Source organism: Mus musculus, chromosome 14, assembly GCF_000001635.26.
Source record: "Mus musculus strain C57BL/6J chromosome 14, GRCm38.p6 C57BL/6J".
Taxonomy (NCBI): domain Eukaryota; kingdom Metazoa; phylum Chordata; class Mammalia; order Rodentia; family Muridae; genus Mus; species Mus musculus.
In genome coordinates this window covers 50,458,440-50,602,618 of record NC_000080.6, presented here as the reverse complement: position 1 = coordinate 50,602,618, position 144,179 = coordinate 50,458,440, and the positions used below count along the sequence as shown (strand labels likewise).

General features: G+C 39.7%; 3 protein-coding genes, 1 long non-coding RNA gene and 1 pseudogene across 4 annotated transcripts; all 5 read right to left on the bottom strand.

The window, feature by feature from the left end:
• On the bottom strand, window positions 48,791–49,751 carry Gm19109 (predicted gene, 19109; annotated as a pseudogene).
• Window positions 68,270–69,205, bottom strand: Olfr743 (olfactory receptor 743). Its single transcript, NM_001177508.1, has one exon. It carries the CDS (start codon window positions 69,203–69,205, stop codon window positions 68,270–68,272), a length of 936 nt encoding a protein of 311 aa, NP_001170979.1.
• A 12,470-nt stretch (window positions 69,206–81,675) lies between these two features.
• Window positions 81,676–98,850, bottom strand: 4930413M19Rik (RIKEN cDNA 4930413M19 gene). The gene is made up of 3 exons (NR_045759.1): window positions 98,828–98,850; window positions 83,375–83,555; window positions 81,676–82,071 (listed from the first exon to the last, which is right to left on the bottom strand). It is a non-coding gene; the product is annotated as an RIKEN cDNA 4930413M19 gene (long non-coding RNA).
• On the bottom strand, window positions 86,379–87,498 carry Olfr742 (olfactory receptor 742). Its single transcript, NM_146430.2, has one exon. It carries the CDS (start codon window positions 87,411–87,413, stop codon window positions 86,478–86,480), a length of 936 nt encoding a protein of 311 aa, NP_666641.2. The 5' UTR covers window positions 87,414–87,498; the 3' UTR covers window positions 86,379–86,477.
• Window positions 98,851–116,223: 17,373 nt separating the features above from the next.
• Olfr741 (olfactory receptor 741) lies at window positions 116,224–129,562 on the bottom strand. The gene is made up of 3 exons (NM_207133.2): window positions 129,467–129,562; window positions 117,567–117,667; window positions 116,224–117,170 (listed from the first exon to the last, which is right to left on the bottom strand). The coding sequence occupies exon 3, from the start codon at window positions 117,157–117,159 to the stop codon at window positions 116,224–116,226; it is 936 nt and encodes a 311-aa protein (NP_997016.2). The 5' UTR covers window positions 117,160–117,170; window positions 117,567–117,667; window positions 129,467–129,562.
• Window positions 129,563–144,179: the final 14,617 nt, after the last annotated feature.

Here is a 144,179-nt window from a genome sequence, read left to right as displayed (position 1 = left end):
TGCAAATTTGTCTGGAATAACAAAAAACCTAGGATAGCAAAAAGTCTTCTAAAGGATAAAAGAACTTCTGGCGGAATCATCATGCCAGACCTAAAGCTTTACTACAGAGCAATTGTGATAAAAACTGCATGGTACTGGTATAGAGACAGACAAGTAGACCAATGGAATAGAATTGAAGACCCAGAAATGAACCCACACACCTATGGTCACTTGATCTTCGACAAGGGAGCTAAAACCATCCAGTGTAAGAAAGAGCATTTTCAACAATTGGTGCTGGCACAACTGGTTGTTATCGTGTCGAAGAATTGGAATCGATCCATACTTATCTCCTTGTACTAAGGTCAAATCTAAGTGGATCAAGGAACTTCACATAAAATCAAAGACACTGAAACTTATAGAGGAGAAAGTGGGGAAAAGCCTTGAAGATATGGGCACAGGGGAAAAATTCCTGAATAGAACAGCAATGGCTTGTACTGTAAGATCGAGAATTGACAAATGGGACCTAATGAAACTCCAAAGTTTCTGCAAGGCAAAAGACACCATCAATAAGACAAAAAGACCACCAACAGATTGGGAAAGGATCTTTACCTATCCTAAATCAGATAGGGGACTAATATCCAACATATATAAAGAACTCAAGAAGGTGGACTCCAGAAAATCAAATAACCCCATTAAAAAATGGGGTTCAGAACTGAACAAAGATTTCTCACCTGAGGAATACCGAATGGCAGAGAAGCACCTGAAAAAATGTTCAACATCCTTAATCATCAGGGAAATGCAAATCAAAACAACCCTGAGATTCCACCTCACACCAGTCAGAATGGCTAAGATAAAAAATTCAGGTGACAGCAGATGCTGGCATGGATGTGGAGAAAGAGGAACACTCCTCCATTGTTGGTGGGAGTGCAGGCTTGTACAACCACTCTGGAAATCAGTCTGGCGGTTCCTCAGAAAATTGGACATAGTACTACCGGAGGATCCAGCAATACCTCTCCTGGGCATATATCCAGAAGATGCCCCAACTCGTAAGAAGGACACATAGCAGCTTTATTTATAATAGCCAGAAGCTGGAAAGAACCCAGATGCCCCTCAACAGAGGAATGGATACAGAAAATGTGGTACATCTACACAATGGAGTACTACTCAGCTATTAAAAAGAATGAATTTATGAAATTCCTATCCAAATGGATGGACCTGGAGGGCATCATCCTGAGTGAGGTAACACATTCACAAAGAAACTCACACAATATGTACTCACTGATAAGTGGATATTAGCCCCAAACCTAGGATACCCAAGATATAAGATCTAATTTGCTAAACACATTAAACTCAAGAAGAATACAGACTGAAGTGTGGACACTATGCCTCTCCTTAGATTTGGGAACAAAACACCCTTGGAAGGAGTTACAGAGACAAAGTTTGGAGCTGAGATGAAAGGATGGACCGTGTAGAGACTGCCATATCCAGGGATCCACCCCATAATCATCATCCAAACGCTGACACCATTGCATACACTAGCAAGATTTTATCGAAAGGACCCAGATGTAGCTGTCTCTTGTGAGACTATGCCGGGGCCTAACAAACACAGAAGTGGATGCTCACAGTCAGCTAATGGATGGATCACAGGGCTCCCAATGGAGGAGCTAAAGAAAGTACCCAAGGAGCTCAAGGGATCTGCAACCCTATAGGTGGAACAACATTATGAACTAACCAGTACCCCGGAGCTCTTGACTCTAGCTGCATATGTATCAAAAGATGGCCTAGTCGGCCATCACTGGAAAGAGAGGCCCATTGGACTCGCAAACTTTATATGCCCCAGTACAGGGGAACACCAGGGCCAAAAATGGGGCGTGGGTGGGCAGGGGAGTGGGGGTGGGCGGATATGGGGGACTTTTGGTATAGCATTGGAAATGTAAATGAGCTAAATACCTAGTAAAAAATGAAAAATAAAGAACAGAATGCCAACTCTAACAACAAAAATAAAAGGAAGAAACAATTACTTTTCCTTAATATCTCTTAATATCAATGGACTCAATTCCCCAATAAAAAGACATAGACTAACAGACTGGCTACACAAACAGGACCCAACATTCTGCTGCTTACAGGAAACCCATCTCAGGGAAAAAGACAGACACTATCTCAGAGTGAAAGGCTGGAAAACAATTTTCCAAGCAAATGGTCTGAAGAAACAAGCTGGAGTAGCCATCCTAATATCGGATAAAATCGACTTCCAACCCAAAGTTATCAAAAAAGACAAGGAGAGACATTTCATACTCATCAAAGGTAAAATCCTCCAAGAGGAACTCTCAATTCTGAATATCTATGCTCCAAATGCAAGGGCAGCCACATTCATTAAAGAAACTTTAGTAAAGCTCAAAGCACACATTGCACCTCACACAATAATAGTGGGAGACTTCAACACACCACTTTCATCAATGGACAGATCGTGGAAACAGAAACTAAACAGGGACACAGTGAAACTAACAGATATTATGAAACAAATGGACCTGTCAGACATCTACAGAACATTTTATCCTAAAACAAAAGGATATACCTTTTTCTCAGTACCTCATGGAACCTTCTCCAAAATTGACCATATAATTGGTCACAAAACAGGCCTCAACAGATAAAAATATTGAAATTGTCCCATGTATCCTGTCAGACCACCCTGGCCTAAGACTGATCTTCAATAACAACATAAATAATGAAAAGCCAACATTCACGTGGAAACTGAACAACACTCTTCTCAATGATACCTTGGTCAAGGAAGGAATAAAGAAAGAAATTAAAGACTTTTTAGAGTTTAATGAAAATGAAGCCACAACGTACCCAAACCTATAGGACACAATGAAAGCATTTCTAAGAGGGAAACTCATAGCTCTGAGTGCCTCCAAGAAGAAACGGGAGACAGCACATACTAGCAGCTTGACAACACATCTAAAAGCCCTAGAAAAAAAGGAAGCAAATTCACCCAAGAGGAATAGACGGCAGGAAATAATCAAACTCAGGGGTGAAATCAACCAAGTGGAAACAAGGAGAACTATTCAAAGAATTAACCAAACAAGAAGTTGGTTCTTTGAGAAAATATACAAGATAGATAAACCCTTAGCTAGACTCACTAGAGGGCACAGGGACAAAATCCTAATTAACAAAATCAGAACTGAAAAGGGAGACATAACAACAGATCCTGAAGAAATCCAAAACACCATCAGATCCTTCTACAAAAGGCTATACTCAACAAAACTGGAAAACCTGGACGAAATGGACAAATTTCTGGACAGATACCAGGTACCAAAGTTGAATCAGGATCAAGTTGTCCATCTAAACAGTCCCATATCCCCTAAAGAAACAGAAGCATTCATTAATAGTCTCCCAGCCAGAAAAAGCCCAGGACCAGATGGGTTTAGTGCAGAGTTCTATCAGACCTTCAAAGAAGATCTAATTCCAGTTCTGCACAAACTATTTCACAAAATAGAAGTAGAAGGTACTCTACCCAACTCATTTTATGAAGCCACTATTACTCTGATACCTAAACCACAGAAAGATCCAACAAAGAGAGAGTACTTCAGTCCAATTTCTCTTATGAATATCGATGTAAAAATCCTCAATAAAATTCTCACTCACCGAATCCAATAACACATTAAAGCAATCCTCCATCCTGACCTAGTAGGTTTTATTCCAGGGATGCAGGGATGGTTTAATATACGAAAATCCATCAATGTAATCCATTATATAAACAAACTCAAAGACAAAAACCACATGATCATCTCGTTAGATGCAGAAAAAGTATTTGACAAGATCCAACACCCATTCATGATAAAAGTTTGGGAAAGATTAGGAATTCAAGGCCCATACCTAAACATGATAAAAGCAATCTACAGCAAACAAGTGGCCAACATCAAAGTAAATGGAGAGAAGCTTGAAGCAATCCCACTAAAATCAGGGACTAGACAAGGCTGCCCACTTTCTCCCTACCTTTTCAACATAGTTCTTGAAGTATTAGCCAGAGCAATTCGACAACAAAAGGAGATCAAGGGAATACAAATTGGAAAGGAAGAAGTCAAAATATCACTTTTTGCAGATGATATGATAGTATATATAAGTGACCCTAAAAATTCTACCAGAGAACTCCTAAACCTGATAAACAGCTTCGGTGAAGTAGCTGGATATAAAATTAATTCAAACAAGTCAATGGCTTTTCTCTACACAAAGAATAAACAGGCTGAGAAAGAAATTAGGGAAACAACACCCTTCCCAATAGTCACAAATAATATAAAATATCTTGGCGTGACTCTAACTAAGGAAGTGAAAGATCTGTATGATAAAAACGTCAAGTCTCTGAAGAAAGAAATTAAAAAGATCTCAGAAGATGGAAAGATCTCCCATGCTCATGGATTGGCAGGATCAACATTGTAAATATGGCTATCTTGCCAAAAGCAATCTACAGATTCAATGCAATTCCCATCCAAATTTCAACTCAATTCTTCAACGAACTAGAAGGAGCAGTTTGCAAATTCATCTGGAATAACAAAAAACCTAGGATAGCAAAAAGTCTTCTCAAGGATAAAAGAACCTCTGGTGGAATCACCATGCCTGACCTAAAGCTTTACTACAGAGCAATTGTGATAAAAAAAATGCATGGTACTGGTTTAGAGACAGAGAAGTAGACCAATGGAATAGAATTGAAGACCCAGAAATGAACCCACACACCTATGGTCACTTGATCTTCGACAAGGGAGCTAAAACCATCCAGTGGAAGAAATACAGCATTTTCAACAAATGGTGCTGGCACAACTGGTTGTTATCATGTAGAAGAATGCGAATCGATCCATACTTATTTCCTCGTACTAAGGTACAATCTAAGTGGATCAAGGAACTTCACATAAAACCAGAGACACTGAAACTTATAGAGGAGAAAGTGGGGAAAAGCCTTGAAGATATGGGCACAGAGGAAAAATTCCTGAACAGAACAGCAATGGCCTGTGCTGTAAGATCGAGAATTGACAAATGGGACCTAATGAAACTCCAAAGTTTCTGCAAGGCAAAAGACACCATCAATAAGACAAAAAGACCACCAACAGATTGGGAAAGGATCTTTACCTATCCTAAATCAGAGAGGGGACTAATATCCAACATATATAAAGAATTCAAGAAGGTGAACTTCAGAAAATCGAATAACCCCATTAAAAAATGGGGCTCAGAACTGAACAAAGAATTCTCACCCAAGGAATACCGAATGGCAGAGAAGCACCTGAAAAAATGTTCAATATCCTTAATCATCAGGGAAATGCAAATCAAAACAACCCTGAGATTCCACCTCACACCAGTCAGAATGGCTAAGATAAAAAATTCAGGTGACAGCAGATGCTGGCGTGGATGTGGAGAAAGAGGAACACTCCTCCATTGTTGGTGGGAGTGCAGGCTTGTACAACCACTCTGGAAATCAGTCTGGCGGTTCCTCAGAAAATTGGACATAGTACTACCGGAGGATCCAGCAATACCTCTCCTGGGCATATATCCAGAAGATGCCCCAACTCGTCAGAAGGACACATGCTCCACTATGTTCATAGCAGCCTTATTTATAATAGCCAGAAGATGGAAAGAACCCAGATGCCCCTCAACAGAGGAATGGATACAGAAAATGTGGTACATCTACACAATGGAGTACTACTCAGCTATTAAAAAGAATGAATTTATGAAATTCCTATCCAAATGGATGGATCTGGAGGGCATCATCCTGAGTGAGGTAACACATTCACAAAGGAACTCACACAATATGTACTCACTGATAAGTGGATATTAGCCCCAAACCTAGGATACCCAATATATAAGATACAATTTCCTAAACACATGTAACTCAAGAAAAATGAAGACTGAAGTGTGAACACTATGCCCCTCCTTAGAAGTGGGAACAAAACACCCATGGAAGGAGTTACAGAGACAAAGTTTGGAGCTGAGATGAAAGGATGGGCCATGTAGAGACTGCCATATCCAGGGATCCACCCCATAATCAGCATCCAAACGCTGACACCATTGCATACACTAGCAAGATTTTATCGAAAGGACCCAGATGTAGCTGTCTCTTGTGAGACTTGTCGGGGTCTAGCAAACACAGAAGTGGATGATCACAGTCAGCTAATGGATGGATCACAGGGCTCCCAATGGAGGAGCTAAAGAAAGTACCCAAGGAGCTCAAGGGATCTGCAACCCTATAGGTGGAACAACTTTATGAACTAACCAGTACACCGGAGCTCTTGACTCTAGCTGCATATGTATCAAAAGATGGCCTAGTTGGCCATCACTGGAAAGAGAGGCCCATTGGATTTGCAAACTTTATATGCCCCAGTACAGGGGAACGCCAGGGCCAAAAAGGGGGTTTTGGTGGGTAGGGGAGTCTGGGTGGGTGGGTATGGGGGACTTTTGGTATAGCATTGGAAATGTAAATGAGCTAAATACCTAATAAAAATGGAAAAAAATAAATCCAGGTCTACCTTTTTCATGTGTGTTAGGGTGCCCTGGACTGGGTGAAGTGGGCGTTCTGGGTTCTGATGATGGTGAGTGGTCCTGGTTTCTGTTAGTAGGATTCTTACATTTACCTTTTGCCATCTGGCAATCTCTGGAGTTAGTTGTTTTAGTTGTCTTTGTTTAGAGATTGTTCCTCTGGTGATTTTGTTACCCTCTATCATCAGATGTGGGAGACTAGCTCTCTCCTCTGAGTTTCAGTGGTTAGAGCAGTCTCTGCAGGCAAGCTCTCCTCTTTCAGGGAAGGTGCACAGTTATCTGGTGTTTGGACCTCCTCCTGGCTGAAGATGAAGGTCCAGAACAGGATCTTTCCCAGAAGCTGTGTTGCTTTGGCCAGGAAGGTGGCCGGTTGTCTGGAGCCAAAAAATGGCGCCGCCTCAGAAGCTCTGTGGCTCTCGCCTGTCCCAGAAACGGCTGGCCTCTGTATTCCACACCCTCACCCGTGCAGCCTGCCCTCCGCAGAGTCCCGGAGCCAAGGTGACTCCCGCCGGAGCCTGAGGCAGAAACCTCTTGGGCTGGGCGGACCCCTGTGCTCTCACCAGGAAGGTGGCCAGTTGTCTGGAGCCAAAAAATGGCGCCGCCTCAGAAGCTCTCTGGGTCTTGCCTGCCCCAGAAACTGCTGGCCTCTGTATTCCACACCCTCACCCGTGCAGCCTGCCCTCCACGGAGTCCCGGAACCAAGGTGGCTCCCGCCAGAGCCTGAGGCAGAAACCTCTCGGGCCGGGCTGACTGCTGTGCTCTCACCAGGAAGGTGGCCAGTTGTCTGGAGCCGAAGATGGTGCCACCTCCTAGTAAGATTCTTATGTTTGCCTTTCGCCATCTGGTAATCTCTGGAGTTAGTTGTTATAGTTGACTCTGGTTAGAGATTGTTCCTCTCGTGATTCTATTAGCTTCTATTAGCAGACCTGGGAGACTAGCTTTTTCCTGAGTTCAAGTGGTCAGAACACTGTCTGCAGGCAAGCTCTCTTCTTGCAGGGAAGGTGCACAGATATCTGGCGTTTGGACCTGCCTCCCGGGAGAAGATGAAGGCCTGAAACAGGGTCTGTCTTAGAAGCTGTGTTGCTTCGGCCTATCCCAGAAGCTGTTAGCTTCTGTAGTCCACACTCTCAACTGTGCAGACTAGTCTTAGAGCGATCCGGGAACCAAGATGGCTCCCCCAGGTGCTCTGGCAAAGCCCTCCCGGGCAGGGCGAACACCTCTCCTCTGGCAGGGAAGGTGCCCGGATGTCTGGAGCCCAAAATGGGGTCTGCCTCAGAAGCTGTCCTCTAGGGACCGTGGAGGTGTCCACTGACTCTGCGCCCAAGGTGATCCGGTGTTGGCATCTACTGGAAGGGACTTGTGACCCTGGTTATGCCAGGTTTTCTGGTTCCTTAATGCTGTCTCAGTTCCCGCACAATTGGAGTGGAACAGAAGTTGTGTTCCACTCACTGGTGGTCCTAAGATTGCGTGGAGGGTACTCTAGGGGCCTTGGGTATGTCTGCCGACTCCATGCCAGGTGACCTGGTGCTCGTGTTCTGTATTTCTTTAAGGGAGTTATTTATGTCCTTCTTAAAGTCCTCTGTCATCATCATGAGATGTGATTTTAGATTCAAATCTTGCTTTTCTGGTGTGTTGTGTTATCCAGGGCTCACTGTGGTGGGAGAACTGGATTCTGATGATGCCAAGTAGCCTCAGTTTCTGTTGCTTGTGTTTTTGTCCTTGCCTCTTGCCATCTCGTTATCTCTGGTGTTATCTGGTATTGCTGCCTCTGACTGTGCTTTGTCCCTCCTGCAAGCCTGAATGTCAGTACTCCTGAGAGATCAGTTCTCTCCTGGAGGATTTGGGCATGAAGAGCTGTGGCACAGGGTCAGCTTTAGGGTGCAGAGTGAAACTGAATGGATCCTGTCCCCAGCTGTACCTTGCTTCCTGTGTCTTGATGGCTCTGGGTGTGTCCCTCTTGGGCCAGGAATTTGAACAGAAGTCACCACTTACCTGGTTTTACCTGTCCTCACTGGCGTGTCAGCACTCCTGGAAGACCAGCTCTCTCCCTGCGGTATTTGTGTACAGAGCGCTGTGGGACATGATCAGCTCTGGGTGCAGACTTGTTGGGAGGTTTTAAAAAATGACTGCTTCTATTTCTTTAGCGGTTATGGGGTTATGTGACTGTTTAGATAGCTTACCTGATCTTGATTTAAGTTTGGTATATGGTATCTGCCTAGAAAATCATCCATGACATCTAGATTTTCCAGTTTTGCCAAGTATAAGCTTTTGTAATAAGAGCTAATAATTTTTTAAATTATTCCCCCAGTTTCTGTTATCTCTTCATTTTCATTTTTGATTTTGTTAATTTAGATTCTGTCTCTGTGCCCTTTAGTTTGTCTAAGGGTTCATCTATCTTGTTGATTTTCTCAAAGAACAAGCTCTTGGTTTTGTTGGTTCTTGTTTTTTCCTAATTGGCTGTCTCAGCCCTGATTTTGGCTATTTCCTGCTATCTACTCATCTCAGGACCATTTACTCCTTTTCGGTATGTTTACTTTTTTTTTGTTCTAGAGCTTTCAGGTGTGCTGTTAAGTTACTAGTATAGGATATCTACAATTTATTTATAAAGGCACTTAGTGGTATAAATTTTCCTCTTAACATGTTTTCATCGTGTCCCATAAGTTTGTGTATGCTATGCCTTCATTTTCATTGAATTCTAGAAAGGCTTTTTTTTTTTTTCCTCTCCAACATGTCATCAATGAGTAGAGAGTTGTTCAGTTTCTGTGAGTATGTGGGATTTTCATTGCTTTTGTTGTCATTGAAGTCCAGCCTTCATCTGTGGCGATCTGATAGAATTCATGGGATAATTTCAATGTTCTTGTATTTTTTGACACTTCTCTTTTTGTTTGATATTTTGGTCAATTTTGAAGAAGGTTCCATGTGGTGTTGAGAAGGTATATTCTTTTGTTTTGGGGTAAAATATCTTGTAGATGTATTTTAAATCCATTTGGTTCACAACTTGATTTAGTTTCTGTTTTAATGACATGTCCATTGGTGAGAGTGGACTGTTGAAGCCTCTAACTATTATTGTGTGAAGTTCAGTGTGTATTTTGTGCTTTAGTAAAGTTCCTTTTAGGAATGTGGGTGCCCTTGAATTTGGGGCATATATGTTCAGAATTGAGATTTCATCATTGTGGATTTTTCTTTTCATGAATATGAACTGTCCTTCCCCATTCTTTTGATTACTATTGATTTAAAGTTCATTTTATTGGATGTTAGAATGGCAACTCCAGGTTGTTCTTGAGACAATTTTTTTAGAAAACTTTTTCTGCTCTTTACTCTGAGGTAGTTTTTGTCTTTGTTGCTGAGGTATGTTTCTTGTATGCAGCAGAATTATAGATCCTGTTTGTGTACCCGGTCTGTTAGCCCATGTCTTTTTATTGAGGAATTGAGTCCATTGAAGATCTATTATTTTGTTGTTGGAGTTGTGTGTGTGTGTGTGTGTGTGTGTGTGTGTGTGTATGTGTGTGTGTGTGTGTGTGTGTGTGTGTGTGTGTGTGTGTGTGAGAGAGAGAGAGAGAGAGAGAGAGAGAGAGAGAGAGAGAGAGAGAGAGAGAGAGAGAGAGAGAGACTTTCCTTTTGGGTTTATTATGAGATGAGTAAAAGATATCTTTGCACTAATCAAGTTCTACAGAGGATACTAAAATACTAAAAGGAAAGCTCCAACACAAGGAGGGTATCTATACCAAAGAAAACAAAAATTTATTCATCTCACAACAGTCTTTGTTACCTGCCATTGGGTCTACTCACTACCTGGACTGCCTGGTCAGGCTTCAGTGAGAGAGGATGTGCCTAGTCAAGCTGAGTGACCCAGGGTGGGAGTGATACCTGAGGGCTCCCCTTTTCTGAGGAGAAGAGGGGATGGTGTAAGGATTTGTAAGGGTGGGGTTGGGAGAAGTGGGAGGGGGACTGTGATCAGGATGTAAAGTGAATAACAAAATTAACAAAAAAGAAAAAAATGGAATCAATAGAACTTTGAGGTTTAATTTACCCCAATCAAAATGGCAAAAATGTAGAGAAGAAATGATAACAAATTTTGAAGGAGAGTTCACTGTTGATGAATTGCAAACTGTTGCAGCCATTATGGAAATAAATGCAGAGAATTCCAAATAAAGTAAAAAGAAATCTATCATAGGACCAAGTTATACCACTCCTTGGCATAGGTCCAAGGAACTTACTATCTTACTCTACTGATACTTGCTCGGTCATATTTATTGCTGCTTTCCCCACAATACTTAGGAAATGGACACAACCTAAATACACTACAACAAATGAATAATGAAAATATGGTACATATAACACTGTAGAATTGTATTCTTTCAGCAATAAAGGAGAACACAGTCATGAGTTTTGTAGGCAAATGGATTGAACTAGAAATGATCATATTTAGTGAGAAAACCCAAACTGAGAAAGACAAACATCACATATCCTCTCTTATTTGAGGCTTCTAGATCCAAATATTCAGAAGCAAGTATATAACCTGTAATAAGTACAGAAATCAGGAAAGTAAAGTGGGACCCTTGGCAAGATTGTAGTATTATGGAACAACAGAAAAAAGAGTATCCTAATACAAGCGAAGGAGATTTTTTAGGATCAGTGAAGTGGGAGAAGGAAGATTCCTTAGACAGAGAGTGAGAGGTAAATACAGAAGAGGTGGAAGGAGTTTAAAATAACAATATGAATGTCTGGAAAGCTTAAAGGAATTATACAATTACTCTTTGCCTAAAGATAACCTATTATGTACATAATTCATACATAGTTTTAATAAACTTTTTGCTTATAATTTGATGGTTTCCCCTTGTCTTAGTCAGGGTTTCTATTCCTGCACAAACATCATGACCAAGAAGCAAGTTGGGGAGGAAAGGGTTTATTTGGCTTATACTTCCATGTTGCTGTTCATCATCAAAGGAAGTCAGGACTAGAACTCAAGCAGGTCCGAAAGCAGGAGCTGATGCAGAAGCCATGGAGGGATGTTTCTTACTGGCTTGCTCAGCCTGCTCTCTTATAGAACCCGAGACTACCAGCCCAGAGATGGCACCACCCACAAGGGGCCTTTCCCCCTTGATCACTAATTGAAAAAATGCCTTACAGTTGGATCTCATGGAGGCATTTCCTCAACTGAAGCTCCTTTCTCTGTGATAACTCCAGCTATGTCAAGTTGACACAAAACTAGCCAGTACACCCTTCTAAGAGCCAAAGACAACCCAACAAATCCCCCAATAACAGATATGAGAGGGTCTATTCTAAATGTTGGGTAGCAATTTCTATGAGACTTCTAAAACATACAGCTTATTGCTGCTGTCTTTATTAACTTCTAGACGTTCAAGGCAAGTCCCTATTGTTGAAGACACTACACATTTCAGAAATAGGGCATGGAGACCCCTGATCTAGAATGGACCAGAATGTTTGTTTTCTGATGAGTAACTTTCACAGTACCAGAGGTTGACATACAAACTTCCATGGGAGACCATGCCTAATACTAGAAACCTAGCTAACTACTCAGTGTTAGTGAAATCATGATTATTGGAGGAGAGTCTACAACCACTAATGTACTAAACCTGTGGAATCTCTAATGACAATTTATAAACATCTTTCATATACCCACACATAACAGTAGTCTTTACTCATCATCAAGGAAACTTCTCTTGCAGCGGATGGAGACTACTAGAGGAAACTATAATTATTCTGAGTTGTGGAGTCAAGTCCCAGTAGATAATTCCTTGAAAGACTCCTGTACCTGTAGCAGGAACAGCAGGGCAGCCTCTATGTAAACACTGGGGATCATGCAGTCACAAAACATCTCCTGCAGGAGGACCTAAATGAGGACTGCCTGAGAAACCAAGGATTGCTGGTGCAGACAATGCCAGCCAATTGGGAACTGCTGTTTAGCAGAGATGCTTTCTTGGGACAAATGGGGGTGTGAGTGTAGGTTATTAAAGGAGCCTACAACAGTGTTCAAATGAACTTGCTGGGGTGTTTCTCATCTGCTCCTGGAGAAGTCTGTGCCACTTCACCTCCAACCCCCAAGGAAAGGTAGGGTCAGGTGGCCAGTAGTCCAAGGCACAGGCAGCATCTGTTGCCCAGCATGGCCAATGGGCTACTTCATCATCATCATTTTGTGGATGCTAGCAGACTTCCTTTTCTGGGGCAGTGGTGGTTTTTGCCTGTTGCTGCAAGGACTGTGGTCACTGTTTTATGTGCTCTGCTCTTCCTGTGCTTCTGCTGCTGTACCCCCTTTGGTTTCTTTGGTGAGTTGGCCCCTTAGTGTTTTTTGTTGTGGGTTCCTCAAGGGTAAGTGCATTTCTGTCTTTTTTGTCTGTTTGTCCCAGTGACCTACCTTTTGGTTTTGGTTCTGTTCAAGGGTAAGCTTGCGGAGGCCATTTTTTAGTTTTTGTTTGTCTTTGGGTGAGCATGCAGTGGTGAGTGTGCCACACCCATCTTTTCTGTCTTCTTTGTCTGCTCATTTCTACTTTTGGTCTGGGTTCATTCTGTCACCTGACATAGGGGCTGGTGGTACACCATCCAGGCATAAGGCCTTTGAGAGAAACCTAAGGGAGTCCTCTGCTAAGTACACTGTGACTTTCGATGCCTCTTCTGTCATATTTGTCATATCTGTTCATCATTTGTTTTCTTTGTGCTTATTGTCATGGATTCCCTCCCTGTACCATCAAGGAACCCCAGATTAGGGCTCTGAAAACATTTCTGGTTACTCAAGGTCTCAAGGTTAAAACTCACGACCTGGAGAGAGCTTCTGAGGCGGCGCCATCTTCGGCTCCAGACAACCGGCCACCTTCCTGGTGAGTGCACAGGGATCCGCCAGCCCGAGAGGTTTGTGCCTCAGGCCCTGGCAGCGGGAGTCTCCTTGGCTCCAGGAATCCACAGAGGGCAGGCTGCACGGGTGACGGTGTGGAATACAGAGGCCAGCCCTTTCTGGGAAAGGCAAGAGCCAGAGAGCTTCTGAGGCGGCGCCATCTTAGGCTCCAGACAAACGGCCACCTTCCTGGCGAGAGCCACAGAGCTTCTGAGGCGGCGCCACCTTCGGCTACAGACAACCAGCCACCTTCCTGGCCAAAGCAACACAGCTTCTGGGAAAGATCCTGTTTTGGGCCTTCATCTTCAGCCAGGAGGAGGTCCAAACACCAGATAACTGTGCACCTTCCCTGAAAGAGGAGAGCTTGCCTGCATAGACTGCTCTGACCACTGAAACTCAGAGGAGAGAGCTAGTCTCCCACGTCTGCTGATAGAGGGTAACAAAATCAACAGAGGAACAATCTCTAAACAAAGACAACTATAACAACTAACTCCAGAGATTGCCAGATGGCGAAAGGTAAACGTAAGAATCCTACTAACAGGAACCAAGACCACTCACCATCATCAATCATCAGAACCCAGCACTCCCACTTCGCCCAGTCCAGGACATCCTAACACACCTGAAAAGGTAGACCTGGATTTAAAAGCATTTCTCATGATGATGGTAGAGGACATAAAGAAGGAATTTAATAACTCACTTAAGGAAATACAGGAGAACACTGCAAAAGAGTTACAAGTCCTTAAAGAAAAACAGGAAAACACAACCAAACAGGTAGAAGTCCTTATAGAAAAACAGGAAAACACATCAAAACAGGTGATAGAAATGAACAAAACCATACTAGACCTAAAAAGGGAAGTAGACACAATAAAGAAAACCCAAAGTGAGGCAACGCTGGAGATAGAAACTCTAGGAAAGAGATCTGGAACCATAGATGCCAGCATCAGCAACAGAATACAAGAGATGGAAGAGAGAATCTCAGGTGCAGAAGATTCCATAGAGAACATCGGCACAACAATCAAAGAAAATGGAAAATGCAAAAAGATCCTAACTCAAAACATCCAGGAAATCCAGGACACAATGAGAAGACCAAACCTACGCATAATAGGAGTGGATGAGAATGAAGATTTTCAACTCAAAGGACCAGCAAACATCTTCAACAAAATTATTGAAGAAAACTTCCCAAATCTAAAGAAAGAGATGTCCATGAACATACAAGAAGCCTACAGAACTCCAAATAGACTGGACCGGAAAAGAAATTCCTCCCGACACATAATAATCAGAACATCAAATGCACTAAATAAAGATAGAATACTAAAAGCAGTAAGGGAAAAGGGTCAAGTAACATATAAAGGCAAGCCTATCAGAATTACACCAGATTTTTCACCAGAGACTATGAAAGCCAGAAGAGCCTGGACAGATGTTATACAGATACTAAGAGAACACAAATTCCAGCCCAGGCTACTATACCCAGCTAAACTCTCAATTACCATAGATGGAGAAACCAAAGTATTCCACGACAAAACTAAATTTACCCATTATCTCTCCACGAATCCAGCCCTTCAAAGGATAATAACAGAAAAAAAGCAAAACAAGGACAGAAATTACGCCCTAGAAAAAGCAAGAAAGTAATCCCTCAACAAAACTAAAAGAAGACAGCCACAAGAAGAGAATGCCAACTTTAACAACAAAAATAACAGGAAGCAACAATTACTTTTCCTTAAAATCTCTTAATATCAATGGTCTCAACTCCCCAATAAAAAGACATAGACTAACCGACTGGCTACACAAACAGGACCCAACATTCTGCTGCTTACAGGAAACCCATCTCAGGGAAAAAGACAGACACTACCTCAGAGTGAAAGGCTGGAAAACAATTTTCCAAGCAAATGGTCTGAAGAAACAAGCTGGAGTAGCCATTTTAATATCGGATAAAATCGACTTCCAACCCAAAGTTATCAAAAAAGACAAGGAGGGACACTTCATACTCATCAAAGGTAAAATCCTCCAAGAGGAACTCACAATTCAGAATATCTACGCTCCAAATGCAAGGGCAGCCACATTCATTAAAGACACCTTAGTAAAGCTCAAAGCACACATTGCACCTCACACAAAATAGTGGGAGACTTCAACACACCACCTTCATCAATGGACAGATCGTGGAAACAGAAACTAAACAGGGACATGGTGAAACTAACAGAAGTTATGAAACAAATGGACCTGACAGATATCTACAGAACATTTTATCCTAAAACAAAAGGATATACCTTCTTCTCAGCACCTCACGGGACCTTCTCCAAAATTGACCATATGATTGGTCATGAAACAGGCCTCAAAAGATACAAAAATATTGAAATTGTCCCATGTATCCTATCAGACAACCATGGCCTAAGACTGATCTTCAATAACAACATAAATAACGGAAAGCCAACATTCATGTGGAAACTGAACAACACTCTTCTCAATGATACCTTGGTCAAGGAAGGAATAAAGAAAGAAATTAAAGACTTTTTAGAGTTTAATGGAAATGAAGCCACAACGTACCCAAACCTATGGGACACAATGAAAGCATTTCTAAGAGGGAAACTCATAGCTCTGAGTGCCTCCAAGAAGAAACGGGAGAGAGCACATACTAGCAGCCTGACAACACATCTAAAAGCTCTAGAAAAAAAGGAAGCAAATTCACCCAAGAGGAGTACACGGCAGGAAATAATCAAACTCAGGGGTGAAATCAACCAAGTGGAAACAAGAAGAACTATTCAAAGAATTAACCAAACGAGGAGTTGGTTCTTTGAGAAAATCAACAACATAGATAAACCCTTAGCTAGACTCACTAAAGGGCACAGGGACAAAATCCTAATTAACAAAATCAGAAATGAAAAGGGAGACATAACAACAGATCCTGAAGAAATCCAAAACACCATCAGATCTTTCTATAAAAGGCTATACTCAACAAAACTGGAAAACTTGGACGAAATGGACAAATTTCTGGACAGATACCAGGTACCAAAGTTGAATCAGGATCAAGTTGACCATCTCAACAGTCCCATATCACCTAAAGATATAGAAGTAGTTATTAATAGTCTCCCAGCCAAAAAAAGCCCAGGACCAGACAGGTTTAGTGCAGAGTTTTATCAGACCTTCATAGAAGATCTAATTCCAGTTCTGCACAAACTATTTCACAAAATAGAAGTAGAAGGTACTCTACCCAACTCATTTTATGAAGCCACTATTACTCTGATACCTAAACCACAGAAAGACCCAACAAAGATAGAGAACTTCAGACCAATTTCTCTTATGAATATCGATGCAAAAATCCTCAAAAAAATTCTCGCTAACCGAATCCAAGAACATATTAAAGCAATCATCCATCCTGACCAAGTAGGTTTTATTCCAGGGATGCAGGGATGGTTTAATATACGAAAATCCATCAATGTAATCCATTATATAAACAAACTAAAAGACAAAAACCACATGATCATCTCGTTAGATGCAGAAAAAGCATTTGACAAGATCCAACACCCATTCATGATAAAAGTTTTGGAAAGATCAGGAATTCAAGGCCCATACCTAAACATGATAAAAGCAATCTACAGCAAACCAGTAGCCAACATCAAAGTAAATGGAGAGAAGCTGGAAGCAATCCCACTAAAATCAGGGACTAGACAAGGCTGCCCACTTTCTCCCTACCTTTTCAACATAGTACTTGAAGTATTAGCCAGAGCAATTCGACAACAAAAGGAGATCAAGGGGATACAAATTGGAAAAGAGGAAGTCAAAATATCACTTTTTGCAGATGATATGATAGTATATATAAGTGACCCTAAAAATTCCACCAGAGAACTCTTAAACCTCATAAACAGCTTCGGTGAAGTAGCTGGATATAAAATTAACTCAAATAAGTCAATGGCCTTTCTCTACACAAAGAATAAACAGGCTGAGAAAGAAATTAGGGAAACAACACCCTTCTCAGTAGTCACAAATAATATAAAATATCTTGGCGTGACTCTACCTAAGGAAGTGAAAGATCTGTATGATAAAAACTTCAAATCTCTGAAGAAAGAAATTAAAGAAGATCTCAGAAGATGGAAAGATCTCCCATGCTCATGGATTGGCAGGATCAACATTGTAAAAATGTCTATCTTGCCAAAAGCAATCTACAGATTCAATGCAATCCCCATCAAAATTCCAACTCAATTCTTCAACGAATGAGAAGGAGCAATTTGCAAATTCATCTGGAATAACAAAAAACCTAGGATAGCAAAAACTCTTCTCAAGGATAAAAGAACCTCTGGTGGAATCACCATGCCTGACCTAAAGCTTTACTACAGAGCAATGTGGTAAAAACTGCATGGTACTGGTATAGAGACAGACAAGTAGACCAATGGAATAGAATTGAAGACCCAGAAATGAACCCACACACCTATGGTCACTTGATCTTCAACAAGGGAGGTAAAACCATCCAGTGGAAGAAAGACAGCATTTTCAACAATTGGTGCTGGCACAACTGGTTGTTATCGTGTAGAAGATTGCGAATCTATCCATACTTATCTCCTTGTACTAAGGTCAAATCTAAGTGGATCAAGGAACTTCACATAAAACCAGAGACACTGAAACTTATAGAGGAGAAAGTGGGGAAAAGCCTTGAAGATATGGGCACAGGGGAAAAATTCCTGAACAGAACAGCAATGGCTTGTACTGTAAGATCGAGAATTGACAAATGGGACCTAATGAAACTCCAAAGTTTCTGCAAGGCAAAAGACACCATCAGTAAGACAAAAAGACCACCAACAGATTGGGAAAGGATCTTTACCTATCCTAAATCAGATAGGGGACTAATATCCAACATGTATAAAGAACTCAAGAAGGTGGACTCCAGAAAATCGAATAACCCCATTAAAAAATGGGGCTCAGAACAAAGAATTCTCACCTGAGGAATACCGAATGGCAGAAAAGCACCTGAAGAAATGTTCAACATCCTTAATCATCAGGGAAATGCAAATCAAAACAACCCTGAGATTCCACCTCACACCAGTCAGAATAGCTAAGATCAAAAATTCAGGTGACAGCAGATGCTGGCGTGGATGTGGAGAAAGAGGAACACTCCTCCATTGTTGGTGGGATTGCAGGATTGTACAACCACTCTGGAAATCAGTCTGGCGGTTCCTCAGAAAATTGCACATAGTACTACCGGAAGATCCAGCAATACCTCTCCTGGGCATATATCCAAAAGATGCCCCAACTGGTAAAAAGGACACATGCTCCACTATGTTCATAGCAGCCTTATTTATAATAGCCAGAAGATGGAAAGAACCCAGATGCCCCTCAACAGAGGAATGGATACAGAAAATGTGGTACATCTACACAATGGAGTACTACTCAGCTATTAAAAAGAATGAATTTATGAAATTCCTAGGCAAATGGATCGACCAGGAGGGCATCATCCTGAGTGAGGTAACATTTTCACAGAGGAACTCACACAATATGTACTCACTGATAAGTGGATATTAGCCCCAAACCTAGGATACCCAAGATATAAGATACAATTTGCTAAACACATGAAACTCAAGAAGAATGAAGACTGAAGTGTGGACACTATGCCCCTCCTTATAATTGGGAACAAAACACCCATGGAAGGAGTTACAGAGACAAAGTTTGGAGCTGAGATGAACGGATGGACCATGTAGAGACTGCCATACCCAGGGATCCACCCCATAATCAGCATCCAAACGCTGACACCATTGCATACACTAGCAAGATTTTATTGAAAGGACCTATATGTAGCTGTCTCTTGTGAGACTATGCCGGGGCCTAGCAAACACACAAGTGGATGCTCACAGTCAGCAAATGGATGGATCACAGGGCTCCCAATGGAGGAGCTAGAGAAAGTACCCAAGGAGCTAAAGGGATCTGCAACCCTATAGGTGGAACAACATTATGAACTAACCAGTACCCCCGAGCTCTTGACTCTAGCTGCATATGTATCAAAAGATGGCCTAGTCGGCCATCACTGGAAAGAGAGGCCCATTGGACTTGCAATCTTTATATGCCCCAGTACAGGGGAACGCCAGGGCCAAAAAGGGGGAGTGGGTGGGTAGGGGAGTGGGGGTGGGTGGGTATGGGGGCTTTTGGTATAGCATTGGAAATGTAAATGAGCTAAATACCTAATAAAAAATGGAAAAAAAACTCACGACCTGGACCAATTTTGGGAGGAGGCTGCTATATTGGCCCCTTGGTAATGCCAGAGAACATGTGGGACACTGACCTGTGTATGTGTGTTTTCTTCCTTGCTCACAAGTGTTAGGTACCATCTGGGATCATCCCTCCCTTGTTTTTTTGTCCTTATTCTCATCATCAGTCTTAAGAATTCTTCCCCAGAGAAAGTGGTGGCTACCTACAACAAACACTGCCAGGATCAGGCTAATATTCACCTTTCTATTAATGACCCTGTCCCACTTTCTCTGGGAGAACAGGTTGATTTTAGTGATGAGGATGAGGGCATCTCTGCTCCAGCCCTAAAGCTGTCAGGTTTCAAGATGTCCCCTAGTCTGCTGTCCCAGGTCCCTCACTCACTAGCCCTTCTGTTCCTGCCCCATTAGAGGTACCACCAGCTTACCCCTGGTATGATTTAGGGGGACTTTGCCTTCCAGCAGTCACTCCTGCAGTGGTTACTCCTGTGATGCCAGTCCCTTGTGATGGACTGCCTTTCCCCTGGGGCCTCATTTTCCTCAGGTATACTGTAGAGCTTTCCCTGTCAATCTTGGCCCTGATGTGGTGATCTTGGCCATGATGTGGTGACTTGGTCCTGGATTCCCACTACTCTGGCAGACTTGACACTAATCAGAAAAGCTGCCAATGATACTGGCCCAGATACCCCTTATTTTGAATAAGTACTGGAGCAATAGGCCATGTACCTCCAGACCTATCACAATTGGTATAATCTCCTTAAGGTGGCTCGACACCGTTGTGTTTCTTAATTGGAGTTCTACATATCATGACTCGGTTCAGCATTAGGCTAGGATTAATTTAAAATATAAGCTTAATGTTATTTTTGATAAGCTTACTGGTCATGGACGAGGGGGCAATGAAGGAGCCAGAAGACCAGGATATGGGGATGTAATGTACATACTGTGTTTATTAGTTTTTCTTCAGCCTGGGAAGATCAATAGGCTCTGGGCTTTGATGCTCCTGCTTCCATTCTTTTGCCTATGGCAGTTAACTCCCACCCACGCTCTTCTTTTCTCTTCCAATGTCAGTTTGGGTTTGCCCTTCATGAATGTAGTCACTAGTACATGACAATTAGAAGGCACCTGGCTATTTTGTTATTTATATGGTATAAGATAAAACTGACACCCAGTCCAACATTTTTTGCCAATAAAGCTGAACACTGTCCTCTATCCTAACTTAAAAGACTATAGTTCTGCACCTGGATATGTCTTGGCTTCAGATTGAATGCCATGTGAAAACCATCTTTTCAAATCTGTTCCTCTCAAAGTAAAAAGCCTGAGTTGGCTAGGATACTATGTAGTTTTCCAACCCCATTAGAAATACAAGAATGACTCTGGAAATCAGTCTTGTGGTTCCTCAGAAAATTGGACATAGTACTACCGGAGGATCCCGCAATACCTCTCCTGGGCATATATCCAGAAGATGTCCCAACCGGTAAGAAGGACACATGCTCCACTATGTTCATAGCAGCCTTATTTATAATATCCAGAAGCTGGAAAGAACCCTAATGCCCCTCAACAGAGGAATGGATACAAAAAATGTGGTACATTTACACAATGGAGTACTACTCAGCTATTAAAAAGAATGAGTTTATGAAATTCCTAGGCAAATGGTTGGACCTGGAGGGCATCATCCTGAGTGAGGTAACACAATCACAAAAGAACTCAAATGATATGTACTCACTGATAAGTGGATATTAGCCCAGAAACTTAGTATACCCAAGATATAAGATACAATTTACAAAACAGATGAAACTGAAGAAGAATGAAGACCAAAGTGTGGACACTTTGCCCCTTCTTAGAATTAGAAACAATCACCCATGAAAGGAGTTACAGAGACAAAGTTTGGAGCTGAGACAAAAGGATGGACCATCTAGAGACTGCCGTATCTAGAGATCCATCCCATAATTAGCCCCCAAATGATGACACCATTGCATACACTAGCAAGATTTTGCTGAAAGGAGCCTGATATAGCTGTCTCTTGTGAGACTAGGCCGGGGCCTAGCAAATACATAAGTAGATGCTCACAGTCAGCTATTGGATGGAGCACAGCGCCCCCAATGGAGGAGCTAGAGAAAGTATCCAAGGAGCTAAAGAGATCTGCAACCCTGTAGGTGCAACAACATTATGAACTAACCAGTACCCCGGAGCTCTTGACTCTAGCTGCATATGTATCAATAGATGGCCTAGTAGGCCATCACTGGAAAGAGAGGCCCATTGGACACGCAAACTTTATATGCCCCAGTACAGGGGAATGCCAGGGCCAAACAATGGGAATGGTTGGGTAGGGAAGTGTGTGTGTGTGGGGGAAGGTTATGGGGGACTTTTGGGATAGCATTCTAATTGTAATTGAGGAAAATACATTATAATAAAAAATATTAAAAAAAAAAGAAATACAAGAATGACTGATATTATCTGACAGCTTTCCCTGTCTTGGATTCAAAGAAGAAATTTAGCATCTATGAGTTGCTTTTGTTGTGGTGAGACAGCCGCTAGGCAAGAATTGCCTCATTTTTATCTACAGACATATTACTGGCCAAAGAAAGGACACAATTACAGGTTAGAACAGCTTGATTCTGCCAAGACAGAGTAGGCTAGTCCTTAATATCCTGTTTATCTAATGTCTGTCAGATGTTCATGGGCCAGAAGGCTGAAGACTGATGCGTCAATGTGTTCAAGTAAGGGACTGTCCAGGTGATCAGTGGTCTCTATAATCTTACACGCGTTCGCGACCGGCCAGGAAGAACACAACAAACCGGAATCTTCTGCGGCAAAAGCTTTATTGCTTACATCTTCAGGAGCAAGAGAGCAAGAGCAAGAGAGAGAATGGCAAAACCCCATCCCTTTTAAGGAGAATTATCCTCCGCCTAGGACGTGTCACTCCCTGATTGGCTGCAGCCCATCGGCCTAGTTGTCGTCACGGGGAAGGCAGAGCACATGGAGTGGAGAACTACCCTTGGCACATGCGCAGATTATTTGTTTACCACTTAGAACACAGGATGTCAGCGCCATCTTGTAACGGTGAATGTGAGGGTGGCTCCCCACACTATAAATTGGCTAAGTTTTGGAAGCTGTGTTAGGCTTCCTATATATTTTCAGTTCAGAATTTTCCCTGTCCAATTACATTAGTGCAGAGGAGGTCTGTGATTGTACAGGGAAAAGGGGGACAAAGCTAAGAGTTGCAGAGAGAGGAAGTATCCCAGAGGGTAGGGAGTAGAACCAAGATGACTTCAGATGTCTACCCGCATGGCACTTACCAGCCACAAGTAGCTGTGATTTCACAAGGTTAGAAATATTGGGATAAATCTTTTATCATTATCAAATGGCTCTAAAATTATTGTATTGACATCTTGTAAATTGTGTTATTATTGATACATAAATCTGATTGGTTAACTATAAAAAAAGAAAACAAATAAGAGTTGTTTTGCTAAGAGCATCTAATATTTAAAAAGAGATATTAAAATATGGAGATTTTTATGAACCTTCATGTGTGTAAAACAAAGTTTACTGACATCACCTTTAAATTTCTATTCATTTTCTAACTCTAGGTCAATAGTTCAGCATCAACTCTTAAAAAGCAGATCTCAATGGGCAAGAGTAAAATTCAGCGTAATACTATCAAACACATTTTTCAGTTTTACATTGATTGATAATACCACTTCCACTTGTCATATTAATGTAATGGTTTTCAAAATGTGGCCTAGGGCCTGTGAGAGTCCTGGAAGACATTCAGTGAGTCTGTAAGGATGCTTTCATAACAATCCATTGATAATGCCTTCCTTTGGATATTCATTTTCTCATGTATGGGCAATAAAAAGTTCCAGAGGCTGCATGAGAGAGAGAGAGAGAGAGAGAGAGAGAGAGAGAGAGAGAGAGAGAGAGAGAGAGAGAGAGAGCAAGCACCTGGCACACAGAGGAAATTCTCTGCTTTACACCATTGTCTCTTCCATTGGCCCTTGTATCCAGCTACACAATATGGCCATGAGGAACTTTCATGGTAATCTAACTATGGCTCAATGTTAGACATGGAACTTCACATTCCCCTTATTGACTACAAATCCTCAAAGGATCCTCCAAACATATCACACCCACCCATGCCTCACTGTTCAAGGGTCCCTCAAATGCCCACTTTCATGGGACTTTCTGTCCCTTGGGAACCCTGCCAGCCTTCACTAGGTGTAAAATTCATTGGGGAATACCTGATATTGTCATCTAACCTCACACTTGGTATGTAGAGGTTTACCTCACATGATGCTTCCAATATTACTCCTCATGCTAACAGGCATCCCATCAGATTCCACATAATTGCTCATAATTCCTGTTATGAGCAATTGGGATTCATGTGGCCCCTCTAATTGTCTTGGTTTATACTCCCTTACTCTCCTAAGGTGGCTGTTTCTTTAATGGGACATTTCCACAAAAAACAGTTAGCAAAAGTGTGGACTGGGGCAACCCTTGTGAATGTTACCATTGGCAGCCAGATAGGCTGTGTCTGACCTCCCTTTTTCTTTCTGGTCACTAATACCTCCATTGTAGGAGACAGCCTTAACTGCTTTAATGAAAAATGTCTCCCTTCTGCCTGCTGGATGGGGTATTCAGCAATGGCTATCCTGATGAGGGAACCAGCTGCTATTTGGATGCCTGTGGTAAATACTACCCACCTTTATGCTGTCACTCTGATAGCCCAGACTTGATTACAACTCCTACATCAAAGAAAGATCCCTCTTTATATTTAATATTACAGCTTTAATATTACAGCTGCCATCATTGTGGCCATGATTGCAGGCATTTCTGGGGTGACAACAGCTGCTGCTGCCACCCAGACAGCTACTATGACAGAGACTATCAATGCTGTAGTCTCTAAGTCAACTGAGGCACTGCAGGCACAGGAGGTACTAAATCAACATCTTTATCAAGCCATCCACATTTTATAACACCCAATTGACTTACTGGAAAAAGAGTAGGCCTTTGTTAGGTACATGTCTCTATTGGCATGTGACCCCAAGTTTCATTCAATTTGCCTAACCCATTACCAGGTAAATAGCACTACTGAAGCTGATAAAAGTTGGCTCAATATCTTGAAGGTACCTGGTCAGACAAATTCCTTAACTATTTTGTGCTGCTAAGAGAGAACATAGTCAACCTCAATGCCACCTGTGTGCTCCCTAGATGTCGGATTCTTGGGAAAAGTGTGGGACAATATTAAGAGGCTGTTTGACCCCTCATGGATATCCATTTATGCTATGATTGGAGGAGTGTCATACTAATAATTACTTTAAGTGTCTTGAACAGCATATCTACAGGCACCTTTCCATAAATAAGGTGACCCTCCAGGTGCCGATGACTCTTGAAAATCCCAATTGTGACCCCCTAAGGAAGTGATCAAAGTAAGAATGACAGAGATCCATGACATCACTGTGTAGGCTGTTCCTCATCTCCCCCTTGTGTGACATACTTCTGAAGTGATAACTCTTTGAGTACCTGTAGTAAATGACAGGTAAGATCCCAGAAAACAGGACAACATAAGACAGGACCAGTTGCCAGGCTCGGTGGTGTATGCCTTTAATCCCAGCACTCGGGAGGCAGAGGCAGGTGGACTTCTGAGTTCGAGGCCAGCCTGGTCTACAAAGTGAGTTACAGGACAGCCAGGGCTATACAGAGAAACCCTGTCTCAAAAAGCCAAAAAACAAACAAACAAACAAACAAACAAAAAAGACAGGAACAGTCCAGTATACTGGGAATCCTCTGAGATGGGGTTAACAGTGTTGAGGTAATGGCACTCAGTTCCTGCTAGGCTATCAAAATCTAAAAACAAAAGGGTGGATATGTAGCAGGAATGAAGTGGCCACCTCTATGTAAATGCTGGGGGGCCCACACAGCCTAAAAAGCAGCTCCTGCAGAAGGACCTAACTGAGGACTGCCTGAGAAACCAAGGATTGCTGGTGCAGACAATGACAGCCAGTTGGGAACCACTGTTTAGAAGAGATGCTTTCTTGAGACCAATGGAGCACAGGTGGAGGGTATTAAAGGAGCTTGTAGCAGTGTTCAGATGAGTTTTTGCTGCAGTGTTTTTCAACTTCTCCTGGAGTCTGTGTCATTGATTCTGTGATACCTCACCTCTAATCCCTAAGGGCGGGTAGGTGAGTAGTCCAAGGCACAGGCAGCATGCACCTAAAACTCAGGGAGCATTGCTTAAGAGGGGGTTGAAATTTTGTAAGAGAAGATTAGAGAGTTTTCCATGAGATTGTTTTCCTAGTAACAGTAGAAGCTATATTCATAAACTCATCCATATGACTGCCTAAATGTGAGGTGAAGAAGGATGATATCAATGAACATCCCAAACTGGATAGATAAAGTTCATGAGACTTCAACCCCACACAAAAACTGATTAAGGCTTGGAGGGGGAAGGTGGTGCTTTCCAGTAAAAGCACAGTAATTGGTTGTCCATTGCCTTTGTCAGGTCTGAAATCTACATACAAGAAGCATTATATGTATTTAACAGGTTATATTTAGGAACATATATGCATACAATAACAATTTATGAAAAAGGAGGTCAAAGATTTAAAAGAGAATACATAGGATGGTCTAGAGGAATGAAAAGTGCCACAGACTGGATTCTGGATTCAGTTGGTGCTTCAACCCTTGGGAGAAGTCAGGGTCCCAGTACTCAGGTGGGCAAGGAGTCGGCAAAATGACAGACATGGACACACAAGGGAGTGTTGTATCTGAATGTAATTTCTCAAAGTGAGCATCAAACTTATATTACAGAAGAAAATAAGGAAGTTAGGTGACACATCAGCCAAGGTACATTGAGGTTACCCGATGCTAAATGACACTTTACACAAAACAGAAGAATGCATACATAAAGACTGGCAGGACCCAGGCAATATAACAACTGAGACTGAGTCAGCCCTATCTAAGGTCAGCTCATTCTTAGAAGCCAGGTGTGAGGTCTTTACACTCCAGGGGCAAGGGCTTTCATGCTCAGGCCATAGTTCTAATTCTAATTTATTGTGTAACTCACTACCAGCCAGCTTTTAGTAAATACGTAACTATGCTATTCTTCTGGGCTAGTGAAAGTATGTACTAGGGAGTTCCACTCTTGCTAACCTTTTCATGAATAATACAATACTCTAGTTCCTCCTTAAACCACAGCCCAATCTTCTTCCTAAACCATTGTAAATTCCTGTATATGGGAGTGACTCAGCTATTATTCTAAGTGATTTTCCAGAGGAGCCCACCAAATTTTCTTCTATTAAGCAATTTAGTCTGCCATACATAACTATAATAAGAATTTTAAACTTACTTTGTTAAGCTTGCCCTGAAAATTCTAACTCTATTTAGTAGATTGTAATGCCTGATTTCTTTCACTATCTCTCTTTCAATACTGGAGGCAATTTGTCTGAGTAAGTAATATTCTTACTAAATTTCAAGCCCACTGTCAGTTCAAGGACTGCCTAGGACTTTGGGACATTGGTGAAGGCCAGGAAGCAAAGTTCAATCTAACTGGCTATTTGTCAAATCATTCCTTGGGGGCACCTATAGTAAAACAATACTGAAGGAAAGCACAGAACCTTTACATCTGTAAACCAAAAGCTTTGTTACAAAGATACTCTCTTCACTTGTGAACCACTGTTCCTGGCCATTTGGGAGTTATATCTTCCTGGTCCACTCAAACAGCTCATCCATCAGCTTTATCAATCCCATCACAAGTCAATATCTGCCATGGAAAAAATTCTAAGGAAAGTCAGATCATCACATTGTACACACAACAAAAGGAAGAAGTCCCCATGCCCAGGTGAAATCACAAAATCAAAACAACATGATTGTTAGTTTAGGTTTAGGGTTGTCAAAACATGATTGTCAAAACAGCATGCTTCCCATCAGATACATTAGCTGATATATATGCCCTGTCAATGAGTACTACCTAGATGAATTCTATGACACAGAATTTAAAAGAATATTCATAAACTTTATGAAGGAATTCAGGGAATTAAAGAATGAACAAATACTTTCTTTTTTTTCAATTTTTATTAGATATTTTCTTCATTTACAATTCAAATGCTATCCTAAAAATCCCTTATACCCTCCCCCCACCCTGCTCTCCATCCCACCCAATCCCTATTCCTGACCCTGGTATTTCCCTGTATTGGGGCATATAATCTTTGCAAGACTAAGGGCCTCTTCTCCCAATGATGACCGATTAGGCCATCTTCTGTTACATATGTAGCTAGAGACATGAGCTCAGGGGGTACTGATTAGTTCATATTGCTGTTCCTCCTATAGGGTTACAGACACCTTCAGCTCCTTGGGTACTTTCTCTAGCTCCTCCGTTGGGGGCCATGTGTTCCATCCAATAGCTGACTGTGAGCATCCACTTCTGTATTTGCCAGGCACTGGCATAGCCTCACAAGAGTCAGCTATATCAGGGTCCTGTCAGCAAAATCTTGCTGGCATATGCAATAGTGTCTGCTTTTGGTGGTTGATTATGGTATGGATCCCCGGATGGGGCAGTCTCTGCTTGGTTGTTCCTTCAATCTCATCTCCAAACTTTGTCTCTGTTACTCCTTACATAACTATTTTGTTCCCCATTCTAAGGAGAGATGAAGTATCCACACTTTGGTATTCCTCGTTCTTGAGTTTCCTGTGCTTTGCAAAGTGTATCTTGGGTATTTTAAGTTTCTGGGCTAATATCCACTTAACAGTGAGGGCATATCATGTGAGTTCTTTTGTGATTGTGTTACCTCACTCAGGATGATGCCCTCCAGGTCCATCCATTTGGCTAGGAATTTCATAAATTCATTGTTTTTAATAGCTGAGAAGTACTCCATTGTGTAAATGTTCCACATTTTCTGTATCTATTCCTCTGTTGAGGTGCATCTGGGTTCTTTCCAGCTTCTGGCTATTATAAATAATACTGCTATGAACATAGTGGAGCATGTGTTCTTATTACCAGTTGGAACATCATCTGGGTATATATGCCCAGGAGAGGTTGCAGGATCCTCCAGTAGTACAATCTCCAGTTTTCTGAGAACCACCAGACTGATTTCCAGAATGGTTGTGAAAGTTTGCAATCTCACCAAAAATGGAGGCATGTCCCTCTTTCTCCACATCCTCACCAGCATCTGCTGTTACATGAATTTTTGATCTTTGCCATTCTGACTGGTGTGAGGTGGAACCTTAGGGATGCTTTGATTTGCATTTCCATGATGATTAAGGATGTTGAACATTTTTCCAGGTGCTTCTCAGCCATTCAGTATTCCTCAGTTGAGAATTCTTTGTTTAGCTCTGTGCCATGCACTCCATTCAAGTCTGCCTGACAGGCTGAAAAGCCTGGAAGCACTCATGAGGAAAAGAGTTTCACGGAAACTCATCTTCTGGAGCTTTGGCGTTCTCATTAACCCATATACTCATACCCTATTCCTGTGTTAGTCTGGTGTATGGATCTAAGTGCTCTCGTTTAGTATTATATTATTATAAGTGCCTTTTAAGATTAAATTCTGATATAGTTAAGTCTCCCCAGTGTTCCAAGGTCCCAGAAGCTGAAGAGCTTGGAATCTGGCAGGAATGCAGTAAGGAAGTTACCTATTCAGTAACTAATTAAGCATTACAAAAAGACGGAGCCAGTAGCTCAGAGCTGGTCTGCAAAGTATTTACTAAGGACAGTAGCAAATCCCACCCAAACAAGGGAATACTATAATAGAGCTAGGGAATCCCACTGAGATAGAGATCTTCTCTACAGCTAGTTATAGCAAGCTTCATATTAGAAACAAGTTGGTAAATTCTTCTGTAGACCCAAGAAATAGGGGCTTGGGGTATTTAAGTATTCATGAAAAGGTCTGCTATTGCAGAACCCCTGGTGGTGGGTTTAACAATAGACTACTTTACACCTGGATCCCTTCTTTGTGGCATCAGCCTGGTCCTCACCTTCTTTTGATGTATACATTCCTTTTGTATTGCATCACTGTAACTTGGTAGATTGTATTTTGCCTGGTTTCTTGTTATTTCTTTGGTATAAAAAGTTTGATTCTCGACCTGACAAAATACATTCAGATTTTACACAATCTCATGTGTTGGTCTGTCTGTCACTTGCCGACGCCTTGCCCACCTGCGACCAGAGACCCTGTCCACACAGGCAAAGGGACCCAGAGGGTCTGCGGCAGCTCTGTACCCATTTTTTAATAGGGCAATTTGATTTTCTGGAGTCCATCTTCTTGAGTTCTTTATATATTTTGGATATTAGTCTCTTATCTGATGTAAGATTGGTAAAGATCCTATCCCAATCTGTTGGTGGCCTTTTTGTCTTATTGATGGTGTCTTTTGCCTTACAGAAGCTTTGAAATTTTATGAGGTCCCATTTGTTGATTCTTGATCTTACAGCACAAGCCATTGTTGTTCTGTTCAGAAATTATTCCCCTGTGCCCATATATTCGAGGCTTTTTCCCACTTTCTTCTCTATAAGCTTTAGTGTCTCTTGCTTTATGTGGAGTTCCTTGATCCACTTAGACTTGACATCAGTACAAGGAGATAAAAATGTATCAATTCATATTCTTCTGCATGATAACAACCAGTTAAGCCAGCACCATTTGTTGAAAAGGCTTTTTTCTACTGGATGGTTTTAGCTCCCTTGTCAGAGATCAAGTGACCATTAGGTGTGTGGGTTCATTTCTGGTTCTTCGGTTCTATTCCATTGATCTACCTGTCTGTCCCTGTACCAATACCATGCAGTTTTTAATCACAATTTCTGTGTAGTAAAGCTTTAGGTCAGGCATGGTGATTCCCCCAGAGGTTCTTTTATTGTTGAGAATAGTTTTTGCTATCATAGGTTTTTTTATTATTCCAGATGAATTTGCAAATTACTCTTTCTAACTCTGTAAAGAATTGAGTTGGAATTTTGATGGGGATTGCATTGAATCTGTAGATTGCTTTTGGCAAGATAGCCATTTTTACTATATTGATCCTGCCAATCCATGAGCATGGGAGATCTTTCCATCTTCTGAGATCTTCTTTAATTTCTTTCTTCAGAGACTTGAAGTTCTTGTCATACAGATCTTTCACTTCCTTAGTTAGAGTCACTCCTAGGTATTTTATGTTATTAGTGACTATTGAGAAGGGTGTTGTTTCCCTAATTTGTTTCTCAGCCTGTTTATTCTTTGTGTAGAGAAAGGCCATTGACTTGTTTGAGTTAATTTTATATCCAGCTACTTCACCGAAGCTGTTTATCAAGTTTAGGAGTTCTCTGGTGGATATTTTAGGGTCACGTATATATACTATCATATCATCTGCAAAAAGTGATATTTTGACTTCATCTTTTCCAATTTGTATCCCCTTGATCTCCTTTTGTTGTCGAATTGCTCTGGCTAGGACTTCAAGTACTATGTTGAAAAGATAGGGAGAAAGTGGGCAGCCTTGTCTAGTCCCTGATTTTAGTGGGATTGCTTCAAGCTTCTCACCATTTACTTTGATGTTGGCTACTAATTTGCTGTAGATTGCTTTTATCATGTTTAGGTATGGGACTTGAATTCCTGATCTTTCCAAGACTTTTATTATGAATGGGTGTTGGACGATCATGTCGTTTTGTCTCTGAGTTTGTTTATATAATGGATTACATTGATGGATTTTTGTATATTAAACCATTCCTGCATCCCTGGAATAAAACCTACTTCATCAGGATGGATGATTGCTTTAATGTGTTCTTGGATTCAGTTAGCGAAAATTTTATTGAGTATTTTTGCATCGATATTCATAAGAGAAATTGGTCTGAAGTTCTCTATCTTTTTTGGATCTTTCTGTGGTTTAGGTATCAGAGTAATTGTGGCTTTATAGAATGAGTCGGCTAGAGTTCCCTCTACTTTTATTTTGTGGAATAGTTTGTGCAGAACTGGAATTAGATCTTTGAAGGTCTGGTAGAACTCTGCACTAAACCCGTCTGGTCCTGGGCTTTTTTTGGCTGGGAGACTATTAATGACTGCTTCTATTTCCTTAGGGGATATGGGACTGTTTAGATCGTTAACTTGATCCTGATTTAACTTTGGTACCTGGTATCTGTCTAGAAATTTGTCCATATCTTCCAGGTTTTCCAGTTTTGTTGAGTATAGCCTTTTGTAGAAGGATCTGATGGTGTTTTGGATTTCTTCAGGATCTGTTGTTATGTCTCCCAATTCATTTCTGATTTTGTTAATTAGGATGTTGTCCCTGTGCCCTCTAGTGAGTCTAGCTAAGGTTTTATCTATCTTGTTGATTTCTCAAAGAACCAACTCCTCGTTTGGTTAATTCTTTGAATAGTTCTTCTTGTTTCCACTTGGTTGATTTCACCCCTGAGTTTGATTATTTCCTGCCGTCTACTCCTCTTGGGTGAATTTTCTTCCTTTTTTTCTAGAGCTTTTAGATGTGTTGTCAAGCTGCTAGTGTTTGCTCACTTCAGTTTTTTCTTGGAGGCACTCAGAGTTATGAGTTTCCCTCTTAGAAATGCTTTCATTGTGTCCCATAGGTTTGGGTACGTTGTGGCTTCATTTTCATTAAACTCTAAAAAGTCTTTAATTTCTTTCTTTATTCCTTCCTTGACCAAGGTATCATTGAGGAGAGTGTTGTTCATTTTCCACGTGAATGTTGGCTTTCCCTTATTTATGTTGTTATTGAAGATCAGCCTTAGGCCATGGTGGTCTGATAGGATGCATGGGACAATTTCAATATTTTTGTATCTGTTGAGGCCTGTTTTGTGACCAATTATATGGTCAGTTTTGGAGAAGGTCCCGTGAGGTGCTGAGAAGAAGGTATATCCTTTTGTTTTAGGATAAAATGTTCTGTAGATATCTGTCAGGTCCATTTGTTTCATAACTTTTGTTAGTTTCACTGTGTCCCTGTTTAGTTTCTGTTTCCATGATCTGTCCATTGATGAAAGTGGTGTGTTGAAGTCTCCCACTATTATTGTGTGAGGTGCAATGTGTGCTTTGAGATTTACTAAAGTGTCTTTAATAATGTGACTGCCCTTGCATTTGGAGCATAGATATTCAGAATTGAGAGTTCCTCTTGGAGGATTTTACCTTTGGTGAGTATGAAGTGTCTCTCTTTGTCTTTTTTGATAAGTTTGGGTTGGAAGTCGATTTTATCCGATATTAGAATGGCTACTTCAGCTTGTTTCTTCAGACCATTTGCTTGGAAAATTGTTTTCCAGCCTTTCACTCTGAGGTAGTGTCTGTCTTTTTCCCTGAGATGGGTTTCCTGTAAGCAGCAGAATGTTGGATCCTGTTTGTGTAGCCAGTTTGTTAGTCTATGTCTTTTTATTGGGGAATTGAGTCCATTGATATTAAGAAATATTAAGGAAAAGTAATTGTTGCTTCCTTTTATTTTTGTTGTTAGAGTTGGCATTCTGTTCTTGTGGCTGTCTTCTTTTTGGTTTGTTGAGGGATTACTTTCTTGCTTTTTCTAGGGCCTAATTTCTGTCCTTGTATTGGCTTTTTTCTGTTATTATCCTTTGAAGGGTTGGATTCGTGGAAAGATAATGTATGGATTTGGTTTTGTCGTGGAATACTTTGGTTTCTCCATCTATGGTAATTGAGAGTTTGGCTGGGTATAGTAGCCTGGGCTGGAACTTGTGTTCTCCTAGTGTCTGTATAACATCTGTCCAGGCTCTTCTGGCTTTCATAGTCTCAGGTGAAAAATCTGGTGTAATTCTGATAGGCTTGCTTTTATATGTTTCTTGACCTTTTTTCCCTTACTGCTTTTAGTATTCTATCTTTATTTAGTGCATTTTTTATTCTGATTATTATGTGTCGGGAGGAATTTCTTTTCTGGTCTAGTCTATTTTGAGTTCTGTAGGCTTCTTGTATGTTCATGGGCATCTCTTTCTTTAGATTTGGGAAGTTTCTTCTATAATTTTTTTGAAGATATTTGGTGGTCCTTTGAGTTCAAAATCTTCATTCTCATCCACTCCTATTATCCGTAGGTTTGGTCTTCTCATTGTGACCTGGATTTCCTGGATGTTTTGAGTTAGGATCTTTTTTCATTTTTCATTTTCTTTTGATTGTTGTGCCAATGTTCTCTATGGAATCTTCTGCACCTGAAATTCTCTCTTCCATCTCTTGTATTCTGTTGCTGATGCTCACATTTATGGTTCCAGATCTCTTTCCTAGGGTTTCTATCTCCAGCGTTGCCTCACTTTGTGTTTTCTTTATTGTGTCTACTTCACTTTTTAGGTCTAGTATGGTTTTGTTCATTTCCATCACCTGTTTGGATTTGTTTTCCTGTTTTTCTATAAGGACTTCTACCTGTTTGGTTGTGTTGTCCTGTTTTTTTTTTTTAAAGGACTTGTAACTCTTTAGCAGTGTTCTCCTGTATTTCTTTAAATGAGTTATTAAAGTCCTTCTTGATGTCCTCTACCATCATCATGAGATATGCTTTTAAATTCAGGTCTAGCTTTTCGGTTGTGTTGGGGTGCCCAGGACTAGGTGGGGTGGGAGTGCTGCATTCTGATGATGGTGAGTAGTCTTGATTTCTGTTAGTAGGATTCTTATGTTTGCCTTTTGCCATCTGGTATTCTCTGGAGCTAGTTGTTATAGTTGTCTCTGGTTAGAGCTTGTTCCTCAGGTGATTATGTTAGCCTCTATCAGCAGACCTGGGAGACTAGCTTTATCCTTAGTTTCAGTGGTCAGAATACTCTCTGCAGGCAAGCTCTCTCCTTGCAGGGAAGGTGCCCAGATATCTGGTGTTTGAACCTGCTTCCTGGCAGAAGTTGTGTTCCACTCACCAGGTCTTAGGATCCCATGGTGGATCCTGTGTGGGTCCTTGCAGGTGTCTGGAGACTCCCTGGGCCAGGGACCCTGGTGCTGCAGTGGGCCGGAAGGGAGTTGAGCCCCGATCAGGCCGGGTTATCTGCTTCCTTAATTAATGCAGTCTCAGGTCCTGTGTGATTAGATTGGAGCAGGTGCTGTGTTCCACTCACCAGAGGTCTTAGGATCCTGTGGCGGATCCTGTGTGGGTCCTTGCGGGTGTCTGGAGACTCCCTGGGCCAGGGACCCCGGTGCTGCAGTGGGCTGGAATGGACTTGAGCCCTGGATATGTGACTATTGTGAAGGGTGTTGTTTCCCTAATTTCTTTCTCAGTCCGTTTATCCTTTGTGTAGAGAAAGGCCATTGATTTGTTTAAGTTAATTTTATACCCAGCTGCCGCACTGAAGCTGTTTATCAGGTTTAGGAGTTCTCTGGTAGAATTTTTAGGGTCACTTATATATACTATCATATCATCTGCAAAAAGTGATATTTTGACTTCCTCTTTTCCAATTTGTATCCTCTTGATCTCCTTTTGTTGTCGAATTGCTCTGGCTAATAATTCAAGTACTATGTTGAAAATATAGGGAGAAAGTGGGCAGCCTTGTCTAGTCCCTGATTTTAGTGGGATTGCTTCCAGCTTCTCTCCATTTACTTTGATGTCGGCTACTGGTTTGCTGTAGATTGCTTTTATTATGTTTAGGTATGGGCCTTGAATTCCTGGTCTTTCCAAGACTTTTATCATGACTGGATGTTAGATTTTGTCCCATGCTCTCTCAGCATCTAACGAAATGATCATCTGGTTTTTGTCTTTGAGTTTGTTCATATAGTGGATTATATTGATGGATTTTTGTATATTAAACCATCCCTGCATCCCTGGAATGAAACCTACTTGGTCAGGATGGATGATTGTTTTGATATTTTCTTGGATTCGGTTTGTGAGGATTTTACTGAGTATTTTTGCATCGATGTTCATAAGGGAAATTGGTCTGAAGTTCTCTATCTTTGTTGGGTCTTTATGTGCTTTAGATATCAAAGTAATTGTGGTTTTGTCGAATGCATTGGGTAGAGTACTTTCTGTTTGTATTTTGTGGAATAGTTTGAGGAGAATTGGAATTATGTCATCTTTATTTAGTACATTTTGGAGTTCTGATTATTATGTGTCTGGAGGAATTATTTTTCTGTTCCAGTATAATTTGATTCCTGTAGGCTTCTTGTATGTTCATGGGCATCTCTTTGTTTAGGTTAGGAAATTTTATTCTATAATTTTGTTGAAGAAGTTTACTGACCCTTTAAATTGAAAGTCTTCATTCTCATCTATACCTATTATCAGTAGGTTTGGTCTCCTCTTTGTGTCCTGGATTTACTGAATGTTTTGAGTTAGGATCTTTTTGCATTTTCCATTTTGTTTGATTGTTGTGTCCATGTTGTTTATGGAATCTTCTGCACCTGAGATTCTCTCTTCCATCTCTTTTATTCTATTGCTGATGGTCCTTGTATCTATGGTTCCTGATTACTTTCCTAGGGTTTACATCTTCAGAGTTGTCTCCCTTTGGGTTTTCTTTATTGTTTCTACTTCCATTTTTAGTTCTTGGATGGTTTTGTTCGATTTCATTACCTGTTTGGTTGTGTTTTACTGTACTTCTTTAAGGGATTTTTGTGTTTCCTCTTTAAGGACTTCTACCTGCTTAGCAGTTTTTTCCTGTTTTTCTTTAAGTGACTTGTTAATGCCCTTCTTAAAATCTTCTACCACCATTATGAGATATGAGTTTAAATCTGAGTCTTGCTTTTCGGGTGTGTTGGGGTATCCAGGACTTGCTGTGGTGGGCATACTGCCTTCTGATGATGCCCAGTGGTCTTGGTTTCTGTTAGTATGATTCTTATGTTTGCCTTTCACTATCTAGTAATCTCTGGTGGTAGATGTTCTAGCTGTCTCTGGCTGGAACTTGTTCCTCCTGTGATTCTGTTAGCCTCTGTCAGCACTCCTGGGAGTCCAACTCTCACCTGAGTCCCAGTGGTCAGAGTACTCTCTTCAGGCAAGCTCTCCTCTTGCAGGGCAGGTGTCCAGAAGTCTGGAGTTCTGATTCACCTCCTGAGTCCTGGGGTCTGAGCCCTCCCTGTAGGCCAACTCTCATCTGGCAAGGAAGGTGCCCAGGATTCTGGGTCTAAGCTCTGCCTCTTGGCTGAAGATGAAAGCCTGAAGGGACCCTGTCCAAGAAGCTCTGTTGCTTCTCCCACCCATGTGCTCTCCAGTGATCCTGAGTTGCTGGTTGTATTAGGGGTCCTGCAGAGTGGAGAGTCCTCTGGGAACCTTGACGCACTCCGCTGGGTTCAGGAGGAAGATGGTGGGGCTGGCCTAGACAGGAACAAATCTCAGCCATTGGTTGGGTGGGGTTCCTTTGTCCCTGTTCCTGCTGGCACAAGACCCTCTGGGATTCTTTGGAGCTGATGTTGTGTTCCCCTCACCTGTGATCCTGAGGTCCTGGATGTGCTTGGGGTCCTGTGGTGTGGAGAGTCCTCTGGGGACCTTGGTGCCCACCGCTGGGTTCACCTGGAAGATGAACAAACACTTTCTTAAATTCCAAGAATACAACAATAAATCCTTGAGTGATATCCAAGAAAAATAAATACACACCTGATTGAAATAATGAAGGTAATTCAGGGTACGAAAACAGAATTTGGTAAGGAGATAGAAACATTGAAGAGAACTAACACAAGCTATATGATCCAGCTGTGCTATGCCTTCGCAGTTTTCCAAAGGGCTCAACCCACTACTGCACAGAAACTTGTTAAGCTACATTTACTGCTAGTCTTTTCACAATAATAAAAAATGTAGAAACAGATTATATGTCCTTCAATTGATGAATGAATAATGAAAGCATGATATATATTCACAATGGGATAATATTAATCTGAAAAGAACAAGAAAATCATGAAATTTGCAGGTAACATGGTATTGAATGAGATGACCTAGGAAGACAATATAGATTATAGATGCAATCTTTGGATGCCTCTTAGGGCTTGATGGTGGGCCATATTGTTGAAGAAACTGTATACTTAGGATACAGGACTTGGATGATTTAATCTGGATTTGGCCTGAGAGCCTCTTTCATGGGGTTTAATAGTTCCAGGAACTACTATGCAAGGTGGCAAGGGAGTGAAACAATTAAATAGCTCCACTCAGCTGGAAGCCCATGAATAAAGGTAATCACCATCATGGATATATATATATATATATATATACACACACACATACATATACATACATACACATATACATATATATATATCACATGTCATTGGCAATCAATAGTTGTCTTATTGTACTTAAATCTCATTCAACAGTTGCTTGGTGTTCTTTTGGGAATATTAACAGTGGGAGTGTGGGTAAGTCCCTGACTCTTTTGCATATTTGTGGGACTCTTTTCCTCCCATTGGGTTGCCCTGATGTGATGGTATGTGCCTGGTCATATTGTAGTTTGTAATGCAGTATTTGGTTGATGTCCTTCAGATGCCAGCTCTTTTTTTTTTTTTTTTTTTTTGAGAGGAGGCAGGGGTATGGATGGGAGGATAGGTGGCAGGGGCAGGGGGGGGATTGAGGTATGGGAAGAGAGAGGGAACTATGGTTGGGATCTAATGTATGAGAGAAAACTATAAAAGTATTTTTAAAAATCCCACTTAACAAGAAGGAAATCATGCCTGGTATTGGAGATATAGCCAACTTCTAGGGGCTAATGGGCTTCAGAAAAAAATCTATCACTGATACTTTGCTGGACCAGCATAATTATTTACTTCATTCTTAATTTTATTCTTTTTTTCCCATTTTTTATTAGGTATTTAGCTCATTTACATTTCCAATGCTATACCAAAAGTCCCCCATAGCCACCCACCCCCACTCCCCTACCCACCCACTCCCTTTTTTTGGCCCTGGCGTTCCCCTGTACTGGGGCATATAAAGTTTGCGTGTCCAATGGGCCTCTCTTTCCAGTGATGGCCGCGTAGGCCATCTTTTGATACATATGCAGCTAGAGTCAAGAGCTCCGGGGTACTGGTTAGTTCATAATGTTGTTCCACCTATAGGGTTGCAGATCCCTTTAGCTTCTTGGGTACTTTCTCTAGCTCCTTCATTGGGAGCCATGTGATCCATCCAATAGCCGACTATGAGCATCCACTTCTATGTTTGCTAGGCCCAGGCATACTCTGACAAGAGACAGCTATATCAGGGTTATTTCAGCAGAATCTTGCTAGTGTATGCAATGGTGTCAGCATTTGGAAGCTGATTATGGGATGGATCCCCGGATATGGCAGTATCTACATGGTCCATCTTTTTATCTCAGCTCCAAACTTTGTCTCTGTACCTCCTTCCAAGGGTGTTTTGTTCCCACTTCTAAGGAGGGGCATAGTGTCCACAATTCAGTCTTCATTTTTCTTGAGTTTCAAGTGTTTAGGAAATTGTATCTTATATCTTGGATATCCTAGGTTTTGGGCTAATATCCACTTATCAGTGAGTACATATTGTGTGAGTTCCTTTGTGAATGTGTTACCTCACTCAGGATGATGCCCTCCAGGTCCATCCATTTGGCTAGGAATTTCATAAATTCATTCTTTTTAATAGCTGAGTAGTACTCCATTGTGTAGATGTACCACAATTTCTGTATCCATTCCTCTGTTGAGGGGCATCTGGGTTCCTTCCAGATTCTGGCTATTATAAATAAGGCTGCTATGAACATAGTGGAGCATGTGTCCTTCTTACCAGTTGGGGCATCTTCTGGATATATGCCCAGGAGAGGTATTGCTGGATCCTCCGGTAGTACTATATCCAGTTTTCTGAGGAACCGCCAGACTGATTTCCAGAGTGGTTGTACAAGCCTGCAATCCCACCAACAATGGAGGAGTTTTCCTCTTTCTCCACATCCTCGCCAGCATCTGCTGTCACCTGAGTTTTTGATCTTAGCCATTCTGACTGGAGTGAAGTGGAATCTCAGTGTTGTTTTGATTTGCATTTCCCTGATGATTAACGATGTTGAACATTTTTTCAGGTGCTTCTCTGCCATTCGGTATTCCTCAGGTGAGAATACTTTGTTCAGTTCTGAGCCCCATTTTTTAATGGGGTTATTTGATTTTCTGAAGTCCACCTTCTTGAGTTCTTTATATATGTTGGATATTAGTCCCCTATCTGATTTAGGATAGGTAAAGATCCTTTCCCAATCTGTTGGTGGTCCTTTTGTCTTATTGACGGTGTCTTTTGCCTTGCAGAAACTTTGGAGTTTCATTAGGTCCCATTTGTCAATTCTCGATCTTACAGCACAAGCCATTGCTGTTCTGTTCAGGAATTTTTCCCCTGTGCCCATATCTTCAAGGCTTTTCCCCACTTTCTCCTCTATAAGTTTCAGTGTCTCTGGTTTTATGTGAAGTTCCTTGATCCACTTAGATTGACCTTAGTACAAGGAGATAAGTATGGATCAATTCGCATTCTTCTACACGATAACAACCAGTTGTGCCAGCACCAATTGTTGAAAATGCTGTCTTTCTTCCACTGGATGGTTTTAGCTCCCTTGTCGAAGATCAAGTGACCATAGGTGTGTGGATTCATCTCTGGGTCTTCAATTCTGTTCCATTGGTCTACTTGTCTGTCTCTATACCAGTACCATGCAGTTTTTATCACAATTGCTCTGTAGTAAAGCCTTAGGTCAGGCATGGTGATTCCACCAGAGGTTCTTTTATCCTTGAGAAGAGTTTTTTCTATCCTAGGTTTTTTGTTATTCCAGATGAATTTGCAAATTGCTCCTTCTAATTCGTTGAAGAATTGTGTTGGAATTTTGATGGGGATTGCATTGAATCTGTAGATTGCTTTTGGCAAGATAGCCATTTTTACAATGTTGATCCTGCCAATCCATGAGCATGGGAGATCTTTCCATCTTCTGAGATCTTCTTTAATTTCTTTCTTCAGAGACTTGAAGTTTTTATCATACAGATCTTTCACTTCCTTAGTTAGAGTCACGCCGAGATATTTTATATTATTTGTGACTATTGAAAAGGGTGTTGTTTCCCTAATGTCTTTCTCAGCCTGTTTATTCTTTGTGTAGAGAAAGGCCATTGACTTGTTTGAGTTAATTTTATATCCAGCTACTTCACCGAAGCTGTTTATCAGGTTTAGGAGTTCTCTGGTGGAATTTTTAGGGTCACTTATATATACTATCATATGATCTGCAAAAAGTGATATTTTGACTTCCTCTTTTCCAATTTGTATCCCCTTGATCTCCTTTTGTTGTCGAATTGCTCTGGCTAATAATTCAAGTACTATGTTGAAAATATAGGGAGAAAGTGGGCAGCCTTGTCTAGTCCCTGATTTTAGTGGGATTGCTTCCAGCTTCTCTCCATTTACTTTGATGTTGGCTACTGGTTTGCTGTAGATTGCTTTTATCATGTTTAGGTATGGGCCTTAAATTCCTGATCTTTCCAAAACTTTTATCATGAATGGGTGTTGGATCTTGTCAAATGCTTTTTCTGCATCTAACGAGATGATCATGTGGTTTTTGTCTTTGAGTTTGTTTATATAATGGATTACATTGATGGATTTTCGTATATTAAACCATCCCTGCATTCCAAAATAAAACCTGCTTGGTCAGGATGGATGATTGCTTTAATGTGTTCTTGGATTCGGTTAGGAAGAATTTTATTGAGGATTTTTGCATCGATATTCATAAGAGAAATAAGTCTGAAGTTCTCTATCTTTGTTGGATCTTTCTGTGGTTTAGGTATCAGAGTAATAGTGGCTTCATAAAATGAGTTGGGTAGAGTACCTTCTACTTCTATCTTGTGAAAAATTTGTGCAGAACTGGAATTAGATCTTCTTTGAAGGTCTGATAGAACTCTGCACTAAACCCGTCTGGTCCTGGGCTTTTATTGACTGGGAGACTATTAATAACTGCTTCTATTTCTTTAGGGGATATGGGACTGTTTAGAATGTCAACTTGATCCTGATTCAACTTTGATACCTGGTATCTTTCAAGAAATTTGTCCATTTCATCCAGGTTTTCCAGTTTTGTTGAGTATAGCCTTTTGTAGAAGGATCTGATGGTGTTTTGGATTTCTTCAGGATCTGTTGTTATGTCTCCATTTTCATTTCTGATTTTGTTGATTAGGATTTTGTCCCTTTGCCCTTTAGTGAGTCTAGCTAAGGGTTTATCTATCTTGTTGATTTTCTCAAAGAACCAACTCCTCGTTTGGTTAATTCTTTGAATAGTTCTTGTTTCCACTTGGTTAATTTCACCCCTGAGTTTGATTATTTCCTGGCGTCTACTCCTCTTGGGTGAATTTGCTTCCTTTTTTTCTAGAGCTTTTAGATGTGTTGTCAAGCTGCTAGTATGTGCTCTCTCCCGTTTCTTTTTGGAGGTACTCAGAGCCATGAGTTTCCCTCTTAGAAATGTTTTCATTGTGTCCCAAAGGTTTGGGTACGTTGTGGCTTCATTTTCATTAAACTCTAAAAAGTCTTTAATTTCTTTCTTTATTCCTTCCTTGACCAAGGTATCATTGAGAATAGTGTTGTTCAGCTTCCACGTGAATGTTGGCTTTCCATTATTTATGTTGTTATTGAAGATCAGTCTTAGGCCATGGTGGTCTGATAGGATACATGGGACAATTTCAATATTTTTGTATCTGTTGAGGCCTGTTTTGTGACCAATTATATGGTCAATTTTGGAGAAGGTCCAGTGAGGTGCTGAGAAGAAGGTATATCCTTTTGTTTTAGGATAAAATATTCTGTAGATATCTGTCAGGTCCATTTCTTTCATAACTTCTGTTAGTTTCACTGTGTCCCTGTTTAGTTTTTGTTTCCACGATCTGTCCATTGATGAAAGTGGTGTGTTGAAGTCTCCCACTATTATTGTGTGAGGTGCAATGTGTGCTTTGAGCTTTACTAAAGTGTCTTTAATGAATGTGGCTGCCCTTGCATTTGGAGCGTAGATATTCAGAAATGAGAGTTCCTCTTGGAGGATTTTACCTTTGATGAGTATGAAGTGTCCCTCCTTGTCTTTTTTGATAGCTTTGGGTTGGAAGTCGATTTTATCCGATATTAGAATGGCTACTCCAGCCTGTTTCTTCAGACCATTTGCTTGGAAAATTGTTTTCCAGCCTTTCACTCTGAGGTAGTGTCTGTCTTTTTCCCTGAGATGGGTTTCCTGTAAGCAGCAGAATGTTGGGTCCTGTTTGTGTAGCCAGTCTGTTAGTCTATGTCTTTTTATTGGGGAATTGAGTCCATTGATATTAAGAGATATTAAGGAAAGGTAATTGTTGCTTCCTGTTATTTTTGTTTTTAAAGTTGGCATTCTGTTCTTGTGGCTGTCTTCTTTTAGGTTTGTTGAGGGATTATCTTCTTGTTTTATCTAGGGCGTGGTTCCTGTCCTTGTATTGTTTTTTTTCTGTTATTATTCTTTGAAGGGCTGGATTCGTGGAGAGATAATGGGTAAATTTAGTTTTGTCGTGGAATACTTTGGTTTCTCCATCTATGGTAATTGAGAGTTTGGATGGGTATAGTAGCCTGGGCTGGAATTTGTGTTCTCTTAGTGTCTGTATAACATCTGTCCAGGCTCTTCTGGCTTTCATAGTCTCTGGTGAAAAATCTGGTGTAATTCTGATAGGCTTGCCTTTATATGTTACTTGACCTTTTTCCCTTACTGCTTTTAGTATTCTATCTTTATTTAGTGCATTTTTTATTCTGATTATTATGTGTCGGGAGAAATTTCTTTTCTGGTCCAGTCTATTTGGAGTTCTGTAGGCTTCTTGTATGTTCATGGGCATCTCTTTCTTTAGATTTGGGAAGTTTTCTTCAATAATTTTGTTGAAGATGTTTGCTGGTCCTTTGAGTTGAAAATCTTCATTCTCATCCACTCTTATTATCCGTAGGTTTGGTCTTCTCATTGTGTCCTGGATTTCATGGATGTTTTGAGTTAGGATCTTTTTGCATTTTCCATTTTCTTTGATTGTTGTGCCGATGTTCTCTATGGAGTCTTCTGCATCTGAGATTCTCTCTTCCATCTCTTGTATTCTGTTGCTGATGCTAACATCTATGGTTCCAGATTTCTTTCCTAAGGTTTCTATCTCCAGCGTTGCCTCACTTTGGGTTTTCTTTATTGTGTCTACTTCCCTTTTTAGGTCTAGTATGGTTTTGTTCATTTCCATCACCTGTTTGGATTTGTTTTCTTGTTTTTCTATAAGGACTTCTACCTGTTTGGTTGTGTTTTCCTGTTTTTCTTTAAGGACTTATAACTCTTTAGCAGTGTTTTCCTGTTTTTCTTTAAGGACTTGTAACTCTTTAGCAGTGTTCTCCTGTATCTCTTTAAGTGAGTTATTGAATTCCTTCTTTATGTCCTCTACCATCATCATGAGATATGCTTTTAAATCCAGGTCTACCTTTTCAGGTGTGTTAGGGTGTCCTGGACTGGGTGAAGTGGGCGTTCTGGGTTCTGATGATGGTGAGTGGTCCTGGTTTCTGTTGGTAGGATTCTTACGTTTACCTTTCACCATCTGGCAATCTCTGGAGTTAGTTGTTATAGTTGTCTTTGTTAAGAGACTGTTCCTCTGTTGATTTTGTTACCCTCAATCAGCAGGCATGGGAGACAAGCTCTCTCCTCTGAGTTTCAGTGGTCAGAGCAGTCTCTGCAGGCAAGCTCTCCTCTTTCGGGGAAGGTGTACAGTTATCTGGTGATTGGACCTCCTCCTGGCTGAAGGTGAAGGCCCAAAACAGGATCTTTCCCAGAAGCTGTGTTGCTTTGGCCAGGAAGGTGGCCAGTTGTCTGGAGTCGAAGATGTCGCCACCTCAGAAGCTCTGTGGCTCTCGCCAGGAAGGTGGCCGGCCGTCTGGAGCCAAAGATGGCGCCGCCTCAGAAGCTCTGCGACTCTCGCCCGTACCAGATACAGCTGGCCTCTGTATTCCACATGGTCACCCGTGCAGCCTGCCCTCCGCGGAGTCCCGGAGCCAAGAAGGCTTCCGCCGGCGCCTTTGACACAAACCTCTCAGGCCGGGCAGACCCCCGTGCTCTCACCAGGAAGGTGGCCGGCTGTCTGGAGCTGAAGATGGTGCCGCCTCAGAAGCTCTGTGGCTCTCGCCTTGAAGGTGGCCGGTTGTCTGGAGACGAAGATGGTGCAGCCCCAGAAGCTCTGCGACTCTCGCCTGTCCCAGAAACGGCTGGCCTCTATATTCCACATGGTCACCCGTGCAGCCTGCCCTCCGCGGAGTCCCGGAGCCAAGAAGGCTCCCGCCGGCGCCTGTGACACAAACCTCTCAGGCTGGGCAGACCCCCGTGCTCTCACCAGGAAGGTGGCCGGCTGTCTGGAGCTGAAGATGGTGCCGTCCCAGAGGCTCTGCGACTCTCGCCCGTCCCAGAAACGGCTGGCCTCTGTATTCCACACGGTCTCCCGTGCAGCCTGCCCTCCGCGGAGTCCCGGAGCCAAGAAGGCTCCCGCCGGCGCCTGTGACACAAACCTCTCAGGCCGGCTTAATTTTATTCTTATACTCACAGGTAAGTATAACACCAATCCTTCATAAATAAGCCACTCTTTACATCAACTTGTGATCATTATTGAAAATCACAACCAGACACAATGTGAAGATAAACAACAGCTCATGAGGAGTCCAGTCCAAATGGATTCATCTGCATCACTGAACTTCATATATGGCTCAATAACATGGAAGAAGGAGTAGATCAATTGTAAGAGACAAAATACCAGGAAGTCTGTTGTGATCCAGCATCTTGAAATAGCTAAATAAATGAGAGCAGAAGAGTAGCAATATTGATGAATATTTTAGCGTGGAAAGAAGAAAATTTTGTGGAGCTCTACCACTAGACAAAAAACTATAGGCAAATAATGCCTGCTGAGAGAAGCCAGCCTTTCTCCATGGGTAAACTACCTTATTGTTTGTCCAATGCAGAATGGTCAGCTTTGAAAGAACACATAAGAAAACAACAAAATGGACCCAGCAGATTGTATACAAACATCTCTATATGACAAGAATAAAGAAACAGAGGTTTTTCACATTGTAGATATAGGGAACATGAGAGGGGTTTAAAAGAGGGTGACTAGGAGTGGATAGAAGAAGAAAAGGGAGGGTGGAAAGTAATATAATCCTAATTTAATAAAATACAATTAAAATATTAAAAAACTCCCCATGGCATATTATTTTTTAAACACCAAATATATAGAACAAGAGCAGTTACTGAAAGCAGCAAGAGAAAAGCCACAGCCACATATAGAGGAAAACCAACGAGAATAACAGTTAATTTGTTAATAGAAGAAACATTAAAAGTCAAGAAAGTCTGGATGAAGGCACTTCAAACTTAGATCAACATAGACTACTGTATCAAGCAAAGCTATCTCCAATAGTTAAAAAAAAAAAACCCAAAAGCTTTCCATTATACAAACAGGCTATAAACTCTCTTGTCTACCAAAGCCATATCAATGAAGAATACTGGAAACAATAATTCCAAGTGAAGAGAGAAAGGAACATAAGAGATAATGTAGAAAGAAAACAAATGAGGCTATAAGTACTGAAACATAAAACAGAATTTAGAGCACAAACAGCAAACAACAACAAAATAAGTATAATCAATACACACATTTCAGTAACAACTTCAAATACCAATGGCCTGAATTCCCTAATCAAAAGATACAGGTTAGTTGAATGGATTAAGATACAAAATCCATCTTTTTGCTATCAACAAGAAATTCAATTTATCCTTAAAGGCAGACATACCACAGAAAATGAAGGGCTGGCAGAAATATATTCCAAGCAAATGGAACCAGGAAGCAAGTATGTATTTCATTAATATTTCTGAGAAAATATTATTATTCTAAAAATACACTCACTAAACTCGCTCACATTCAGCTTCATAAGAAGTGTACTATTGACTTATTTGACTTAAGATACAGATCGACTTTAAGTCAGTATTTATAGAAAGATATCAAATTTGTTTCAATATATGGGTCATCTGGATGAAAAAAAATAAGGAGGAAGCCAGAATTAAATAACATAGATCGAATGAACATAACAGATAGTATTTCACCTAAATACTAAAGAATTCTTTTCAGGAGACCCTGGAAAATTCTCTAAAGTAGACCCCATACTGGGACACAAACAAATCTTTACAAGTTCAGAGGAATTGAAACAACTTTATGTACCCTATCTGAGAACAATATAGTAAAGCTTAAAATAAACACAAAACAAATCTATAAAAATGACATTACAGAGCCATAGTAACAAAGAACAATATGGTATAGGTGCAACCATCCATCCCCCATGAAGATCAGTGGAACAAGTTTGAAGACCCAAAGAACAGTACACAAAACTTGAGATTAAACAATAGATTATGGAATGGCAAGTTGGATCAAAGAAGAAATCAATAAGAAAATTAAAAATTTCCTAGAATACAATGAATATGCAGACAATATAACAAAGTTTCTTGGATATATTAAAAGCCAACTTAAGGCAAAATGTATAGATCCTGGATAGGAGAGGTGCAGGGGTAAAGATGGAACAGAAATTGAGGGAGTGACCACCAATGCCTGGCCCAGGTGGTCATGAGAGAGAGCCCATGTCTGACAGTATTGATATTCTGCTATATTGGCAGACAGGAGCCTACCATAACTGTCATCTAAGAGGCAACACCCACAACTGATGGAAAAGATGCAGAGGCCTACATTAGGTGGAGCTTGGGGAATCTAGTGGAAGATGGGGAAGAAGGATTCAAAGAGCCAGAGGGGTCAAGGGCACCAAAAATTATACAGAATCTATTAACCTGGGCTCATAGGGGCCCACAGAGACTGAACTACTAAATAGTTAGCATGAATGGTATGGGCCTAGGTCCTTTGCACACATATAACAATTGCACACCTCAGTCTTCATCTGGTATTCCTAACAGCAGGAGGAGAGGCTGTTTCTGGCTCTGATGTCTGCCTTTGGAGCTCTTTTCTCTCACTGGGTTGCTTTGTCTCACGATAATAGGAAAAGATGCACCTAGTCCTACTGCAAGTTGATATGCTAAGGCAGATAGATATCCATAGGAGGCCTCCCATTTTCTGAGGAGAAAGGGAGGAAGATGGAGGAGAGTGAAGGTAACAGGGAGGTACTAGGAGGAAAGAAGGGAAGAGAAGTTGTGATCAGGATGTAAAATAAATAAGTAAATAAATAAGTAAGTTAATAAAAAAAGTCTTCAATATTTGACTAATTGATGCAACTCAGTAGTTTGGAAAACAAAATCAATTTGAAAATGGGACAAGAAATAAAAAAAGAGCAGAAATTAATGAAACATTAGCAAAGAAAGAATACATGGAATCAACAAACTCAAGAGTGGCTTTTTTTTGAGAAGTTAAACAAGACTGACTAGCCCTTGGTACACCTAAGCAAAAGAAAACAAACAAAAAAATGACCCAATTTAGTATCATCAGAGAAACATAGAAACATTAAAACAGCAACCAAAGAAATTAAGCATACTATAAATGCTATAAAAACCTGCATTTCATTATGTTAGAAAATCTAAAGGAAATGAGTTAATATCTTGAATCACCTAAACCAACAAAGTTAAACCAAGAGAAGATCAATAACTTTTCAGACCTGTAACAAATGAAGAATTCAAAACATTAATTTAAAAGTCACCTGACTAAGAAAAGCCAAGGCTCAAGTGTATTCATAGTAAAATTTAAGATCTACAAAACAAAATTAACATAGAGGAACTAGAACACTTTCTTTTTATTCATTTTAAAAATTAAATTAAATTATTAATTCACTTTACATCTTAGTATTAGTCCCTGTCTGCTTTCAGTACTCCCTCACTCTCTCATGCAAATCCTCTGCCCGTTCCACCTTTTCCTTCCCTCCTTTGAGATGGGGGAACATGCTCTGGGTTTTAACACATTACATCAAGTTGCTGCAGGACTAGGAACATCCCCTCCCACTATTCCAGTTGTTGATGGACTCACATGAAGACCAAGCTGCTCATATGCTACACATGTGCAGGGGACCTAGGTCCAGCCTAAATATACTCTTTGGTTGGTGATTCGGTTTCTGGGAACCATTAAGGTTCAGGGTAGTTTACTCTGTTGGTCTTCTTATGAAGTCCCTCAAACACCTTTTATAAAGCTGTTATTTTTCTAATGTCAAGTTCAGGTAAAGACACAACAAAACCTCCAAACCATGGGGTAATAATCATAAATGCCAAAAATTTAAAAATAAAATACTTACAAACAGAATTCAGGTATATATAATAAAGATCAACCAATAATCAAGCTGGATTTATCCTAGAAATGAAAGGATAATTCAACATATGTTCGTCAATAAATGGGCTTAAAAACAAACAAACAAACAAAACCTCCAAACAACAATAACAAATGATCACCTCAACAAATGCACAAAAGGTCTTGGACAACATCCAACATGCCTTCTTCCTAAAGTTCCTCAGACTGCTAACATAATCAAAGTGGAAAGAATAGATCCTAGGTCCTGTGACTTGGGAACATTGAAGTGAGCAACAGAGCCATTGCTATGGATTCCAAGTCATTCCATGGTAAACCAATACTGGCCAGATACTGGGTAGAAGCGACTAGCCAGAATGAACTGGAATGCCACTGTTGTGCCAAAGAGTGGCTCATAGGTCAGTGAAAGCATGGTAAAGGAGTCATTCCAGATGGAGCTGGTCATGTTAAGATTTTCAACACCAAAGGCGAGGGAGGTCAAGACTTTCCACTCTTTGTATGCCATAGAGAAGTTTTGTGCCCAAATAAGGATCCTTGGGGCAATGTCATTGTAACTCACAGGAGAATGGATCACAAGTGATGCCACCTGAGTCTGAAGCAGCTGGTAACCTAGACTCCCAGCCACCATGGCTATACCATGGGCCACTCTAGAAGGGCAGACTGAAGTAAGAACTATGGTTTAAGGGACATCTTCAGACTTGAGTATGCTCAACACACGTCTGATGGACTCATCTTTACCTGTGATAACCTCTATGGGCACCCTCAAACTGGAGCTGGCTGTTAGGGCAGACAGATGGGCAGCAAGTAGGAAGGCTGATATTGAACTTCAGCTCCTTTAGGGTAGCTATATCCACATTCAGGGGACTAGTCCCAAGCTTCCCTGTAGGTAGGTGGTCAGAGTGCTGATTGCACAGTAGTCCACAGCAGGAAGTACCAGTGAAGAGGGGACCAAGTCCAGGGCACTCTCCAGGTTAGAAAAGGCACTCTCCTGCTTATTTCAAACATACCACCATATGCTCTGAAATCCTCAATGCTTATCTTGTCCTGCAGGAGCAGCAGTACATTGCAGGGGCCCAGTTCCAGGGCAGGGTCTAAGTAGGCAGAAAGATGCATATTGCTGGTGATATGACCCTCATGGGTGTTGGCCACAGGAGCCTACAGGTCCCACTGTTGCCGCCGTCATAGCCTCAGCTTTCAGTGTCTAGGCCTCTGAGGCCACTGCAGATTAGATGACCCTACACTCCATTTCAATACAGTGCTCTAAGCACTAGCTAGGACATGAAGACAAGAGAGGAATTAAGTGAATACAAGCAGGACAGGAAGGCAAACTCTCCTTATTTAGAGACAAGGTGATACTGCATGTGAAAAATCCAAAAATTTTACCAGAAAAATGTCTAAAAAGAATATTATCAGAATCATAGTAGTTTATAAAATCAGTGTACAAAATCAGTATCTTTTCTATATAAATAATAAACATACTAAAAATGAGATTATAGAATCCCATTCACATGATCTTCAAGAAATAATCTAGGACTAAACTTAACAATAAAGGTAGAAAACCATTGTAATGAAAAGTTTAAATCTCTGATGTAAAAGGTCAAGACACTAGAAGAGTGAAAAGTCTCTCACACTCATGGATTGTTAGAATAAGTATTGTGACAATGGACATCCTATTAAAAACAATTTTTTAGGTTTATAAAAAAATTTAGTTAGGTATTTTCTCAATTTACATTTCCAATGCTACCCCAAAAGTCCCCCATACACTACCCTCCCACTTCACTACCCCCGACTCCCACTTCTGGGCCCTGATTTTGGCTGTACTGAAGCATATAAAGTTTGCAAGACCAATGGGCCTCTCTTTCCACTGATGGCTGACTAGGCCATCTATTGATACATATGCAGCTAGAGTCAAGAGCTCCAGGGTACTGGTTAGTTCATAATGTTGTTCTACCTATAGGGTTGCAGATCCTTATAACTCCTTGGGTACTTTCTCTAGCTCCTCCATTGGGGCCCTGTGATCCATCCAATAGCTGACTGTGAGCATCCACTTCTGTGTTTGCTAGGCCCTGGCATAGTCTCAGAAGAGACAGACAGCTATATCTGGGTCCTTTCAGCAAAATCTTTTTTTTCCATTTTTAATAGGTATTTAGCTCATTTACATTTCCAATGCTATACCAAAAGTCCCCCATACCCAGCCTCCCCCACCCCCCTACCCACCCACTCCCCCTTTTTGGCTCTGGCGTTCCCCTGTACTGGGGCATATAAAGTTTGCAAGTCCAATGGGCCTCTCTTTGCAGTGATGGCCGACTAGGCCATCTTTTAATACATATGCAGCTAGAGACAAGAGCTCCAGGGTACTGCTTAGTTCATATTGTTGTTCCACCTATACGGTTGCAGTTCCATCTAGTTCCTTGGGTGATTTCTCTAAATCCTCCATTGGGGGCCCTGTGGTCCATTCAATAGCTGACTGTGAGCATCAACTTCTGTGTTTGCTAGGCCCTGGCATAGTCTCACAAGAGATAGCTATATCTGGGCCCTTTCAGCAAAATCATGCTAGTGTATGCAATGGTGTCAGCATTTGGAAGCTGATTATGGGATGGATCCCTGCATATGGCAATCACTAGATGGTCCATCCTTTCATCACACTTCCAAATTTTGTCTCTGTAACTCCTTCCATGGGTGTTATGTTTCCTATTCTAAGAAGGGGCAAAGTGTTCACACTTTGGTCTTTGTTCTCTTGAGTTTCATGTGTTTTGCAAATTGTATCTTATATCTTGGATATACTAAGTTTCTGGGCTAATATCCACTTATCAGTGAGTACATATTGTGAGAGTTCCTTTGTGATTGGGTTACCTCACTCAGGAGGATGCCCTCCAGGTCCATCCATTTGGCTAGGAATTTCATAAATTCATTCTTTTTAATAGCTGAGTAGTACTCCATTGTGTAAATGTACCACATTTTCTGTATCCATTCCTCTGTTGAGGGGCATCTGGGTTCTTTCCAGCTTCTGGCTATTATAAATAAGGCTGCTATGAACATAGTGGAGCATGTGTCCTTCTTACCGGTTGGGGCATCTTCTGGATATATGCCCAGAGGTGGTATTGCTGGATCTTCCGGTAGTACTATGTCCAATTTTCTGAGGAACCGCCAGACTGATTTCCAGAGTGGTTGTACAAGCCTGCAATCCCACCTACAATGGAGGAGTGTTCCTCTTTCTCCACATCCACGCCAGCATCTGCTGTCACCTGAATTTTTGATCTTAGCCATTCTGACTGGTGTGAGGTGGAATCTCAGGGTTGTTTTGATTTGCATTTCCCTGATGATTAAGGATGTTGAACATTTTTTCAGGTGCTTCTCTGCCATTCGGTATTCCTTGGGTGAGAAATCTTTGTTCAGTTCTGAGCCCCTTTTTTTAATGGGGTTATTTGATTTTATGGAGTCCACCTTCTTGTGTTCTTTATATATATTGGATATTAGTCCCCTGTCCGATTTGGGATAGGTAAAGATCCTTTCCCAATCTGTTGGTGGCCTTTTTGTCTTATTGACGGCATCTTTTGCCTTGCAGAAGCTTTGCAATTTTATGAGGTCCCATTTATTGATTCTCAATCTTACAGCACAAGCCATTGCTGTTCTATTCAGGAATTTTTCCCCTGTACCCATATCTTCAAGGCTTTCCCTACTTTCTCTTCTATAAGTTTCAGTGTCTCTGGTTTTATGTGGAGTTCCTTAATCCACTTAGATTTGACCTTAGTACAAGGAGATAGTAATGGATCAATTCGCAATCTGCTACATGATAACAGCCAGTTGTGCCAGCACCATTTGTTGAAAATGCTGTCTTTTTTCCACTGGATGGTTTTAGCTCCCTTGTCAAAGATCAAGTGACCATAGGTGGGTGGGTTCATCTCTGGGTCTTCAATTCTGTTCCATTGGTCTACTTGTCTGTCGCTATACCAGTACCATGCTGTTTTTTTCACAATTGCTCTGTAGTACAGCTTTAGGTCGGGCATGGTGATCCCACCAGAGGTTCTTTTATCCTTGAGAAGAGTTTTTGCTATCCTAGGTTTTTTGTTATTCCAGATGAATCTGCCGATTGCCCTTTCTAATTCGTTGAAGAATTGAGTTGGAATTTTGATGGGGATTGCATTGAATCTGTAGATTGCTTTTGGCAAGATAGCCATTTTTACTATATTGATCCTGCCGATCTGTGAGCATGGGAGATCTTTCCATCTTCTGAGATCTTCTTTAATTTCTTTCTTCAGAGACATGAAGTTCTTGTTATACAGATCTTTCACTTCCTTAGTTAGAGTCACGCCTAGGTATTTTATATTATTTGTGGCTATTGAGAAGGGTGTTGTTTCCCTTATTTCTTTCTCAGCCTGTTTGTCCTTCATGTAGAGAAAGGCCATTGACTTGTTTGAGTTAATTTTATATCCAGCTACTTCACTGAAGCTGTTTATCAGGCTTAGGAGTTCTCTGGTGGAATTTTTAGGGTCACGTATATATACTATCATATCATCTGCAAAAAGTGATATTTTGACTTCTTCCTTTCCAATTTGTATCCCCTTGATCTCCTTTTGTTGTCTAATTGCTCTGGCTAGGACTTCAAGTACAATGTTGAATACGTAGGGAGAGAGTGGACAGCCTTGTCTAGTCCCTGATTTTAGTGGGATTGCTTCCAGCTTCTCACCATTTACTTTGATGCTGACTACTGGTTTGCTGTAGATTGCTTTTATCATGTTTAGGTATGGGCCTTGAATTCCTGATCTTTCCAAGACTTTTATCATGAATGGTTGTTGGATTTTGTCAAATGCTTTCTCAGCATCTAACGAGATGATCATGTGGTTTTTGTCTTTGAGTTTGTTTATATACTGGATTACGTTAATGGATTTCCATATATTGAACCATCCCTGCATCTCTGGGATGAAACCTACTTGGTCAGGATGGATGATTGTTTTATGTGTTCCTGGATTCGGTTAGCAAGAACTTTATTGAGGATTTTTGCATCAATATTCATAAGGGATATTGGTCTGAAGTTCTCTATCTTTGTGGGGTCTTTCTGTGGTTTAAGTATCAGAATAATTGTGGCTTCATAGAATGAGTTGGGTAGAGTACCTTCTGTTTCTATTTTCTGGAATAGTTTGTGAAGATCTGGGATTAGATCTTCTTTGAAGGTCTGATAGAACTCTGCACTAAACCCATCTGGTCCTGGGCTTTTTTTTGGTTGGGAGACTATTAATGACTGCTTCTATTTCTTTGGGGGATATAGGGCAGTTTAGATCATTAACCTGATCTTGATTCAACTTTGGTACCTGGTATCTGTCTAGAAACTTCTCCATTTCATCCAGGTTCTCCAGTTTTGTTGAGTATAGCCTTTTGTAGAAGGATCTGATGGTGTTTTGGATTTCTTCAGGATCTGTTGTTATGTCTCCCTTTTCATTTCTGATTTTGTTAATTAGAATGCTTTCCCTGTGCCCTCTAGTGAGTCTGGCTAAGGGTTTGTCTATCTTGTTGATTTTCTCAAAGAACGAGCTCCTCGATTGGTTGATTCTCTGAATAGTTCTTCTTGTTTCCACTTGGTTGATTTCGCCCCTGAGTTTTATTATTTCCTGTTGTCTACTCCTCTTGGGTAAATTTGCCTCCTTTTGTTCTAGACCTTTTAGGTGTGTTGTCAAGCTGCTAATGTATGCTCTCTCTAGTTTCTTTTTGGAGGCACTTAGACCTATGAGTTTTCCTCTTAGAAATGCTTTCATTGTGTCCCATAAGTTTGGGTATGAAGTGGCTTCATTTTCATTGAACTCTAAGAAGTCCTTAATTTCTTTCTTTATTCCTTCCTTGACCAAGGTATCATTGAGAAGAATGTTGTTCAGTTTCCACGTGAATGTTGGCTTTCCATTATTTATGTTGTTATTGAAGATCAGCCTTAGGCCATGATGGTCTGATAGGATACATGGGAAATTTTCAATATTTTTGTATCTGTTGAGGCCTGTTTTGTGACCTATTATGTGGTCAATTTTGGAGAAGGTACCATGAGGTGCTGAGAAGAAGGTATATCCTTTTGTTTTAGGATAAATTGTTCTGTAGATATCTGTCAGATCCATTTGTTTCATAACTTCTGTTAGTTTCACTGTGTCCCTGTTTAGTTTCTGTTTCCATGATCTGTCCATTGGTGAAAGTGGTGTGTTGAAGTCTCCCACTATTGTTGTATGAGGTGCAATGTGTGCTTTGAGATTTACTAAAGTTTCTTTAATGAATGTGGCTGCCCTTGTATTTGGAGCATAGATATTCAGAATTGAGAGTTCCTCTTGGAGGATTTTACCTTTGATGAGTATGAAGTGTCCCTCCTTGTCTTTTTTGATAACTTTGGGTTGGAAGTTGATTTTATTTGATATTAGAATGACTACTCCAGCTTGTTTCTTCAAACCATTTGCTTGGAATATTGTTTTCCAGCCTTTCACTCTGAGGTAGTGTCTCTTTTTCCTGAAGTGGGTAAGGAGGAAAATGTTGGGTCCTTTTTGTGTATCCAGTCTGTTAGTCTATGTCTTTTTATTGGGGATTTGGATCTATTGATATTCAGAGGTGTTAAGGAAATGTGATTATTGCTTCCTGTTATTTTTGCTTTAGAGTTGAGTTTTTGTTCTTGTGGCTGTCTTCTTTTATGTTTGTTGAAGGATTAATTTCTTGCTTTTTCTAGGGAATATTTTCAATTTTTGTATTGTTGTTTTTCCGAAAGGCTTGATTCGTGGAAAGATATTGTGTGAATTTGGTTTTGTCATGGAATACTTTGGTTTCTCCATCTATGGAAATTGAGAGTTTTGCTGGGTATGGTAGCCTGAGCTGGTATTTGTATTCTCTTCCTGTCTGTATAACATCTGTCTAGGATCTTCTGGCTTTCATAGTCTCTGGTGAAAAGTCTGGAGTAATTCTAATAGGCCTGTCTTTATATGTTTCTTGAGCTTTTCCCTTACTTCTTTTTGATATTCTGTCTTTATTTAGTGCACTTGTTCTGATTATCATGTGTTGGGAGGAATTTCTTTTCTGGTCCAGTCTATTTGGAGTTCTGTAGGCTTCTTGTATGTTCATGGGCATCTCTTTCTTTAGTTTTGTGAAGTTTTCTTCTATAATTTTGTTGAAGATATTTGGTGGCCCTTTAAGTTGAAAATCTTCATTCTCATCTACTCTTATTATCTGTAGATTTGGTCTTTTCATTGTGTCCTGGATTTCCTGGATGTTTTGAGTTAGAATCTTTTTGCATTTTACATTTTCTTTGATTTTTGTGTCCATGTTCCCTATGGAATCTTCTGCACCTGAGATTCTCTCATCCATCTCTTGTATTCCGTTGTTGATGATCGCATCTATGGTTCCTGATTTCTTTCTCGGGTTTCTATATCCAGAGTTTTCTCCCATTGTTTTTTTTTTATTGTTTCTACTTCCAGTTTTAGGTCCTGCATGGTCTTGTTCAATTTCATCACCCGATTGGTAGTGTTTTCTTGTAACTCTCTAAGGGATTTTTGAGTTTCCTCTTTAAAGGCTCCTAGCCCTCTACCTGTGTTTTCCTGTATTTCCCTCTTAAAGTCCTCCATCATCATCATGAGGAGTGACTTTAGATCCATGTCTTGCTTTTCTGGTGTGATGGTGTATCCAGGACTTGCTATGGTGGGAGAGTTTGGTTCTGATGATGCCAAGTAAAGTTGGTTTCTGTTGCTTCTCTTCTTATGCTTGCCTCTTGCCATCTGATTATCTCAAGTGCTTGTTACCCTCAATATATCTGATTGGAGCCTGTCCTTCCTATATTCCCAGTTTATTTAGGACTCCTCAGAGTCTAGCTTTCTCTGTGATCCTTTGATTGTGGGCTCCTCTGAACTTGAGATTATGTGTGTGTCAGAGTTTTTGGCAGTCAGTGTGACTCAGCCTCTGTTTTCCTGGGATCCTGTTGTCTTAAGATCCTGGGGGTGTTAAAGAGCCTGGAAGTGGTGTCTCCTTTGAAGACCGTCGAGCTGTCTGGTCTGTTCAAAACCAAGGTAAACCAGAACTGATCAGAAGGAACCCAAGCCTCTGGTTAGTAAGGGCTCTGGTGTCCTTGTTTCTGCTGAAATAGGCCCATCAGAATTGGATTGTAACAGATGTTGTGTTCCACTCACCAGTGATCCTAAGACTGTGTGGAGAGTCCTCTGGGGACTGTGGGGGTATTTGCCTATTCCGTGCCCAAGGTGACCTGGTGCTGGCGCCAACCAGAAGGGACTTATGCCCCTGGTCAAGCTGTTCTTCCTCTTCTCTACTGCTGTCTTAGGTCCCGCGTGATTGGATTTGAACAGATGTTGTGTTTCACTCACCAATGATCCTAAGATCGAGGGGAAAGTCCTCTAGGAACCATGTGGGTGTTCACTGACTCTGAGCCCTAGGTGACCTGGTGCTGGCGCTGGCCAGAAGGGCGTGACTAATTCTTGAGAGACTTGAGGTCCCAGGGGAGGGTTAGTCCTGGGTGTGTGTCTCAGAGGCAAGGGGGAGGAGGAATAGGATAATAAATTGTGGGAAGGAGGACCTAAAGAGGGACAATGAATGGAATGTAATCAAATAAAATAATAATAAATTGAAACAAAATAAACAAAGGAAATGTTATTTAATGGCAATGTGATTGTGTGTCAAGTTGGGAAGTGGTCATTTTTTTTGTCTACTTGACATAAATTATGGTCACCTAGAATGAGCTTCGGTTGGATTGGCCTATGGGCACATCGATGTAGTATTTTCTTTTTTTTCCCATTTTTATTAGGTATTTAGCTCATTTACATTTCCAATGCTATACCAAAAGCCCCCATACCCACCCACCCCCACTCCCCTACCCACCCACTCCCCCTTTTTGGCCCTGGTGTTCCCCTGTACTGGGGCATATAAAGTTTGCGTGTCCAATGGGCCTCTCTTTCCAATGATGGCCGATTAGGTCATCTTTTGATACATATGCAGCTAGAGTCAAGAGCTCCGGGGTACTGATTAGTTCATAATGTTGTTCCACCTATAGGGTTGCAGATCCCTTTAGCTCCTTGGGTTCTTTCTCTAGCTCCTCCATTGGGAGCCCTGTGATCCATCCATTAGCTGACTATGAGCATCCACTTCTGTGTTTGCTAGGCCCCGGCATAGTCTCACAAGAGACAGCTACATCTGGGTCCTTTCGATAAAATCTTGCTAGTGTATGCAATGGTGTCAGCGTTTGGATGCTGATTATGGGGTGGATCCCTGGATATGGCAGTCTCTACATGGTCCATCCTTTCATCTCAGCGCCAAACTTTGTCTCTGTAACTCCTTCCATGGGTGTTTTGTTCCCAATTCTAATGAGGGGCATCGTGTCCACACTTCAGTCTTCATTCTTCTTGAGTTTCATGTGTTTAGCAAATTGTATTTTATATCTTGGGAATCCTAGGTTTGGGGCTAATATCCACTTATCAGTGAGTACATATTGTGTGAGTTCCTTTGTGAATGTGTTACCTCACTCAGGATGATGCCCTCCAGGTCCATCCATTTGGCTAGGAATTTCATAAATTCATTTTTTTAATAGCTGAGTAGTACTCCATTGTGTAGATGTACCACATTTTCTGTATCCATTCCTCTGTTGAGGGGCATCTGGGTTCTTTCCAGCTTCTGGCTATTATAAATAAGGCTGCTATGAACATAGTGGAGCATGTGTCCTTCTTACCGTTTGGGGCATCTTCTGGATATATGCCCAGGAGAGGTATTGCTGGATCCTCCAGTAGTACTATGTCCAATTTTCTGAGGAACCGCCAGACTGATTTCCAGAGTGGTTGTACAAGCCTGCAATCCCACCTACAATGGAGGAGTGTTCCTCTTTCTCCACATCCTCGCCAGCATCTGCTGTCACCTGAATTTTTGATCTTAGCCATTCTGACTGGTGTGAGGTGGAATCTCAGGGTTGTTTTGATTTGCATTTCCCTGATGATTAAGGATGTTGAACATTTTTTCAGGTGCTTCTCTGCCATTCAGTATTCCTCATGTGAGAATTCTTTGTTCAGTTTTGAGCCCCATTTTTTAATGGGGTTATTTCATTTTCTGAAATCCACCTTCTTGAGTTCTTTATATATGTTGAATATTAGTCCCCTATCTGATTTAGGATAGGTAAAGATCCTTTCCCAATCTGTTGGTGGTCTTTTTGTCTTATTGACGGTGTCTTTTGCCTTGCAGAAACTTTGGAGTTTCATTTGGTCCCATTTGTCAATTCTCGATCTTACAGCAGAAGCCATTGCTGTTCTGTTCAGGAATTTTTCCCCTGTGCCCATATCTTCAAGGCTTTTCCCCACTTTCTCCTCTATAAGTTTCAGTGTCTCTGGTTTTATGTGAAGTTCCTTGATCCACTTAGATTTGACCTTAGTACAAGGAGATAAGTATGGATCAATTCACATTCTTCTACATGATAACAACCAGTTGTGCCAGCACCAATTGTTGAAAATGCTGTCTTTCTTCCACTGGATGGTTTTAGCTCCCTTGTCGAAGATCAAGTGACCATAGTTGTGTGGGTTCATTTCTGGGTCTTCAGTTCTATTCCATTGGTCTACTTGTCTGTCTCTATACCAGTACCATGCAGTTTTTTTCACAATTGCTCTGTAGTAAAGCTTTAGGTCAGGCATGGTGATTCCACCAGAGGTTCTTTTATCCTTGAAAAGAGTTTTTGCTATCCTAGGTTTTTTGTTATTCCAGATGAATTTGCAAATTGCTCCTTCTAATTCGTTGAAGAATTGAGTTGGAATTTTGATGGGGATTGCATTGAATCTGTAGATTGCTTTTGGCAAGATAGCCATTTTACAATGTTGATCCTGCCAATCCATGAGCATGGGAGATCTTTCCATCTTCTGAGATCTTCTTTAATTTCTTTCTTCAGAGATTTGAAGTTTTTATCATACAGGTCTCTCACCTCCTTAGTTAGAGTCACGCCAAGATATTTTATATTATTTGTGACTATTGAGAAGGGTGTTGTTTCCCTAATTTCTTTCTCAGCCAGTTTATTCTTTGTATAGAGAAAGGCCATTGACTTGTTTGAGTTTATTTTATATCCAGCTACTTCACCGAAGCTGTTTATCAGGTTTGGGAGTTCTCTGGTAGAATTTTTAGGGTCACTTATATATACTATCATATCATCTGCAAAAAGTGATATTTTGACTTCCTCTTTTCCAATTTGTATCCCCTTGAACTCCTTTTGTTGTCGAATTGCTCTGGCTAATACTTCAAGTACTATGTTGAAAAGGTAGGGAGAAAGTGGGCAGCCTTGTGTAGTCCCTGATTTTAGTGGGATTGCTTCCAGCTTCTCTCCATTTACTTTGATGTTGGCTACTGGTTTGCTGTAGATTGCTTTTATCATGTTTAGGTATGGGCCTTGAATTCCTGATCTTTCCAAAACTTTTATCATGAATGGGTGTTGAATCTTGTCAAATGCTTTTTCTGCATCTAACAAGATGATCATGTGGTTTTTGTCTTTGAGTTTGTTTATATAATGGATTACATTGATGGATTTTTGTATATTAAACCATCCCTGCATTCCAAAATAAAACCTGCTTGGTCAGGATGGATGATTGCTTTAATGTGTTCTTGGATTCGGTTAGCAAGAATTTTATTGAGGATTTTTGCATCGATATTCATAAGAGAAATAGGTCTGAAGTTCTCTATCTTTGTTGGGTCTTTCTGTGGTTTAGGTATCAGAGTAATAGTGGCTTCATAAAATGAGTTGGGTAGAGTACCTTCTACTTCTATTTTGTGAAATAGTTTGTGCAGAACTGGAATTAGATCTTCTTTGAAGGTCTGATAGAACTCTGCACTAAACCCATCTGGTCCTGGGCTTTTTTTGGCTGGGAGACTATTAATAACTGCTTCTATTTCTATAGGTGATATGGGACTGTTTAGATGGTCAACTTGATCCTGACTCAACTTTGGTACCTGGTATCTGTTCAGAAATTTGTCCATTTCGTCCAGGTTTTCCAGTTTTGTTGAGTATAACCTTTTGTAGAAGGATCTGATGGTGTTTTGGATTTCTTTAGGATCTGTTGTTATGTCTCCCTTTTCATTTCTGATTTTGTTAATTAGGATTTTGTCCCTTTGCCCTTTAGTGAGTTTAGCTAAGGGTTTATCTATCTTGTTGATTTTCTCAAAAAACCAACTCCTCGTTTGGTTAATTCTTTGAATAGTTCTTCTTGTTTCCACTTAGTTGATTTCACCCCTGAGTTTGATTATTTCCTGGCGTCTACTCCTCTTGGGTGAATTTGCTTCCTTTTTTTCTAGAGCTTTTAGATGTGTTGTCAAGCTGCTAGTATGTGCTCTCTCCCGTTTCTTCTTGGAGGCACTCAGAGCTATGAGTTTCCATCTTAGAAATGCTTTCATTGTGTCCCAAAGGTTTGGGTACGTTGTGGCTTCATTTTCTTTCTTTTTTTTTTCTTTCCATTTTTTATTAGGTATTTAGCTCATTTACATTTCCAATGCTATATCAAAAGTCCCCCATACCCACCCACCCCCACTCCCCTACCCGCCCACTCCCCCTTTTTGGCCCTGGCGTTCCCCTGTTCTGAGGCATATAAAGTTTGTGTGTCCAATGGGCCTCACTTTCCAGTGATGGCCGACTAGGCCATCCTTTGATACATATGCAGCTAGAGTCAAGAGCTCCGGGGTACTGGTTAGTTCATAATGTTGATCCACCTATAGGGTTGCAGATCCCTTTAGCTCCTTGGGTACTTTCTCTAGCTCCTCCATTGGGAGCCCTGTGATCCATCCATTAGCTGACTATGAGCATCCACTTCTGTGTTTGTTAGGCCCCGGCATAGTCTCACAAGAGACAGCTACATCTGGGTCCTTTCGATAAAATCTTGCTAGTGTATGCAATGGTGTCAGCGTTTGGATGCTGATTATGGGGTGGATCCCTGGATATGGAAGTCTCTACATGGTCCATCCTTTCATCTCAGCTCCAAACTTTGTTTCTGTAACTCCTTCCAAGGGTGTTTTGTTCCCAAATCTAAGGAGGGGCATAGTGTCCACACTTCAGTCTTCATTTTTCTTGAGTTTCATGTGTTTAGGAAATTGTATCTTATATCTTGGGTATCCTAGGTTTTGGGTTAATATCCACTTATCAGTGAGTACATATTGTGTGAGTTCCTTTGTGAATGTGTTACCTCACTCAGGATGATGCCCTCCAGGTCCATCCATTTGCCTAGGAATTTCATAAATTCATTCTTTTTAATAGCCGAGTAGTACTCCATTGTGTAGATGTACCACATTTTCTGTATCCATTCCTCTGTTGAGGGGCATCTGGGTTCTTTCCAGCTTCTGGCTATTATAAATAAGGCTGCTATGAACATAGTGGAGCATGTGTCCTTCTTACCAGTTGGGGCATCTTCTGGATATATGCCCAGGAGAGGTATTGCTGGATCCTCCGGTAGTACTATGTCCAATTTTCTGAGGAACCGCCAGAGTGATTTCCAGAGTGGTTGTACAAGCCTGCAATCCCACCAACAATGGAGGAGTGTTCCTCTTTCTCCACATCCACGTCAGCATCTGCTGTCACCTGAATTTTTGATCTTAGCCATTCTGACTGGTGTGAGGTGGAATCTCAGGGTTGTTTTGATTTGCATTTCCCTGATGATTAAGGATTTTGAACATTTTTTCAGGTGCTTCTCTGCCATTCGGTATTCCTCATGTGAGAATTCTTTGTTCAGTTCTGAGCCCCATTTTTTAATGGGGTTATTTGATTTTCTGAAGTCCACCTTCTTGAGTTCTTTATATATGTTGGATGTTAGTCCCCTATCTGATTTAGGATAGGTAAAGATCCTTTCCCAATCTGTTGGTGGTCTCTTTGTCTTATTGACGGTGTCTTTTGCCGTGCAGAAACTTTGGAGTTTCATTAGGTCCCATTTGTCAATTCTCGATCTTACAGCACAAGCCATTGCTGTTTTGTTCAGGAATTTTTCCCCTGTGCCCATATCTTCAAGGCTTTTCCCCACTTTCTCCTCTATAAGTTTCAGTGTCTCTGGTTTTATGTGAAGTTCTTTGATCCATTTAGATTTGACCTTAGTACAAGGAGATAAGTATGGATCGATTCGCATTCTTCTACATGATAACAACCAGTTGTGCCAGCACCAATTGTTGAAAATGCTGTCTTTCTTCCACTGGATGGTTTTAGCTCCCGTGTCGAAGATCAAGTGACCATAGGTGTGTGGGTTCATTTCTGGGTCTTCAATTCTATTCCATTGGTCTACTTGTTTGTCTCTATACCACTACCATGCAGTTTTTACCACAATTGCTCTGTAGTAAAGCTTTAGGTCAGGCATGGGGATTCCACCAGAGGTTCTTTTATCCTTGAGAAGAGTTCTTGCTATCCTAGGTTTTTTGTTATTCCAGATGAATTTGCAAATTGCTCCTTCTAATTCGTTGAAGATTTGAGTTGGAATTTTGATGGGGATTGCATTGAATCCATAGATTGCTTTTGGCAGGATAGCCATTTTTACAATGTTGATCCTGCCAATCCATGAGCATGGGAGATCTTTCCATCTTCTGAGATCTTCTTTAATTTCTTTCTTCAGAGACTTGAAGTTTTTATCATACAGATCTTTCACTTCCTTAGTTAGAGTCACTCCGAGATATTTTATATTATTTGTGACTATTGAGAAGGGTGTTGTTTCCCTAATTTCTTTCTCAGCCTGTTTATTCTTTGTGTAGAGAAAGGCCATTGACTTGTTTGAGTTAATTTTATATCCAGCTACTTCACCGAAGCTGTTTATCAGGTTTAGGAGTTCTCTGGTGGAATTTTTAGGGTCACTTATATATACTATCATATCATCTGCAAAAAGTGATATTTTGACTTCCTCCTTTCCAATTTGTATCCCCTTGATCTCCATTTGTTGTCGAATTGCTCTGGCTAATACTTCAAGTACTATGATGAAAAGGTAGGGAGAAAGTGGGCAGCCTTGTCTAGTCCCTGATTTTAGTGGGATTGCTTCCAGCTTCTCTCCATTTACTTTGATGTTGGCTCCTGGTTTGCTGTAGATTGCTTTTATCATGTTTAGGCCTTGAATTCCTGATCTTTCCAGAACTTTTATCATGAATGGGTGTTGGATCTTGTCAAATGCCTTTTCTGCATCTAACGAGATGATCATGTGATTTTGTCTTTGAGTTTGTTTATATAGTGGATTACATTGATGGATTTTCGTATATTAAACCATCCCTGCATCCCTGGAATAAAACCTACTTGGTCAGGATGGATGATTGCTTTAATGTGTTCTTGGATTCGGTTAGCGAGAATTTTATTGAAGATTTTTGCATCGATATTCATAAGAGAAATTGGTCTGAAGTTCTCTATCTTTGTTGGATCTTTCTGTGGTTTAGGTATCAGAGTAATAGTGGCTTCATAAAATGAATTGGGTAGAGTAATTTCTACTTCTATCTTGTGAAAAAGTTTGTGCAGAACTGGAATTAGATCTTCTTTGAAGGTCTGATAGAACTCTGCACTAAACCCGTCTGGTCCTGGGCTTTTTTTGGCTGGGAGACTATTTATAACTGCTTCTATTTCTTTAGGGGATATGGGACTGTTTAGAAGGTCAACTTGATCCTGATTCAACTTTGATACCTGGTATCTGTCCAGAAATTTGTCCATTTCGTCCAGGTTTTCCAGTTTTGTTGAGTATAGCCTTTTGTAGAAGGATCTGATGGTGTTTTGGATTTCTTCAGGATCTGTTGTTATGTCTCCCTTTTCAATTCTGATTTTGTTAATTAGGATTTTGTCTCTGTGCCCTCTAGTGAGTCTAGCTAAGGGTTTATCTATCTTGTTGATTTTCTCAAAGAACCAACTCCTCGTTTGGTTAATTCTTTGAATAGTTCTTGTTTCCACTTGGTTGATTTCACCCCTGAGTTTGATTATTTCCTGCCGTCTACTCCTCTTGGGTGAATTTGCTTCCTTTTTTTCTAGAGCTTTTAGATGTGTTGTTAAGCTGCTAGTATGTGCTCTCTCTCCCGTTTCTTCTTGGAGACACTCAGAGCTATGAGTTTCCCTCTTAGAAATGCTTTCATTGTGTCCCAAAGGTTTGGGTACGTTGTGGCTTCATTTTCATTAAACTCTAAAAAGTCTTTAATTTCTTTCTTTATTCCTTCCTTGACCAAGGTATCATTGAGAAGAGTGTTGTTCAGTTTCCACGTGAGTGTTGGCTTTCCCTTATTTATGTTGTTATTTAAGATCAGCCTTAGTCCATGGTGGTCTGATAGGATGCATGGGACAAGTTCAATATTTTTGTATCTGTTGAGGCCTGTTTTGTGACCAATTATATGGTCAATTTTGGAGAAGGTCCCATGAGGTGCTGAGAAGAAGGCATATCCTTTTGTTTTAGGATAAAATGTTCTGTAGATATCTGTCAGGTCCATTTGTTTCATAACTTCTGTTAGTTTCACTGTGTCCCTGTTTAGTTTCTGTTTCCATGATCTGTCCATTGATGTTAGTGGTGTGTTGAAGTCTCCCACTCTTATTGTGTGAGGTGCAATGTGTGCTTTGAGATTTACTAAAGTGTCTTTAATGAATGTGACTGCCCTTGCATTTGGAGCATAGATATTCAGAATTGAGAGTTCCTCTTGGAGGATTTTACCTTTGGTGAGTATGAAGTGTCTCTCTTTGTCTTTTTTGATAAGTTTGGGTTGGAAGTCGATTTTATCCGATATTAGAATGGCTACTCCAGCTTGTTTCTTCATACCATTTGCTTGGAAAATTGTTTTCCAGCCTTTCACTCTGAGGTAGTGTCTGTCTTTTTCCCTGAGATGGGTTTCCTGTAAGCAGCAGAATGTTGGATCCTGTTTGTGTAGCCAGTTTGTTAGTCTATGTCTTTTTATTGGGGAATTGAGTCCATTGATATTAAGAAATATTAAGGAAAAGTAATTGTTGCTTCCTTTTATTTTTGTTGTTAGAGTTGGCATTCTGTTCTTATGGCTGTCTTCTTTATGGTTTGTTGAGGGATTACTTTCTTGCTTGTTCTAGGGCGTGATTTCAGTCCTTGTATTGCTTCTTTTATGTTATTATCCTTTGAAGGGTTGGATTCGTGGAAAGATAATGTATGAATTTGGATTTTTCGTGGAATACTTTGGTTTCTCCATCTATGGTAATTGAGAGTTTGGCCGGGTATAGTAGCCTGGGCTGGCATTTGTGTTCTCTTAGTGTCTGTATAACATCTGTCCAGGCTCTTCTGGCTTTCATAGTCTCTGGTGAAAAGTCTGGTGTAATTCTGATAGGCCTTCCTTTATATGTTACTTGACCTTTCTCCCTTACTGCTTTTAATATTCTATCTTTATTTAGTGCATTTGTTGTTCTGATTATTATGTGTTGGGAGGAATTTCTTTTCTGGTCCAGTCTATTTGGAGTTCTGTAGGCTTCTTGTATGATCATGGGCATTTCTTTCTTTATGTTTGGGAAGTTTTCTCCTATTATTTTGTTGAAGATATTAGCTGGCCCTTTAAGTTGAAAATCTTCATTCTCATCAATTCCTATTATTTGTAGGTTTGGTCTTCTCATTGTGTCCTGGATTTCCTGGATGTTTTGAGTTAGGATCCTTTTGCATTTTGTATTTTCTTTGACTGTTGTGTCGATGTTCTCTATGGAATCTTCTGCACCTGAGATTCTCTCTTCCATTTCTTGTATTCTGTTGCTGATGCTCGCATCTATGGTTCCAGATCTTTTTCCTAGGGTTTCTATCTCCAGAGTTGCCTCGCTTTGGGTTTTCTTTACTGTGTCTACTTCCCTTTTTAGTTCTAGTATGGTTTTGTTCATTTCCATTACCTGTTTGGATGAGTTTTCCTGTTTTTCTTTAAGGACTTCTACCTGTTTGGCTGTGTTTTCCTGCTTTTCTTTAAGGGCCTGTAACTCTTTAGCAGTGCTCTCCTTTAATTCTTTAAGTGACTTATGAAAGTCCTTATTGATGTCCTCTATCATCATCATGAGAAATGTTTTTAAATCTGGGTCTAGATTTTCGGTTGTGTTGGGGTGCCCAGGACTAGGTGGGGTGGGAGTGCTGCGTTCTGATGATGGTGAGTGGTCTTGATTTCTGTTAGTAGGATTCTTACGTTTGCCTTTCGCCATCTGGTAATCTCTGAAGCTAGCTGTTATAGTTGTCTCTGTTAAGAGCTTGTTCTTCAGGTGACTCTGTTAGCCTCTATAAGCAGACCTGGGAGGGTAGCACTCTTCTTAGTTTCCGTGGGTAGAGTATTCTTTGCAGGAAAGCTCTCTTCTTGCAGGGAAGGTACCCAGATATCTGGTGTTCGAACCGGACTCCTGGCAGAAGTTGTGTTCCACTCACCAGAGGTCTTAGGATCCCGTGGGGAATCCTGTGTGGGCCCTTGCCGGTGTCAGGCGACTCCGCTGGCAAGGTAGCCCGGGGCTCGAGTGGAGCGGAAGGGGCTTGTGCCCCAGGTCAGGCCCGGGTAGTCTGCTTCCCTATGTATCGCAGTCTCAGGTTCCGCTGTGTTCCACTCACCAGAGGTCTTAGGATCCCGTGGGGAATCCTGTGTGGGCCCTTGCGGGTGTCAGGGGACTCCGCTGGCAAGGTAGCCCGGGGCTCGAGTGGAGCGGAAGGGGCTTGTGCCCCAGGTCAGGCCCGGGTAGTCTGCTTCCCTATGTATCGCAGTCTCAGGTTCCGCTGTGTTCCACTCACCAGAGGTCTTAGGATCCCGTGGGGAATCCTGTGTGGGCCCTTGCGGGTGTCAGGCGACTCCGCTGGCAAGATAGCCTGGGGCTCGAGTGTAGTATTTTCTTGATTAATGATTAATGAGTGGTATGGGAAGGTCTATCCCACAGTGGGTGATGGCATTCCTGAACTGGTGGTCCTGGTTTGCAGATGAAAGCAAGCTAAGCAATATTCCTTCATGGTCTTTCTTGTTAGTTCTTGCCTCCACTTTCCTGCTTTAAAATCTTGTCTTGGCTCCACAGAATGGTGGATCTTCGCACAAGGTAATCCTTCTTTTTTCTAAATTGCTTTTGGTCATGGGTTTCACTATAGCAATGGAAAATATATCACAGGCACGGATCATCATGCTATTCTATTTTGTTTTTGGAAACATGATCTTGCTGTGTATCCAACCTCCATTTAAATTAGTTTCTGGGATTATAGAAATATTCTAGTATTCATAGTTCTACAATTTTATTTTAAATTTAACTGTATTTAATAATTGTACATATGTGTGAGGTACAAGATGACATTCAGTATGAAAGTACATGCATGTAACCGTAACATAATTGTCATTAATATTATTTAAAATATTTATAGTATTTTTATGTAGAGATCACACAAAATTTCAGTCATTGTGTTTGAAACAGAATTAATGTTAGACAGACACATTTACCTTACTACATTATCAAACACAAATGTTGAGTACCTATTCAACAGCATCAGCTGCAAACACTAATCATATTGCTTCTTCTTATACTTCCTAGTGTCTGTTAAACATTATCCTATTCATTTTGAAAAACTTTCTACATATACATGAGAGCATGCATAATTTGTCTTCCCATAACTGATATATTATACTTCACACAATGCTTTCCCATGTTATTCATGTTGCTGTAAATAGCACAATTTAATCATTCTTGTGGTTGAATAATATCCATATATGTATATGTATGTATATATATATATGTATACTTAAATGTGATTTATTCACTTAAATTTAAAGTTTTATGTTCTTAAAATCTTTTGCAGGGCATTTTTCATATCTTTGTTCCTCAGACTGTATATCACAGGATTAAGTAATGGAGTACCCACAGAATAAAACAGAGTCACAATCTTCTGCATTCCAGCTTCGTGTCCAGATGATGGGCTCATATACATTATCATCACTGAGCCATAGAAAAGAGAAACCACAGTCACATGTGACCCACAGGTGGAGAAGGCCTTTTTTTGTCCATCTCTTGAAGGAAGTCTGAACACAGTTCTTAGGACCAATATGTAAGATCCCATGATGAAGAGGAAAGGAATAACCAGGAGAATAGACATTATAATTGTCCAGAAAACCTCCATCAATGGGGCTCTGGAACAGGCAAGGGCCAAAAGAGGACCTGGGTCACACAGGAAGTGGTCTATAATTCTGGACCCACAGAAGGACATCTGGGAGATGATGATGATGGGTACAGGGAACCAGAGGAAACCAAGCACCCAGCAACTGATCACAAGGATGTTGCAGAGGCGCCTAGTCATGAGAGAAGGATAATGTAGTGGCCTACAGATGGCAAGGTATCGATCAAATGCCATGACTGCCAGGAAAAAGCATTCTGTAGAACCAAAGGAGAAGAAGAAATAGAACTGCAGGAAGCATCCAGCGAAGGAAATGATCTTGTTGTCAGAGAGGAAGTTGGCCAACATGTTGGGGACTGTGGAAGTGACATACCAGATTTCCAGGAAGGAGAAGTTGGCCAGCAGGAGGTACATGGGGGTGTGGAGTCTCTGATCACAGTACACAGCACAGATGATGGAAGCGTTGCCCATGAGGATGAGTAGGTAGACAACGAAGAAGATCACAAAGAGAAGGATTTGCCCCTCCCTGGGGCAGGGGAAGCCCAAAAGGATGAAGCCTGTGATGGTGCTGGAATTGCTGGGGCTGCTGAGGGTTTTCATCTGTCTGTGTTCTGTGAAAGCACCAGAAATTGTTGAATATTCTAGAAATAGTTGAGGGAGTTTAATTTTTGCCCAAACAGGAAACAGAATAGTTTGCTTATCATCTATTCAATATTTATCGGAGTGTTACAATTTGCTAGATTCTTTTTTTCCAAGCACTGGATATTCAGCAATGAATGGAATATGCTGCATAATCAGCCACTCTTCTTTTTGTCACCCACTGATATAAGTAGACTAGGTTCACTATTTCCCCATCAAACACCATTATAAGCATAGATTAATATAATTGGTATATCCAGGAATATTATTTTGTGTATAATGTAGCATATGCATGACTCTTATATTTAGAAATATCTACTAGTTAAGAAAAATGAGTGGAATCTGCTAATGGTTGTACATACCTGCAAGCTCAGCACTTGAAAGGTTGAAGCAGGAGTGTTAGGAGTTCAAGGCCATCATGAACTATATACTACATTCGAGTTTAGCTTGGGCTAGAGGAGATCCTGTTACAAACAAACAAACAAACAAACAAACAAACAAACCCAGGAATGAACAAATGAAAAGAAAAGGAAAAATGTTCATAAGTATATTTCATTAGTATCCATTAAAGAATCACCTGGTACCTTTGTTCTTAGATGAGTTACTTGGATATTCTTAGTAAAAATGTGACAGTTTTGGTGTAGAGTTGTGGCTCAATTGGAGACTATCTACCTAGCATTCATCAAGTCCTGACTTGATCCTTAACATTGCCAACACCAGAAATGGAATTTTACTGTAACCTAAATTTAATCTGAAATACAGAATAACTGTATTGCAGTGTAATCCTTCTGGTCTTTGTTTTACGTAGCAAGTTCATGTTCAAAGCCATCAAAATTTCTAGTAACAATTTATGAATAGCCAGAACTCAAAGAGAGATGTAAAGCTAAATTTAATATCAATTATTTGATGGAGTTGATACATGTTTGGTAGTTGCTGCACTCCTCTCTAAGAAGAACATTAATTTGGGGCTGGGATGCATCTCAATCATAGCTGTAATGAGGCTCAATGGTAGAGTATTTGTCCATCGTGTGAGAGACTGGTGAGGTTGATCTTTACCACTAAAACCCCAGACATACAGCCCCCATCCTCAACCCCCAAACTAGGTGACAAAACAGCACTTAATCCTCTATCAAGGACACTTACATTACTCAAATAGAACAACCAAGATTCAAAGTTCTTACCCAGTTTGCATTACTATATGGGTTTCCTGGGATTGGATTGGGCAGAGGGGAAAGATGTCTGCAGGTAGAGAACTGTCTTCTATGTGTGTGCTGAGATCCACCCTCATCTGTTCATAGCCTCAGATTCAGGTTTCAAATGGCAAAGTATTTACTTCTCATGAGAAAGAACTAAATTCAGATTCCACAAATATCTCATATTTAAAAAAATAAAAATAAAAATATCACTCAGGATATTCATAATTTTAAAAGGAAAAATTGCCCTAATTTTCCTTGCCTTTTGTATAAGTTTCAAGAATGAATCTTAGAATTTTTTGGTAAAGTCTTTACTGGTAAGTGGCAAAAAGGACATTAAGAATATTTTAAATTACTAAAGAATTCAAGATATTTAATCACAAAAGCTAAGATGACACCCTCACATACACATGCACACAAATCATTAAGTGTCTGTACTTGTGGCTGAACTTAGAGAAATGAGAACTCCAATGGCTCATGCTCTAAGATCAAGAATTGATAATTGGGACCTCATGAAACTGGAAAGCTTCTGTAAGGCAAAACACATAGTCAATAAGACAAATACATTGGCAACCTACAGATTGGGAAGAAAAATCTTTAGTATCCCTGATAGAGGGCTAATATTCAATATATATATATATAAAACTCAAGAAGTTAATTACCAAAAATCCAAACAACCCAATCAAAAAATGAGGTATAGAACTAAACCAAGATTTCACAACTGAGAAATCTCGAATGGCTGAGAAGTACCTAAAAAAAGTCCTTAATGATCAGAGAAATGCAAATTATAATGACCCTGAGATTCCACCTTACACCAACCAGAATGGCTAAGATAAAAAACCTCAGGTGACAACACATGTTGGAGAGGATGTGGAGAAAGAGGAACACTCCTCCATTGCTGGTCGGATTGCAAACTGGTACAGCCACTCTGGAAACCAATTTGTCAGTTCCTCAGAAAATTGGAAATAGTTCTATCTGAAGACCCAGCTATACCACTCTTGGGAATATACCCAAAAGATGCCCTACCATGCCATAGAGGCCCATGTTCCACTATGTTCATAGCAGCCTAATTTATAATAGCCAGAAGGTGGAAACAACCCAGATGTTCCACAACTGAAGAATGGATACAGAAAATGTGGTTCATTTACACAATGGAATACTATTCAGCTATTAAGAACAAGGATATCCTGAGTTTTGCAGCAAATGAATGGAACTAGAAAATATCATCCTGAGTGAGGTAATTCAGACGCAAAAGGACATCATGCATGTTATGTACTCACTAATAAGTGGATATTAGCCAAAAACAAAAACAAAACAAAAAAAATACAGAATACTATAGGTACAGTCCACAGAACTCAAAAAGGTCAACAAGCTGAATTGCCCAAGTGAGGATGCCTCAGTCTCACTTGGGGGAGAAAAGAAAGCTATCACAAGTGGGGAGAGAGGGACAGACCTGGGAAGGGAAGTGGAGGGTGGGGGAGTGAGTGGGGGGAAGAGGGGAATCTGATCTGATATTGGGTGAGGGAAAAGGACTGAAGTCCTGAGGGCTAGCAGAAAGAATGGAAACAAGCAACCTCTGGAGATAGGAGGTTGTGGGAACCCTCCAGAATGTATCAGACTCCTGGGAGGTGAGAGACTCTCAGGACTAAAAGAGAGGGACCTTAGATGAAATGTTCAACAGTAGGGAGAAGGAACTTATAGAGCTCACCTTCAGCAGGAAGACAAGGCATCAAGTGAGGGATGGGGTTGCCATCCCACAGTCACAACTCTGACCCATAATTATTCCCGTTTGAAAAAACTACAGGAAGATGGAGAGAAGCCTGAGGAAAAGAAGGTCCACTGACAGGTCCAAAGTGGTATCCAGCTCAAGGGGAGGTCCCAAGTCCTGACACTATTACTGAGGGCTCACAAACAGAGACCTCTCATGACCACACTCTGAAAGACCCAACAAGCAGCTGCAAGAGTCAGATGCAGCTATTTGCGCCAAATCAATGTACAGAAGCAGCTGACCCCCTGTTGTTGAATTAGGGAAGGCTGAAAGAAGCTGAGGAGAAGGGTGATTCTGTAGCAGGACCAGCAGTCTCAATTAGTCTGGACCCCCAAGATCTCTCAGATATTGGACCACTAAACAGGCAGCATACACCAGCTGATATGAGGCCCCCAACACACATACAGTAGAGAACTGCCATGTCTGTGTGCATTCAGAGATGATGCACCTAACCCTTAAGAGACTGGAGGCCCCAAGGAGTTTAGAGGTCAGGTAAGGTGGGGTGTGGGGGCATCCACTTGGAGAAAAGGAGTTGGGGAGGAGGTGTGGGATGTGGAACAGTAGGAGGGTGAACAGTGCGGGGGGGAATAAAATATGGAGTGTAAAAATTAATTAATTAATTAATTAATTAATTAATTAATTAATAAAAAGGGAAAATAATTTCTATGGATTTAGTAGCTTTCCTACCCTAGTTTAAAATATAAGCACCAACATATTGTGCTTGGACCCCTAAATAATCTGGCCTTTGCCTATGTTTATAATTTCCTCACTTCTATTTCCTAGTATGCCCCAACATTTCCCAGCTTTTTCAGTTCCACAGTACTTTTCTCTCTAGAAGATGCCTATTTTGTTCCAGCTTAGGGTTTTTCCTATAGGTTTTCTCTTTGCCTAGAAATCTCACCTAATCTACATTTTTTTTTTTTTGTAGTTTCTGGGTCAGTATATCATGAAGGCTTTCTGGCTCCATTTCATTTTTGTTGCCCTGAAAAATACCCTGGGAAAAGCAGGCTCATTGTTGGAGGTTAGAGATGATCACAGTGGAGAGGTCAAAGTACCATAAAATTGATGCTCCTGTCCATATTACACCCACAGTCAGAAGAACGACATAAATGCATTGATGTCAGGATTCATTTCATTTTCTCCATTTTCTACACAGTTTATAATCCCGTACCTATGGAGTAGAACCACCCACAGTGGCATAATCAAGACAGTACCCCACACATTGGACAAAGAGAACACCTCAATGAAACTCTCTTCCCAGGTGGTTTGTATCAAGTTAACAATAAAGGTTAGCCAAATCTTACACAGAAGTCTCAATAGTGCAGTAACAAATGGCTGGGAAACACTCAGAAATGTACAATGTCCTTAGCCATCAGCCAAATGCAAATCGAAACTATTTTGAGATTCTATTTAACAGTTGTAGAATGGCTAAGATCAATGGGATGGGTGATGGGTCATGTGGCAATTGTTGGTAGGAGTGTAAACATGTACAGCCATTATGTAAATCACTATGTTAGTATCTTAGAATATTGGAAATCAATGCACTCTAGACTTACATATACCACTCTTGGGCATATACCCAAAGGACAGTGCATCCTATCACAAGGACACTTGCTTAAATATGCTCATTGCAGCTTTATTCATATTATCCAGAAACTGGAACCCACCTAGATGTCCCTACACTGAAGAATAGATAGAGAAAATGTGGTACATTTACACAATGAAGTATTACTCAGCTGTTAAAAAAATGACATCATGAAATTTAAAGTCAAGTGAATGGAACTTGAAAAAATGATCCAGAGGGTGGTAACACAGAGCCCAAAAGAAAAATATAACATGCCTTCATTTATAAGTGGATATTAATTATTAAGTAAATGATAATCAATTTACAATCTACCGAATGAGACAGTTTAGGTAAAGGGGAGGGCTCTAGGGGAGATGCATGGATCTCTCTGGGAAGGAGAAGTAGAAAATGTTTTGTGGGTGGACTGAGGGCAGGTAGGGATATGAGCAGGAGGGACCAGGTAGGAAGGGATGGATAGAGAATGAGGGTAGAGATAGCTGGAATTGGGGAGTTGTTCCCCCTGCCCCCTGCCTGTGTGTGTAAAACTAGAGCAATGGAAACTTCCTAGAATTTATGAAGGAGATCCTAGTGAGCAATCCTAGTTACAGAGGATATGGAGCCTGAACTGGGTATGTTTTGTGGCTTGACAAGGTTTCCAGTGTGGGACTGGGTTGAGTGGTTGACTGAGAGTGCTCCAGTGGAAATCTGTAAATAACTCAGGCTGATGGCAGGACATATAGTTGCTCCCTGAAAGCTGACACCAAGGTGTCCTTGCAGAGGACAATATCTACACAAGTCACTGAAGGTAAAGAGTTCAGGCTGGTGCCTGCATGTGGCATTCACTCCTATGTTCTAGTCTCTTTCAAGTGAGATGATACTTCTGTAGGCTATGGAAAGAGAGGCTTGCATACCAACCCAGATACAAAACACTTGACCTATGATCTGTCCTACCTACAAGGTATACTGGGGTAATGCTGGTGTAGAACTTATGGTAGTGATCAATCAATGTTTGGTTTAACTTGAGTTCCATGCCATGAAAAGGAGCCAATGCCCTACATTGCCTGGATAGCCAGGAGCTGGAGACTGAATAGTCCAGAGACCTAGGTTGGAACCGAATACAACTGGCAATCAATCAATCAATCAATCAATCAATCAATCAATCAATCAATCAATCAATCAATGAGATGATTTCTAATGATATTCTGTTATACTCAGGTTGGTGTCATGCCCAGTTGTAACCAGAGACACTTAACTGCAGAAGCAGATAGGAGTGAGTTCAGAGATGACCAGACATTGTGCAGAAAGAGTCTAGATTGGGGGTCTACATTGGGTCTCTCCCCTTGGAACTCAGGGAAAACAACAGGGAAGGAGGATAGATTGTTAGAGTTAGGGTGGATGGAGGATACCAGGAGAACGTGACTCAGTGAGAACTTTGCAGGTCTCATTTGGGATAACAGAGACAGAAACTGCCACCACACGACCTGGACCATGTCCTCTGCACATATTTTATGTCGGTTAGATTGGGGTTTTTGTGGGACTCCTAACAGTGGGAGCAAGAGTGTCTTTGTCTCTTTTGCCTACCTGTGAGTCTTTCCCTTCTGTTGAGTTGCCTTGTCTAGCTTTGATATGAGGGCTTTTGCCCTGCCTTATGGTATATTGTTTTGTCCTGTTTGGCTGTGTTCTCTTGAAAGGTTACTATTTTCCAAAGAGGAAATTAGTAATAGTGGACTTCATAGAGAAGGTGAAGTGCTCGTGTGTGCACGTGTGCGTGTGCGTGTGTGTTTGGGGTTAGTAGAGGGAGGGAAAGTTATGATCAGGATGTATTGTATGAGAGAAAAAAAATCTATTTTCAAATAAAAAAATAAAAGCTAGCCAGAACATTGTTTATAAAGAACTCTGACATTTCTATGTTCATAATTTACTAAATGTTTTTATTTCTGGGATTTAAAATTTTTGAGTGTTTTATTCTTCCTCTTTTATGTCCCCTTACCAATTTATTATTTGTCATGTTTGTAACATCCAGAAGTTAAAGAACAGAAGAATATACAAACAGCTCTGTTATCACTTAAATATTTTTCTGTGCTGGGAAGTACTAAGAGCAGCCATTCACCACATCAACTATGATGTGGGTTCACACCTATGGCATCACACTTGACCCAGAAGTTGAAGGTATCATAGGGAAGGTGGGATTTTCAATGCAGTGGCTGTTTGACAGGTACTCCAGATCTCACAGTATTCTAATGATGATCTCACTGAGAAGCACATTTGACTTAATTGACTTAAGTTTGTTATCAAGTTGATGATTGATTGACAGTTAACAAAAAACAATTTGAAAATAGCTACATTTTAAACTTCAACAGCAATGAATGAGTTTTCTACTTTGTAGCACAACCAGAGAGGAGATGAACAATTGGGCCTTTTGTGTTTGTGATATCTGTCCTTCCTGGCATCCAGGTTCTCACTAATTCTTGCTAAAATACAGATGGTTAATTGTGCTATTTAGGACCAAACTGGAGAAAATAATGGTTATGGCAGGGCTTATCTTAGGTCTAGGAAAATATATACACTAAAATATCAACACATATATCACATTTTCCAAAGCTCCAGAACCTTATGAAAGAGGGGGGTAAAATGGAATGCAAAAGCCACACAGTGATGAGGAACACAGTGCAATGCTATCCTCTGGGAACGACATGGCTGCTTCATATTCATGAACTCTCAGCTCTGAGATTGCCTACTAGAGCTTGTACATGACTAGGTTGGACAAAATGCAGGCATGGATAAGGAGGACCTCATGAGTTCTAGTCCCTCCAAGGGCAGTCATTACCAGTTGGTGAATGCTGAGGGAGGAGAAGTTATTGTGTTCAGTGTCAGAGCTCATGTTCTAGTCCATAGCTCCAAACACATCCTCACATTGGTGCCTCTGGGTAAACCCAGTTGGCCACACAGCAAAAAGATACAGGAGTGGCAGGAGGACTCCTGATAAGAAGGAGGTTGTTGAGAAAGAAAGGGGATAAAAGAAGTTAGAGAGTTGAGTGTGGATAGAATGTATTAAATGCATGTATGGAATTGAGACTAATAAAATAATAAAAACTCTAAATATTTAATACATTAATAAAATTTTGCCCATTGTACAGAATTTCAGCATGTCTCTGATCATCAATTTCAAATTGACATTCATGGCTTTATGCATTTACTTTGTGTGTATGTGTGTGTGTGTGCTGTGTGAATGCACACATGTGCATGCATGCATTTATGTGTGAGTTCATACATGATATGGTACATAGGTGGAGATCAGAGGACAATCTTCATGAGTTGTTTCTTTTGTTCTACTGTTCACATCCCAGGTATCAGACTCTGGTCACCAGGTTTTACAGCAACACCTTTATCCATATTATCTAATGGGTAACCGGACCTATATAGCTTTATATTCAATAAAGCTACAAATGGTGATATAATTTTTTCACAAATTATATTTTTGCAATAATTATGTGCTTCCTTCTCACTTAATCTATATTAATTTTATAAAAGATTTAAGTTTTTCACTATACTTCACACCAACTCTCTTATTATTCAAAATAACTTGAATAAAAGTATAGTTTTATAGTTGAGTAAGACTTTTAAATCTTCCAAAGGAACCCTGTTTTGCGGTACTTCTTTTATCCAAATTTATAGACAAAAACTCAAATGAAGTTCCTATTAAGAAAGAAGAACAGTTATTAGGTCCATAAAAATAGATTACTTTTATAAAGGTTAATTTATGAGGGTAGGATAGACCACTCAGTATCACCTGTACCTCCAGTTTCAGCAGGATCCACGAATTCTAGCCTCTGGAGGTACCTGCACTCATTTGCATATTTTGCAAAATACACAAAATTATAAAAACCATAATGAATCAAAATTTTCCATGATAAATGCAGCAGATACAGTAAATGATTAGAAATATTAAGCTAATTATGTTTTCAAATTTACATTTATCTTTATGTATTTAGTTAGTGTGTATGTATGTATGTGTGTGCTTTTATATACACATATGTGCTAATTATGTTTTCAAATCTACATTTATCTTCATGTGTTTAGTTAGTGTGTATGTATGTGTGTGTGCTTTTTTATACACATATGTGCATGCATGTATCCATGTGGGAGCATATACATGCCACAGTGCACATGTGGAGATGACAGGACATCTTACAGATGTTGGTTCTCTCCTTCCACTGTTTAGATTCTCAGGAATCAGACACAGATCACAAGAGTATAGAGCCATGGTTCTGAGGAAGACTATGACACATTCAGACTTCTGCCACCTCAGAGTTACTTTAGACTTTTTAAAAAGTAATCAAAGATTTAATTGACTCTCATGTATCAAAACTGTACAAAACAGTCTATTTTGTAACTTGAGATCTCATTCCTGTATTTATTAAGTGATATATTATACTTTTAATTGTTCTAAAAACTTTAATAGTAATATTGGCTAGTGAGGGCAAATAAGCTGTAGTACAAAATTATTCCTATGGTAGTACAATTTCCCTTTACAATTATAAAATAAGAAATAAGATTTGATTAAGCCAAAAAGCTGTGCTATCTTGACTTATAAGTCTGGCTTTTTGTTTCTACCCTTGTTTTGGGGAAAGTCAATTATGTTAAAAAGTGTTACTGTATTGTTATCTGAATTCTTTTGAAATATCCACAAATTAAAACCTTATGTACTACCAACATAACAGAATACTTAAAATTATCAATCACAAATAAGAATTATAATGTCTTAGATATTATGGCAAATCTCCCTTGGAATTAGAACTGATTACTCTCTATGAGTTTATAAGTATGGAATCAAATTTTCCAGAAGGCAAATAGAACTAATGGATAACAAATTATTTCAGATACTCTAAACATCAAATAAAATATTTTTACAAAATACAGATAACTATAGACAAGGGAGAAACAAACGATCTAACCAAGGCTATGATTGGCTAGTGAAAGTATTTGTTTTCCTCAACTGATACCTTTACTTCTTTAGGCCGTCCTGTGTTCTTGACTATCTCAACTTTAGACATAATATTTCCATTATGTCATAGGTAAATGTTATGTTAGTTTCAGAGGGTGGAATAAAAAAGAAATCACACCTTTTATAAAGCCTGATAAATTTGATATCATTCAAGGACTAACTCCTTAGTAGATTTACATGTTTCCTCTCCTGAAGACTGTTTTCCTGGCTTCTCAGACCTACCTTTCCAGACACAAGCTTTTATAATGCTGTGGGACAAAAGATATTTAACTTCCACATTCACAGAGTTTGATAAATTTATAAATTTATACATTTCTTTAATGTGCAATCAATAAAATACAATGTAAGCATTTCAAAGTGTAATTGTCTTTTTTGAGCAACCTGCGTTTGTGCTTCTAGGCTATAGGCATCCATGTAGATTAAATTATTTCTTATCTGTATTGAGGTTGGAGCTGTTGAGTTTTTATTAACATCATGCAGTGTGTTGTTTTATGAAGCTCCCTCTCAGGGTAGTTTCCCAAGGATAAGCTATAAGATAGTCTCCTGCAAAGTAGGAAACTTTTGAAAGCTTTCAATGTTAATAAAGTTATATGTGAGTTAAGGAAAAGTTAAGTTTTCACTAGACTGCTGTTACTTATTCTTTGTCAGTTAGTGCTTAAATATGAATCTCCTTTGCTAACATATTGTTGTGAATTGATCTGTTCCTTCTGGTATTGACTACTTTCTGTTGTGTCCCACAAATCGGGATTTAGAAGTAGGAGGTCAGGGCTCTGTGGAATTCTGGACGATACTTTAATGTCCTAGGTGTTTTTTATGGTTATTTTCTTTCCCGTTAAAGCTGTCTCATAAACCAAGTAGAGGTCATGTTTTACATTTTTACTAGTTAACTTTCCACCAATTCAGACAATATATATGTCAGCATATTCCATGGCTTCATTGGCCCGAAATGTATGTGTGGAAATGCCCAGGTTCCAGAGCTAGACCATCAGGGTTAAGGTCAGCCTTTGTGCTGTGTATGTTAGACAAGATACAACTTCTTCATGTGTTGGAAAATGGATGGTAACAGTCCTGCCCATGTCATTTGTTTTGAGAATTAGATAAATAGTATTTGTTAAGCAGCTGGAGTCCACTTAGTGCTCTTTATTGTACTTATAAAATTAAACTCTCAAGAACATCTATCTAAAAGCAGTAATGTCATGGAAAATGAGACCCCAGCATGGATTATGGCAATTAAATACACATTTGAGAAGAATTCTATGAGCAAATATTTATTTCTTCCTTTTTTTCCAATATCAAGTGGGTATGATAATGCCTTCCTGAAAGGGGTATAATGAAGTGTGCTGAGAGAGATAGTGAATAGACAAGGTGTACTGTGCCTGTATCTGACACATCAGACACTCAGGGACATAAATTTATCAAGCAGATTTGACTGTTTTCATTATTTAAGCACTACATTACCTTTTTTTCTTGAATTGGAAGAAAGGATATGAAGAGAAGTGTCTTCAATAGCTTCTTCCAGGATTTTCTAATGGCAGAGGTAGCTGACTTCGTAATAGCCAGCTTGAAGATCAGGTGCAAAAGTAAACCATGAATATCAGTGGAGAGTTTCTCTAGGATCCTGGGCTTTTAAACAGAGCTTCTTCTCTGCTTCTCAAACATTCGTAATGCTAGAGAACAGCACCAGGACACAGCTCTCTTATACCTATTCCCTTCCCCACTCCCTTCCTCTGGGCATTGGTCCTTAATTTCTGATTCCCATTTTCACCCAAGGGTAAGGAAGTCCTTCATTTTTTTTGGGTCTCAATCTCTTAAAGGTCTTTAGAGAAACAGTTTTTAAGTGTATCAGTCACTAAGCAAACCTGTTCTAGATGCTTGTCGTATGCTCATTAAGCTCAGGATGTGTTGGTATCTGTCCTACAGAGGATTCTTAATCTTGTGACACAATAACTTCTATTGTGGCTTATGATGACAGGTCCTCCTCCCTTCCAGATATATTCATGAGGGAGTAGTGGGGGCATCTGTGAAGTTTCATCATAAGTCACACACATTTTGGACCATTATAGTGACATCTCCCTCCTTGAAATCAAAGCTCCTGGATCTTGTTGGGGAATTGACCAGATCTGGGAATACTAAGGGATCAGACTAGCATCATTCTACAGGGGTGTTAACAGAAACTACAATTTGGGGTGGTTGAGTTTCAAGACTTCTTATCCCCTAATAGAGTTAGTTTTCTTTTTCATTATTTTCTCATGTTTTTATTAGCTCTTTGAGAATTTGTGTAGTATATTTTGATCACATTCACCACTCTAAGTCCTATGAAATAGATATATTTCCCTACTCACTCAAATTTGTGTTGTAATTTTTTTCCAATGCATCCAACTCAATTTGCATTTCCCTTATACTCTTGGATGTGTGGCCTTCCAATCTAACATGATTCAACTACCAGGTGCCACATACTTAAAGAAACCCAATTGTCCCTCTCCCAGCAGCTATCAATTGCCACTAACTCCTCACATAAGGAAAGACTTCACTCCCAACTTCTTATTCCATGCTAGGATATTTGCTCATCTTGAGCATGTATGTCTTGTGCCTGCTATCACCACCACTGTGAGTTCATACCTGCAAGTGCCCTGCTGTATTTGTGAAACACTCTTTCCTTATAGTCATCCACTACTTCTGTTTCTTGCAACCTTTCTGCCCCCTCTGCCTTGAATATCCTTGCCCCTTTGGAGGTGGGGGCATGATATAGTTTTACAATTGATGAAGGTGATTACAGTCTATTATTTTCTATATCTTAACCAGTTGGAGAACTTTGTGTTATTACCTATCTACATAAAAAAGCTAGCTTTTCTGATTTGGGTTGAGTAATGTACTATGGGTCTAATAATAATTCGTTAGAAACCCGTTTAATGGTATATTTATTTAGCAGAAAAATAGTAGGTTGTCCTCTAGGGCTTATAATCTGTCTAGATACATTTTTTGGCCATGATCACCACATTACCTATAGGTTTTACCTTGTGGATGAGGTCTTAAGTCTAACAAGACAGTTGCTGGTCCTCGTGAATTTGTGCCAGTACTGCACCAGTCATCATGCCTTGCCAGGCTGATCATTATTTTACCAGAAAGTCATCACAGCTGTATATACTGATTATTTGTTTTCTCTGGTAGCTGACACAGCACTTTTCTGCACAATGAAAGCTAGCGAGTAGGGATGAGGTTTCTAGGTCAATACCAGCTTGGTTTCTCCAATGCTTTCTAACAAGGATGAGGTGTCTTCAGTAACAGAGTCATTATTTTCTGGAAGATAAACAAAAGCAATGTCTTCATCCTTTAAAGTTTATGGGTCTATGGATACATTCTGAGAAGCAATTCCAAATGAAGTAACTTATTACTGCCACTAGCCTTTTCTATTTGTTAATCTGTGCTATCTGGAAGAAATGTTTTTATCCCATATGGAGTAACTCTACTTTAGTACTTATTATAAATGTGTGTGTGCATATTTTAGGAAGATTCTACAGGGTTTTTTTGTATTTAAAAAAATTTTTTAATTAGGTATTTATTTCATTTACATTTCCAATGCTATCCCAAAAGTCCCCCACACCCTCCCCCACCCACTCCCCCACCCACCCCACTCAACTCCCCCCAAAAAAGACATAGACTAACAGACTGCCTACACAAACAGGACCCATCATTCTGCTGCTTAGAGGAAACCCATCTCAGGGAAAAAGACAGACACTATCTCAGAATGAAAGGCTGGAAAACAATTTTCCAAGCAAATGGCCTGAAGAAACAAGCTGGAGTAGCCACTCTAATATCTATTAAAATTGACTTCCAACCCAAAGTCATCAAAAAAGACAAGGAGGGGCACTTCATTCTCATCAAAGGTAAAATCTTCCAAGAGGAACTCTCAATTCTGAATATTTATGCTCCAAATGCAAGGGCAGCCACATTCATTAAAGAAATTTTAGTAAAGCTCAAAGCACACATTGCATCTCACACAATAATAGTGGGAGACTTCAACACACTACTTTCACCAATGGACAGATCATGGAAACAGAAACTAAACAGGGACACAGTGAAACTAACAGAAGTTATGAAACAAATGGATCTAACAGATATCTATAGAACATTTTATCCTAAAACAAAAGGATATACCTTCTTCTCAGCACCTCACCGGACCTTCTCCAAAATTGACAATGTAACTGGTCACAAAATAGGCCTCAACAGATACAAAAATATTGAAATTGTCCCATGCATCCTATCAGACCACCATGGCCTAAGACTGATCTTCAATAACAACATAAATAATAGAAAGCCAACATTCATGTGTAAACTGAACAACACTCTTCTCAATGATATTTTGGTCAAGGAAGGGATAAAGAAAGAAATTAAGGACTTTTTAGGGTTTAATGAAAATGAAGCCACAATATACTCAAACTTATGGGACACAATGAAAGATTCTACAGTTTTAAGTTCCCAAATCACTAGTTCCCTCCCTCCTTCCCTCCCTCCCTCCCTCCCTCCCTCCCTCCCTCCCTCCCTTCCTCCCTCCCTCCCTCCCTCCCTCTCTCCTTCCCTCCCTGCCTTCCTGCCTTCATACCTTCCTGCCTTTCTGCCTTTCTCCCTTTCTTCCTTTCCTTTTTTCCTTTCTTCCTTTCCTTCTTTGTTTCTTATATATCTATTGCTTTCAAATGAAATTTCTTGTTTTATGTAAGCCAGGGAGGTCTTGTACCCAGTAGGTATCAGCAGATGACTTTGCAGTTCAGATCTTCCTGCCTCCACTGTAAAAAGAATAACATACATGTACCAGTAAACCTAATTCTATATAATGCTGGGGAAAGAACTCAGATCCTTGCTTGATAGGCTCCTGTTTACGAACTCTGTTGACTCACCAGTAGTCCACATTGCTTTTTGCATTTCTTTAACTACTTCAATATGCACTGATGTAATTCCCTAAATGTATGCAAACCCACATTTATTGTTTCTCCAATATCTTTCTATTCCATGCCTATCTATCTATCTATCTATCTATCTATCTATCTATCTATCCACTTTACATCCTAATCACAGTCTCTCCTCCGAGTTTCCTCCTTCTCTTGTCCTCTGAGAAGGCAGAGACCCACTAGATTTCACCCTATCCTTAAAAATCCGGCCTTTGAAGGACTAGGCTTATAATTTCTTAGTGATGCCAGACAAGGCAAAAAGATTCCTATGCAGGCAGCAGGTTCAGGGACAGTCTCTGTTCCTATTTATAAGAGAGCCACATGAATATCAAGGTGCACATCTGGTACATATTTGCAGGTGATGTCTTGGTCCAGTTCATGGTTGTTCTTTGGTTTTTGGTCAGGCTCTGGCAGCCCTCAAGGTTCCATATTCATTGACTCTGCTGTTTTTTTTTTTTTTTTTTTTTTTTTTTGTAGCAAATGTATCCCCTTTGTGTCCCTCAACATTCCCCCAACTCTTCCACAAGACTCTCTGTCCTTAGTCCTATGTTTGGCTGCTTCCAAACATCTTCATCTATTTACATTGGCTGGTGGGTAGAGCTCAACAGAGTATCATTAAACCATCAGTATGGTTTAAAGGATTGGTTCTTGTCCATGAAATGGATCTCAAATTAGGCCAGTTCTTAGTTGGCCATTCCCTCTGTCTCTATCTTTGTCCCTACACATATTGCAGGCAGGACACATTTTGAGTCAAAGAATTGGACTCAAAATTGTGGGAGAATTGGAGTCCTTATCCTCCACTGGGAGTCCTGCCTGGATAGAGGAGGTGGCCACTACAGGCTCTATATGTCCCACTGTTGGGTGTGTCAGGTAGGGCCACACCTATAGACTCCCTGGGTCCTCCTCTGGTATCTGGAACATCTGCACTACTTGTTGCAGATATCCTTCTCTCCCTTACTACTGAACTCTTGTATCAAATTTAGTGTGTCTGGTTTTATATTGAGGTGTTCGATCCATTTGATTATTAAAGGTTATTTAATAGCAATGCATTTGTGTGTCAGGTTGGCAAGTGATTATACATATTGGTTATTCTTTGTCTATTTGATATACATCTTACGTAGGATTAGTCTGCATAGGATTGGCCTATGTGCATATGTACATGTTATTTTCTTGATGAATGATATGTTTGGGAGTTTCCATCTCACAGTGGGCCATTGTATTCCTGGGTGGTAGTTCTGATTTGCAGAAAGCAAGTTAACTCTGTCATGGAAAGCAAGCCAATAAAATATATTCCTTCATGGTCTCTGGTTCAGTTCTTGCCTGCAGTTTCATGCTTTAAAATCTTGTCTTGTTTCCACAGAATAATGGATTATAATCTTTATTCAAAGTAATCCTTCTCATTCTATACCCCAGTATAGGTGAATGCCAGGGCCAGGAAGTGAGAGTGGGTGGGGTATGGAGCAGGGTGAGGGGGGAGAGGATAGGGGATTTTCGGAGGGGAAACTAGGAAATGGGATAACATTTGAAACGTAAATAAAGAAAGTATCTAATAAACAATAAACAATAAACAATAAACAAAGTAACCTTTTCTTTCCTAAATTCTTTTTGGTCTTGGGGGATATATAGGAATCACAGGCATGGATCACCATATTCTTTTATATATATATATATATATATATATATATATATATATATATATATATATATATATATTTTATTACATATTTTCCTCAATTACATTTCCAATGCTATCCCAAAAGCCCCCCACACCCTTCCCCCCCTTCCCCACCCACCCACTCCCATTTTTTTTTTTTTTGGCCCTGGTGTTCCCCTGCACTGGGGCATATAAAGTTTGCATGTCCAATGGGCCTCTCTTTCCAGTGATGGCCGACTAGGCCATCTTTCGATACATATGCAGCTAGAGTCAAGAGCTCCGGGGTACTGGTTAGCTCATAATGTTGTTCCACCTATAGGGTCGCAGATCCCTTTAGCTCCTTGGGTACTTTCTCTAGCTCCTCCATTGGGAGCCCCGGGATCATCATATTCTTATATGTTTTTTATGAAACATGATATTGCTATGTATCCAAGCTCCCTTGAAATTCTGATCCTCTGGTCCCATTTTTCAAATTCTGTGATTACAGACATATTCTAACGTACATAGTCCTACTTTTTTATTTGTGATTGGTATAGTATTGTACACACTTATGAATTACAAAGTGACATTCAGTATATAAGCATTATGCAATGCATATAATATCAATTTAATTATCATAAATATTACTTAAATATTTAACATATTTTAACATTGAAAACACACAAAATCTCAGTCCTTTTGTATGAAACAGAATTCATATGTGAAAGATATATTTACTGTATTATATTATCAAACACAGAAATTGAGTAACTATCCACCTGTACCAGCTGCAACCACTAACTGTGTAGTTTCTCCTTATACTTCCTAGTCTCTGGTAAACATCATTATATTCATTTTAAAGAACTTTCTACACATAAATGAGAGTGTGTGGTATATGACTTCCCATAACTGACATATTTTCCTTAAAACAAAGTATTTCCTTTCATTCACGGTGGTACAAATGCCACAACACAATTCTTTTCGTTGAATTATGTATGTATGTATGTATGTATGTATGTATGTATGTATGTATGTATGTGTATGTACTAGGGTAGTATATATGTGTGAATATACATATATATTTAATACATACTTAAATATGATTTGTTTGTTTAAATTTAAAATTTTTATGTTCTTAAAATCTTCTGCAGGGCATTTTTCATATCTTTGTTCCTCAGACTGTATATCACAGGATTAAGTAGTGGAGTACCCACAGAATAAAATAGAGTTACAAGCTTCTGCATTCCAGCTTCATGCTCAGATGTTGGGCTCAAATACATTTTCATCACTGAGCAATAAAAGAGTGAAACTACTGTGAGATGAGACCCGCAAGTGGAGAAGGCCTTTTTTTGTCCATCTCTTGAAGGAAGTCTAAACACAGCTCTTAGGACCAATATGTAAGTTCCCATGATGAAGAGGAAAGGAATAACCAGGAGCATAGACATTATAATTGTCCAGAAAACCTCCATCAATGGGGCTCTGGAACAGGCAAGGGCCAAAAGAGGGCCTGGGTCACACAGGAAGTGGTCTATAATTCTGGACCCACAGAAGGACATCTGGGAGATGATGATGATGGGTACAGGGAACCAGAGGAAACCAAGCACCCAGCAACTGATCACAAGGATGTTGCAGAGGTGCCCAGTCATGAGAGAAGGATAATGTAGTGGCCTACAGATGGCAAGGTATCGATCAAATGCCATGACTGCCAGGAAAAAGCATTCTGTAGAACCAAAGGAGAAGAAGAAATAGAACTGCAGGAAGCATCCAGAGAAAGAGATGACCTTGGTGTCTGAAAGGAAGTTGGCCAACATGTTGGGGACTGTGGAGGTGACATACCAGATCTCCAGGAAGGAGAAGTTGGCCAGCAGGAAGTACATGGGGGTGTGGAGGCTCTGATCACAGTACACAGCACAGATGATGGAAGCATTGCCCATAAGAATGAGTATGTAAACAATGAAGAAGGTCACAAAGAGGAGGATTTGCCCCTCCCTGGGGCAGGGGAAGCCCAAGAGGATGAAGCCAGTGATGGTGCTGGAGTTGCTGGGGCTGCTGAGGGTTTTCATCTGTGTGTGACCTGTGAAAGCATCAGAGATTGCTTAATATTCTAGAAATAGCTGAGGGAGTTTAATTCTTGCCCAAACAGGACACAGAGTAGTTTGCTCACTATCTATTCAATAGTTATTGGAGCCTTATTGTTTTCTAGTCAGTTTTCTGACCACTGGATATTCAGAAATGAGTGGAACAAGTTTAAAACCCTATTCTGTGCTGCATAACTAGCCAGTCATCTGTTTCTCTTTCATTGGTATAAATAGACCAGGATGACTATTTCTTTATCAAACACCACTGTAAGCATAAATCAGTATATCAAGGGATATTATTTTGGGTGTACTGGAAGATGCACAATATTCTTATTTTTAGAAATATCTCTTAGTTAAGAAAAATGAGTGGAATCTGCTAATAGTTGTACATACCTGCAAGCTCAGCACTTGAAAGGTTGAAGCAGGTGTGTTAGGCGATTAAGGCCATTGTCAATCACAGATTATTTTTGAGTTTAGCGTGTGATACATGAGATCTTGTTTCAAACAAACAAATAAACAAACAAATGAAAAGAAAAAATGAGTGAATACATTTCATTACTATTCTTTAAATAGTCACCCAGTGCATTTGTTTTTAGGTGAGTTCTTAATGACTCTTAGTAGGAAAAATATGAGAGTTTTGCATTATATTTGTAGCTCAATGGGAGAACACACACCTAACATTCATCAACTTGTGGCCTGGTCCTCAATACTGTCAAAATAAGAAATGGAATTTTAGTGTGACCTAATAGTATTGGCGAATATCTGTATTTGAGCCTAATCTATTGAGTTATTTCTTTAAGTAACAAATTCATGTATAAATACATAAAAATTTATAGTAGCTTTTAATGACTAGCTAGAACTTAAAGACAGGTTAAAAAAAGCTAAATTCAATATCAATAATCTGATGAAGTGGACATGATGAAGTGGTTCACTAGGAGGTATGTGTCTCTGAAGAATTTCAATTTGGGACTAGGATACAGCTCAGTTATAAATGCCATGCTGCTTAATGTTAGAATACCTGCCCATCTTTTAAGAAGCTCTGGAGTTAATCTTTATCGATAAAAATCTAGAAATATCCCGCACTTCTTCAACCACAAAACTAGAAACAAAAACTGCTTTTAACCCTCTGTCAAGGGCATTTACATTATCCAAATAGAATAAACAAGTTTCCAAGATTCTAGTTCATCACCCTATTTGTATTACTTTACGAGTTTCTGGGGATTGGATAGGACAGAGGGGAAGATATTTGTAGGTAGAGAACTGTCTTCCGTGTGTGTGCTAAGATCTACACTCATCTGTCATGACCTTAGATTCAGGTTTCAAATGGAAAAGTATCTATTTCTTTTGAGAGAGAATGGAAATCAAATTTCACATGTATCCCATATTTTAAAAAATTAAAAATATCACTCAGGATATTCATCATTTTAAAAGAAAAAATTTACCCTAATTTTTGTTGTCTTTTGTATATGTTTCAAGAAAGAATCCTAGGATGTTTGTTACAATCTTTACTAATAAGTGGCAGGAAGGACACCAACAAGATTTATATAACTAATGAATTCAAGCTATTTAATAACAAAAGATAAGATAACAATCATATACATACATACAAATCATTAAGTGTCTGTATTTGTAGTTTAACTTAGAGAAATGATAATTTAAAAAAATCAACTCCTCTCTCATTGAGGACCCAGCCTCCCTCTGGATCCAGCAATTATTTTTTCCCCCTTCTAAGTGGATTGAAGCATCCATACTTTGGCCTTCCTTCTTGTCAAGCTTCATACTGTGTCTGATTTGCATTTTGTGTAATGAGGTTTTTAGATAATGGACACTTATTAGTGAGTATATACCCTATATGTCCTTATGCATCTGCGTTACCACACTCAGAATGATATTTTCTAGTTCTATCCATTTGCCTGCAAAATTCATGATGTCCTTGTTTTAATAGCTGACTAGCATTCCATTGAGTAAATGTACCACATTTTCTGTATCCCTTCTTTAGTTGAGCAACAACTGGGTTCTTTCCAGCCTCTGGCTAATATAAGCAAGGCTGGTATGAACAAAGTGGAGCATGTGTCCTTGTGACATGGTAGAACATCTTTTGTGTATATGCCCAAGAGAGGTATAGCTGGGTCTTCAGGTAGAAGTATTCCTAATTTCCTGAGAAACTATGATATTGATTTCCAGAGTGGTTGTACCAGCTTGTAACCCCACTGGAAATGGAGGGCTGTTCCTTTTTCTCCACATCCTCACCAGCATCTGTGGTCACCGAGGATTTTTCTTTTTGTCTTAGCCACTCTGATTGGTGCAAGGTGGGATCTCAAGGTCGTAGGGAGTTGCATTTCCCAGATAGCTAAAGATGTTGAACATTTCTTTAGGTGCTTCATGGCCATTTGAGATTCCTCAGTTGGGAATTCTATTTTTTTTTTTTTTTAGCTCTGTACTCCATTTAAAAATTTGGGTTATTTGGTTTTCTGTATTCTAACTTCTTCAGTTCTTTGTATATTTCAGATAATAACCCTCCATCAGATATAGAATTAGTAAAGATCTATTGTAAATTTGTAGGTTGTGGGTTTTTTTTCCCCATTGATAGTGTCTTTTGTCCTGGTGGTGGTGGTGCACACTTTTAATCCCAGCACTGGGGAGGCAGAGGAAGGTAGATTTTTGAATTTGAGGTCAGCCATGTCTACAGAATGACTCCAGGACATCCAGGGCTATACAGAGAAACCATGACTAAGTAAATAAATAAATAAATAAATAAATAAATAAATAAATAAAGACAGTGTCCTTTGCCTTACAGAAGCTTTTCAGTTTTATGAGGTCCCATTTTTCAGTTGTTGATGCAAGAGTCTGAGCCATTGGTGTTTTATTCACAAAAATTTCTACTGTGCTAATAATGAGTTGGAGGGATGAGGCCACTCACTCAACTCAAAATTTCTAATCAGAATTGATTCTATCTAAACAAATCACAGGGACCAATAGAGGAGCAAACATTGAAGAAACAGCCACCCAGAGATTGATCTCACCTTGTGATCCATCCTATGCACAGACAATAAAGCCATGACGTGCTGATATCATGATGTGCTTGCAGATGGGAGCCTGCCATCACTGTCCTCTGAGAGGCTTGGCCTGCACCCAACTAGAGTAGATGTAGATAATCACAGCCAACCATTGGTTTGAGCCTGGGGACCCTAATGGAAGAGTTAGGGGAAGAACTGAAGGAGCTGAATGGGATTGCAAGCCCATAGGAAGAACAACAGTATCAACTAACAGAACTCCTCAGGTCACCCAGGGACTAAGACACAAACCAGAGCATACATGGTTCAGTCCATGGCTCCTGCTACATATGTGGCACAGTACTGCCTTATCTGGCCTCAGCTGGAGGGGATATACTTGGCTCTGTGGAGGTTTGATGCCCCAGAGAGGAGAGTGCTAGTGGAGTGAGGTGGGATTGTGTGGTAGGCAAAGAGGCAAAGGGGAGGAATTATTGGGCAGCGAGGTTCATGGAGGGGGACTGGAAAGGGTGACAACCTTTGAAATGTAAATAAATAAAATCAAATAAAGTTATTGCATAATACTGACTGTGTGGTTTGATATAAGTGGTTTTAAAATTTTTCTAAGTTCTCAACATATGGACCAACATCTATTTTGACTATTTATTTTTGAAAACATAGATAACTGAGTAAATATCTGAGGACTGTCTTTCTCTCTTGTGTGGTGTCTTGTCTATTTTCTTTCTAATGACCTTCATACACAACAACATAGATGTCACTTTCACAGGAACTGTTCTAATCTGTTCCTTGACTCCTTGGCTGGTCTTTCTCCTATGTCACTTTGTGTACCTCAAGTTCAAACCTCCATTATCATATCTCTGGAATGTTAGAAAATCTTCCTGAATGATCCCCTCTGTTTTTTCATAGTCATGCAGTAGCCATACTGACTTTTCAGTTTGATCAGAGTATATAATTTCTTTGGATATAATAACTTTCCTACTCTAGTGTAAAATCTAAGTACCAATTTATTGTGCATGGACCCCTAAATAATCTGTCCTCTGAACCACCCAGTGTTCCCAAAGACTAGATTACCAACCAAGGAGTGTACATGAAGAGATCCATGGCTCCAGATACAAATGTTGCAGGGGATAGGCTTGTCTGACATCAATGAGGGGGGAGGCCCTTGTTCCTGGGTAGGTTTGATGCCCCAGCATAGGGGGATGCTGGATCAGTGGGGTGGGAGAGGGTATGTGGTGGAGCACTCTGATAGAGGCAAAAGGGAGAGGGAAGAAGGTTGATGTGGGATGGGGCCTGTGGAGAGGTAACTGGGAAGTGGGGTATTATTTGAGATGTAAACGAGGAGAATGACTAATAAGAAATAATCTGGCCTTTACCTACTCTTTCTCTAATTTCTATTTCCTGGTGTTCCACCACATTTTCCATTTTTTTTTTCATCTCTACAGGACTTCTCTCTGTAGAAGAACCTTGTTTCATTCCTGCTTAGATTTTTTCTTTACATTTATCCTTGCCTAGAAATCTCACCTAATCTACATTTTTTTTTAAATTCCAGCTCAGTATCTCATGAAAGTTTTCTGGTTCCATTTCATTTCTGGTTCCACAACAAAATACCTTGAGAAAAGCAACCTCGTAGCTGACCATTGTAGTTGATTATAGTGGGGATGTCAAGGCACCAGCAACTTGAGGTTGCTATGAATGCACCATTGTCAATAGTCAGCTCATTTTCTTCACCCACACACAGTTTAGAATCCCTTGCCTACGGAATGGAACCACCCACAGTGGCATAATGAAGACCCTACACACTGGACATATCACCTCATAGAGACCCTCTTCCAAGATAATTCTCATCAATTCAACAACAAAGGCTAGTCAAATCTAAGCAGAACTCTTAATAGATCAATCCCAAATGTCTGGGAAACACTTAAAGAATTGTTCAATGTTCCTAGCCACCAGGAAAATGCAAATCAAAACGTTTTTGAGATTCCATCTTATGTTTGTCAGAATGTCTATGGTCAATGGCATGGGTGACATGTGTTGTGGCAAGGGTATAGATCAAGGGGAATACTCCTCAATTGTTGGTAGGAGTGTAAACCTGTAGAACCACTATAGAAATCAATGTGTTACATCCTCAGAAAGTTGTAAATCTATTCAAGCTTTATTTATCCCACCTCTGGGCATAAAGCAAAGGATATTTCATCCTATCACAAGGATTAAATATGTTCATTGCACCTTTATTCACATAGTCAAAACTGGAAATAACCTAGATGTCCCTTGACTGAAGAATAGATAGAGAAAATGCACATTTACACAATGAAGTATTACTCAGCTATTAAAAATGTCATCATGAATTTTCAGACAATTGGAAAGATCTAGAAAAAATTACATGGAATGAGGTATCCCAGAAAGACAAGTATAGTATGTCTTCATTTATGAGTGCATATTAAATGTTTAGTAAATAATAATTAAGTTACAATACACAGGAAGAGGTTATGTGAAGACGAGGTCTCTAGGGTAGATACATGGATCTTACTCAGAAGTAGAGTAGTTATTGTGGCTAGACTGGTGCGAGGTGGGGATGTGATCAGGAGGGATCAGGTGAGGGGAAGGCATGGAGAGAGAGTGAAGGGAGAGGTAGCAGTAATTTGGAATTCTCTCTCTCTCTCCTTGTATGTTTGTGTATGTGTGTGTGTGTGTGTGTGTGTGTGTGTGTTTGCTTGTTTGTTTGTATGTGTGCATGTGTATGTGTAATCCCAGAGCAATGGAAACTTCTTGGAATCTATAAAGGAGAACCTAGTGAGCATTTCTAGTTATGGAGGATGTGGAGCCTGAACTGAGCATTTTTTTTGGCTTGACAAGGCTTCCAGTGGTGTGACTTGGTTGTATTTGTTTGAGTTGTTGGCTGAAGACTTGAGTTTCATGCCAGGAGAGGAAGACAATGCCTTACACTGCCTGGATGGCCAGAAACCAGAGACTCAATATTCCAGACACCTATTTCGGAACCAAACATGACTGGCAGATAATCAATAAATCAATGAAATTATTCCTAATGGTATTCTGCTTTACTCATAAATTGATGCCATGGCTAGTTGTAATCCTAAATGGTTCCTCCCGCAGCAGATAGGACTGAGTTTAGAGATGGCCAGACATTGTACAGAAAGAGTCTAGATTGGAGGTCTCTTGGTTCTCTCCATTTGGAGCTCAGACTATCCAGCAGAGAAGGTGGATAGATTATTAAAGTCCAGGTGGATAGAGAACACTAGGAGAACATGACCCAGTGAATCAAATTTGTAGGTCTCACTTGGGATAATGGAGAGAGAAACTGCAACCAAAGGACCTATACCATGTCCTCTGCATATATGTTAAGTTGGGTAGCCTTGTGTTTTTTGTGGGACTCCTAACAGTGGGAGCAGATGTGTCATTGCCTCTTAGCCTAATTTTGCGACTTTTCTTTTTGTTGAGTTGCCTTGTCCAGCTTTGATATGAGGCCTTTGTTTTACTGTATCATGTTCTGTTCTGTTTGGCTGTTGTTTCATGAAAACCTGCTGTTTTCTGAAGAGGAGATGAGAAATAAAAGATTTAGCAGATAGGGGAGTATGTGGGTGTACTGGGAAGTGTGGTTTGAGGGGAGGAGAGATTGTGGTCAAAATGTATTGTGGTTTAGTCAAATCTTATTTCTAATTTTATAATTAGAGAAGGAAGTTGTGCTACAATAGGAGTTATTTTGTACTATTGTTCATTTGTACTTACAAGTGGATATTACTATTAAAATTTTCATAACAAACTTTAACTTTAATATTTCTGTTTTTATAACCTATATGTTTTATTTCTTGGACTTTTAATTTTTGATTGTTTTATTCTTCCTTATTTGTCTCCCCTTGCCTTCTGTATGAGAGCATTAACATTCTCTGAAATACATTTGTATTTTATATATTGTGTATAATTAAAATGTATCATACTAATTGCTATTTTGTCCATTTATTATTTATTATGTTTGTAACATCCAGGACAGTTTAATAAATAAACAGCTCTGTTATCACTTAAAATACTTTTCTGTACTGGGAGCCACTAAGAACAGCCACTGAACATAGCCACTATGATTGGTTCCCTCTTACAGCATCACACTTGCTACAAGAATTGAGGGTATCATAGGGTAGGTGAGTTTTTCAATGCAGTGGCTATTTGACAGGTGTTCTAGATCTCAGAGTATTTTAATGATGATCCTACTACAAAGCATATTTTACTTACTTATTTAAATTTGTTACCAGGTTGATGATTGATTGACATTTAACAAAAATAATTTGATAACAGCTACATTTTAAACATCAATAGCAATGAATGAGTTTTCTACTTTGTAGCACAGCCAGAGAGGAGATGAACAACTGGGCCTTTTGTGTTTGTGATATCTGTTCTTCCTGGCATCCAGATCCTCAGCCACTTCTTGCTAAAATACATATGGTTAGTTGTAGTATTTGGGACCAAATTGGAGAAAATGCTGGTTATGGAAGGCCTTTATCCTATTTTAGTCAGGCTTAGGAAGATGTACATAGTATAATATTAACACATTTTTCAAGGCTCCAGAACCTTATGAAAGAGGGGGTAAAATGGAATGTAAGAGCCACACAGTGATGAGGAACACAGTGCAATGCTATCCTTTGGGAATGACATGGCTGCCTCATATTCATGAACTCTCAGCTCTGAGATTGCCTACTAGAGCTTGCACATAACTAGGTTGGACAAAATTCAGGCATGGATAAGGTGGACCTTGTAAGTTCTAGTCCCTCCAAGTGCAGTCACTACCAGTTGATGAATGCTGAGGGAGGAGAAGTCATTGTGTTCAGTAGGGAGCTTATGTTCCAGCCCATAGCTCCAAACACATCCCCACAGTGGTGGTCCTGGTTAAACCCATTTACCCACACCTCAAAAAGATTCAGGAATGCCAGGAGGACTCCTGATAAGAAGGAGGTTGTTGAGAAAGAAAAGGGATAAAGGAAGGTGAAGAGCTGAGTGTGAACAGAATGCACCATATACATGTATGGAATTGAAAGTAATAGAATAATAAAAACTCTAAACATTTAAGTATATTTGCAAAATTTTGCATATTGTTCAAAACTTCAGTCTGTCTTTCTGTACTGCCTTTCTGAACTTCTAAATTAATAGTTAAATATATAAATGATGCTATATTTTAAAAGTGACTTAAAGTGATGCTTCCTTAGCCAAAATCATCCCTATAATTTGTCTCTTTCAAATATCTGTACCTGTTGGAAAATGTTGGATATTTCCTCAGAAAGAAACTATTTTATGTTTCATAAAAAAATAAAGTACTGTAGTAAAGGACCTAGTATTGGCGTTACAGAGAGACATTTACTATTATGAGGCCTTAAATCATAATTAAGTGTTGAGAATTGGTTGCAGAATTTCCACAGTGAGTTCCTGGGAGACAAATAACTACATGAACAAGAATTAACACAAGGTGATTTCACAGATTGGAAAATACTCCACAGCAAAGACTTCCTTCAATATACAGATAAACAAGCCTATAAGTCCACGTAACCACTTCCATTCATTTAACATTTCAGGAGAAGAACTCTTAGGTTTGTATTTCTTTCCTTAAGCTTGTTCTCATTGTCTTCATGTCATACCCACAAAAACTTCAGAAAAGCTGAGTGATATTCATCTTTAATACTTCTTAAATCCATTAATATTCAGATTTTCCAAAAATTTTCTAAGATATTTGAATTTCAATTGGCATGATCCTAACTAATCAAAATTATGCCAATTTTGTTTGAAAAGTTACATTTCTACTTTTATTTATATAATTAGTGTATGTATGTATGTATGTATGTGTGTATGTATGTATGTATGTGTGTATGTGTGTGTGCTTCTGCACATGTGCATACCTGTGTTCATGTGTGAATACATACATGCCACAGTGCACATGTGCAGATGAGAGGACTTCTTACAGGTTTTGTTTCTCTCCTTCCACTGTTTAGGTTTTCAAGGTTCAAACACAGGTTACCTGATGATAGAATCAAGGCTCTGAGAAACACTATGACACATTCAGACTTATGCAACCTCAGAGTAACTTTAGATTTTGTTACAAATATCCTCAGATTTAGTTGATCCTTTGGTTTCCCAACATTACAAATCAGTCTTCATTGACAATCTTCATTGTATTTTATAACTTGAGAGCCCATAGCTGTATTTATTGATTAAGAGATATTAGTTGTTTTGAAATTTTGAAAGTGATTTTAATTGTGATGAAAGTTGTGATTCAATTTTTTTCTAATTGAATTGATCTTGTTATGAAAATTTTAATAGTAATATCCACTTGTAAGTACAAATGAACAATAGTACAAAATAACTCCTATTGTAGCACAACTTCCTTCTCTAATTATAAAATTAGAATTAAGATTTGACTAAACCACAAAGCCTATCCCATCTTGATTTATATGTCTGGCTTTTTGTTTCTATCCTCATTTATGGGACAAGACCATTTTGTTAGCAAGTATTTCAAGGCAGTACTGTATTGTTATCTGGATTCTTTTGAAACAGCCAAAAATTAAAACCTAATATACTACCAACTGAACAGGATACTTAAAATTACCAATCACTAGTAATAATTATAATGTCTTAGATATTATGGCAAATCTCCCTTAGGATTAGAACTAATTACTCCTCATGAATTTATAAATACAGAATCAAGTTTTCCAGAAGTCAAACTAGAACTAAATGATAACAATGTATTTTAAGTACACTAAATATCAAATAAAGTCTTTCATATAGTACAGATAACTATAGACAAGGGGGAAACATACAATCTAATCAAAGACTATGATTGCCCAGCCAACTATATATATATTTTCCTCAACAGAAATCCTTACTTCTTTAGGCCATCCCATGTTCTTGACGATCTCACCTTTAGGTATAATATTTCCATTATGCCATAGGTAAATGCTATGTCATATTCAGTGGATGGAACAAAAGAGAAGTCACACCCAGATCATAGAGGCTGGTAATTTTGATTTGATTCAAGGATTAATTCTGAGTAGATTTACTATTCCTCTCTCTTGAAGACTGTTTTCTGACTTCTCAGATCCACTTTTACCAGACACGAGTTTTTGTGAAGTAATGGAACAAAAGATACTTAACTCTCACATTCACCAGAGTCTGATACATATGTGTTTGATAAATGACTAAATTTATAAATTTCTTTATTGTGCAATCATTAAAATATCATGTAAGATTTTTCCAAGTGCAACTTGTCATTTTCGGGAAACCTGTATTTCTGTTTCTAGGCTATAGTTATTCATGTAGAAAAGCATATTTCATATCTGTATTAAGGTCGAAGCTATTAGTTTTGTATCAACATGTTGCAGTGTGTTGTCTTATGGAGCTTCCTCTCAGAGTAGTTTCCCAAGGATAGGCTTTAAGATACTTTCCTGCAAAATAGGAAACTTTTGAAAGCTTTCAATGTTAATAAAATTAGATGTGAGTTAAGGAAAAGGTGTTTTCACTAGACTGCTGTTAACTCAATTTTTGTCAGTTAGTGCTTAAATATGAAAGAATTTCCTCTGCTAACATATTTTTGTGAATTGTCACGTTCCTTCTAGTGTTGGCTACTTTTTGTTGAGCCCTAGGTTGTGGGACACAAAAGTAAGACTTCAGGGCTTTGTGGAATTCTAGACAATAGTGTAATGTCCTGAGTGTTTTTCATGGTTACTTTCTATCTCTTTAAAGCTAAGTCTCAGAATCAAAGTAGAGACACGGTTTTATATTTTCACCAGTCAACTTCCCACCAATTCAGACAAGAAATATGACAGCATGTTCCATGGTTTTACTGGCCTGAAAGGGAAGTGTGAAAAGGCACACATTCCAAGGCTAGCTCAGTGGGGATTTAGGGCAGTATATTATAGACAAGACATTATTTCTCCATATATTGGTTTGTTCTTTAGAAAATGGACAATGACAGGCTTGCCCATACCATTTTTTTTTTGGTGAGAATTAGATGAAAAATATGTGTTAAGCATTTGGCATCCAGTTATTCCTCTCCATTGTCCTTATAAAATCAAACTCTCAAGAATATCCATCTATGTACTCTAAAAGCAGTGTTGTCATGGAAAATGAAACCCCAGTCTGGATTGTGGGAGATAATACACAACTGAGAATAATTCTATGAGCAAATATTTATTTCTTTTATTTTCATCTAATCTGAATTATATATGATAATGCCTTACTGATAGTACTATTATGAAGTCTGCTGAGTGAGATACTGAATATACAAGGTGCACTGTGCCTATATCACACACTCACAAAGTGAACAGTGAACTTTTTTCAGAGGCATAAATTTACCAGCTACATTTTACTATTATCCTCAGTTAAACACTACATTACCTTCTTTCTTGAACTGGAAGAGTGGATATCAAGAGAATTTTCTCACATAGCTTCTTCCAGGAGTTTCTGAGGGCAGAATTAGCTGACATCATAATAGCCAGCTCGAAGACTAGTGCCAGAGTGAATCATGAAGTGCAGTGGAGCATTTTCTCTAGGAGCCTGGAACTTTATCCTGAACGTGTTTTCTGTTTTTTGAATGTTCTTTTATGGTAGAGACACAGCTCTCTAATATTGATTCTCTTGCTCACTCCTGTCCTCTGGGTATTGTGCCTTAATTTCTGATTCTTATTTTCTCCCAAGGGTAAGAAATCATTCATTTTCTTGGGTCTTAATCTCTTAGAGGTCTTTAGAGGGACAATTGATAAGTTCATCAGTCACTCATCAAACCTGTTCTGGACACTTTGTAATATGCTTACAAACCACTGTATAACTTGTTTTACAGAGGTTTATTAACCTTGGGACAAGTTAAATTCAACATTGGTTTCTTTTTTAAAATATTTTTATTAGGTATTTTCCTCATTTACATTTCCAATGCTATCACAAAAGTCCCCCATACCCTCCCCGCCACTCCCCTACATACCCACTCCCACTTTTTGGCCCTAGCATTCCCCTGTACTGGGGCAGATAAAGTTTGCAAGTCCAATGGGCCTCTCTTTCCAGTGATGGCCGACTAGGCCATCTTTTGATACATTTGCAGCTAGAGTCAAGAGCTCAGGGGTACTGGTTAGTTCATATTGTTGTTCCACCCATAGGGTTGCAGATCCCTTTAGCTCCTTGGGTACTTTCTCTAGCTCCTCCATTGGGGGCCCTGTGATCCATCCAATAGCTGACTGTGAGCATCCACTTCTGTGTTTGCTAGGCCCCTACATAGACTCACAAGAGAGAGCTCTATCTGGGTCCTTTTAACAAAATCTTGCTATTGTGTGCAGTGGTGTCAGCGTTTAGAAGCTGATTATGGGATGGATCCCCGGATATGGCATTCTCTAGATTTTGCATCCTTTCTTCACAGCTCCAAACTTTGTCTCTGTAACTCCTTTCATGGGTGTTTTGTTCCCAATTCTAAGAAGGGGCGAGGTGTTCACAATTTGGTCTTCCTTCTTCTTGAGTTTCATGCGTTTAGCAAATTGTATCTTATATCTTGGGTATCCTAAGTTTCTGGGCTAATATCCACTTATCATTGAGTACATATTGTGTGTGTTCCTTTGTGATTGTGTTACCTCACTCAAAATGATGCCCTCCAGGTTCATCCATTTGCCTAGGAATTTCATAAATTCATTCTTTTTAATAGCTGAGTAGTACTCCATTGTGTAAATGTACCACATTTTCTGTATCCATTTCTCTGTTGAGCGACATCTGGGTTCTTTCCAGCTTCTGGCTATTATAAATAAGGCTGCTATGAACATAGTGGAGCATGTGTCCTTCTTACCTGTTGGGACATCTTCTGGATATATGCCCAGGAGAGGTATTGCAGGATCCTCTGATAGTACTATGTCCAATTTTCTGAGGAACCTCAAGACTGATTTCCACAGTGGTTGTATGAGCTTGCAATCCCACCAACAATGGAGGAGTGTTTCTCTTTCTTCACATCCTTGCCAGCATTTGCTGTCACCTGAATTTTTGATCTTAGCCATTCTGACTGGTGTGAGGTGGAATCTCAGGGTTGTTTTGATTTGCATTTCCCTGATGATTAAGGATGTTGAACATTTTTTCAGGTGCTTCTCTGCCATTCGGTATTCCTCAGGTGAGAATTCTTTGTTCAGCTCTGAGCCCCATTTTTTAATGGGGTTGTTTGATTTTTCTGGAGCCCACCTTCTTGAGTTCTTTAAATATATTGGATATTAGTCCCCTATCTGAGTTAGCATAGGTAAAGATTCTTTCCCAATCTGTTGGTGGTCTTTTTGTCTCGTTGAAGGTCTCTTTTGCCTTGCAGAAGCTTCCCAACTTTATGAGGTCCCATTTATCGATTCTCGATCTTATGGCACAAGCCATTGATGTTCTATTCAGGAGCTTTTTCCCTGTTCCCATATCTTCGAGGCTTTTCCCTACTTTCTCTTCTATAAGTTTCAGTGTCTCTGATTTTATGTGGAGTTCTTTTTTTTTTATTATTACGTATTTTCTTCAGTTACATTTCCAATGCTATCCCCAAAGTCTCCCATACCCTCCCCCCCACCCCCACTTCCCTACCCACCCATTCCCATTTTTTGGCCCTGGCATTCCCCTGTACTGGGGCATATAAAGTTTGCCTGTCGAATGGGCCTCTCTTTACAGTGATGGCCGACTAGGCCATCTTTTGCTACATATGCAGCTAGAGTCAAGAGCTACAGGGTACTGGTTAGTTCATAATGTTGCATCCCCACGGTTGCAGATCTCTTTAGCTTCTTGAATACTTTCTCTAGCTCCTTCATTGGGGGCCCTGTGATCCATCCAATAGCTGACTGTGAGCATCCACTTATGTGTTTTCTAGGCCCCGGCCTACTCTCACAAGAGAGAGCTATATCAGGGTCCTTTCAGCAAACGCCCCCTTGTGTATGCAATGGTGTCATTATTTGGAGGCTAATTATGGGATGGATCCCTGGATATGGCAGTCTCTAGATGGTCCATCCTATTGTCTCAGCTACAAACTTTGTCTCTGTAACTCCTTCCATGGGTGATTGTTTCCAATTCTAAGAAGGGGCAAAGTGTCCACACTTTGGTCTTCGTTCTTCTTCAGTTTCATGTGTTTTGCAAATTGTATCTTATATTTTGGATTTTTTAAGGTTCTGGCCTAATATCCATTTATCAGTGAGTACATATAATTTGAGTTCTTTTGTAATTGTGTTACCTCACTCAGGATGATGCCCTCCAGGTCCAACCATTTGCCTAGGGATTTCATAAATTCATTCTTTTTAATAGCTGAGTAGTACTCCATTGTGTAAATGTACCACATTTTTTGTATCCATTTCTCTGTTGAGGGGCATCTGGGTTCTTTCCACCTTCTGGCTATTATAAATAGGGCTGCTATGAACATAGTGGAGCATGTGTCCTTCTTACCAGGTGGAATATCTTCTGGATATATGCCCAGGAGAGGTATTGCGGGATCCTCTGGTAGTACTATGTCCAATTTTCTGAGGAACCGCCAGACTGATTTCCAGAGTGGTTGTACAAGCTTGCAATCCCACCAACAATGGAGGAGTGTTCCTCTTTCTCCTTATGTGGAGTTCCTTAATCCACTTATATTTGACCTTAGTACAAGGAGATAGGAATGGATCAATTCACATTCTTCTACATGATAACCGTCAGTTGTGCCAGCACCATTTGTTGAAAATGCTGTCTTTTTTCCACTGGATGGTTTTAGCTCCCTTGTCAAAGATCAAGTGAGCATAGGTGTGTGGGTTCATTTCTGGGTCTTCAATTCTGTTCCATTGGTCTACTTGTCTGTCGCTATACCAGTACCATGCAGTTTTTATCACAATTGCTCTGTAGTAAAGCTTTAGGTCAGGTATGCTGATTCTTCCAGAGGTTCTTTTATCCTTGAGAAGAATTTTTGCTATCCTAGGTTTTTTTTATTCCAGATGAATTTGCAGATTGCTCTGTCTAATTCATTGAAGAATTGAGTTGGAATTTTGATGGAGATTGCATTGAATCTGTAGATTGCTTTTTCAAGATAGCCATTTTTACAATGTTGATCCTGCCAATCCATGAGCATGGGAGATCTTTCCATCTTCTGAGATCTTCTTTAATTTATTTCTTTAGAGACTTGAAGTTTTTATCATACAGATCTTTCACTTCCTTAGTTAGAGTCATACCAAGGTATTTTATATTATTTGTTACTATTGAGAAGGGTGTTGTTTCCCTAATTTCTTTCTCAGCCTGTTTATTCTTTGTGTAGAGAAGGGCCATTGACTTGTTTGAGTTAATTTTATATCCTGCTACTTCATTGAAGGTGTTTATCAGGATTAGGAGTTCTCTGGTGGAATTTTTAGGGTCACTTATATATACTATCATATCATCTGCAAACAGTGATATTTTGACTTCTTCCTTTCCAATTTGTATCCCCTTGATCTCCTTCTGTTGTCTAATTGCTCTGGCTAGGCCTTCAAGTACATAGGTAGGGAGAGAGTGGACAGCCTTGTCTAGTCCCTGATTTTAGTGGGATTGCTTCCAGCTTCTGACCACTCACTTTGATGTTGCCTACTGGTTTGCCATAGATTGTTTTATCATGGTTAGGTATGGGCCTTGAATTCCTGATCTTTCCAAGACTTCTCATGAATGGGTGTTGGATTTTGTCAAATGCTTTCTCTGCATCTAACGAGATGATCATGCAGTTTTTGTCTTTGAGTTTGTTTATATACTGGATTACATTGATGGATTTCCATATATTGAACCATCCCTGCATCCTTGGGATGAAACCTACTTGGTCAGGATGGATGATTGTTTTGATGTGTTCTTGGAATTGGTTAGAGAGAACTTTATTCAGGATTTTTGCATCGATATTCATAAGGGAAATTGGTCTGAAGTTCTCTATCTTTGTTGGGCCTTTCTGTGGTTTAGGTATCAGAGTAATTGTGTCTTCATAGAATGAGTTGGATAGAGTACCTTCTGTTTCTATTTTGTGGAAAAGTTTGTGAAGAACTGGGATTAGATCTTATTTGAAAGTCTGATAGAACTCTCCACAACATCCATCTGGTCCTGGGCTTTTTTTGGTTGGGAGACTATTAATGACTGCTTCTATTTCTTTGGGGGATATCGGGCTGTTTAGATCATTAACCTGATCTTGATTCAACTTTGGTACCTGGTATCTGTCTAGAAACTTCTCCATTTCATCCAGGTCTCCAGTTTTGTTGAGTATAGCCTTTTGTAGAAGGATCTGATGGTGTTTTGGGTTTCTTCGGGATCTGTTGTTATGTCTCCCTTTTCATTTCTGATTTTGTTAATTAGGATGGTTTCCCTGTTCCCTCTTCTCCTTTTGTTGTGGAATTACTCTGGCTAGGCCTTCAAGTATAATGTTGAATAGGTAGCGAGAAAGTGGGCAGCCTTGTCTAGTCCCTGATTTTATTAGGATTTCTTCCAGCTTCTCCTATTTACTTTGATGTTGCCTACTGGTTTGCTCTAGACTGCTTTAATCATATTAAGGTATGCGCCTTCAAGTCCTGATCTTTCCAAGACTTTTATCATGAATGGGTGTTGGATTTTGTCAAATGCTTTCTGTGCATCTAACAAGATGATCATGTGCTTTTTTGTTTTTGAGTTTGTTTATATAGTGGATTATGTTGATGGTTTTCTGTATATTAAACCATCCCTTCATCCCTGGAATGAAACCTACTTGGTCAGGATGGATGACTGTTTTATATGTTCTTGGATTCGGTTAGCAAGAGTTTTATTGAGGATTTTAGCATCATTATTCATCAGGGAAATTGGTCTGAAGTTCTCTATCTTTGTTGAGTCTTTTTGTGGTTTAGGTATCAGAGTAATTGTGGCTTCATAGAATGAGTTGGGTAGAGCACCTTCTGGTTCTATTTTGTGAAACAGTTTGTGAAGAACTGGGATTAGCTCTTCTTGAAGATCTGATAGAACTCTGCACTAAACCCATCTGGTCCTGGGCTCTTTTTGGTTGGGAGACTATTAATGACTGCTTCTATTTCTTTAGGGGATACAGGAATGTTTAGATAATTAACCTGATCTTGATTTAACTTTGGTATCTGGTATCTGTCTAGAAACTTTTCCATTTTATCCAGGTTCTCCAGTTTTGTTGAGTATAGCCTTTTGTAGAAGGATCTGATGGTGTTTTGGATTTCTTCGGGATCTGTTGTTATGTCTCCCTTTTCATTTCTGATTTTGTTAATTAGGATGCTTTCTCTGTTTCCTCTAGTGAGTCTGGCTAAGGGTTTTTCTATCCTGTTGATTTTTTTCAAAGAACCAACTCATTGTTTGGTTGATTCTTTGAATAGTTCTTCTTGTTTCCAGTTGCTTAATTTTGCCCCTGAGTTTGATTATTTCCTGCAGTCTACTCCTCTTGGGTGAACTTGCTTCCTTTTTTTCTCGAGCTTTTAGGTGTGCTGTCAAGCTGCTAGTGTGTGCTCTCGCTAGTTTCCTTTTGGAGGCACTCAGAGCTATGAGTTTTCCTCTTAGAAATGCTTTCATTGTGTACCATAAGTTTGGGTATGTTGTGGCTTCATTTTCATTAAACTCTAAAAAGTCCTTAATTTCTTTCTTTATTCCTTCCTTGACCAAGGTATCATTGAGAGGAGTGTTGTCCAGTTTCTATGTGAATGTTGGCTTTCTATTATTTATTTTGTTATTGAAGATCAGCCTTAGTCCATGGTGATCTGATAGGATGCATGGGACAATTTCAATATTTTTGTATATGTATGTGACGAATTATGTGGTCAATTTTAGAGAAGGTACCATGAGGTGCTGAGAAGAAGGTATATCCTTTTGTTTTAGGATAAAATGTTCTGTAGATATCTGTTAGACCCATTTGTTTCATAACTTCTGGTAGTTTCACTGTGTCCCTGATTTGTTTCTGTTTCCATGATCTGTCTATTGGTGAAAGTGGTATGTTGAAGTCTCCCACTATTATTGTGTGAGGTGCAATGTGTGCTTTGAAGTTTACTAAAGTTTCTTTACTGAATGTGTCTGCCCTTGTATTTGAAGCATAGATATTCAGAATTGAGAGTTCCTCTTTGAAGATTTACCTTTGATGATTATGAAGTGCCCCTCCTTGTCTTTTTTCATGACTTTGGGTTGGAAGTTGATTTTGTTAGATATTAGAATGGCTACTCCAGCTTTTTTCTTCAGACCATTTGCTTGGAAATTTGTTTTCCAGACTTTCATTCTGAGGTAGTGTCTGTCTTTTTCCCTGAGATGGGTTACCTGTAAGCAGCAAAATATTGGGTCCTGTTTGTGTAGCCAGTCTGTTAGTCTGTGTCTTTTTATTGGGGAGTTGAGTCCATTGATATTAATTAATATTAAGAGGTATTAAGGAAAAGTAATTTTTGCTTCCTATTATTTTTGTTGTTACCGTTGGCATTCTGTTCTTGTGGCTGTCTTCTTTTATGTTAGTTGAAGGATTACTGTCTTGTTTTTTTCTAGGACGTGGTTTCCATCCTTTTATTGTTTTTTTTTTTCTTTCTGTTATTATCCATTGAAGGGCTGGATTCGTGGAAAGATAATGGGTTAATTTGGCTCTGTCATGGAATAATTTGGTTTCTCCATCTACAGTAATTGAAAGTTTGGCTGGGTATAGTAGCCTGGGCTGGCATTTGTGTTCTCTTAGTGACCGTTTAACATCTGTCCAAGATCTTCTGGCTTTCATAGTCTCTGGTGAAAAATCTGGTGTAATTCTGATAGGCCTGCCTTTATATGTTACTTGACCTTTTTCCCTTACTGCTTTTAATATTCTCTCTTTATTTAGTGCATTTGTTGTTTTGAATATTATGTGTTAGGAGGAATTTCTTTTCTGGTCCAGTCTATTTGGAGTTCTGTTTGCTTCTTGTATGTTCATGGGCATCTCTTTCTTTAGGTTTGGGATGTTTTCTTCTATAATTTTGTTGAAGATATTTGCTGGCCCTTTGAGATGAAAATCTTCATTCTCATCAATTCCTATTATCCGTAGGTTTGGTCTTCTCATTTTGTCCTGGATTTCCTGGATGTTTTGAGTTAGGATCTTTTTGCATTTTGCATTTTCTTTGATTTTTGTGCCAATGTTCTCTATGGAATCTTCTGCACCTGAGATTCTCTCTTCCATCTTTTGTATTCTGTGGCTGATGCTCGTAGTTATGGTTCCAGATTTCTTTCCAAGGGTTTCGATCTCGAGTGTTGCCTCAGTTTGGGTTTTCTTTATTGTGTCTACTTCCCTTCATATGTCTAGTATGGTTTTGTTCATTTCCATCATCTGTTTGGATGTGTTTTCCTGTTTTTCTATAAGGACTTGCAACTCTTTAGCAGTGTTCTCCTGTATTTCTTTTTTTTTTATTACGTATTTTTCTCAATTACATTTCCAATGCTATCCCATAAGTCCCCCACACCCTCCCCCCCCACTCCCCTACACACCTATTCCCATTTTTTGGCCCTGGCGTTCCCCTGTACTGGGGCATATAAAGTTTGCCTGACCAATGGGCCTCTCTTTCCATTGATGGCCGACTAGGCCATCTTTTGATACATATGCAGCTAGAGTCAAGAGCTCTGGGGTACTGGTTAGTTCATAATGTTGTTCCACCTATAGGGTTGCAGATCTCTTTAGCTCCTTGGATACTTTCTCTAGCTCCTCCATTGGTGGCCCTGTGTTCCATCCAATAGTTGACTGTGATCATCCACTTCTGTGTTTGCTAGGCCCCGGCCTAGTCTCACAAGGGACAGCTATATCACCGTCCTTGCAACAAAGGCTTGCTAGTGTATGCCATGGTGTCATCGTTTTGAGGCTAATTATGGGATGGATCCCTGGATATGGCAGTCTCTAGATGGTCCATCCTTTTGTTTCAGCTCCAAACTTTGTCTCTGTAACTCCTTCCATGGGTGATTTTTTCCAATTCTAAGAAGGGGCAAAGTGTCCACACTTTGGTCTTCGTTCTTCTTCATTATCATGTGTTTTGTATCATGTACCTTATATCTCGCTATACTAAGTTTCTGGGCTAATATCCACTTATCACTGAGTACATATCATTTGAGTTCTTTTGTGATTGGATTACCTCACTCAGGATGATGCCCTCCAGGTCCATCCATTTGCCTAGGAAATTCGTAAATTCATTCTTTTTAATAGCCGAGTAGTACTCCATTGTATAAATGTACCACATTTTCTGTACCCATTTCTCTGTTGAGGGGCATCTGGGTTCTTTCCAGCTTCTGGCTGTTATAAATAAGGCTGCTATGAACATAGTGGAGCATGTGTCCTTCTTACCAGGTGGGACATCTTCTGGATATATGCCCATGAGAGGTATTGCGGGATCCTAAGGGTAGTACTATGTCCAATTTTCTGAGGAACTGCCAGACTGATTTCCAGAGTGGTTGTACAAGCTTGCAATCCCACCAATAATGGAGGAGTTTTCCTCTTTCTCCACATCCTCGCCAACATCTGCTGTCACCTGAATTTTTGATGTTAGCCATTCTGACTGGTGTGAGATGGAATCTCAGGGTTGTTTTGATTTGCATTTCTCTGATGATTAAGGATGTTGAACATTTTTTCAGGTGTTTCTCAGCCTTTTGGTATTCCTCGGGTTAGAATTCTTTGTTCAGCTCTGAGCCCCATCTTTTAAGGGTGTTATTTGATTTTCTGGAGTCCACCCTCTTGAGTTCTTTATATATATTGGATATTAGTCCCCTATCTGATTTAAGATAGGTAAAGATCCTTTCCCAATCTGTTGGTGGTCTTTTTGTCTTATTGACGGTATCTTTTGCCTTGCAGAAGCTTTGCAGTTTCATGAGGTCCCATTTGTCAATCCTCGATCTTACAGCACAAGCCATTGCTGTTCTATTCAGGAATTTTTCCCCTGTACCCATATCTTCGAGGCTTTTCCCCACTTTCTCCTCTATAAGTTTCAGTGTCTCTGGTTTTATGTGAAGTTCCTTGATCCACTTAGATTTGATCTTAGTACAAGGAGAGAGGAATGGGTCGATTCGCATTCTTCTACATGATAACAAACAGTTGTGCCAGCACCATTTGTTGAAAATGCTGTTTTTCTTCCACTGGATGGTTTTAGCTCCCTTGTGGAAGATCAAGTGACCATAGGTGTGTGGGTTCATTTCTGGGTCTTCAATTCTATTCCATTGGTCTACTTGTCTGTCACTATACCAGTACTATGCAGTTTTTATAACAATTGCTCTGTAGTAAAGCTTTAGGTCAGGCATGGTGATTCCACCAGAGGTACTTTTATCCTTGAGAAGAGCTTTTGTTATCCTAGGTTTTTTGTTATTCCAGATGAATTTGCAGATTGCTCTTTCTAGTTCGTTGAAGAATTGAGTTGGAATTTTGATGGGGATTGCATTGAATCTGTAGATTGCTTTTGGCAAGATAGCCATTTTTACAATGTTGATCCTGCCAATCCATGAGCATGGGAGATCTTTCCATCTTCTGAGATCTTCTTTAATTTCTCCTGTATTTCTTTAAGTTAGTTATTAAAGACCTTCTTGATGTCTTCTCCCATCATCATGAGATATGCCTTTAAATCCGGGTCTAGGTTTTCAGGTGTGTTGGGATGCCCTGGACTGGCTGAGGTGAGAGTACTGGGTTCTGATGATGGTGAGAGGTCTTGGTTTTTCTTAGTAAGGTTCTTACATCTGCCTTTCCCCATCTGGTAAACTCTGTATTCAGTTGTTATAGTTGTCTCTAGCTAGAGCTTGTTTCTCTTGTGATTCTGTTATTCTCTACCAGCAAACTGGGGAGCCTAGTGATCTCCTGAGTTTCAGTGGTCAGAGCACTCTCTGCAGACAGGCTCTTTTCTTTTAGGGAAGGTGCACAGATATCTGGCGTTCAGACTTGCCTCCTGGCAGAAGATGAAGGCCTGAAACAGGACCTGTCCCAGAAGCTGTTAGCTTCTATAATCCACACTCTCACCTGTGCAGAGTAGTCTTGGTGGAGTCCGGGATCCAAGATGTCTCCCACAGATGCTTAGGCAAAGCCCTCCCCTAGCACTTATTATAAATGTGTGTGTGCATATTTTAGGAAGATTCTACAGTTTTAAGTTCCCAAATCACTAACTTACTTCCTCCCTCCCTCCCTCCCTCCCTTCTTTCTTTCCTTCCTTCTTCCTTCCTTTTCTGTCTCTTTCTTTTCTGTCTCTTTTCTGTGTCTTTTCTTTTCTTTTCTTTTCTTTTCTTTTCTTTTCTTTTCTTTTCTTTTCTTTTCTTTTCTTTTCTTTTCTTTTCTTTCCTTTCCTTTCCTTTCCTTTCCTTTCCTTTCCTTTCCTTTCCTTTCCTTTCCTTTCGTTCGTTCGTTCGTTCTTTCTTCCTTCCTTTCTCTTTCTTTCTTTCTTTCTTTCTTTCTTTCTTTCTTTCTTTCTTTCTTTCTTTCTTTCTTTCTTTCTTTCTTTCTTTCTTTCTTTCTTTCTTTCTTTCTCTCTCTCTCCCTTCCTTCCTTCCTTCCTTCCTTCCTTCCTTCCTTCCTTCCTTCCTTCCTCCCTCCCTCCCCCATCCCTCCCTCCCCCCTCCCTCCCTCCTCTCTCTCTCTCTCTTTCTTTCTTTCTTTCTTTCTTTCTTTCTTTCTTTCTTTCTTTCTTTCTTTCTTACTTTCTTTTCTTCTTTCCTTCTTTCCTTCTTTTTTTTTCCTTCTTTGTTTCTTTTCTTTTCTTTTTTCTTTTTGGCAACATCAAAGTCCACTATATTTTTAGGTCATTAAACAAATACATTCACCACATAAAATGTATTCCTTGATGCAACATTAAAAAGCATTTCCCCGTGTTGTTCTGGTCTATAGGAATGCTTCCTGTTAAGTCTTAATGGTAAAAGGTAAAGCATTTTTTCTAAAAACACTTGAATTTAATGATGGTGATGATATGCTTTGGATATGAAGTATGTTCTCTCTCTCTCTCTCTCTCTTTCGTTTTTGTTTTTATTTTATTTTATTTTTTTTTCTTTCCATTTTTTATTAGGTATTTAGCTCATTTATATTTCCAATGCTATACCAAACGTCCCCCATACCCACCCACCCCCACTCCCCTACCCGCCCACTCCCCCTTTTTGGCCCTGGCGTTCCCCTGTTCTGGGGCATATAAAGTTTGTGTGTCCAATGGGCCTCTCTTTCCAGTGATGGCCGACTAGGCCATCTTTTGATACATATGCAGCTAGAGTCAAGAGCTCCGGGGTACTGGTTAGTTCATAATGTTGATCCACCTATAGGGTTGCAGATCCCTTTAGCTCCTTGGGTACTTTCTCTAGCTCCTCCATTGGGAGCCCTGTGATCCATCCATTAGCTGACTGTGGGCATCCACTTCTGTGTTTGCTAGGCCCCGGCATAGTCTCACAAGAGACAGCTACATCTGGGTCCTTTCGATAAAATCTTGCTAGTGTATGCAATGATGTCAGCGTTTGGATGCTGATTATGGGGTGGATCCCTGGATAAGGCAGTCTCTACATGGTCCATCCTTTCATCTCAGCTCCAAACTTTGTCTCTGTAACTCCTTCCAAGGGTGTTTTGTTCCCACTTCTAAGGAGGGGCATAGTGTCCACATTTCAGTCTTCATTTTTCTTGAGTTTCATGTGTTTAGGAAATTGTATCTTATATCTTGGGTATCCTAGGTTTTGGGCTAATATCCACTTATCAGTGAGTACATATTGTATGAGTTCCTTTGTGAATGTGTTACCTCACTCAGGATGATGCCCTCCAGGTCCATCCATTTGGCTAGGAATTTCATAAATTCATTCTTTTTAATAGCTGAGTAGTACTCCATTGTGTAGATGTACCACATTTTCTGTATCCATTCCTCTGTTGAGGGGCATCTGGGTTCTTTCCAGCTTCTGGCTATTATAAATAAGGCTACTATGAACATAGTGGAGCATGTGTCCTTCTTACCAGTTGGGGCATCTTCTGGATATATGCCCAGGAGAGGTATTGCTGGATCCTCCGGTAGTACTATGTCCAATTTTCTGAGGAACTGCCAGACGGATTTCCAGAGTGGTTGTACAAGCCTGCAATCCCATCAACAATGGAGGAGTGTTCCTCTTTCTCCACATCCTCGCCAGCATCTGCTGTCACCTGAATTTTTGATCTTAGCCATTCTGACTGGTGTGAGGTGGAATCTCAGGGTTGTTTTGATTTGCATTTCCCTGATGATTAAGGATGTTGAACATTTTTTCAGGTGCTTCTCTGCCATTCGGTATTCCTCAGGTGAGAATTCTTTGTTCAGTTCTGAGCCCCATTTTTTAATGGGGTTGTTTGATTTTCTGAAGTCCACCTTCTTGAGTTCTTTATATATGTTGGATGTTAGTCCCCTATCTGATTTAGGATAGGTAAAGATCCTTTCCCAATCTGTTGGTGGTCTTTTTGTCTTATTGACGGTGTCTTTTGCCTTGCAGAAACTTTGGAGTTTCATTAGGTCCCATTTGTCAATTCTCGATCTTACAGCACAAGCCATTGCTGTTCTGTTCAGGAATTTATCCCCTGTGCCCATATCTTCAAGGCTTTTCCCCACTTTCTCCTCTATAAGTTTCAGTGTCTCTGGTTTTATGTGAAGTTCTTTGATCCATTTAGATTTGACCTTAGTACAAGGAGATAAGTATGGATCGATTCGCATTCTTCTACATGATAACAACCAGTTGTGCCAGCACCAATTGTTGAAAATGCTGTCTTTCTTCCACTGGATGGTTTTAGCTCCCTTGTCGAAGATCAAGTGACCATAGGTGTGTGGGTTCATTTCTGGGTCTTCAATTCTATTCCATTGGTCTACTTGTTTGTCTCTATACCACTACCATGCAGTTTTTACCACAATTGCTCTGTAGTAAAGCTTTAGGTCAGGCATGGGGATTCCACCAGAGGTTCTTTTATCCTTGAGAAGAGTTCTTGCTATCCTAGGTTTTTTGTTATTCCAGATGAATTTGCAAATTGCTCCTTCTAATTCGTTGAAGAATTGAGTTGGAATTTTGATGGGGATTGCATTGAATCCGTAGATTGCTTTTGGCAGGATAGCCATTTTTACAATGTTGATCCTGCCAATCCATGAGCATGGGAGATCTTTCCATCTTCTGAGATCTTCTTTAATTTCTTTCTTCAGAGACTTGAAGTTTTTATCATACAGATCTTTCACTTCCTTAGTTAGAGTCACTCCGAGATATTTTATATTATTTGTGACTATTGAGAAGGGTGTTGTTTCCCTAATTTCTTTCTCAGCCTGTTTATTCTTTGTGTAGAGAAAGGCCATTGACTTGTTTGAGTTAATTTTATATCCAGCTACTTCACCGAAGCTGTTTATCAGGTTTAGGAGTTCTCTGGTGGAATTTTTAGGGTCACTTATATATACTATCATATCATCTGCAAAAAGTGATATTTTGACTTCCTCCTTTCCAATTTGTATCCCCTTGATCTCCTTTTGTTGTCGAATTGCTCTGGCTAATACTTCAAGTACTATGTTGAAAAGGTAGGGAGAAAGTGGGCAGCCTTGTCTAGTCCCTGATTTTAGTGGGATTGCTTCCAGCTTCTCTCCATTTACTTTGATGTTGGCTACTGGTTTGCTGTAGATTGCTTTTATCATGTTTAGGTATGGGCCTTGAATTCCTGATCTTTCCAGAACTTTTATCATGAATGGGTGTTGGATCTTGTCAAATGCTTTTTCTGCATCCAACGAGATGATCATGTGGTTTTTGTCTTTGAGTTTGTTTATATAGTGGATTACATTGATGGATTTTCGTATATTAAACCATCCCTGCATTCCTGGAATAAAACCTACTTGGTCAGGATGGATGATTGCTTTAATGTGTTCTTGGATTCGGTTAGCGAGAATTTTATTGAGGATTTTTGCATCGATATTCATAAGAGAAATTGGTCTGAAGTTCTCTATCTTTGTTGGATCTTTCTGTGGTTTAGGTATCAGAGTAATAGTGGCTTCATAAAATGAGTTGGGTAGAGTACTTTCTACTTCTATCTTGTGAAAAAGTTTGTGCAGAACTGGAATTAGATCTTCTTTGAAGGTCTGATAGAACTCTGCACTAAACCCGTCTGGTCCTGGGCTTTTTTTGGCTGGGAGACTATTTATAACTGCTTCTATTTCTATTTCTTTGTTTCTTATACATCCACTTCTTTCAAATGAAATTTCTTGTTTCATGTAACCCAGGGAGGTCTTGAACCCAGTAGGTATCAACGTATGCGTTTGAAATTCTGATTTTCCTGCCTCCACTGTAAGAAAAATAACATACATGTACCAGTAAACCTAGTTCTATGCAATTCTGGGGAAAGAACTCAGATATTTGCTTGCTAGGTTCCTGCTTACACTCTCTGTCAACTCATCAACAGCCCATATTGCTTTTTAGATTTTTTAACTACTTCAATATGCACTGATGTAATTTCCTAAATGTATGCAAACATATTCTGTATTGCTTTTCAATAGCTTTCTATTCCATGGCTTTCTCTTATCTATCTATCTATCTATCTATCTATCTATCTATCTATCTATCTATCTATCTATCTGTCTGTCTGTCTGTCTGTCTGTCTGTCTGTCTGTCTGTCTGTCTGTCTATCTATCTATCTATCTATCTATCTATCTATCTATCTATCTATCTATCTATCTATCTATCTATCAACTTTCCATCCTAATCACAGGCCCTCAGCTGACTTTCTTCCTTTTCTTGTCCTCTGAGAATTTAGAGGCCGACTAGAATTCACCCCATCCTGATAATCAGGCCTTTGAGGGACTAGAATTATACTTTCTTAGTGATGCCAGACAAGGCAGTTCAATTAGGGAAAAAAGATTCCTATGCAGGCAGCAGGTTCAGGGACAGTCTTTGTTCCTATTTTAGAGAGAGCAAGATGAATGTCAAGATGCACATCTGGTACATATGTGCAGGTGATGTCTTGGTCCAGTCCCATGGTTTTTCTTTGGTTTTTCGTCAGGCTCTGGCAGCCCTCAAGGTTCCATATTCATTGACTCTGCTGTTTTTTTTTTTTTTGTTTTGTTTTGTTTTTCTTTTTGTAGCAACTGTATCCCCTTCGAGTCCCTCAAGCTTCCCCCAACTCTTCCACAAAGTTCTCTGTATTTGGTCCTATGTTTGGCTGTTTCCAAACATCTGCATTTGTTTACATTGGCTGGTGAGTAGAGCCCAACAGAATATCATTCATATTTAAAGTATTGGTTCTTGTCCATGAGATGGATTTCAAATTAGGCCAGTTCTTAGTTGGCCATTCCCTCTGTCTCTAGCTTTGTCCCTGCACATATTGCAGGCAGGACACATTTTGAATAATAGTTTTTGTCGGAGAATTGATATCTCTCCACTGGTAATTCTGCCTGGATAGAGGAGGTGGCCACTACAGGCTCTATATGTCCCACTGTTGGGTGTGTCAGATAGGGCCACACCTATAGACTCCCCGGTCCTCCTCTAGTATCTGGAATATCTGCCCTACTTGAGGCAGATATCCTTGTCTCCCTTACTACTGAAGTCTTGTATCAAATTTAGTGTATCTGGCTTTATGTTGAGGTATATGATCCATTTGGCTATTAAAGGTTATTTAATAGCAATGCATTTGTGGGTCAGGTTGGCAAGTGATCATACATATTGGTTATTCTTTTTCTACTTGACACACATCTTACTCACGTAGGATTAGTTTGCATAGGATTGGCCTATGTGCATATGTACATGCCATTTTCTTGATGAATGATGTGTGTGGGAGTTTCCATCCCACAGTGGTCATTGTATTCCTGGGTGGTAGTTCTGTTTTGCAGAAGAAAGCAAGTTAAGCCTGTCATGGAAAGCAAGCCAATAAAATATATTCCTTCATGGACTCTGGTTCAGTTCTTGCCTTCAGTTTCATGGTTTAAAATTTTGTCTTGGTTCCACAAAATGATGGATTATAATCTGTATTCAAAATAATCCTTCTCTTTCCTAAATTGCTTTTGGTCTTGGGGGATATATAAGTATCACAGGCAAGGACCATCATATTTCTCTCTGTTTCTCTGTCTCTGTTTCTCTCTCTGTCTCTGTCTCTCCCTCTCTGTGTTTTATCAAAAATGATCTTGCTATGTATCGAAACTCCCTAGAAATTCTGATCCTCTAGTCCCATTTTTCAAATTCTGGGATTACAGACATATTCTAATGTACATAGTTCTATATTTCTGTTTTTAATTGGTATAGTATTATACACATTTATGAAGTACAAAGTGACATTCAGTATATAAGCATTATGCAATGCATATAATATCAACATAATTGTCATAAATATTATTTAAATGTTTAACATATTTTTATGTAGAGAACACACAAAATCTCAGTACTTCTGTATGAAGCAGAATTAATATTTGATAGATATATTTACCATATTATATGGTCAAACACAGATATTGAGTAACTATCCACCTGTACCAGCTGCAACCACTAACTGTATAACTTCTCCTTATACTTCCTAGTCTCTGGTAAACATATCATATTCATTTTGAAAAACTTTCTACACATAAAAGAGGGAGTACAGTATTTGACTTCCCATAACTAACATATTTTATTTAAAACAAAGTATTTCATTCTATTCATAATGCCATAAATGTCACAATATAATAATTCTTGTCATTGAATTATGTATGTATGTATGTATATATGTATGTATTATGTATATATACATATGTGTATACATATATATATTCACACACATGTGTGTGTGTTTGTGTGAGTTTATGTGTGTACTAGGGTATATGTGTGTGAATATATATATATATATATATATATATATATATACTTTAAGAGTATATATATTCACTTAAATATGATTTGTTTGTTTAAATGTAAAATTTTTATGTTCTCAAAATCTTCTGTAGGGCATTTTTCATATCTTTGTTCCTCAGACTGTATATCATAGGATTAAGCAGTGGTGTACCCACAGAATAAAATAGAGTTACAAGCTTCTGCATTCCGGCCTCATGCTCAGATGTTGGGCTCAGATACATTATCATCACTGAGCAATAAAAGAGTGAAACTACTGTGAGATGAGACCCGCAAGTGGAGAAAGCCTTTTTTTGTCCTTCTCTTGAAGGAAGTCTAAACACAGCTCTTAGGACCAATATGTAAGTTCCCATGATGAAGAGGAAAGGAATAACCAGGAGCATAGACATTATAATGGACCAGAAAACCTCTATCAATGGGACTCTGGAACAGGCAAGGGCCAAAAGAGGGCCTGGGTCACACAGGAAGTGGTCTATAATTCTGGACCCACAGAAGGACATCTGGGAGATGATGATGATGGGTACAGGGAACCAGAGGAAACCAAGCACCCAGCAACTGGTCACAAGGGTGTTTCGGAGGCGCCCAGTCATGAGAGAAGAATAATGTAGTGGCCTACAGATGGCAAGGTATCGATCAAATGCCATGACTGCCAGGAAAAAGCATTCTGTAGAACCAAAGGAGAAGAAGAAATAGAACTGTAGGAAGCATCCAGAGAAAGAGATGACCTTGGTGTCTGAAAGGAAGTTGGCCAACATGTTGGGGACTGTGGAGGTGACATATCCAATCTCCATGAAGGAGAAGTTGGCCAGCAGAAGGTACATGGGGGTGTGGAGTCTCTGATCACAGTACACAGCACAGATGATGGAAGCGTTGCCCATAAGAATGAGTATGTAAACAATGAAGAAGATCACAAAGAGGAGAATTTGCCCCTCCCTGGGGTAGGCGAAGCCCAAGAGGATGAAGCCAGTGATGGTGCTGGAGTTGCTGGGGCTGCTGAGGGTTTTCATCTGTCTGTGACCTGTGAAAGCATCAGAAATTGTTTAACATTCTAGAAATAGCTGAGGGAGTTTAAGTTTTGCCCAAACAGGACACAGAGTAGTTTCCTCATCATCTGTACAATATATATTGGAGCCTTATTGTTTTCTAGGAAGTTTTCTGACCACTGGATATTTAGAAATGAGTGAAACAAGTTTAATACCCTATTCTGTGCTGCATAACCAGCCAGTCATCTGTTTCTCTTTCATTGGTATAAATAGACCAGGATGACTATTTCTTCATCAAACACCACTGTAAGCATAAATCAGTATATCAATGATATTATTTTGGGTGTACTGGCAGATACACATGATTCTTATTTTTAGAAATATCTGCTAGTTAAGAAAAATGAGTGGAATCTGCTAATGGTTGTACATACCTGCAAGCGCAGCACATGAAATGTTGAAGCAGGAGTGTTAGGAGTTCAAAGCCATTGTCAAGCATAGAATACACTTGAGTTTAGTGTGGGCTACATGAGATCTTGTTTCAAACATACAAAGAAACAAACAATGAGACAAACAATGAAAAGAAAAAAAATGAGTGAATACATTTCATTACTATTCTTTAGTCACCCAGTGTTTTCGTTTTAGATGAGTACTTAATTACTTTTAGCAAGAAAAATGTGAGACTTTTGCATTATAGTTGTAGCTCAATGAGAGAACACCCACCTAACATTCATTAACTTATGGACTGGACCTCAAGACTGTCAAAATAAGAAATGGAATTGTAGTGTAATCTAATAATATTGGCAAATATCTGTATTTGAACCTAATCTATTGAGTTATTTCTTTAAGTAACAAATTCTTGTATAAATACATAAAAATTTATAGTAGCTCTTTATAAGTAGCTAGAACTTAAAGAAGAAGGCAAAAAAAGCTAAATTCAATATCAATAGTCTGATGAAGTGGGTATGGGCTCACTAGGAGGTGTGTGTCTCAGAAGAATTTTAATTTGGGACTAGGATGTAGCTCAGTTATAGCTGCCATACCGCTTAATGTTAGTGTATTTGCACTTCTTGTAAGAAGCTATGAGATTGATCTTTACCAATAAAAATCTAGAAATGAACTGCATTTCCTCAACCCCAAAACTAGAAACAAAAAATGCTTTTAACCCTCTGTCAAGGACATTTACATTATCCAAATAGAATAAACAAGCTTCCAAGATTCTAGTCCATCACCCTATTTGTATTACTTTAGGAGTTTCTGGAGATTGGATTGGTCAGAAGGGGAAAGATATCTGCAGGTAGAGAACTGTCTTTTCTGTGTGTGCTAAGATCTACACTCATCTGTCATAACCTCATATTCAGGTTTCAAATGGCAATGTATCTATTTCTTTTGAGAGAGAACTGAAGTCAAATTCCACAAGTATCTCATAATTAGAAAAATTAAAAATATCACTCAGGATATCCATCATCTTAAAAGTAAAATTTCCTCTTATTTTTGTTGCATTTTCTATGTTTCAAGGAAAAAAAATCCTAAGAAGTTTGGTACAATCTTTACTGATAAGTGGCAGGAAGGACATCAACAAGATTTTAAATAACTAATGAATTCAGCTATTTAACAACAAAAGCCAAGATAACAGTCATGCACATACAGACAAATCATTGTCTGTATTTGTAGTTTAACTTAGAAAAATGATAATTTAAAAAAAATCAACTCTTCTTTCATTTAGGACCATGCCTCCCATTGGATCCACTAATTATTTTATTTCTCCTTGTAAGTGGATTGAAGCATCCATGATTTGTCCTTCTTGTTAAGCTTCATACTGTGTCTGAGTTGCATTGTGTGATTAATGAGGTTTTTGGATAATGGCTATTTGTCAGTGAGTATATACCCTAAATGTTCTTTTGGGTCTGGGTTACCACACTCAGAATGATATTTTCTAGTTTCATCCATTTGTCTGCAAAATTCATGATGTCTTCATTTTTAATAGCTGACTAGTATTCCATTGAGTAAATGTACCACATTTTCTGTATCCATTCTTCAGTTGAGGGGCATCTGGGCTCTTTCCAGCCGCTGGCTATTATAAACAAGGCTGCCATGAACAATGGAGCACATGTCCTTGTGACATGGTGGAGCATATTTTGTGTATATGCCCAAGAGGTATAGCTTGGTCTTCAGGTAGAACTATTCCTAATTTCCTGAGGAACTGTCAGATTGATTTCCAGAGTGGTTGTACCAGTTTGTAATCCCACTGGAAATGGCAGGGGTGTTCCTCTTTCTCCACTTCCACACCAGCATCTGCTGTCACCTGAGATTTTTTTTGTCTTAGCCACTCTGATTGGTGTAAGGTGGAATCTCAAGGTTTAGGGAATTGCATTTCCCAGATAGCTAAAGATGTTGAACATTTCTTTAGGTGCTTCATGGCCATTTGAAATTCCTCAGTTGGGAATTCTTTTTTTTTTTTTTTTTTTTTAAAGCTGTGTACTCCGTTTTAAAATTTGGGTTATTTGGTTTTCTGTATTCTAACTTCTTCAGTTCTTTGTATATTTCAGATAATAACCCTCCATCAGATGTAGAATTAGTAAAGATCTACTGTCAATTTGTAGGTTGTGTTTTTTCCCCATTGACAGTGTCCTGTGCCTTACAGAAGTTTTTCAGTTTTATGAGGTCCCATTTTTCAATTGTTGATCTAAGAGCCTGAGCCACTGGTGTTCTGTTCACAGAAATTTCCACTGTGCTACTATGTTTGAGAGATGAGGCCACCCACTCATCTCAAAATTTTTAATCAGAATTGATTCTATCTAAACAAATCACAGGGACCAGTAGAGGAGCAGACATTGAAGAAACAGCCACCCAGAGATTGATCTCACCTTGTGATCCATCCTATGCACAGACAATAAAGCCCTGACATGCTGATATCATGATGTGCTTGCAGACGGGAGCCTGCCATCACTGTCCTTTGAGAGGCTTGGTCTGCACCCAACTAGAGTAGATGTAGATAATCACAGCCAACCATTGGTCTGAGCCTGGGGACCCCTATGGAAGAGTTAGGGGAAGGTCTGAAGGAGCTGAATGGGATTGCAAGCCCATAGGAAGAACAACAGTATCAACTAACAGAACCTCTCAGATCTCCCAGGGACTAAGAGACCAACCAAAGAACATACATAGTCCAGTCCATGGCTTCTGCTACACTTGGATCTGTGGAGGTTTGGTGCCCCAGAAAGGAAGTGCTAGAGGGGTGAGGTGGGGGTTGGTGGGTATGCAAAAGGGAGGAAGTATGGGGTAGGGAGGTCATGGAGAGGGACAGTCAAGGGTGACAACCTTTGAAATACAAATAAATAAAATCAACTAAATTTACTACATAATACTGACTGTGTGGTTTGATATAAGTGGTTTTACCAATTTTTCTAAGTTCTCAACATATGGACCAACATCTATTTTGACTATTTGGTTTGAAAGCACAGATAACTAAGTACATATCTGAGACTGTCTTTCTCATGTGTGGTGTCTTGTCTATTCTCTTTCTCATAACCTTCATACACAACAACATAGATGTCAATTTCACAGGAACTGTTCCAATCTGTCCCTTGATTCCTTGGCTGGTCTTTCTCCTATGTCACTCTGTGTACCTCAGGTTCAAGTCTCCATTATCTTATCTCTGGAATATAAGAAAATCTTCCTGAATGATCCCCTCTGGTTTTTCATAGTCATGCAGTAGCCATACTGACTTTTCATATTTAGATCAGAGAACATAATTTCTTTGGATATAATAACTTTCCTACCCTAGTGTAAAATCTAAGTACCAATTTATTATGCATGGACCTCTCAATAATCTGTCTTTTGGATCACCCAGTGTTCCCAGGGACTAGACCACCAACCAAGGAGGTATTCGTGGCTCCAGATACATATGTAGCAGAGCATGGTCTGTCTGATATCAATGGGAGGGGAGGCCCTTGTACCTGGGTAGATTTGATGCCTCAGCATAGGGGGATGCTGGAACAGTGCAGTTGGAGAGGGTGGGTGGGGAGCACTCTTATAGAGGCAATGGGGAGGGGGAAGAGGGTTGATGTGGGATGGGGGCCTGTGGAGAGGTAACCGGGACAAGGAGTGTCATTTGAGATGTAAACGAGTACAATGAAAAAAATGATCTGGCCTTTACCTATTCATTTTTCTAACTTCTATTTCTTGGTGTTGTACCACACTTTCCATTTTTTCTCCAGCTCTTCGGGACTTCTTTCTGTAGAAGAAGCCTGTTTCTTTCCTTCTTAGGTTTTTTTCAATGTACATTTTATCTTTGCCAGGAAATCTCACCTAATCTATACTTTTTTTTTTTTATTCCAGCTCAATATCTCATGAAGGTTTTCTGGTTCCATTTCATTTCTGTTGGACAACAAAATATCTTGAGAAAAGCAACCTCATAGTTGAAGGTTGTAGTTAGTTACAATGGGGATGTCAAGGCACCAGCAACTTGAGGTTGCTATGAATGCATCAATGTCAAAGTTCAGCTCATTTTCTTCACCCACACCCAGTTTAGATTCCTTTGCAATTGAATGGAACCACCCACAGTTGCATAATGAAGACCCCACACACTGGACATAACACCTCATAGAGACCCTCTCCCGAGATAATTGTCATCAATTTGAAAACTAAGGCTAGTCAAATCTAAACAGAATTCTTAATAGAGCAATCCCAAATGTCTGGGAAACACTTAAAGAAATGTTCAATGTTCCTAGCCACCAGGAAAATGCAAACCAAAACATTTTTGAGATTCTATCTCACATTTTTCAGAATGGCTAAGATCAATGGCATGGGTGACAGGTCATGTGGCAAGAGCATGTGTCAAGTGGAATACTCCTCAATTGTTGGTAGGAGTGTAAACCAGTACAACCATTATATAATTCAATATAGTGCATTCTTAGAAAACTGGAAATCTATTCAAACTTTATTTATACCACCCCTGGGCATAAAGCAAAGGATATTTCATCCTATCACAAGGATTAAATATGTTCACTGCAGCTTTATTCATATAGTCAAAAAACTGGAAATAACCTAGATGTCCCTCAACTGAAGAATAGATAGAGTAAATGTGATACATTTACACAATGAAGTACTACTCTGCTATTAAAAATAATCAATTTATGTAATTCTTGGGCAAATGAATGTATCTGGGGAATATCATCCTTAGTGAGGTAACCCAATCACAAAAGAAGTGACTAGATATGCACTCACTGATAAGTGGATATTAGCCAGGAAACTTAGAATACCCATGATACAATTTGCAAAAGACAAGAAAATCAAGAAGAAGGAAGACCAATGCGTGGATACTTCATTCCTCCTTAGAATAGGGAACAAAATGCCCATGGAAGTAGTTACAGAGACAGAGTTTGGAGCTAAGTCGAAAGGATGGACCATCCAGAGACTACACCACTTGGGGATCCACCCCATAATCAGCCAAATGACACACCAAAGACACACTATTGCATATGCCAGCAAGATTTTGCTTAAAGGGCCCTGATATAGCTGTCTCTTGTGAGGCTATGCCAGTGCCTGGCAAATACAGAAGTGGATGCTTACAGTCATCTATTGGATGGAACACAGGGCCCCCAATGGAGGAGCTAGAGAAAGTACCCAAGGAGCTGAAGGGGTTTGAAACCCTATAGGTGGAACAACAATATGAACTAACCAGTACCCCCCAGAGCTCTTGCCTCTAGCTGCGTATGTAGCAGAAGATGGCCTAGTCAGCCATCATTGGGAAGAGGCCCCTAGGTCTTGCAAACTTTATATGCCCCACTACAGGGGAAACCCAGGGCCAAGAAGTGGTAGTGGGTGGTTAGGGGAGCAGGGCAGGGAGAGGGTATAGGGAACTTTCGGGATCATGTCATCATGACATTTTCAGAAAATTGGAGGGAACTAGAAAAAAATCACATGGAGTGAGGTATCCCAGACCCAGAAAGACAGGTATAGTACGTCTTCATTTATGAGTGGATATTAAATGTTTAGTAAATAATAATCAAGTTATAATACATAGACAGAGAGAGGTTATGTAAAGAGGAGGTCTCTAGGAAATATACATGGATCTTACTGGAAAGGAGAAGTAGAGTGGATATTGTGGGTACAGTGATGGTAGTTGGGGATGTGAGCAGGAGGGATCAGGTGAGGGAAGGGTATGCAGAGAGAGTGAAGGGAGAGATAGCAATAATTGGGGAGTCTCTCTCTCTTGCTCTCTCTCTCTCTGTTTCTCTCTCTCTGTGTCTCTTTGTCTCTCTCTCTCTGTCTATCTCTCTCTATCTGTCTCTCTCTGTGTGTCTCTCTCTGTTTCTCTCTCTGTCTCTCAGTCTCTGTCTCGTCTCTGTCTCTCTCTCTCTCTTTCTCTCTCTCTCTCTCTCTCTCTCTCTCTCTCTCTCTCTCTCTGTGTGTGTGTGTGTGTGTGTGTGTGTAATCCTAGAGCAATGGAAACTTCTTAAAATCTATGAAGGAAAATCTAGTGAGCCATTCTTGTTATGGAGTATATAGAGCCTGAACTGAGCATCTTTGTTGCTTGATAAGGCTTCCAGTTGTGTGACTTGGTTGTATTTGATTGACTTGTTGGCTGAGGGAGTTAAGCTGATGCTAGGACATAAGGTTGCTTCCAAAAAACTGATAGCAAGGGGCCATTGCAGAGAAAAATATCCACATAGCTCACTGAAGCTAATGAGGTCAGGCTGGTGCTGGCATGCAGCATTCACTCCTATGTTCTGGTACCTTTGGGGTGAGAAGATACTCTGTAGGCTTTGGGAAGAGAGGCCTGCAAACCAATGCAGCCACAGAACACTTGACCTATTACCATCTGTCCTGTCTGCAAGATATGCTTGAGTAACACTGGCACAGAACTTATGTTAGTGGAAAATCAATGTTTAATTTAACTTGAACCCCATGCCAGGACAGGAAGCCAATGATTTACACTGCCTGGATGGCCAGGAACTAAAGACTAAATAGTCCAGATACCTAGATCGGAACCAAACAGGACTGGCAGATAATCAATCAATCACTGAAATTATTCCTAATGGTATTTTACTATACTCATTGATTGGTGCCATGGCGAGTTGTAATCCCAGATGTTTCCTCCAGCAGCAGATAGGAGTGAGTTTAGAGATGGCCAGACATTGTGCAGAAAGAGTCAAGATTGCAGATCTCCATTAGTTCTCTCCCCTTGGAGCTCGCAAACCCCAGCAGGGAAGGAGGGTAGATTGTCAGGGTCCAAGTGGATGGTGGACACCAGGAGAACATGGCAAAATCAATCAACTTTGCAGGGCTCACTTGGGATAATGGAGACAAACTGCATCACAAGACCTGCACCATGTTAGTCTTGTGTTTTTTGGAACTCCTAACAGTGGGGGCAGATGTGTCTTTGTCTCTTTTGCCTACTTTTGAAGACTTTTCCTTTTGTTGAGTTGCCTTGTCAAACTGTGATATGACACCTTTGTCTTATTGTATCATGTTTTGTCCTGTTTGGCTGCTGTTTTCTGAAGAGGAGATGAGAAATAGAAAGTTTAGCAGATAGGGGAAATATTTTCTGTACTGAGAAGTATGAAGGGAGGGGATGAGAGATTGTAGTCAGGATGTATTGTATTTGTGAAAAATCTATTTTCAATAAAAATGCTAGCCAGAGCATTTAAACATTGTATATAAAGAACTCTAACATTTCTGTGTTCATAACTTATTATATGTTTTATTTCTGGGATTTTTAATTTTTTGATTGTTTATTCTTCCTTACTTGTCTCCCCTTGCCTTCTGTATGAGAGCATGAACATTCTCTGAAATATATTTGTATTTTATACATTGTGTATAATTAAAATGTATCATACTAATTGCTATTTTGTCCATTTATTATTTATTATGTTTGTAACATCCAGGACTGTTTAATAAATAAACAGCTCTGTTATCACTTAAAATACTTTTCTGTACTTGGAGTCACTAAGAACAGCCACTGAACATAGCCACTATGATGGGTTCCCTCCTACAGCATCACACTTGCTACAGGAATTGAGGGTGTCATAGGGTAGGTGAGTTTTTCAATGCAGTGGCTGTTTGACAGATGCTCTAAATCTCAGAGTATTTTAATGATGATCCCACTACAAAGCCTATTTGACTTATTAAATTTGTTACCAGGTTGATGATTGATTGACATTTAACAAAATAATTTGATAACAGCTACATTTTAAACATCAATAGCAATGAATGAACTTTCAACTTTGTAGTACAGCCAGAGAGGAGATGAACAACTGGGCCTTTTGTGTTTGTGATATCTGTTCTTCCTGGCATCCAGATCCTCAGCCACTTCTTGCTAAAATACATATGGTTAGTTGTAGTATTTGGGACCAAATTGGAGAAAATGCTGGTTATGGAAGGCCTTTATCCTATCTTAGTCAGGCTTAGGAAGATGTACATAGTATAATATTAACACATTTTTCAAGGCTCCAGAACCTTATGAAAGAGGGGGTAAAATGGAATGTAAGAGCCACACAGTGATGAGAAACACAGTGCAATTCTATCCTCTGGGAATGACATGGCTGCCTCATATTCATGAACTCTCAGCTCTGAGATTGCCTACTAGAGCTTGCACATGACTAGGTTGGACAAAATGCAGGCATGGATAAGGAGGACCTCGTAAGTTCTAGTCCCTCCAAGGGCAGTCATTACCAGTTGGTGAATTCTGAGGGAGGAGAAGTCATTGTGTTCAGTGTTGGAGCTCATGTTCCAGGCCATAGCTCCAAACATATCCCCACAGTGGTGGCCTTGGTTAAACCCAGTTGGCCACACAGCAAAAAGATACAGGAGTGCCAGGAGGACTCCTGATAAGAAGGATATGCTGAGAAAGACAGAGGTTAACAAAAGTTGGAGAGCTGAGTGTGAACAGAGTGCCCTATATATATGTATGGAATTGAGACTAATAAAATAATAAAATCTCTAAATATTTAAGTATATTTTAAAAATTTTGCATATTGTACAAAATTTCAGTTTGTCTTTCTGTACTACCATTCTGCACTTCCAAATTAACAGTTAAGTACATTAGTGATGCTACATTTAAAAAATGACTAAAGTTATGTTACCTTAGCCAAAATCATCCCCATAACTTGTCTGATCTAAATATCTGTCCCTTTTGGAAAATGTTGGATATTTCCTCAGAAAGAAACTACTTTATGTTTCATAAAAAATAAAGTACTGTAGTAAAGGACCTAGTATTGTCATTACAGAGAGACATTTACTATTATAAGAGGCCTTAAATCATAATTAAGTGTTGAGAATTGGTTGCAGAACTTCCACAGTGAGTTCCTGGGAGACAAATAACTACATGAACAAGAATTAACACAAGGTGATTTCACAGATTGGAAAATACTCCACAGCAAAGACTTCCTTCAATACACAGATAAACAAGCCTATAAGGTTCATGTAACCGCTTCCAGTCATCCAATATTTTAGGAGAAATATTTTAGGTTTGTATTTTTTTCCTTAAACTTGTTCTCAGTGTCTTCATGTAATACTCACATAAACTTCAGAAAGGCTGAGTGATATTCATCTTCAATAACATCGATAGCTGAACACCCCAAGTAACTAAAGTCAAAGCCCCTCTTGCAATACATCTCCTAATTTTGATTTTCATAGTTCTTAAATCCATTAATATTTAAATTTTCAAAAAAAATTCTAAGGTATTTGAATTTTCTTTGGCATGCTCCTAATTATTAAAATTATGCTAATTTTGTTTGAAAAGTTACATTTATATTTTATGTATATAGTTAGCGTATGTATATATGTGTGTGTGCTTCTGCACATGTGCATACCTGTGTTCATGTGTGAATACATACATGCCACAGTGCACATGTGCAGATGAGAGGACTTCTTACAGGTTTTGTTTCTCTCCTTCCACTGTTTAGGTTTTCAAGGTTCAAACACAGGTTACCGAATGATAGAATCAAGGCTCTGAGAAACACTATGACACATTCAGACTTATGCAACCTCAGAGTAACTTTAGATTTTGTTACAAATATTCTCAGATTTAGTTGATCCTTTGGTATCCCAACTGTACAAATCAGTCTCCATTGACAATCTTCATTGTATTTTATAACTTGAGAGCCCATAGCTGTATTTATTGATTAAGAGATATTAGTTGTTTTGAAATTTTGAAAGTGATTTTAATTGTGACTAAAATTGTGACTCATCTGTGAAACTGAATTGATTTTAATTTCTATGAAAACATTATTAGTAATATTTGCTTGCAAGGAAAAAAAAAGAACAATAGTACAAATAACTCCTATTGTTTCACAATTTCCTTCTCTAATTATAAAATAAGAAATAAGATTTGATTAAACCACAAAAGCCTATCCCATATCTTGATTTATATGTCTGGCTTTTTGTTTCTATCCTCATTTATGGGACAAGACCATTTTGTTAGCAAGTATTTCAAGGCAGTACTGTATTGTTATCTGGATTCTTTTGAAACAGCCAAAAATTAAAACCTAATATACTACCAACTGAACAGGATACTTAAAATTACCAATCACTAGTAATAATTATAATGTCTTAGATATTATGGCAAATCTCCCTTAGAATTAGAACTAATTACTCCTCATGAGTTTATAAATACAGAATCAAGTTTTCCAGAAGTCAAACTAGAACTAAATGATAACAATTTATTTCAAGTACACTAAATATCAAATAAAGTCTTTCACATAGGACAGATAACTATAGACAAGGGAGAAACATACAATCTAATCAAAGACTATGATTGCCCAGCCAAACTATATATTTTCCTCAACAGAAATCCTTACTTCTTTAGGCCATCCCATGTTCTTGACGATCTCACCTTTAGGTATAATATTTCCATTATGCCATAGGTAAATGCTATGTCATATTCAGTGGATGGAACAAAAGAGAAGTCACACCCAGATCATAGAGGCTGGTAATTTTGATTTGATTCAAGGATTAATTCTTAGTAGATTTACTATTCCTCTCTCTTGAAGACTGTTTTCTGACTTCTCAGATCCACTTTTACCAGACACGAGTTTTTGTAAAGTAATGGAACAAAAGATACTTAACTCTCACATTCACCAGAGTCTGATACATATGTGTTTGATAAATGACTAAATTTATAAATTTCTTTATTGTGCAATCATTAAAATATCATGTAAGATTTTTCCAAGTGCAACTTGTCATTTTCGGGAAACCTGTGTTTCTGTTTCTAGGTTATAGTTATTCATGCATAATAGACTATTTCTTTTTTTTTTGAATAGACTATTTTTAATCTGTATTAAGTTGGAAGTAATGAGTTTTGTATCAAAATCTTACAGTGTGTTGTTTTATGAAGTTCCCTCTCAGAGTAATTTCCCAAGGATAAGCTTTAAGATAGTCTCCTGCAAAATAGGAAACTTTTGAAAGCTTTCAATGTTAATAAAATTAGATGTGAGTTAAGGAAAAGGTGTTTTCACTAGACTGCTGTTACTCAATTTTTGTCAGTTAGTGCTTAAATATGAAAGAATCTCCTCTGCTTACATATTGTTGTGAATTGTCATGTTCCTTCTAGTGTTGGCTATTTGTGTTGAGTCCAAGGGTGTGAGACACAAAAATAAGACTTCAGGGCTTTGTGGAATTTTAGACAATAGTGTAATGTCCTGGGGTTTTTCATGGTTAATTTCTATCCCTTTAAAGCTAAGTCCCAGAATCAAAGAAGAGCCAGAGTTTTATATTTTCACCAGTCAACTTCCCACCAATTCAGACAAGAAATATGACAGCATGTTCCATGGTTTTACTGGACTGAAAGGGATGTGTGAAAAGGCACACATTCCAAGGCTAGCTCAGTGGGGATTTAGGGCAGTATATTATAGACAAGACATTATTTCTACATATATTGGTTTGTTCTTTAGAAAATGGAAAGTGACAGACTTGCCTATGCCATTTTTTTTTTTGGTGAGAATTAGATGAAAAATATGTGTTAAGCATTTGGCATCCAGTTATTCCTCTCCATTGTCCTTATAAAATCAAACTCTCAAGAATATCCATCTGTGTACTCTAAAAGCAGTGTTGTTATGGAAAATGAAACCCCAGTCTGGATTGTGGGAGATAATACACAACTGAGAATAATTCTATGAGCAAATATTTATTTCTTTTATTTTCATCTAATATGAATTATATATGATAATGCCTTACTGATAGTACTATTATCAAGTTTGCTGAGTGAGATACTGAATATACAAGGTGCACTGTGCCTATATCAGACACTCACAATGTGAACAGTGAACTTTTTTCAGAGGCATAAATTTACCAGCTACATTTTACTATTATCCTTAGTTAAGCACTACATTACCTTCTTTCTTGAACTGGAAGAGTGGATATCAAGAGAAGTTTCTCACATAGCTTCTTCCAGCTGTCTGAGGGCAGAGTTAGCTGACATCATAATAGCCAGCTTGAAGACTAGTGCCAAAATGAATCGTGTAGGTCAGTGGAGCATTTTCTCTAGGAGCCTGGAACTTTAGACTGAATGTGTTCTCTGTTTTTTTGAATATCTTTTATGCTAGAGACACAGCTCTCTAATATTTATTCTCTTGCTCACTGCTGTCCTCTGGGCATTGTGCCTTAATTTCTGATTCTTACTTTCACCCAAGGGTAAGGAAATCATTCATTTTCTTAGAGATCTTTAGAGGGACAATTGTTAAGTTCATCAGTCACTCATCAAACCTGTTCTGGACACTTTGTAATATGCTTACAAAGCACTGTATATGGTTCAGTAGACGTTTATCAACCCTGTGACAAGTTAAATTTAATATTGGTTTCTGATGAAATATCCTTCTACTTTCAAGAAAGATATTCACTGGGGAATATTGGATGAGTCTGTGAAGTTTAATAAAAAATCACACATTTTTTTGTACCATTATAGTGACTTCTCCCTCCTTGCAATCACCGCAGTTGAATCTTGTGGATAAATTACTGGGTATGAGTATATAGATGTGAGGACATCAGACTAGGGTCATTCTGTAGGAATTTGCACTGCAGCTTCAGTATGGGTTGTGTGAGGTTCAAGACTTCTTCCCTAATAAAGTTAGTTTTCTTTTTCATTATTTCCTCATGTTTTTATTAGCTCTTTGAGAGTCTATGTAATGTATTTTGATAGTACTCTCCACTCTAAGTTCTACAACATCCATCTATTTCCCCACTCACTCAAATTTTGTCCTAATTTAAAAAAATGCATCCAGTTCAATTTGTGTTTCCCTTACATTTTGATGTGTGGCCTTCCATTCTAACATGATTCAACTACCAGGAGACACATTCACAAAGAAACCTGATTGTCCCTCTCCCAGAAACTATCAATTGCCAATAACTCCTCAGCTAGGGACAGACTTCATTTCCAACTTCTTTTTCCATTCTAGGATATTTGTTCATCTTGAGCATGTATGTCTTGTGCCTGCTATCACCCCACTGTCAGTTCATATCTGCAAGTGCCCTGCTGTATTTGTGAAACACTCTTTCCTTATAGTCATCCACTACCTCTGTCTCTTGCAACCTTTCTGCCCCCTCTGCCCTGAATATCCTTGTACCTTTGGAGGTGGGGGTGTGAATATTATTTACCATTTAGCAAGGTTTTTTGCACTCTCTTAGTTTCTATCTTTCCCAGTTGTAGATCTTTGTGTGATTACCTATCTACAAAAAAGCTTGCTTTTCTGATGTGGGTTGAGACATGTATGGGTCTAATCATAATTCATTAGGAACCAATTTAATAGTACATTTATTTAGCGGAATAATAGTAGGTTCTCTTCTAGGACTTATAATCTGTCTAGATACATGTTCTTGGCCCTGATCACCATTTTACCTACAGGTTTTACCTTGTGGATCAGGTCTTAAGTCTCACAAGAATGTTGTTGGTACTCATGACTTTGTGCCAGTACTGCACCAGTCATCATGTCTTGCCAAGCTGGTCATTATTTTACCAAAAAGTCATCACAGCTGTTTATGACTAGTGATTATCTCTGGTAACCTGTGCAGCACTTTCCTGCACAATGAATATTAGCCAGTACAGATGAAGTTTCTAAGTCAATTCTAGCTTGTTTTTTCCATGTTCTCTAAAACAAATGTTAGGTGCCTCCAGTAACAAGGTTATCATATTCTGTAAAATAAATATAAGCAATAGCTTCATCCTTTAAAGTTTAGGGGCCTATGGGAACATTCTGACTAGAAACTCCAAGAAGTGACTTATTACTGACAATAACCCCTTTACTTGTTAATGCCTTATATCTAGAAGAAATTTTATTATCCCAAATGGAGTAGCTCTATTTTAGCTCTTTTTATAAATGTGTATGTATGTATTTTAGGAAGATTCTACTGTTGTAACTTTCGAAATGTCTGTCTGTTCTTTCTTTCCTTTCCTTTCCTTTCCTTTCCTTTCCTTTCCTTTCCTTTCCTTTCCTTTCCTTTTCCTTTTCCTTTTCCTTTTCCTTTTCCTTTTCCTTTTCCTTTTCCTTTTCCTTTTCCTTTTCCTTTTCCTTTCCCTTTCCCTTTCCCTTTCCCTTTCCCTTTCCCTTTCCCTTTCCCTTTCCCTTTCCCTTTCCCTTTCCCTTTCCCTTTCCCCTTCCCTTCCCTTCCCTTCCCTTCCCTTCCCTTCCCTTCCCTTCCCTTCCCTTCCCTTCCCTTCCCTTCCCTTCCCTTCCCTTCCCTTCCCTTCCCTTCCCTTCCCTTCCCTTCCCTTCCCTTTTCTTTCCCTTTCCCTTTCCCTTTCCCTTTCCCTTTCCCTTTCCCTTTCCCTTTCCCTTTCCCTTTCCCTTTCCCTTTCCCTTTCCCTTTCCCTTTCCCTTTCCCTTCCCCTTCCCTTTTCTTTCCCTTTCCCTTTCCCTTTCCCTTTCCCTTTCCCTTTCCCTTTCCCTTTCCCTTCCCCTTCCCCTTCCCCTTCCCCTTCCCCTTCCCCTTCCCCTTCCCCTTCCCCTTCCCCTTTCCCTTTCCCTTTCCCTTTCCCTTTCCCTTTCCCTTTCCCTTTCCCTTTCCCTTTCCCTTCCCTTCCCCCCTCTCTCTCCTTCATTGCTTCTTTTATTTAAATTTTTAAATTAATTTTCTAGATGACAATGTTTCGTGTAGTCCACGGACATCATGAACATAGTATGTGTGAGCAGATGGCATTGCACTTCCGATCCACCTTCCTCCAACTTCCCACTGTGAGAAGGATAACTTACATGCACCACTGCACCTACTTTTATACAACACGTGGGGCAGAACTCTGAGATCTCTGCTCACTCAGCTCCTGCCTATCAACTCTGTCAGCTTACCAATAGGACATGTCTCCTTTTGGAAGTCTTTTTTAAAATTAATTAATTTTTAAATTAGGTATTTTCTTCATTTACATTTCAAATGCTATTCCAAAATTCCCCAGACCCTCCCCCCACATTCCCCTACCTACCCACTCCCCCTTCTTGGCCCAGGTGTTCCCCAGTACAGAGGCATATAAAGTTTGCAAGACCAAGGGGCCTCTCTTCCCAATGATGGCTGACTAGGCCATCTTCTGATACATATGCAGCTAGAGACTAGAGCTCCGGGGTACTGGTTAGTTCATATTGTTTTTACACCTATAGGGTTGCAGACAACTTTAGCTCCTTGGGTACTTTCTCTAGTTCCTCCATTGGGGGGTCCTGTGTTCCATCCAAAAGCTGACTGTGAGCATCCACTTCTGTGTTTGCCAGGCCCCAGCATAGCCTCACAAGAGACAGCTATATCAGGATCCTTTCAGCAAAATCTTGCTGGTATATGCAATGGTGTCAGCATTTGAAGGCTGATTATGGGATGGATCCCCAGTTATGGCAGACTCTAGAAGGTCCATCCTTTCATCTCAGCTCCAAACTTTGTCTTTGTAACTCCTTCTATGGGTGTTTTGTTCCAAATTCTAAGAAGGGGCAAACTGTTCACACTTTGGTCTTCGTTTTTCTTGAGTTTCATGTGTTTTGCAAACTGTATCTTGTATCTTGGGTATTCTAAGTTTCTGGGCTAATATCCACTTATCAGTAAGGACATATCATGTGAGTTCTTTTGCGATTAGGTTACCTCACTCAGGATGATGCACTCCAGGTCCATCTGTTTGCCTAGGAATTTCATAAATTCATTCTTTTTAATAGCTGAGTAGTACTCCATTGTGTAAATGTACCACATTTTCTGTCTCCATTCCTCTGTTGAGATACATCTGGGTTATTTTCAGCTTCTGGCAATTATAAACAAGGTTGCTATGAACATAGTGGAACATGTGTCCTTCTTACTGGTTTGAACATCTTCTGGATATATGCCCAGGAGAGGTACTGCAGGATCCTCCAGTAGTACTATGTCCAATTTTCTGAGGAACTGCCAGACTGATTTCCAGAGTGGTTGTACAAGCTTGCAATTCTACCAACAATGGAGGAGTGTTCCTCTTTCTCCACATCCTTGCCAGCATCTGCTGTCACCTGAATTTTTGATCTTAGCCATTCTGGCTGTTGTGAGGTGGAATCTCAGGGTTGTTTTGATTTGCATTTCCCTGATGGCTAAGGATGCTGAACATTTTTTTCAAGTGTTTCTCAGCCATTCGGTATTCCTCAGGTGAGAATTCTTTGTTTAGGTCTGAGCCCCATTTTTTAATGGGGTTATTTGGTTTTCTGGAGTCCACCTTATTGAGTTCTTTATATATATTGGATATTAGTCCCCTATCTGATTTAGGATAGGTAAAGATGCTTTCCCAATCTGTTGGTGGGCTTTTTGTCTTATTGACGGTGTCTTTTCCCTTACAGAAGCTTTGCAGTTTCAAGGAGTGCCATTTGTCAATTCTTGATCTTACAGCACAAGCCATTGTTGTTCTGTTCAGGAATTTTTCCCCTGTGCCCATATCTTCGAGGCTTTCCCCGACTTTCTCCTCTATAATTTTCAGTGTCTCTGGTTTTATGTGGAGCTCCTTGATCCACTTATATTTGACCTTAGTACAAGGAGATAGGAATGGATCAATTCACATTCTTCTACATGATAACCACCAGTTGTGCCAGCACCATTTGTTGAAAATGCTGACTTTTTTCCACTGGACGGTTTCAGCTCCCTTGTCGAAGATCACGTGACCATAGGTGTGTGGGTTCATTTCTGGGTCTTCAGTTCTATTCCATTGGTCTACTTGTCTGTCACTATACCAGTACCATGCAGCTTTTTATCACAATTGCTCTGTAGTAGAGCTTTAGGTCAGGCATAATGATTCCACCAGAGGTTCTTTTATCCTTGAGAACAGTTTTTGCTATCCTAGGTTTTTTTTTTTTATTCCAGATGAATTTGGAGATTGCTCTTTCTAATTCGTTGAAGAATTGAGTTCGAATTTTGGTGGGGATTGCCTTGAATCTGTAAATTGCTTTTGGCAAGATAGCCATTTTTATAATGTTGATCCTGCCAATCCATGAGCATGGGAGATCTTTCCATCTTCTGAGATCTTCTTTAATTTCTTTCTTCAGAGACTTGAAATTCTTATCATACAGAGCTTTCACTTTCTTACTTCCAGTCACACCAAGATATTTTATATTATTTGTGACTATTGAGAAGGGTGTTGTTTCGCTAATTTCTTTCTCAGCCTGTTTATTTTTTTTTGTATAGAGAAAGGCCATTGTCTTGTTTGAGTTAATTTTATATCCAGCTACTTCACTGAAGCTGTTTATCAGGTTTAGGAATTCTCTGGTGGAATTTTTAGGGTCACTTATATATATATTATCATATCATCTGCAAAAAGTGATATTTTGACTTCTTCCTTTCCAATTTGTATTCAGTTGATCTCCTTTTGTTGTCTAATTCCTCTGGCTAGGACTTCAACTATAATGTTGAATAGGTAGGGAGAAACTGGGCAGCCTTGTCTAGTCCCTGATTTTAGTGTGATTGTTTCCAGCTTCTGACAGTTTACTTTGATGTTGGCTACTTGTTTGATGTAGATTGCTTTTATCATGGTTAGGTATGGGCCTTGAATTCCTGATCTTTCCAAGACTTTTATCATGTATGGGTGTTGGATTTTGTCAAATACTTTCTCTGCGTCTAAGGAGATGATTATGTGGTTTTTGTCTTTGAGTTTGTTTATATAATGGATTACGTTGACGGATTTCAGTATATTAAACCATCCCTGCATCCCTGGAATAAAACCTACTTGCTCAGGATGGATGATTGCTTTAATATATTCTTGGATTCGGTTAGCGAGAATTTTATTGAGTATTTTTGCATCGATACTCATAAGGGAAATTGGTCTGAAGTTCTCTATCTTTGTTGGATCTTTCTGTGGTTTAGGTATCAGAGTAATTGTGGCTTTATAGAATGAGTTGTGTAGAGTACCTTATACTTCTATTTTGTGGAATAATTTGTGCAGAACTTTTATTAGATCTTCTTTGAAGGTCTGATAGAACTCTGCACTAAACCCATCTGGTCCTGGGCTTTTTTTGATTGGGAGTCTATTAATGACTGCTTCTATTTCTTTAGGGGATATGGGACTGTTTAGATCGTTAACTTGATCCTGATTTAACTTTGGTTCCTGGTATCTGTCTAGAAATTTGTTCATTTTGTCCAGGATTTCCAGTTTTGTTGAGTATAGCCTTTTGTTGAAGGATCTCTGGTGTTTTGGATTTCTTCAGGATCTGTTGTTATGTCTCCCTTTTCATTTCTTATTTTGTTAATTAGGTTGCTGTCCCTCTGCCTTCTAATGAGTCTGGCTAAAGGTTTATCTATCTTGATTTTCTCATAGAACCCGCTCCTCATTTGGTTGACTCTTTGAATAGTTCTTCTTGTTTCCACCTGGTTGATTTTGCCCCTGTTTTGATTATTTCCTGCCATTTACTCCTCTTGGGTGAATTTGCTTCTTTTTTCTAGAGCTTTTAGGTGTGATGTCAAGCTGCTAGTGTATGCTGTCTCTATGTTTCTTTTTGGAGGCACTCAGAGCTATGAGTTTCCCTCTTAGAAATGCTTTCATTGTGTCCCATAAATTTGGGTATGTTGTGGCTTGATTTTCATTAAAGTCTAAAAAGTCTAAAGTCATAAAAGTCTAAAAAGACCCTTTTCTGGGGTCTGATGAGCGTCGGTATCGGGCGCCTTAACCCTGCGTTCGGTTCATCCTGCAGAGCCAGTTCTGCTTACCAAAAGTGGCCCACTAGACACTCGCATTCCACGCCTGGCTCCACGCCAGCGAGCTGGGCTTCTTACCCATTTAAAGTTCGAGATAAGGTTGAGATCATTTTGGCCCCAAGACCTCTAATCATTCACTTTACTGGATAAAACTGCGTGTGTCGAGAAAGAGCGAGAGCGCTAGCTATCCTGAGGGAAACTTCGGAGGGAACCAGCTACTAGGTGGTTTGATTAGTCTTTCCCCCATACCCAGGTCGGACGACCTATTTGCACGTCAGGACCGCTACGGACCTCCACCAGTTTCCTCTGGCTTCGCCCTGCCCAGGCATAGTTCACCATCTTTCGGGTCCTACACTCTTCTGCACCTTAGATTCTCTCTTCCATCTCTTGTATTCTGTTGCTGATGCTCGTCTCTATGGTTCCAGATTTCTTTCCTAGGTTTTCTATCTCCAGCATTGCCTCACTTTGGGTTTTCTTTATTGTGTCTACTTCCCTTTTTAGGTCTTGGATGGTTTTGTTCATTTCCATCACCTGTTTGGATGTGTTTTCCTCTTTTCCTTTAAGGACTTATACCTGTTTGGTTGTGTTTTCGTGTTTTTCTTTAAGGTCTTCTACCTGTTTAGCAGTGTTCTCCCGTATTTCTTTAAGTGAGTTCTTAAAGTCCTTCTTGATGTCCTCTACCATAATCATGAGATAAGCTTTTAAATCCAGGTCTAGCTTTTTGGGTGTGTTGGTGTGCCCAGGACTGAGTGAGGTGGGAGTGCTGGGGTCTGATGATGGTGAGTGGTCTTGGTTTCTGTTAGTAATTTCTTACGTTTGCCTTTAGCCATCTGGTAATCTCTGGAGTTATTTGTAATAGTTGTCTTTGGTTAGAGCTTGTTCCTCCCCTGATTCTGTTAGCTTCCTTCAGCAGACCTGGGAGACTAGCTCTCTCCTGAGTTTCAGTGGTCAGAGTACTCTCTGTAGGCAAGCTCTCCTCTTGCAGGGAACGTGCACAGATATCTGGTGTTTGGACCTGCCTCCTGGCAGAAAATGAAGGCCTGAAATAGGGCCTGTCCCAGAAGCTGTGTTGCTTCTGCTTGTCCCAGAAGCTGTGTAGGTTCTGTAGTCAGCACTCTCAAGTGCACACTCTAGTCTCTGAGAGATCCAGTACCAGAGATGTCTCCCCCAGGTGCTCTGGCTAAGCCCTCCTGGGTGGGGAGGACATTTCTCTTCTGGTAGGGAAAGTTCCCAGATGTCTGGAGCCTGAAAGGGGGTCTGCCCCAGAAGCTGTGTGTCTTCAGCCTGTCCCAGAATCTGTTAGCTTCTGTTGTCCACACTCTTACCTGTGCAGACTAGTTTCTGGGGGACCCGGGAACCAAGATGGCTCCCCAGATGCTCCGGCCTTGGAAGTCTTTAATTACTTCATTACTTCAATTACTTTAATATGCACTGATGTAACTTTTCTTTCTTTCTTTCTTTCTTTCTTTCTTTCTTTCTTTCTTTCTTTCTTTCTTTCTTTCTTTCTTTCTTTTTTTTTTTTGATGCTGCGGAACATTATTATTTTTTTCCAATCAGTGCTCATTTGTCAATCTTTTTTTTTTCAGGCATTTTTTATTATATATTTTCTTCATTTACATTTGAAATGTTATTCCCAAATCCCCCTATAACCCCCCCCCCCATCCTGCTCCCCAACTCACTCACTCTCTCTTCCTGTTCCTGGCATTCCCCTGTACTGGGGCATAAGATCTTTGCAATACCAAGGGCCTCTCCTTCCATTGATGGTGGACTAGGCCATCCTCTGCTACGTATGCAACTAGAGACACAGCTCTGGAGGGTACTGGTTAGTTTATATTTTTGTTCTTCCTATAGGGTTGCAGACCCCGTTAGCTGCTTGGGTACTTTCTCCAGCTCCTTCATTAGGAGCTCTGTGCTCCATCCAATAGATGACTGTGAGCATCCACTTCTGTATTTGCCAGGCATTGGCATAGGCTCATAAGAGAGAGCTGTGTCAGGGTCCTGTCAGCAAAATCTTGCTGGCATATGCAATACTGTCTATGTTTGGTGGTTGTATATGGAATGGATCTCCAGGTGGGGCAGTCTCTGGATGGTCCTTCCATCTTTCTCAGCCCCAAACTTTGTCTCTGTAACTCCTTCCACTGGTATTTTGTTCCCCATTCTAAGAAGGAGCGAAGTATCCACACTTTGGTTTTTCTTCTTCTTGAGTTTCATGTGTTTTGCAAATTTTATAAGCATGCAAACTTATGCTATCTGCATTGCTTCTCCAATTGCTTTCTAATCCCTCCCTTTTCACCATCTGTCCATCTATCTATCCATCCATCCATCTACCTATCATCTACTTAATTATTTTACAGCCTGAACACTCCCTCCTCCAACTTTCCCCTCTCCCTTTCTCCTCTAAGAAGGCAGAGGTTCCCCTTGGTATTACCCTACTCTGCCACATGAAGTCTTCTCAGGACTGGGCACATCCTCTAGTATTGAGGCCAGACATGGATGTTAAGTTAGGGGAACAAGATCAGGCCGACAGAAGATTCAGGGGCAGCTCCTGCTCCTCTTTTTGGAAGAAAAGCATGAAGACTCAGCTGCACATCTGCTACATTTGTACAGGGGGTGTCTAGGTTCAGTCCATGGTTTCTCTTTGGTTGGTGGTTTAAGCTCTGGCAGCCACCAATCGTCCATATTCACCGATTCTGCTGTTTCTTTTCTTCTATCCTCCTCCTCTCCCTCCACCTTCTTTTTGTGGTGAATGTATCCTCTTGGGGTCTCTCAGTCCTTCCACCAACTTCTAGGACCATGAAAGGCAGCCTGGTTCCTGGTTGATCTAAGGCTAGACACCCTAGTGACCCTAAAGGGATTGCAGATGTTTAGCCAGTTCCAGACACGAGGTTCCAGGCTCAAGGCCACAGCCGTCCATAGATTTGTGGCCTTCAGTCATGTAAGGGCAATGCCCCAAGCCCCTCCATAGGTAGGGAGCCAGTTATAAAGTTTAATGGAGTCCTGTGTCTGCTCCACTTTGGGGTACGACTGCTGGGGAGACAACATGCAGGAGATTTATTTATTTATTTATTTATTTATTTATTTATTTATTTATTTATTATTCTGTTTATTAGATATTTTCTTTATTTAAATTTCAAATTTTGTCCCCTTTTCTAGTTTCCCCTCCGAAAACCCCCTATCCCTTCCCCCCTCCCCTGTTCCCCAACCCACCCACTACCACTTCCTGGCCCTGGAATTCCCCTATTCTGGAGCATAGAACCTTCAAAGGACCAAGAGCCTTTCCTCCCATTGATGACCGACTAGGCCATCCTCTGCTACAAATGCAGCTAGAGCCAAGAGTCCCTCCATGTGTTTTCTTTGATTGGTGCTTTAGACCGAGGGAGCTCTGGGGGTACTGCTTAGCTCATATTGTGTTTCCTACTATGGGGCTCCTTGTATACTTTCTCTAGCTTCTTCATTGGGGACCCTATGCTCTGTCCAATGGATGACTGTGAGCATCCCCTTATTATTCAGGCACTGACAGAGCCTCTCAGGAGACAGCTATATAAGGCGCCTATCAGCAAGCTCTTGTTGGCATTTGCAATAGTGTCTGAGTTTGGTGGTTGTTATGGGAAGGATTCCCCAAGTAGGGCAGTTTCTGGATGGTCATTCCTTCAGTCTCTGCTCCAAACTTTGTCTCTGTAGCTCCTTCCATGGATATTTTGTGCCCCTTCTAAGAAGGATGCATGTATCCACTCTTTGGTCTTCCTTCTTGAGTTTCATGTGTTTTGCAAATTGTATGGCTATCTTGCTGAAAGGAATCTACAGATTTAATGCAATCACCATCAAAATTACAACTCAGTTCTTCACAGAATTACAAAAGGAAATTTGCAAATTCATTTGGAATAACAAAAAACCACCTAGGATAGCAAAAACTATTCTTAACAATAAAAGCCAGCATTTTCAACAAATGGTGCTGGCTCAACAGGTGGTTAGCATGTAGATGAATGTGAATTGATCTATTCTTATCTCTTTGTACAAAGCTCAAGTCTAAGTGGATTAAGGAACTCCACATAAAACCAGAGACACTGAAACTTATAGAGGAGAAAGAGGGAGAGAGCCTCGAAGTTAAGGGGAAAGGGAAAATTTTCCTGAATAGAACATCAATGGCTCATGCTGTAAGATCAAGAGTTGACAAATGGAATTTCATAAAATTGCAAAGCTTCTGTAAGGCAAAGGACACTGTCTATAAGACCAAAAGGCCACCAACAGATTGGGAAAGAATTTTTACCAATCCTAAATCTGATAGGGGACTAATATCCAATATATACAAAGAGCTCAAGAAGCTGAACTACAGAAATTCAAATAACCCCATTAAAAATGGGGTACAGAGCTAAACAAAGGATTCTCAACTGAGGAATACTGAAGGGCTGAGAAGCACTTGAAAAAATGTTCAGCATCCTTAATCATCAAGGAAATGCAAATGAAAACAACCCTGAGATTCCACCTCACACCAGTCAGAATGGCTAGGATAAAAATTCAGGTGACAGCAGATGCTGGTGAGGATGTGGAGAAAGAGGAACACTCCTCCATTGTTGGTGGGATTGCAAGCTCGTACAACCACTCTGGAAATCAGTTTTCGAGTTCCTCAGAAAATTGGACATAGTACTACTGGAAGTTCCAGCAATACTATTCCTGAGCATATTTTCAGAAGATGTTCCAACTTGTAATAAGGACACATGCTCCACTATGTTCATAGCAGCCTTATTTATAATAGCCAGAAGCTGGAAAGAACTCAGATGTCCCTCAACAGAAGAATGGATACAGAAAATGTGGTACATTTACACAATGGAGTACTACTCAGCTATTAAAAAAAGAATGAATTTATGAAATTCTTAGGCAAATGGATGCATCTGGAAGATATCATCCTGAGTGAGGTAATCCAGTCACAAAAGAACACACATGATATGCACTCCCTGATGAGTGAATATTAGCCTGGAAGCTCAGATTTTTTTAAAATCATGTTTATGAGTTCTCTGTTGAAAATTTTGTGCTCAGTTATTTATACTATCATATCTTCTGCAAATAGTGATATTTTGTCTTCTTCCTTTCCAATTTGTATCCCCTTGACCTCGTTTTGTTGTCTAATTGCTCTGGCTTGGATTTCAAGTACTATATTAAATAGGGAGAAACTGGGCACCCTTGTGTAGACCCTGATTTAATGGGATTGCTTCAAGTTTCTCTCCATTTAGTTTGATGTTGGCTACTGGTTTGCTGTATATTGCTTTTACTATGTTTAGGTATGGGCCTTGAATTCCTGACTTTTCCAAGACTTTTATCATGTATTGTGTTGGATTTAGTTAAATGCTTTCTCAGCATCTAATGGGATGATCATGTGGTTTTTGTCTTTGAGTTTGTTTATATAGTGGATTACATTGATGGATTTCCATATATTAAACCCTCCATGTATCCCTGGGATGAAGCCTATTTGATCATGACGAATGATCATTTTGATGTGTTCTTTTATTTAGTTTGTGAGAATTTGATTGAGTATTTTTGCATTGATATTCATAAGGGAAATTGGTCTGAAGTTCTCTTTTTATGTTGATGCTTTGTGTGGTTTAGGTATCAGAGTAATTGTGGCTTCAGAATGAATTGGGGAGAATGCCTTCTGTTTCTATTTTGTAGAGTAGTTTGAGGAGAATTGGAATTAGGTCCTCTTTGAAAGTCTGATAAAACTGCACTAAACCCATCTGGTCCTGGGCTTTTTTGGTTGGAAGACTATTAAATGCCTGCTTCTATTTCTTTAGGGGATATGGGACAGTTTAGATCATTAATCTGATCCTGATTTAACTTTGGCATCTGGTATCTGGCTAGAAAATTGTCCATTTCATCCAGGTTTTCTAGTTTTGTTGAGTATAGCCTTTTGTAACAGGATCTGATGATATTTTGGGTCTCTTCAGGATCTGTTGTTATGTTTCCCTTTTCATTTCTGATTTTGTTAATTAGGATACTGTCCCTGTGCCTTCTAGTTCGTCAGGCATAGGGTTTATCTATCTTGTTGATTTTCTCAAAGAATCAGCTCCTTGTTTTGTTGATTCTTTGTATAGTTCTTTTTGTTTCCACTTGGTTGATTTCAGCCTTGAGTTTAATTATTTCTTGCTGTCTACTCCTCCTGAGTAAATTTCCTTCCTTTTGTTCTAGAGCTTTTAGGTGTGCTGTCAAGCTGCTAGTTCATGTTCTCTCCTATTTCTTTTTGGTGGCACTCAGAGCTATGAACGGTCTTCATAGGACTGCTTTTATTGTGTCCCATAGGTTTGGGTTTGTTGTGGCTCAATTTTCATTAAACTCTAAAAAGTCTTTAAGTTATTTCTTTACTTCTTCCTTTACCAAGTTATCATTGAGTAGAGTATTGTTCAGCTTCTATGTGCATGTTGGTTATCTATTATTTATGTTGTTATTGAAGATCAATCCTTAGTCCATGGTGAAATAACAGGATGCATGGGATTATTTAAATATTTTTGTATCTGTTGATGTCTGTTTTTTGATCGATTATATGGTCAGTTTTGGAGAAGGTACCATGAGGTGGTGAGAAGAAGGCATATCATTTTATTTTAGGATAATATGTTCTATATATACACGTTAAATCCATTTGTTTCATAACTTCTGTTAGTTTTACTGTGTCTCTGTTTAGTTTCTATATCCATGATCTGTCCATTGATGAGAGTGGTGTGTTGAAGTCTCCCACTATTACTGTGTGGGGTGTAATATGTGCTTTGAACTTTACCAAAGTTTCTTTAATGAATGTGGTTGCCCTTGTATTTGGAGCATAGATGTTCAGAATTGAGAGTTCATCTTGGTAGATCTTACCTTTGATGAGTATGAAGTGCCCTTCCTTGTCTTTTTTTGATAAATTTAGGTTGGAAGTCTATTTTATTGAATATTAGAATGGCTACTCCAGCTTTTTTCTTGGGACCATTTGCTTGGAATTTTTTTCCAGCCATTTACTCTAAGGTAGTGTCTGTCTTTATTCTTGAAGTGGGTTTCCTGTGTGCCAAAAAATATTGGCTCTTGTTTATGTACTCAGTCTATTAGCCTATGCCTGTTTATTTGGGAATTGAGTCTATTGATATGAAGAGATATTAAGGAAAAGTAATTGTTGCTTCCTGTTATTTTTGTTGTTAGAGTTGGGATTCTGCTTTTGTGACTATCTTGTTTTACTTTTGTTGAAGGATTACTTTCTTGCTTTTTCTAGGTCATAGTTTCTCTCTTTGTGTTGGACTTTTCCCTTTATTTTCCTTTGAAGGGCTGGATTCATAGAGAGACATTGTGTGAATTTGATTTTGTCATGGAATACTTTGGTTTCTTCATCTATGGTAATTGAGAGTTTTGCTGGGTATATTAGCCTGGGCTGGCATTTGTGTTCTCTTAGAGTCTGTATAACATCTGTCCAGGATCTTCTGCCTTTCATAGTCTTTGGTGAGAAGTCTGGTGAAATTCTATTTCCTTACTCCTTTTAATATTTTATTTTTATTTATTGCATTTGGTGTTTTAATTATTATGTGTTAGTAGGAATTTCTTTTCTGATCCATTTTATTTGGAGTTCTGTAGGCTTCTTGCATGTTCATTGGCATCTCTTTCTTTAGGTCAGGGATGTTTTCTTCTATAATTTTGTTGAAGATATTTACTGGCCTTTTAAGTTGATTCTCTTCATCCTCATCTATACCTATTATCCTTAGGTTTGGTATTCTCATTGTGCCCTGAATTTCTTAGGTGTTTTGAGTTAGGATCTTTTTGCATTTCACATTTTCTTTGATTTTTTTTTTGTGTCCATGTTTTTTCTATGTATCTTCTGCACCTGAGATTATCTCTTCCATCTCTTGTATTCTGTTGGTGATGCTTGCATCTATGGCTCCTGATTTCATTCCTAGGGTTCTATCTCCAGAGTTGTCTCCCTTTGTGATTTCTTT

Bases quoted from the DNA above. Each gene is read 5' to 3' on its own strand.
- Olfr742 (NM_146430.2), bottom strand. From the start codon at position 87,413: ATGAAAACCCTCAGCAGCCCCAGCAACTCCAGCACCATCACTGGCTTC.
- Olfr743 (NM_001177508.1), bottom strand. From the start codon at position 69,205: ATGAAAACCCTCAGCAGCCCCAGCAATTCCAGCACCATCACAGGCTTC.
- Olfr741 (NM_207133.2), bottom strand. From the start codon at position 117,159: ATGAAAACCCTCAGCAGCCCCAGCAACTCCAGCACCATCACTGGCTTC.